General features: G+C 40.3%; 1 protein-coding gene across 5 annotated transcripts; it reads right to left on the reverse strand.

Moving 5' to 3' along the window:
* Window positions 1-23,236: 23,236 nt before the first annotated feature.
* LOC124119681 (deoxynucleoside triphosphate triphosphohydrolase SAMHD1-like) lies at window positions 23,237-117,230 on the reverse strand. Of its 5 annotated transcripts, none has more exons than XM_048391915.1 (19): window positions 117,150-117,230; window positions 93,483-93,621; window positions 92,953-92,971; window positions 90,592-90,619; window positions 90,135-90,295; window positions 89,862-89,974; window positions 89,606-89,676; window positions 88,247-88,384; window positions 87,633-87,689; window positions 87,251-87,418; window positions 86,348-86,356; window positions 31,807-31,889; window positions 31,585-31,641; window positions 30,724-30,845; window positions 28,883-28,983; window positions 28,525-28,605; window positions 27,727-27,831; window positions 25,004-25,126; window positions 23,237-24,839 (listed from the first exon to the last, which is right to left on the reverse strand). In XM_048391915.1, the coding sequence occupies exons 2-19, from the start codon at window positions 93,607-93,609 to the stop codon at window positions 24,786-24,788; spliced, it is 1,617 nt and encodes a 538-aa protein (XP_048247872.1). In that variant the 5' UTR covers window positions 93,610-93,621; window positions 117,150-117,230; the 3' UTR covers window positions 23,237-24,785. The 5 variants fall into 5 exon arrangements, with proteins under 5 accessions (XP_048247872.1, XP_048247873.1, XP_048247871.1 ...); XM_048391916.1 differs by lacking the exon at window positions 117,150-117,230 and adding an exon at window positions 112,517-112,612; XM_048391914.1 differs by lacking the exon at window positions 117,150-117,230 and adding an exon at window positions 97,171-97,225.
* Between the last annotated feature and the right edge of the window lie 26,949 nt (window positions 117,231-144,179).

Below are 144,179 nucleotides of genomic sequence, written 5' to 3' on the forward strand. Positions count from 1 at the left end.
TTCAATGTGGAGCTAGGTTATCTGTAGAATTAAATGCGCCAAATTCGATTTCGAAGCTCGCTCAATGTGACACAAAAGATATGACGTCACAGTCGTACACAGGAATGCGCCAAGTCAAGCTCTCTGTTGTCCTCAAAGCTTGAATGAGTGAGTGAGTGAGTTAATATTTAAAATCACATCGGCATTGTTTCAGCCATATCGTGACTTGAGCAAGTTATGCATTTATATAATATCTTAAGACCTGTCGTCGAAGGACAGTATAACAACTAGCAAAATTTAACAGATTCTAATTGTAAAACTAGTTTCAGAACAATAAAATAATCAGATTATAACAGACGACACAATATAAAAACGGGCTATAGATCATCAGCAACTGAAGGCAGACCACCATACTGGGGACCATGGCGACTTACAGTACCTTTGCTACCTGCATGGACCCCAGCAGGATTTACATCATACCCTCAGCAACTGGCTTTTGTTTGCAAAGTTAGCCACAAGTAAAAATACAAATATTCTACGTTTAAAACACGAGTAGCCAGAAATATTCTTTGAATGACATGGACTTACAATATCCTCTCAGGGGGACAATAATTTTACACAACGTCAACCCCCTTTGAGGATATGGCCAGAAACAAACTCAGATATAATTTCGTTCTACTAATTTTTAAAAGGTCAATCATGTTATACAATACATATCATCAACATTTGTTAAACAATTCTATCTCTTTTAAAAACCCAATAACTAAATGAGAATTAATATTATAAAAAAAATCCTTGAGAGATGATGATTTGAAATATTTATCCCTTGTGATGGAAAAATCAACACAGTCAAGCAAGACATGCTTGACTGTGATTCTCTCATCACAAGGGATACACAATGGAGGATCTTCACCTTTCAACAAATATTCGTTAGTGTATCTGCTATGGCCAATACGACATCGTCGTAAAATGACCTCCTCAAATCTGGACTGACAACCCAAGTAGGTGTAACCGATAGTTGGTTTTATTGCATGTAATTTATTTGTACCTACTTGGGTGTCACACTTCTTTTGCATAAGGACTTTGATATAGCATCTAATTAAAGGTTTGTAGTCGCTGTATGGTATAAGAAGTGGGGTCACAGATTTGTTGAGAGCTGCTTTTGCTGCAGCATCAGCAATAGTGTTACCCGTGATTCCAACATGACTGGGTAACCAGCAATAGACGATGTCGTATTGGCCAGTGGAAAGAGTATTGTGTAATTCTAAATTATCAAGAGTGAGTGGATGATTTGAGCGGACATTTTTTAATGCCTGTAGGCATGACAAAGAATCAGAGAGGATGATGAAGTTTTTGCAGATATTTTGTGTCTAAATATATTCCTAAGCTGTTTGAATAGCCTTGGCCTTAGCAGTAAAGATAGAACAATTGTTTGGTAATCTGGAAGAAATAGTTTTTGATCCAACGATGGTAGCACTGGCAACTTTGCCACCATCCTTGGATCCCTCAGTGAAAATGGAGCGGTGAGAATCGTACTTTGATCTCAACTGGATATATTCTTGCTGAAAGACTAACTGATTTTTGTCTGATTTTTTAAAATTAGTAAGTGTGAGGTCTACAACGGGATGGACTAGTTGCCAAGGAGGTGTAGACAGTAAACAGTACGGTGCAACAAAATCAAGGTCAATATTTGCTGCTGTTACATGAGGTTTTATTCTAATCCCTAGTGGGGGAACAAGCTTCGGTTTTGTATGGAATAAGTCCTCATAGGGAGGATTAAATATGCAATCATAGGCTGGATTGGACGGATTTGATTTTAATTTTGTGATATATTGTAAAGCAAGTTTTAAACGGCGTTGTTTTAATGAAGGATCATCAGCCTCCACATAGTGACTGTCAACAGGAGAGGTCCTGAAGGCTCCAGTTTTTGTAAGTTACTTTTACAGGCTCCACCATAAATGATGGTACCATAGTCTAATTTTGAGCGTATCAAAGATCTGTATAAATGGAGAAGGGTTGTCTGATCCCCGCCCCACTTAGAGTTTGAGACGACTTTCAATAAGTCTAATGCCTTGAGATATTTTATATGTGGCAAGAATGTCAGGTGGCGGTCAAAAATAAGCCCCAAGAACTTCCTTTATGGGTGTGTCAGATAGAAATAGTTCTGGGTCCTTGTGCTGTCTATATTTCCTGCAGAAGTGTATACAATTAGTTTTTGTTTTAGAAAATTTAAAGCCGTTAGCAAGCGACCATTTTTGGATTTTATTGAGACACAACTGCAATTGTCTCTCAATAGTGTTCATGTTTTTCCCGCGACAAGAAATGTTAAAATCGTCCACAAATAACGACCCATCAACGGAATCAATCATTCAAAACTTTTGACAGACTGTTTATCTTGATACTAAATAATTTTACAGACAAAATACTGCCTTGTGGGACACCCTGATCCTGAGTATAATGGTCAGACAGGGTTGAACCCACTCGGACTTGCAATTGTCTGTCAGTTAAAAACTGTGATATAAAATGAGGCAAACGGCCTCTCAAACCAAAATCATGTAAATCCTTTAGAATGCCGTGCTTCCAAGTAGTATCATAGGCCTTTTCAAGATCGAAAAAGACTGACACTACATGTTGTTTGTGTACAATAGCATTTTTCACAAAGGAGTCTAAGCGTACTAAATGGTCGATAGTACTTCGATTTTTTCGGAAACCACATTGGATATTTGTAATTAGATTATTGGTTTCCAGATACCAAATTAATCGATTATTCACCATTCGTTCCATGGTTTTACATACGCAGCTTGTTAAGGATATAGGTCTAAAGTTAGAGGGATCTGTATGATCCCGGCCAGGCTTTGGTATTGGAACTACAATGGCATTATGCCATGAAGGAGGAAAATTCCCAGATATCCATATTTGATCAAATATATCTAAAAGTTTCTCCAGACAGGATTCAGGTAAATGTTTTAAAAGCTGATAATGTATGTTGTCGGCTCCCGTTGCTGTGTCATGAGCTTGCTCAAGGGCGGTGTGTAGCTCATGTAATGAGAAGACTTCATAATAGTCTTCACCATTATCAGAAGTGAAATTTACTTTGATCTTTTCCTGTTGTTTCTTTATTTTTTGAAACTCCGGGACATAATTTGATGTTGAAGAATGTTTTGCTAACGTTTCTCCAAGCTTATTTGCAATGTCAGCTTTATCCGTTAATAACGTGTCATCATCCTTAAGATGATGAACAGAAGATTTTGAGCCTTTGCCTTTTATTTTCTGAACCATGTTCCACACCTTTGACATGGGTGTACGGGAATTTATCTTGGAGCCATAGTTCCTCCAAGATTGCCGCTTGTTTTGTTTAAAAGAACGTCGTGCCTTGGCATTTGTAATTTTAACCCTATCCAAATTATGGACTGTAGGATGTCGGCGAAAATATTTTTCTGCTTTCTTCCTACACTTTCTGGCCTGTTTGCAGTCATTAGTAAACCATGGTTTACGAATATGGGGATTCGCAGAGGACCTAGGAATGGTTTGGTCAGCAATGTCATTCAGTAAATCCGAAAACAACTGTATCGGATCTGGAATATTCTGGAAAATATCATGTCTTATTTTGTCAGTACACAGTACCTCATATAAGGACCAATTAGCCTTGGTAAAGTTCCACCTGCATGATGGTGGTTCATCAGTAGGATTAACAGTTTTAAGTATAGTGGGAAAATGATCACTCCCGCAGAGGTCATCATGGACTGACCATGCAAATTCATTATACAAGTTTGAGTCTGTGAGTGACAGATCGAGGGCAGAATACGAACCAGTGTCTGGATGTAAATATGTGGCAGAATCATCATTAAATATACACAGGTTGTTGTCAGAAATAAATTCCTCAATTTTTCCTTTAGAACTTGTATTTGCACTTCCCCAAAGCGGGTTGTGTCCGTTAAGATCACCCATGATGATGCAGGGCTTTGGGAGCTGGTCATACAGACTTTGAAGATCAGACTGTCGAAGATCAGAAGAAGGAGGTATATACAAAGAGCACAGCGTAAAAGCAATGTGCAGAGTCAGACGAACAGCAACAGTTTGAAGATTGGTATTAAGAGGGACAGGACTATGTATTATCCCCTGTCGCACAAAGATAGTAGAGCCTCCCATTGCTTTATCTCCTGGAGGAGAAAATGAATGATAGTCATTGTACTGTCGTAAGGTGAACTGATCCGTAGTTTTCAGGTATGTTTCCTGAAGACACAATGCTGACGGTTGAAAATCCTGTATTAATAATTGTATCTCATTAAAATTATGCCTAAGTCCTCTGCAATTCCACTGTATTATATTGGACAATTGAGTCATGGTGGCTCAATTGGAGATCGCTTGCGTGAATGTGAGGAGGAACTACTTCTCCGCCTGTCCGGTGAGGACAGAGTAACCTCCATATCCAGAGGCCCAAATGAGTTCTGTAAATGAACCTCTGAAGGTGAAGGGACGATCGGTGCTTGTTTTCTATTCAATTTCTTTTTCCCTTTTTTCGACTGATTAACAGGTTCTTTCATAGACGTTTAAGAATGTTTCTCAGGCTGAATCTCAGTTTTAGATCCTGAACTAGAGTGAGTGGCAGGAATATGTTCAGTGAGTTGAATAGTAGCAACAGGTTTTTCTGGCACGAAATAGAGGATGTTGCTACAGAGCGAGAGACTGCAGCAGAGTAGGAAATGGTAGATGGAGTCGTGGTCTGATCTTTAAATAGTTTTTTGGCATCCAGGTAGGATTTGTTTCTTTCACATTTGAGTTTCATTATTTTAGATTCCATTTGCCACACAGGGCAAGATTTTGACGAAGCAACATGTGGGCCAGAACAGTTTGCACACTTCAAATCATGATCACAGTCAGAGCTCTCATGGCTGTCACCACAGCGATGACATACCGCAGAGTTACGACAGGATTTGGAACCGTGACCGAAATGTTGGCACTTGTAGCAGCGGAGTGGATTGGGGATATACACATCCACTCCGATGTGGAAATAACCTGCTTTAATTGACTGTGGAAGGGATGTACGGGCAAACGTTATGAGATAAGTATTAGTGTTTGTGATGACACCGTCTTTCTTCATTATAAAACGTTTAACTTCAGTGACGGACTGGTCTCCCAACTCTGAAACGATTTCTTCTTCAGACATGTCGGACAGACAACGAGCCCTGTCACGAACAATGCCTCGACAAGAATTTAATGTTCTGTGCACAGACACAGCAACCTCAATATTGGCAAAGGTAGAGATAGATAAAAGATTGAGAGATTGCTGTCTCCGTGCACACTCCACCAGAAGCGAACCACTACGGAGACGGGTGACGTTCTTGACCTCACCGCAAATCCCAGACACAGCCTTAGATATGGCAAAAGGATTCAATTTGATGGGTAGTTTGTCAGCAGCCTACAATAACCAAGAATCGAGCCCAGGAATCAATATTTTGAGAAACATTTCCAGTTGTAATTTCAATTTCCTCTAGACGTCTCTTTTTTTCATTTCGAGAAGAACCAGATTGTTGTTGAGCCATGATGAAAAGAATATAATTCAGCACCCCTGTTCCCCACCCGCCATCGAGTGTCAACAAGGACAGTGTTATATTGCACCGGATATCCAGGATGCAAACACCAGGGATACAGGGATGTTATACTCCAGCAAATATGACTTGAATAGCTATATTTATCTACCAGATGTAGTGCCAGGCAGGTTCAGTCCATGACAAGAAACTGGAGACATACAGAATACAGAGGTCAACATCACCAGATTGGCCCATGAGCCACCGCCTTCTGGCGTAAGACTCTAGGCAATTTACTCAATCAAAAATTAAGTATTCACACAAGTTATGCACGGCCAAGACCAAAATAAACAGTAAAAGACAACACAGATGTGCATATACAATATTACGCACAGGGCCTGGCATGACCAGCCGATTGATAAGACCGGGCCCATCTTACCACCCGTCTAGGCGAAGTAAGGGTCGAAGTAGTGTGTTGGGCAAAGGAACACAGTTCCACGAACCAGTGCCCTCAACTACCAGACTCCCGTCCTCCGCCGACACAGGGACGCAACCCACGGCAAACGGGCTGCCCACTTTGGTCGCCTCTTACGACCAGCAATGGGGTGCTGTGGAAATATTCTGCCCCGGTTCCACAAGGGGGAAGAGCTATTAGCACTACCCAGCACTCACCACGAGGAGGTTGCTCTTCACGAGTGCCTCTCAAAGCTTGAAATACATTCTCTTTGCAGATTTCTGTCGTGTTATCTGCAAGAAAACATTGCCGCACATCCTTTGAATATCGTAGTAACCGCAACTACTGCAGCATAATTGTACATAATTATTGAGATATGCCTAGCGACAATGATTGTAAAAAAAGTACTACTCTACAAATATAACCCTGCTCGGTGATGCGGCCGTAAAATCGTCTGTTTCCATCACAGGGAGTTTATTGTGATTTAATACCTCTGATTGAAACCGAAAATCGAGTATTTTCACATGCCTGGTTTGTTTGTTTGTTTGTTTGTTGTTTAACGCCACACTCAGCAATATTCCCTGCTATATGACGGCGGTCTGTAAATAATCGAGTCTGGACCAGACAATACAGTGATTTACATCATGAACATCGATGCACGCAATTGGGATACTATGAAATGCATCAGCCAAGTCAGCGAACCTGACCCCCCGATCCCGTTAGTCGCCTCTTACTGCAAGCATAGTCGCCTGCTACGGCAAGAATGGGTTGCTAAGACCTATTCTCCCCCGGATCTTCACATGCCTGGTATAATTCCACTTTCATTTGTAATATTCGTTATGAAGATGTTAATATTTTTGTACTTGGTGAGGCGTGTCAAATGGCCTTATGTCTTAAATGCAGTGAAAATATTCAACTTACGAGTTAACCAGTTACGACTTGCATTCCATTATTGAATCATCTACCTCACTTTCTTTATGCATTGTTCCACACAAGTACATTGACATGAGACAAATTATAACTAGACGTTTACAATCTTTATTTCATGTCACTACGTGTTGATAGAATATCTTTGGCTGCTCTGTTTATATACTTTCGAGTAGCTGTCCATCTCTCAGAAATATTTTAGTTTTACCTTCGCAATTGCATCTCTTGGCAGTTCTTGTTTTAACCGAGCCCGGCCTGGGACATGGTTTTAACAAGTGACCAAAGGATTCCGGTTGATTGCAAGAATGGCATACCTTGTCATAGTGCTTCTTGTGACTGAGTCTGAGGTATGGAATACTACAAGGGACATTGTCGCCCTTGCAAAAACGAGCAAAAACTGTCAAAATTAACCAAATCATTCAGACAGACTGTCTTCGGTAATTTAGGCATCAAGGCCCATAGTACAATGCAGATTGGATATTAACATTTGTCACGTGATGTACATGATTAGATTTTAAATCTAGTTACACATTCCTCATTTTAAAGGCATGTTTTAAGTATACGGAAACAGCATGGATCATATCAGGATTTTCAGAGTTTAGCAGATTAATCATTAACTGCCGGTCTTTAAAAATACATTGCAACATGGGGAGAAAATAATACCTTAAATGGGAATACGTTTCACATATAAGTAAGACATGGTATTCATCTTCTACTTCTCCGGATGAACAGTTTGTACAAATAGAGCTCACAATATCACCGTATTTGGACCTGCGACATACATTTACATTAAAATTGTGCAATGAAATTATAAGTTTACAATAAGCTCTTATTCAACCTTTATCATTTAAACATGTTAAATATCTTTCAGTTTGTAACAATGATTTTACTGTGCTGTAATTGTTAAGATAAAGTTAATTACTTTGGTGCCACTGTTGACAAAATATATCCTTTAGTCTTTGCTTAAATGAATATAAAAATAACTGTGGATCTCCCACGTCTTGGGAAATCCATACATATGAAAAGCCACCAACAAATAATAGATTTCTCACAACTGAAACCCAATTACTTTTACCATTATCATCACGTACCTTTAACATTTTGTAACACTGATATGGGTATCTATCAAGCATCATTCTAAGTAACTTAATCCAATACTTAATTACCCTTAATTGGCTGGCTACAAAATATTACTACGGCCTGTTTCACCAAGGATTGCCTTGTTTGAGGCAAACTTACCAACACCGAGAAAACATTTGAAATATGATTTGGTTGGTTGGTTTGTTGTTTAACGCCGCACCCAGCTATATGACGGCGGTCTGTAAATAATCGAGTCTGGAGTTGCTGAAGACCTATTCTACCCTGGAATCTCCATGGGTCTTTGAAATATGAAGTGTGAACTTTTTTTCAATTGCAGCGTAATACTTAGCACCCCATATTTCAGAACCATACAAAAGAACAAAAAGACACACAACTATATTTCCTGAATATATCATAAAGAGGCATAATGGCTTTCGACGCCTGAACAGCTAATACCACCTTTTCTAAAAACTACAGTATTGGTTTATTCAGATTTACTTCAAGACTCCATTTTGAACAGTAACACATTTAACTATTTTTACACGCCATTTACAGAATAGGAAAAAATGACAACGTCATCAGCAAAGAGAAGGGGCATAATGTCCATTATTTCTTGTGTTACAAATATCCCATGTTGGCAACTATTTTGCAGCTCTATAGCAAGTTCATTTATGAAAAATATGAACTACGGACTTAAGACACAACCTTGTAGTACTACGGAGGATGTTTAAAGCAGTCCGTACGTTCAATATTGATCTATATACATGCCCTGACCTATGCATACATGTTTTTTTAAAAGTACAGACATTTTACCATGACATCCTTTAGTAATAAGTAAGTACGTCAATGTTTTCCTATTAACAAAGTCAAAAGCTTTTTAAAATCAATAAATACACAATCAAAGCGACCTCTGGTTTTGCACAAATATTTATAACAAAGACCCTGTAAAACAAACAAATTATCAACAGTAGAGTAGTTAGTTCGAACCCTGCTTGAGACTCGGACAGTAAATCATTTACTTCCATCCATATTCTCAATCGTTTTTCTATGATTGACGTGAAGATTTTTTTATTACTTGGTTCACAAACTGACCAAGATTTATATGATTATATAATCATACTTATATTCCAAGATTCTGGAAACACACCCATGACTAAAATATTATTGAACAATAACTTCAAGTGTGGTGCAAAGAGATCTGATGGTAGTTTAAAGAACTCAGGGGGTATCCAATCTTAACCCGCGGATTTGCCCGTACTCAAATTATTGATAGCGTCCGAGACCTCTCTTTCAGTGATCTCACCTGACAGGAGTTCATCTGTGGCAGGCTCAAGTCTTTATACATATGTACATGACTTTTAGTTCAGATTTATTGGTTAGTGGTCAGGTTATATGGCCTTGTTAGCATTTTAACTAAATAGTTTATTACGATATTTACATTATAAGAATATATTATTTGTTATAATATTAGTTATGTTTTATACCATTGTATTTTATACCTTAAACATTCATTCCATAGCTCTGCAACATTAAGTAAGCTTACTCTCAGCCTAACTTCCACTAATTGTCACACTGCATGCTTTTGACTTTCAGCACTCTTTGCCCCAGCGCCCCCCGGCCCAGTCAATTGTCTTGTTGATAGGCCAAGCTGTCCACAGCTACAGCGATGTTTAGATGTTGGATTTTACAAAATCAGTTGCTACTTTTATCTCACTGGAAAGATCATCCACTTGGCGAGATTCATTGCCCTATTGAGTCCGTTTCTCATCATGTGAGGATTTGCATATGTGAAGGCATTCATACTTAAGGTTAGTTGATAGTTATTTATTTTATGATGTTGTATGTATGGATGGTATCTAACTATTGCGATTAGAAATAATATATATTGTAGAATACATTGTTAATTTGATTTATTAGAAACATAATATATCTTGTATATATTTATAGTTCTTGGTGAATTCATAGTTCAATGAGTTATTATCATCTGTATAAGATAGTATTATAACTCAAAACCTAAATATGTATAAACAGTAATGAAAAGTAAATGTATGTCTGTATGATTGTTTGATATGTCTTGTTAAGTGCAGATGTATGAGTGTTGTGTGTCTGATATGAGTGGCTGTTGTACTATATATTTTTATGCATTATCTTACCATAGGATATCACTTGTATATAGTATTCTGCATATGCATTTCTTTATTATGCAGATTTGTCAGTGGCACCGTTCGCCGTGTAATCATTGTTGCCGGTATTACCAGTACAGGTTTCACCTATCTTGTATGTAATGTCATCTCAGATATTGTATAAATATTCTATATCCCATGATTATGTAATGTCATCTCATATATTGTATAAATATTCTATATTCCATGATTATGTAAAGTCATCTCAGATGTTGTATAAATATTCTATATTCTATGATTATGTAATGTCATCTCAGATATTGTATAAATATTCTTTATTCCATGATTATGTAATGTCATCTCAGATATTGTATAAATATTCTATATTCCATGATTATGTAATGTCATCTCAGATATTGTATAAATATTCGATATTCGTTGAGTATGTAATGCCATCTCAGATATTGTATAAATATTCTATATTTCATGATTTGTAATTCTTACCAAAGTTACATACAGTATGTTCATTATCGCTTTATTGTCATTTTAATATATGGTGTATCTGTGTATTGATGTATTGTACGGATACGTGTGATGTATTGTACAGTAACTATAACAGATTGTATATATTTATTAGATTCTATGTTGCATTTGACTATGTTGTACTTTCATTGTTTCAGGCTGAAGTAAGTACGTACGTCATGCGTACCTACCATATGATTAAACGTCATCAGCCTCACCCCCAAAAGCTGTTTGTGATTATTTGGACTAGTGGTACTCCACTACAGCCAACAAAAGCAAGGTTACAGTAAGTCATTACGGTGATCACATGTATGAGACAAAATCAAACTCAATATTATCAGTACCCTGTAAAAGATTAAGAAGATCTCTAAAGTAAATCAGCCAGGCACTTTGAGATATATAACTTCTCAGTGGACGTCTCTGTATGGCCTTTTTCACTGTCTTCCAAAGTTGTTTACAATCACTGTGTTTAGCAGCGATATTGATTTCTTCATTTAGATGTAAGTCGAAGTCAAGTTTCTTTTTGTTGCAAAATTTCTTAAAAACATCTTTGGCCGATATGTACTGCTTTAAGTTTGAATCACCCTTACGACTTCTAAATATATTCAAAAGTCTGTATTTCTTGGACTTTAAATACACGCACTCCTTATCAAACCACGGAGGCTGATATCTTTGTCTACCTGAAGATCCTATAGAAACATCACCAGCTGACTTTGCACAGTAGAGTATGATATATCTGAGCTTACATACTGCAGCATTTACATTTTGATCTACCAACAATATATATTCTTCAAACATCACGTTACAAATATCTTCGCTGAGATACTTAACATAAGATGAAAACTGTTCTGGAGACAATTTATATTTGGGAACATAGGATAAATGAACAGAAGCAGTTCTTTCCTTGTAGACTCCACTAGTAACAATATCCTTGAAACTATATACTGCAGGTAACTGATCAGACTCTGTGCCTGGTGAAACTGACATATCTAATACATTTGGAAATAACTCAGTAGATACAATAAAATAATCTACAACACTGCAACCTGTGTGGGTATCAAAATCACAGAATAGTTTGTTTAAAACGGTCTTAGCATTAATACACATGGTTTCTAACAAACATAATATATCTACATTTTCACAGAATGACATAAAGTCAGCTGACTCTTCTTCTTTGGACTTAAGTCCACGAATGTACCTTCTTCCAGGAAGCGCTGCCTTGTCAAACCCACCCAGAACTATTCGGAGAATGTGAAGACTCCCCAACACTGCAGCCTTCTGCATTACCCAGATTGTCAGAAGGGCTGTATTCCTGGTAGCAATTTTGAGTCGGACAACTTCGTATTTGGAATGCAAGCGTGACATTTCGAAAGTGAGGTCTGCATATTTGCCATGTTTTTCCTCAATCTTGTCAATCACATTACTGTCAAAAAGGACAGAATATTCAATGACATAAATGATTTCATTGGATTTATAAAAAAGGACAAGATCAGATTTGTTGGCCTGGATATGTCTTAGGCTGTATACGGGGCTATTCCAAAGGATTTTGTATTTATCATTTTCCACGACGCCCTTTACATATTCCGGGTCGTACCATGGTTGGGCCTTTGTGTCAAAACCACAAGCATGGCAAAGACGGTAATAAAATGATCGAGCCACTCCATCATGTCGCTTAAGATACTGTGTCTGTGCCAAAGCTGGGCATCCTCTCACAATGTGTTAGACAGTCTTATTAAATTCATTACATAATCTACATTTCATATTATTATTATTATTATTATTATTATTATTATTATTATTATTATTCACAATATCCCTGTTATGAGTGTTTGGAAAAATTACACTGGGTGCTGTACATGACAAAGAAGTCATATCGTCTATTCCGGTGTGCGGATTCACTGGTAGAGGATTGTCACCTGCAGCAATGATGCTGATGGCACTGATGGCGTTGTTTACACTACCACTAGTAGTAAGTAAGGCATTTGGGCCTCTGCCACATCCCTACTTGGACTTATGTTGATAAGACGTACTGTCCCTCTGTTCAGATGTTCCAGCTGATTTAGAACTCAAGTTCCGACGTTTCCCAACCTGCTGTATATCTGAAGCCTCCTCATCCCACGTGTGCACAGTGCCGTCAATTATCAGTTTGTCATAGCTGAGATAAGATATATTGTTGTCCTCGCGTGCCTTTATCATCAAGGGAGGCAATCGACAAAGTGTCTTTCTCTCAGTGAAGTCTTCAGTGACACCAAAGTCTTTATAATAAAACCTTTCGGATATCTGCGCCTCATTGCCCTTGCCATATGGGGCCTCTGGAGACTTTGATTTTGATTTTTATCTCGGGAATAGGCTGCATCTTCGCCAGTGTGTCTGCTTTTTCATTTCTATGAATATCCATGTGAGACGGGATCCAACACAGCTCCACATGTAGGCCTTGGTCCAATAGTTTCGTACAGAATATTATAGACTGAGTTTGGTCTCGAGTTTGAGTTGATAGATGTGTATGGATCCCGTAACCAACAGTGGTGTTGACCAGATTCTTGTATCCATCCGTGTATAAATGGGTCGAGCGGTCCCGGGCAGTTTTTAATTTTAGGGATAGCTACTGATTGTAATAGGGTTGTTTTTAGTGACCGATGATGACTATTTTCCCACACAATTTATAGCTAATCCTAAATAAACATCATGTAAGTTGTATCGGCCCGATTTATCTTCTCCTTTCCAGAAATCATCTTTGATGTTTATAATCTCGTTATGCTAACAACAGCTCATTTGCGAGATGAACTGAATGTCAACTCATTGTGGATCAGGGATTAACATGGCAATATGTGTCGGGTGGGGATTACCACTTCTAATTGTCTGTTAATTACTCCATTGGGTGTTGACTGCTTAGTCAATAATGCGTTTACAACCACACCGACTACTATTCTACTTATCAAGTCAAATGTAAGATGCAAGGCCCAATGAAATGTATCTAAACAACAGGGTCCGACTGATCATTTATAAAATAATGATAATTATATACTGAATGTCCTGGGACAAAAGGAAAGAACATAAGACTTTTTTTTCCACTTAAAAGGTTTCTATTGAGCAAGAATTCAATGTAGTTATATACTCTAAAAAGGAAACGTATAGGTGGTATGGGGAGAGTCAATTTAAATCACTTTTCGGGAAATAGTGTTAGATTATGACATTTATTATATATTTACTTGAACCACTATGACTGCTATATTTATTTGAACTGGGTCAATGTTTTTGCTGGTGGGCCGAAGTCAGCGAGCTTCATCATAAGCAGCGTAGCTGAGTCAGCTAAAACAGAGACATTAAAACTGACACCACTGTGTTGCAAATAATACTCACAAGTTGCAGAATACCTGTACTTGTACACAACAGGTGTAATATTCAAACTTAACATATCGTTTTTAGTTTCAACAAAATCGGTAAATACTCTGGTCCATCTATCATCTGATTGTCTAGTGTGTTTCCAGGGCGTCTAGACATGGCAGGAGTATTGCTGTGCCGCGTCAGGCAATAAACACTTACTTTATAATGCAAATTGTGCGAGTGACGGGTGCTATCAGTAGGGCAGACTTTTAAGACGTAGCATTTTTGTCATTTTAATCTTAGGCTTAACTGGAAAACTATCGTCAGTGACTGAAGGGATGATATAAATCCTGCCGGGGTCCATACAGTAAGCAAAGGCACTGTAAGTCCCCATGGTCCCTAGTATGGTGATCTCCCTAGTTACTGATCATCTCTAGCCCATTTTTATATTGTGTTGTTCACTGATACTTATGGCTTTTATATATTCTCAACTAGTTATTGTACTGTCCATCGTTGACAGCTTTTTATATTGTCTAATTATATGTTTTATTAATGTACTTCTCGTCACCATATGGCTGAAATACTGCCGATGTAACGTTAAATCTTAACTCACTCACTCACTCACGGAGTCTCTGGACTGGCAGGAATAGCTCTGAAATTATAAAAAAAAAATTAGGGTGGAAAAGAAAGCATTAAAACATGACAGTATTCGTGACTCGCCAAAGTTAAGTAGCATTGAGGATCATAACTCAACAACCCTGTCTGATTGCAAGATATCCGAGGAGGAGTTTCGTTTAGTCTTGTCAGAACTCATCAAATACAATGCAATGAAGCAGGAGATTCGATCAAATTCTCATAAGACCAGTGGCATCAGTTAAGACGAGACAAAAGTTAATAGAACAAGGAGACAAAAAGCGTGCCAAGTATTCTGTGTCAAAACCAAAGAATTGGTTGGAGATTAAGCATAGATTGTTTCCTCGATATACATCTTGATCCATGACGATTGTTGAGTCGCATCGAGGTTTTTGCATAAAAATTTACCTCTGTGGTAGTAGTATTGGGGGATGAATCTGGTCTAGGTTGCAGTGGTCCAGAATCACCATTAACTATACAAAAAAATATATCATTTACAACATAGAAGCATTGACAGGGTTTGGGAGTGGCTCAGGTGGTGGTGGGCCATAACCCTTTTCATTACAATCTAGCTTAGTTTCATGACGATTATTGAATCACAACGCGGGTTTTGGATAACAAATTACCTCTGTAGTAGTAGTTTTGGGGTATAAATCTGGCTCTCTTGGCAGTGGTTCAGAATCACAATTACCTATACTTTACTACCGTTAGATTGAAATGTTTCAACAAGATGATGCCAGGCCGTATACTGAACGTATCACTGTTTACTATCAACAGACATTATATATGAAGACATTATATAATCTCAAAAAACTGTTAGCCCTGTCGTGTTGAAGTGGGAAAGGTCTGAGATCATTTCTAGCCATGGCATGCTGTTGATGTTGTGCTGCTGTAGATGTGCATTGTTTGTTTGTTGTTTAACGCCGCACTAAGCAATATTCCACCTAAATGACGACGGTCTGGAAATAATCGAGTCTGGACCAGACAATTCAGTGATTGACATCAGGTGCATCATTTGGGATACAACGCATCAAACAAGTCAGGGAGCCTGACCACCCGATCCCGTTAGTCGCCTCTTACGACAAGCATAGTCGCCTTTTACAGCAAGCATAGGTTGCTGAAGACCTATTCCACCCCGGATCTTCCGGTTAGGAGAGCATTGACGATACGTACACGGGCGTTGTCAACTTGAAAGTCAAAATATTGATCCACGAGCCTTGCAAACGGGACAACAAAGTGTGTCGGTGTCACCACTGACGCCTCTTGGGGTCTCATCACTGTGCAGGCAACTATTGTTCTCGACCACTGGTGCAGCCAGGCATGTTTAATCCTACAGGGGTCGTCTCAACACATGGACACAGCTGCAGTGGAGAAAGTAGTTCATTGTGTATTTTCATAGGGCACATACAATGACATTTTACTATGTGCATATTTTCTTATCAAATACAATATAAACAAGAATGTCTGCACCTGCAATGCAAACAACTACATTCACATAATCTAATGTGCATCTACAGAGTCCTATTAAGTGGAAAGTGGGAAATAACAAAACAGACACTACCGACTACCGACGGTGGTGCAAAAGAACACAATAAACATGTACACAGTCATAAAGTATTGATATGTGACAGTTTGTCATGCAAACATCTTTCCTGTTTTGTGTTTTTGTACTGCTTAACATATTTCAGAAGGAGAGATGCACAGTTCATATACACGATCTTCTTTCTTTACAGGGGCGGTCGGGTAGCATATTGGTTAAAGCGTTCGCTCGTCACGCCAAAGACCCGGGTTCGATTCCCGACATGGATACAATGTGTGAAGCCCATTTCTGGTGTCCCCAGCCGTGATATTTCTGGAATATTGCTAAAAGCGGCGTAAAACCAAACTCAATCACTGATCACTCACCCACTTTCCTTACATGATTCCAACGACTAGTTACAATCGGTAAATTATGGTAACATGTTCTGAATTATAAGATTGGAGATAGAATCTGCAGAGTTGACAAGTGACTGCAGCCAAGTTTCAAGCAATCTATTCTGTCGTTCACGTCACTGGTCTACTTGTCGTAGTTGTTTGCCTCCAGCCAGCAGTTGAATGGTTGTTGTAGTGTGGGCCTGCTCTCTCTTCAGCGTGTGTATAAACGTATATAACGTGGTGTGTGGTTTTTAGCCGATGTATTTCTTTTCTAAGAGAGGGGGCGGTCGGGTGGCCTAGTGGTTAAAGCGTTAGTTCGTCACGCCGAAGACCCGGGTTCGATTCCCGACATGGGCACAATGTGTGAAGCCCATTTCTGGTGTCCCCCGCCGTGATATTGCTGGAATATTGCTAAAAGCGGCGTAATACCATACTCACTCACTCACTTTTCTAAGAGAATATATTTTACTCATGTGCCTGTGCCTAAGTTGTTTTGATGATAGGATTCGATTGACTTCAGTAGTTGAATTGATTGTGGGGATCAACTGACCTCGATTGTTGATACGGTGATGATGCTGAATTAATTTATGCGTTTTATATTTGGTTTGTGACGGAGTTCTCCTTAAAGGTTGATAGGTGAAGAGATTCAATTTACCCGACAATATATATTCTTATTAGTTGATTACTGACAGGACTTAGTTGAACTTAAGAGTGGATTGGATGATGAGACTGACTTGACCTTAAGTTTGTAATAGTGATTTGATGAGGAGATTCAGCTGACCTAAGCTAATTTCTGAATTGCAAATTATCTTAATTTTATAATCGCTACATATCAATTCAAGTTAACTGAACCTAACTGCACACTGTGTAATTGAGTACCAGTAGTCCCCAATCAGACTGTTGTAACTGACCCGGTCCTTACTCTTAGACCAAATAAGAACCAGATGTCGGTTCGTAAGAGAGTAATAACATACTATTTGAAATGGGTTGTATGTTTAGATCAGTGCTGTGTGTTGTTTTCATATCTTCATGTAGGTAATATCACTTGGCATTGCTCAAAGCGATGTCGATCTTAGAGGCTTTACACCTTGGTGAATCCAAGTAGCACGCGTATGGCGCTGATGAACCAACCATCGACCAAAGGAGTTGTGTTAGCTAGCAAGCAAGGATACGGTGGTACCAATGCCGCCTGTACGTACCCTTGTGACCCTTACAAGGCAGACAACTGTAAACAGCCACATGGCAGATTGTCATTGTATTAGCCGGCGTGTAACAGGTGTGCACTGTTGTCCACGCACATATTGTACTTAAGACCCAAAAGTTCCCAATAATACCTGATGTTATTACATCCGTAACCGATAAATTTTAATATCACTTGGCAAATATTTACTTTAAATAAATCATATATATACCACTTATACATACCAATAAACATCATTACTTATGTAACAGTTGTTAGTCCTGACAAGAGTCCTTGATACACTGTCGTTGATACATCAGTTATCATGTCTTTGTTACTGCTTCACAATACCTTTGTGTCAGTGTAATGCATGGTGTTATTGCTTGGTTATACATTTGTGTCAGTGTAATGCATGGTGTTATTGCTTGGTTATACCTTTGTGTCAGTGTAATGCATGGTGTTATTGCTTGGTTATACCTTTGTGTCAGTGTAATGCATGGTGTTATTGCTTGGTTATACCTTTGTGTCAGTGTAATGCATGGTGTTATTGCTTGGTTATACCTTTGTGGCAATGCTGTATGTACATATATGTATATATGTATGTGTGTATGCATGCATGAATGCATGCATTATGTGATTATGTTAGTGAATATGTGTATATCTAATTGTATTTTAATATTTGTAATATCTTAAGGTGTCATTTCGGCCCTCTGAGACCTTGTGTTTATATTTTAAGTATGTGCTCAGTGTTGTATTACTTTCTAACACATGACACTGTAATAAACTATATTATTATTATTATTTTTATTATTATTATTATTTTTATTATTATTATTATCATCATTATTATCATCATCATCAGCAGCACATGGCCCTTCCCCTCTACACGCAGCCAAGACAGCAAATGGGACTTCTCCCAGGAAGCTCTGCCTAGGGACCAAACCTAAGGCACCGAGAACAATCGGGAGTCGGACAACTTGGTACTTGGGATACAAGCGTGACATTTCGAAAGTGAGATCTGCATATTTGTCATGTTTTTTCTCAATCTTGTCAATCACATTGGTGTCAAAAGGGACAGAAAATTCAAAGATATAAATGATTTCATTGGATTGATCAAAAAGGTCAAAATCACAAGCATGGCGAAGACGGTAATAAAATTATAGAGCCATTCCCTCGTGTTGCTTAAGGTACTGTTTTTGTGCCAAAAGGGGCATCCACTGACAATGTGTTGGACAGTCTCATTAAATTCATTACATAATCATTATTATTATGTCGTCATAGTCGTGCCGGAATTCTATGATCGTGGAGGGGCGGTGGCGCCAACCAAGTCCGATGGTCATCCCGTATATCCATACTCATACCTGCAAACATGCATCCTCAACCACTTTCACAATATTCTCACAATATCTACAGGGCGGTGTTGTAGGCTATTAGTTAAAGCGTCACGCTCGTCACGCCGAAGACCCGTGTTCGATTCCCCACATGGGTACAATGTGTGAAGCCCATTTCTGGTGTCCCCCGCCGTGACATTGTTGGAATATTGCTAAAAGCGGCGTAAAACCATACTCACTCACTTGCTCACTCACTCTCTCACTCACGATGATCGTGGGTCTGAATCTCACAGACACTCTGATGATGACTCTTGGCTTTTCAGACCGCCTCCGTGGTCTTGTGGTAGAGCGTCCGCCCGGAGAGCGGAAGGTCCAGGGTTCGATCCCGGGCCGCGTCATACAAAAAGACGTTAAAAGATTGTACTTGTTGTTACCCTGTCTGGCGCTCGGCATTAAGGGGCTAAAACAAGGACTGGTCGGCTCGGAGTCAGTATACTGTGTCTGAGTGGGGTATTCATGTTAAACTGCGGCATGGTATCTCAGTGAGCTAGCACTATAAATCGGCATCAGTCCGGACTAGTACAAGCAGCCACACACACACATACACGTGCATGCACGTCGCTATATAAGTGCAATAATCTTGGACGCGACGTTAAACTCAATTTCACCTCACTCTTGGCTTTTCAACACTAAACCGATGCTCGTTGTTTCCACCAAAGTGGTATTCTTGAAAGATCTGTATCGCTTTAGGTATTCCTCCAACATTAATCTGACATGCCGTAATATAACTAAAAACCATTCCAAGCTGTTCTAAACCCAATTCTATCACTCACTTTGACAATTTTTCAAATATATATTCTTCAAAAACAGAAATGCATAGAAGAGTTTATGCATGTACCAAATACATAAGCACATATGTATCTACCCTATATTAAGCATGATTACGATGCCATCTGGTACCCAAATAATCATGTGTGTGTTGTGGTAGGGGATGGGGGTCTTTGTTGCCAAAGCGTTGTCTATTAGAAACTGTTCCACGACTACCTGTAGCTCAACGAAAAACGCAGTGGGACGGCTGGAACATGAGAAACGCAGTTGGCTTTAGCCAGGGTATTCCTCTAATCTCAGAACCCTATTTTCCGTCTGGGGCGGATGGGGTAGCTCGTCACGCGGAAGAACCGGGTTCGATTCCAAATATGGGTACAATGTGTGAAACCCATTTCTGAGATGTTAAATTGACCTTGTTGATTTTAACTCTAAAACAATGGTGATACAAAGATTTAACCTTTGATACTGTCATATTTCGTTATCGTTCATAAATGAACGCCTCGGTATTGCAGAAAGCTCAAGGTTTAGTTCTTTCAGTCAGTCAAATGCTACAGGGAGTAATTCTTCATGGTCAAATGAAAGAGGTCGTAACTTTACAGGTTGTGGATTTTCTCAGTCATCATTTTGAGGCCCTGACAATAACCAGGTGTCAGGTGTGGCAAGTAATTTTCCTCAGGGGTACAATGTATCCATGTCGGCAGGAATGATGATTTCAGGACCAGTTTGATCATATTGTAAGAAAAAGGGAATTTGATAAGTGCATGTTGGAAAGTGAAAAACTAAGATCAGAATGAGCAGGGGCCACATGCTCTGGCTTCGGTGATATCACAGCAAATGCCTGGCTGAAGATGTGCAAGTAAATAATTTTTAATACCGAAAAGGGTTATTCACCTCTTATGTCTAGAGGAATGGTATCCTTAGTGGAAGATAGCTCTGTCTCAAGACCTATAGATATCCTCAGAGATACTGGAGCCCTCCAGACTCTTATGCTAGAAGATGATCTACCATTTTCTGAGAAAACTTACACTGGAACCAGCGTACTCATGCGAGGAATAGGTTGTTACATTAAGGTACCTCTTCATGTAGTCCATTTAAAGTCAGATTTGGTGATAGGATGTATAGAACGGGAATCATGTCAACTTTACCAGTGCCAAGTGTATCGCTTATCACGGGCAATGATATTTGAGAAGATATTGTATCTGATCTTCCTAAAGCAAGTGAGATACGTACCATGCGATATGCAGGAAGACATAGAAAATGTATATACACATCCTGTCAGACCTCATTTCTATTGGCCAGGAGTTCCGACTGATTTTAGAAAAAATCTGTAGAACATTTCGAACATGTCACACTTGTCAGATGGTCGGTAAACCAAATCAGAAGATCGCAAGATATCCTTGACATAAGAGTATAGCCCCAACATCTAAGTTGCATCTGCCCTTAATACCATATTTCCTTAAAAACTTAGTGGAGAGGGGTGTGTGTGTGTGTGGGGGGGGGGGGTTATAGGGTATTTTATGATATCTTAAATAGAGTATCCAACAATATCATATTCCAAAATACATTCAAAGAACTAGATCTTGGCCTTAACATGACGGAAAAAGATTGGCAAACGATTAATCGTAGTCCCCACCGATATAATGTGTCCTCAAAACAAAAATGGTTCCAATACAGTATTATTCATAGAATTATACCAACAAACGATTTACTGTACAAAATGGGATATTAAGAATCAATTTTTGTAAACGAGAAAAACAAACCTAAGTGCACATGAGACTGCCGGAATTAAATTGCTTTAAATTGTTGTGTGATCCCTCCTTGTTGTGAATTGAAACTGTTTATTGGATCCACTCGTAACACCAGTGATTGTACAAGGCCACCTTTAGCAGCATTCCATCAAGATCACGGCGGGGGACTCCAAATGGGCCTCACATGTGATGGTCAAATCCGGGTCGTGAAGACAAAACGCCTTGACAATTTGGTTACTCCCAATGAACCCAGTGGAAACACCTTGATGACAGCTGTTCATTGTTACAACAGAGATTGTAATCTACGCAAGAATATACGAACATGTTCTAATTTAAACAGAACGCATCGGTGATCTTTGGAATAATGTTCACATCAAGTGGATTCCTTCACTTATATGTAGCTCGAATGGGGCATATATACAAAACATCCAAGCCAGAGAATAGCCAGTCTCGATTGCCTTGGTCAGATAGTCCATCATCAAACAAATTATCTTCCCTCGAAATCTCTCTGTCAGTATCTTCAAGTAGCATTTATAACATGAAGCATTAATGACGACAGTGTTGATATCGATTTCAAATTGTTTTATTATATCTTGGCAAAGTGTAGATACAAGAGCGTGTATCACGCAATCAACAAATAGAAAGGACAGGATGAAACAGCTAGGGTAACACAAAGATAAGCAAAACAACAAACAGAAAAAAACCATGATATTAATGAGATTAATTCTTAATCTTAGTCTTTAGGCCTCAACCATATGTTCCCGTGTGTTTTTATCATGTGCATAATTGACTTGCCTCTGGATGTGTTTGTGACGGGTGCTACCTGTGAGACAGGATACGCTCAACTTTTCGGGAACACCTGGTATCATCTTTATTTGATGCTGATTCATAAACACATGCATATGCACATGATATAGTCGGAATCGTACAATCGAGATTTCTAATGAATATGGAAAGGGTTTTGTGTCTTTTACTTAATTTGAAAATCACTAAATTAAAAACAATTGTAGCAAACGTATTTTACCTATCAATTGCGCTTTCATTCTCATTTGTTTAGCAATACGTCCAGACATGGGCTTCACACATTGTATAAATGAGCCAACAACCTATCTAGATATATCCCTTTCGATATCAATTTTACTAGAGGTCGCATGTTGCAAATATATTACAAAGAAACAATAACAATATATAATGGTGATGAGTAAATTAATTTTAACTAATTCACCAAGACCTGCAGTTTTTCCTGGTTTGCTATGATTTCGCGAGGGCAAGTTTTTGGTTCACAAAACACTCTCCACAAAACTGATTGACAAGAGGGATGACTTCAGCTTTCCAATAGTTAACTTTCCCTTCAATATTCAAGGAGCTCAAACCTTTGGTGTTTACATTTCACAACTTTTGAGATACAATCGAGCATGCTCCTTCTACCAAGATTTCAAATAGCGTTATACGACTCTTTCTCAGAAGTTGTTCGATCAAGGTTACAACATTCAAGGCCTCAGTAAAGCTTTCAAGAAGTGTTATGGTAGACATGTGGAGGACATTTCCAAAAGTGACACATCAGTGACACAAATTATGTCCAATGTAATTCCCTATTTTGACTTGTGCCATGTGTTCCCCTGTTTGTTTCAGGTGAACAATTTACTGGCCTTTGCGTGTGTTTGTGATAGTGCCACCGGTGGGGCAGGATACGCTCACCTTTTCTCGAGCCCCTTGTATCTTTACTATTTGATAGTGATTCATAAACACATGCTCGTGGTATAGTCGGAATCGTACAATCGACTCTGCTTCAGGCAGCGATTTGTGTTGGGTATGGAAAGGGCTGTGTCACTTTATTGCAGTGTCCTATATCCTGACAGAGCTTTAGTCTCTGATGTATAAATGTCAACTTGCTGTATTTCTTTAATGGACCTGGTGTTTACATTTAAGGCATGCACTTCTGCATTAAACATACAACATTGATCATCCGACATTAAACATATTATATTGAAAGGTACATTGACAAAATACGCGTGTGCATGTATGGGATTGCCAGGTCACTGCATATATTTGTGCTGTGTCTAAATGCATATGCTGCTGTGAAACCACAGCGCATTGTAGTCAAATACTTTGAGTTCTCGTATAAGGTAGTTGTTTGTATTGCTTTTTTCCTTAGCTATAGCAGACAGTATATGTTTATAAAGCAGCTTGGTAATATAATCAGAATGTTACAAAGGACTCATCAGAGCATCAACATGGGAGAACAAATAATATAAAGTTGTGGTTTGACTGGATATACGAGATATGAAGTAACGAAAGCATATGTGTGTTTGTGTGTATCATCAAATAATTAAAGTGGAAGAACTATTTTCATTTTATCGTTTCTTTTAGAAAGATCGAATATACATTTATAGCAGAATATAGCATACATGTAGCAAAGCGATAAATCGCAAAGAACAATAAAGAACGAAGTGTATTTAATTTTACGATGAAACATTCTTCTACCATGACATCATTTCTGGAGATACCAACATGTGCTCGCAAATTGATGACGTCTTATGTTGGACCACGCCATCACTATTGAAATACAGGTAAATATTTTTTTAAGTTTGTACATTTTATCGTCATCCTTAAATATGCTGTACATGATGTTGATATTTCATATAAGAAATAAGCGACCCGTGGGAGTTGTTTAACGTACAATAAAACACTGGGGGGAGAATAAACCATGAGGCGTAGCCCCCCATGGTTTATTCTCCGCCCCCAGTATTTTATTGTACGATAAACAACCCCCACGAGTCGCTTATTTCTTAATTAAAGTTTCAATTACATGAAACTATCTGCTTCATTTAATATGTTACTTGGAACGTTGATAAAAAAAGCGTAAGTAAGAAAGGAAATAATGTTTCTTAATAAATGTACATGTATTTACCAAGAAAGATGTGAATCCAAAATAGGGCACAAAACGAAGGATGTAAAGAACATGTTTGAGTTCAAACACACAATGAAACAGATCCGTTTCCTTCAGTGGAATGTGGTCAGTGGCAGAGAGTTAATCAGCATGCAGATGTCAACCAACTATTACATATCTATCACCATTAAGGCACCAGCCATGAATAAAATCTAGTATGATAGGAAATGAAGATTGAATGTTACACATTAAATAGCACTAAGCCTTTGAAGGCCTTCGGTTATCACCGTCACACGGCTTCTGTATTGTGAGGGCATTCCCATTTCACTGGTTCGAGGCTTCTGGCATCTGTGTCATCTGTTCCTTAATCTCCGGGAACTGCTCAAACAAAAGATTACATAGTTAAAGTGGACATATTCACCATTCTATATTACATAGCAAAAACTTAAAATATAAGACATGTTCACAGTATCCATGGATATAGCACATTGGTTCTAAATATGTAAACATATGAATAATATAGAATGTTCAGCCAAATTTACCTTTTCTTTTCGTGCATTAGACCAGAGCCTGAAACGTTTGGCAATATCTTCCTCGAACTCCTTCTTTTTGGAATAGATAGCAATTTCACGCTCTTGAAATCTTTTTGGAAGCATCCATGATTTCTCAAAAATAAATATAAATATTCCATCAACAAGGTTGTATGCCTATTTGATAGTTTACTATAAATAATTGTTTGAATAATTAAATCGCTGATCGCATATCATCAGAAATTATCATAATTGGAAACACAGACAGGCCCAAAACACAGGATTGAACATTTAAGAATTTATTTGGAACTTAAATGTATTAAATAACAAACACATCCTTTATTCTTGTAAACAATTTACCCTCTGTAGTTCTTTTTTACTTGAATCTAAAATGCACATACTTTAAGTGTTCCAGTCTGGTCAAAGCTACAAATAATGGCATTTTAGGATACTTTTTTTATTATATACATAATATATATATATATTCTAACGATCTGAATGTAGCTATCGTTCAGGTTTATATTTACAATACCGCGGCGTTCCATCTGAACACAACATCTAGTCACAATGAAATTTTACATTATGCATGAACAGCACGCGATGCATGTACACACAGAAGCCAAAGTGCATGCACCTATCTTGGAACTGCCAAATGGTAATGCAGTTGAGCTAAGCGCATCCTTAAAATGGATCCGATACAGTATCCCAATGAGCAGATAAACTGAAGAGAAGAATCAAGGTTTTGTCTCCAATTCAAAGATGATATAAAACGTTGTTGGCGAAGTAGCGGCGAGAGGTATGCCACGGCTACACGTCTTGATTATGTTCGGTATGGGTTGGTAGTGTTATGGTGATGCGCGGTATGCCAATTGACAGGCGAACTGATTTAATGACCGTGAAAAGACATGTGACTGTCCATTGATATGTTGATAAAATGTTGCGTTTTCTCGTTAAAGTCACTGGAATCATCGGCACAAATTTTGCAAGGCGACAATGACAGACCACATCGTCACCGATTATATTCTACGATACAGCATACGGACAATGGCTTACCCTGCTAAGTCCCTTGACATATTCCCAATAGATCATCTGTGGGATGTTCTTGGGCGGAGAATGCAGCGGAGACCAAGCACTCGTCAACGTTTCCCAGCTTCAAGCAGCTCTTCAGGCGGTGTGGCGGGTAATGCAGCGGAGACCCAGCACCCGTCAACGTTTCCCAGCTTCAAGCAGCTCTTCAGGCGGTGTGGCGGGTAATGTAGCGGAGACCAAGCACCCGTCAACGTTTCCCAGCTTCAAGCAGCTCTTCAGGCGGTGTGGCGGGTAATGCAGCGGAGACCAAGCACCCGTCAACGTTTCCCAGCTTCAAGCAGCTCTTCAGGCGGTGTGGCGGGTAATGTAGCGGAGACCAAGCACCCGTCAACGTTTCCCAGCTTCAAGCAGCTCTTCAGGCGGTGTGGCGGGTAATGTAGCGGAGACCAAGCACCCGTCAACGTTTCCCAGCTTCAAGCAGCTCTTCAGGCGGTGTGGCGGGTAATGCAGCGGAGACCAAGCACCCGTCAACGTTTCCCAGCTTCAAGCAGCTCTTCAGGCGGTGTGGCGGGTAATGTAGCGGAGACCCAGCACCCGTCAACGTTTCCCAGCTTCAAGCAGCTCTTCAGGCGGTGTGGCGGGTAATGCAGCGGAGACCAAGCACCCGTCAACGTTTCCCAGCTTCAAGTAGCTCTTCAGGCGGTGGGCGGGTAATGTAGCGGAGACCAAGCACCCGTCAACGTTTCCCAGCTTCAAGCAGCGCTTCAGGCGGTGGGCGGGTAATGCAGCGGAGACCCAGCACCCGTCAACGTTTCCCAGCTTCAAGCAGCTCTTCAGGCGGTGTGGCGGGTAATGCAGCGGAGACCAAGCACCCGTCAACGTTTCCCAGCTTCAAGTAGCTCTTCAGGCGGTGGGCGGGTAATGCCAAAGGGAACCATGCGCACTTTAATCAACAGTTTGCCATCAAGGTGTCGTGCATGTAAAGTCCAACATGGTTGACACACGAGGTATTGATCTACACGCCCACAATTTACTTTGCAGACATTTATGGTAAAACACACTCACTATCATTTCATTAGTTCCTGTATTTATGGTTGGTAGTATAGCAAAGAGTTAGTGCTTATTTGAAGTTATTTGGTGGTGGATTTTAAGTTCAACATCTTTAATTTAGTATTTCCAAGATAAATGAATATTTATTGCAGAATAACTGTTGATAGTAAACGTTTTGCAGTTTTGTCTTTGCAGTTAATTATTGTATTATTTGGTGTATTTGATATACTGTAGGTTGGATTCGGCAGTGGTGACCAGGTTAATACCTGCTCGTGAGAACACGTGGTTCCGCTCATAGTGGGTAATTATGTGTGTTGTATATATTGTCATCATTTAATTCATCGTGATTATGGTAATATACTGTTCAAAAGATTTTGTTAATATCTCTATTGTAATTAAGCAGTCACTTGGCATTCACCGTTTGTTAATGTTTTGTATGTTGTAATGCTATTTTGCTATTAAGTTATTGTGTATGTCCTGTAAAGAGTAATAAAGTCGTATAAAGTATTTTATATTGGATGTGATAATGTGGACAGAACCATTGTAACCACGAGACCGAAACGTTGTAACCACGAGATCAAGCTTTACAGTAAAGAACTCAACCCAACACATGGATCGTGTCTTCATTGATGGATTAATGGGTTACATTAGCATACCTGTTCTTCTGGCTGGGTGAAAGCCTTTTCAGGGTTTGATTTGTTATAAAACCAAACTTTTGTTATTGGATCATCTTTTTTCTGTCCATAATCGAAAGACTTCAGCTACAAAATAAACCAAATTGGAACCGTATATAATATGAGATGCATCTGTTTCTTGATGTGCCAAAATCTGCAAGAGTGGTCACTCTATATTACGTGTTCCTCTTGCCAATTCAACTTACCCATTGTCCCCAAACATATGAAGTGATTATGAAAACAAAGAAGCAACGAATGACTGAATACAAAATGCTGGATTCTTGATAATCCAAACCGTAAAAAAGAGTCAAAAGAACATACTTGTACTTAAAGCAAATGGCTGAAACATGTGTAAGCTATCTGCGAATGCCAGAAAGTATGTCAAATGTCAGTGACTTAACTAAGTGAAAGCTTCAGGGAAACAAGGACCAATACAGACATTAACAATATTCGAGAGACTTGACAGAGACAGCAAAAACATGATAAATAATATGCAACATTTTATCATTATTTTCTGCATCGTACATAAACACCATGTTTGGCCATCCTATCTTGGCAGATATCAACAAAAATCAAGTGGAGACAACATCAAGACTTTCACAGATACCAAAAAGTGCTTCCTTTTTATTTAAGAAATTAAAACTGGAAAACAGTTTGACAAAAACTGGCATACACTCAGGAAGCGAAAATACAAAAACAAAACAAACAAAAACAAAGACATGACCGTAACAGGCAGACTATTTCAACTATTTCGAACTTGGTAAAGTAAGTTGTACCTACAATGATGTCAAACTGTTCTCCATCAAAGGTTGTTTCTTTTTCAGCATGAAGAATTTCTTCTTTAATACCCGGAATGTCATCCTGAAAGTAAAATATTGTGTTGTACCAGTTCACTCAAATTACACCAAAGTACATGAACAAGTAAATGTGCTTCAATGAATTGCTACAAATGGGGAATGAACGTTATAAATCTTCACTGGATTTTCGTCACACAAAACTAATGCTCGCTCATTTGAGGTCCGCAATAAGTTAACAATGATTTGATATTTCGCTGTGAAGTGAACCACTCTGTAAAACCATGGCCTTTGCTCATCAATTAAATTTGTGAGATAACCGCGATACAAAACTAGCATCATACTTGTGTAAAGGGGTCCGCAGCAGACAGATTGTATTGGCCAACACACTTATACAAATCTCTTTTCCAGATTCTTCCGATGATTTCTCTTGCTTCAAGTGTGCCTGGAAATGATCCACAGCGTTCGCTCGTTAGATACGTTTTGAAACAACTTGTTGTAAGATAAATGGTATCTGACAGACACTCGTGTAGTAATCTCTATAACACGATATGCTCAATTATATCACAATATGCTCAATTATAACACTATATACTCAATCATGACACGATATACTCAATTATAACACAATATGCTCAATTATAACACTATATACTCAATAATAACACGATATGCTCAATTATAACACGATATGCTCAATTATAACACGATATGCTCAATTATAACACTATATACTCAATCATGACACGATATACTCAATTTTAACACAATATGCTCAATTATAACATTTTCTACTCAATAATAACACGATATGCTCAATTATAACACTATATACTCAATAATAACACGATGTGCTCAATTATAACACGGATGTGGGCCATAACGTTCGACGGAAGCCTCCACTTGAGCTTCAGACACGGCATCTTAAGGACGATCAGACCTTACTCTTACTCTACAGCTCATTCCTGAACAGTTAAATATTAAGGGCAGCCATCTCCATATGTACATTTCATGTTTGATCATTTTGTGACATGACCTTTATATAAGTGTACCATTCTATGTATATTTCACCCCTGGCAAATGTTTAGATGCCTTCTCTAAAACAGATGCAGTTATCAGTGTGTAACTGTTTTTTTGTCTTCCTATTCATGATACTTTCCATCCACGTGTTGAAATCCTACATTACACAAAGCAATGGCAAGAGGCCACGAAATGTTTATACGTCAATGTCAATATTTTAATCAATATATAATACTTAACAAGTTCCCACGAATACCAATTTATTTAACAAGTGTATAGTTCTCGTATTTGACTAGCAGAACTATTCACGAGTTTCATACAACTGGTATTATACGAGAGCGAGTCTAGTGTTTTACTTATTACTTGCGAATTTTCCGTTTATAACTTTTTTAAATGGTATGGTCGTGAGTATATATGCAGACATCTAGCAATAATCTAGCTTATTTTATTTGAGCATGAGAAAATAAATTAAACAAATTAGAGGTTGACACATTATTTAATATTATATTATACTTTAGAATTCAGTGTCCCATTCCACAAAGCTATCATATCACTAAGGTTATCGTAACTCCCATATTTTAACACAGACCTTCGGCTGTCGTGCTAAGATCGCTTTGTGGAACAGGGCCCTGCACCAAACAATTAACAAACACGTCACAATACACCATCATAAATTGTTGTAAGATACACCACCGAAACAAGGCCATGTGTCGTCGACCTAGCAACGGTTTCTGTGGTGATTGTGTTTGCATAAGCTCCTCTTGGTGATGAATAATCTCGTCGCGCAATGCCATTGAATAAGCCCAGGGATGTTAAGTGTTTTCAATATTTGTCAATGAAAACAGTTCCAAATTGTTTGATAGGCATTACTTAGAAGTTGACGAATGACAAGGTAGAAACAATTGTATGGATAACAACTTTTTTATTTTACAGTATTAAGGAAAATAGTTCCCACTGTAAAAAGCACGCGCTTTGGTATTAACCAGTATGTAATAAGTCTTATTGTTATTAAGCAGTAGTAATTCCTCTAACGGGCGAGTATTAATATAACATTATCAATCTGTGATTGGATACTACATGATTATTTTGTGTTGTGTGTACATGTGACAAAGGAAAGATTTGACGTTCATTTAATCTAGTAACGACACTGAAACATTATATTCACCAGAGTCAGTTTCTTGGGGACTCGTCCCCAGTGTTATGGGAAGCTCCACCAGTTGTAGGATGCTGTCATTTAGCTTGGAGTAGGCCTCCATGTCCTCGATACATTCAGATATTTTTCGGTAACTGAAACAAAACTAGAGAATTACAAAGCATTTGTATCGTTGTATATTTAATAATTTATAAGTTGAATTATATCCAAATTAGAGTTTGTAAGCACATGCGCATTCACTAATCATGCAGAGTCAAATGACGGGATCCGGTGGAGAGGCTCGCTGACTTGGTTGATGCATGTCATCGTATCCCAATTGCGTGTTCGATGATCATGATGTCAATCACTGAATTGCCTGGCCAGACTCGATTATTTACAGACCGTCGTCCTATAGGTGGACTATTGTTGAGTGTGGCGTTAAACAACAAACATTTCTTATTAACAGTGATCCTTCCATATGATTTCCCCCGCTATTCAGCCTCCTACGCCCAATGGAATGAATCTGTTCTGGTGGAAGATCGAGACTGGTTCGTCTCTGGTACTTGTTGTTGCCCTGTCTTACGCTCGGCATAAAGGGGATAAACAAGCACTGGTCGGCTCGTCAGTCAGTGTCTGAGTTGGGTATTCATGTTATACTGCGGCAAGGTATCTCGGTGGGCTAGCACTATAAAATCGCCATCTGACGGGACTAAAACAGGCAGCCACACACACACACATACACACACACACACACGTGCATGCACGTCGCCATATAAGTTCAATAATCTTGGACTCAGAGATTAAACTCATTTCACCTCACCTTATTGTCATGTTTAAAAAAAATCAATATGAAACTCCAAATTCAATAACAAAAATTCAATAAACTCCATTTACCGATTCTGTCCTAATATCCGCACAGTTGCGTTAGCTTTTACGAGCGCATCAACAATCCTGAAAATAGACATGCAACATGTTCAAAGTATGGGTGCCATTTATAATGTAAAGTTTGCCCCTTTAATGATCAACGAGCTACTTGTACAAACGATAGTTATTGGAGTGCATGCATTGTTTTTTCACATGTTTTGTCAATATGTGAAGATGTGTGACTATACATACATGAGTTCCACTCCACGGGTAACTTCGTGATGGTATGCTCTTCGGTGTAACGTCAGCCGGGTGTGAAACATGTCGTACAGGTTGTCGGCCTCCTGCAGTCAACACAAACGGAACTAAAGCCGGTCACATTGTTAGTTCTCCTGCACAGCTTAAGCGTCCCGATATTTTCTTCTGTAGAACCTCATCCCAAAACTCAGTCACGATGGTCACAGCTGCCATCAGGGACAAGTGAGTTAGTGGGTATGGTTTTACGCCGCTTTTAGCAATATTCCAGCAATCTCACGGCGGGGGACACCAGAAATGGGCTTCACACATTGTACCCATGTCGGGAATCGAACCCGGGGCTTCGGCGTGACGAGCGAACGCTTTAACCACTAGGCTACCCGACCGCCCCCCATCAGGGACGAACACGTTTACGGTATCCCCAAGTGGCATATAGAAGCTGTAGTATCAGTGTACTGAGTGTCAAACACTGTCTTGATAAATTTACTGCCATCCTATCTGAGACGTCACATTGCAAGAATAAAGAAGCTGGAGTCCGTAAGTGAACGTGTATGATGCCCCATTAACGGGCGTGTTGGTCACACTTCCTGCACCAACTTCGGTCAACATAAGAATAGCATTCACTAAATCATACCAAATATGGTCTTAACAATAACTACACCCTGATTCATCAGTGTTGTGTTAACATTCCTTTAAACGTGTACAGTATCAATATAGCAAACAACGGATAGTAAACATATCCCGTTCTAAAGCGTCATGACAGATGTTTTGTATCCATCACTTGTACATATCCCGTTCTAAAGCGTCATGACAGATGTTTTGTATCCATCATTTGTACATATCCAGTTCTAAAGCGTCATGACAGATGTTTTGTATCCATCACTTGTACATATTCCGTTCTAAAGCGTCATGACAGATGTTTTGTATCCATCACTTGTACATATCCCATTCTAGAGCGTCATGACAGATGTTTTGTATCCATCACTTGTACATATCCCGTTCTAAAGCGTCATGACAGATGTTTAGTATCCATTACTTGTACATATCCCGTTCTAAAGCGTCATGACAGATGTTTTGTATCCATCACTTGTACATATCCCGTTCTAAAGCTTCATGACAGATGTTTTGTATCCATCACTTGTACATATCCCGTTCTAAAGCGTCATGACAGATGTGTTGTATCCATCACTTGTACATATCCCGTTCTAAAGCGTCATGACAGATGTGTTGTATCCATCACTTGTACATATCCCGTTCTAAAGCGTCATGACAGATGTGTTGTATCCATCACTTGTACAGTCTCGAAATCTGCAAAGCTGCGGTGAGCCCACTCATGGGGACAGATGTGTTGTATCTATCACTTGTACAGTCTCGAAATCTGCAAAGCTGCGGTGAGCCCACTCATGGGGACAGATGTGTTGTAGCCATCACTTGTACAGTCTCGAAATCTGCAAAGCTGCGGTGAGCCCACTCATGGGGACAGATGTGTTGTATCTATCACTTGTACAGTCTCGAAATCTGCAAAGCTGCGGTGAGCCCACTCATGGGGACAGATGTGTTGTAGCCATCACTTGTACAGTCTCGAAATCTGCAAAGCTGCGGTGAGCCCACTCATGGGGACAGATGTGTTGTAGCCATCACTTGTACGGTCTCGAAATCTGCAAAGCTGCGGTGAGCCCACTCATGAGGACAGTTGCACCAAGGGGAGACTTGTTTATGAATATGTTAATAGTCACAAAGCCGAGAGGTTAACCATTCTAATATGATGTTAATAGTCACAAAGCCGAGAGGTTAACCATTCTAATATGATGTTAATAGTCACAAAGCCGAGAGGTTAACCATTCTAATATGATGTAACTTTTGTAGTCGGCGATAATATGACGATGTACACTGGTGTAAGGTGTAACCTGTTATGAGTCCCTCAACACTAAGGCTATAGCCAATGCAGATTGGTGGATTACCTTGTCTCTTGCACAGATCCGGGGCACTTTGCCATCTTCTTCTTCGACGAGGATTATACGCGCCAGCTTCATGTACCTTTCGTGGTCGAAGTTATTTTTCATGCCCATCATGTGACAGTCGCGAGCAAAGTAGTCCCACTTGTCTACGTCAATTCCCGTGTTGGCGTTGTTGACAATCTGGTGATAAAAACATGTATCATACACTAATGTTTATATCTTAGATTTCCAACACAGAGAGATTTGACAAGATGTATTGGGTGAATGTGGCAGATTCCTTTTTGCACATCAATGATGAGAGCTTTTAAATATTGGCTACGTTTAATGTGTATGCCGGGTATCCGCTTACCTAAAACGTGCTATGAAATGATGTATTTATACGATAGTCAAGGAAAGAAGAATTGGGTTACTGATATTAGAACAACGTTATTTTCACTCGGATTCGGTCATGTTTGGTTATCACAATCACCCGGTAACGTACAGGTGTTTACCTCGATGTTATTTCAACGTTTTAAAGATAATTTGCAACAAATATGGCATAGAAGTTTATGTAATAGCTCCAAAATGTCCTTGTTTTCTCATTTTAAATTAACGTTGAAGTGTAAAGAATATTTGTATTGTGTAACCGTGAGTAAATACCGGTCATGTATGTCAAGGTTTAGATGCAGCGCACACTGGCTGGAAACAGAAACATGTAGAAAACTTAATATCCCTCGCGAAAATAGATTTTGCAAACTATGTCAAGTTGGCCTAATAGAAAACGAGTTTCATTTCCTGCTAGTGTGCCCTGCATACACCCACCTACGCCATCTCTATATTCCTTCAAAATATTATTTACACCCAAATGTCCATAAGTTTAACATTCTTTTATCTAGAACACAAAGCTGATTATTAATATCGCTAAATATCTGTATCACAGTAAAGAAGTGAGAACACGTATTTTATCATTGTGACTGTTGCCATAAATATGCCATACATTTTGTACAAAGGGCCTGTGGCCTGTACTGTACTGAATAAAGATCTGAAGATGGTAACAATGTCGGAAAATGTGCTTATGTCCTGGTAACTTCATATTTTAGTATTTATTCATTTAATTATCAACAAACCATTACTGCTAATATTTCCCTAAATATTGCCGGTTGTATGAAATACTTACTTCATAAAGAAAAGGCCTTGTTTTCCTCTTTTCGAGCACACGTTCATCTTTCACATGATCCTGTAACATATAACATTGTAAAAGATGCTCACAAGTGGCAAACACATGGTACACTTCTATACATCAGTATGTTTAGGGTGAGGTGAGATTTGACGTCGGGATCGTTGATATTGCTCTAACATGGTGACAAACTGTGCGTGTTTGTGTGGGATGCTCATAGTCCAGACTAATGCCGATTGTATAGTGGCCCACTGAGATACCATGGCGCACTTTAACATTAAGCGCCAGGCAGGGTAACAACAAATACCATTTTTTAGCGTCTTGTGACATAGCGTGGGCTGGGGCCGACCCTCCACTCACCAGGCAGATGCTCTATCCGATGGACCACAGAGGCTGTCCATTTTACTCACCTCTATGGTTTGCTTTATGTTTGCTTTCTATTTTACTATATCACTATTCTTGCATTTGTCTGACAGACAGGTATCTAGTCCCATGGGTAGCTACTTTCTATCTTACTATATCACTATTCTTGCATTTGTCTGACAGACAGGTATCTAGTCCCATGGGAAGCTACAAAGTGTAACAAAATAAGAAACATAGTTTGTGCGAGCTCGCCATGGAATATAAAAATACTTAACTCTCCTTTCCCGCCTTGGATGAGATCCTTAATGAGCTCGAGACGAGTCCCATCTTTATCAAACTCATCAAAGGCTTTCTTCACTTCGATATTTTCTCCACGTAAATATTTCAACATCATTACTGATGCATCCTCATGCTGAAACAATTGAAGTAAACGAAATCAACTTCTTTAATTGTTTCCCCTATAACCATTGTCTGTTATGTGTGCCCATACAGACTGTAACCATAACTGTCGTACTTAATTATCAGTCGATTCTGTTGAAAATCCATCTGTTTCATATTGTTAACAGTTTTATTGTCTTTATTAACATGTTTTCATTGCCCAAATATGTTTCCACTCTTCTCACAATATGAGTAATTGTGTTTAGTTTAATGCCACTTTGTTCATTTAATTAATATCCTACGAAAAGTGGCTCACACAATACATATCACAATCAATGCGAATCTGATCAAATGACTGAAACATATATTGTACAATGAGAATGTGTAAAAAATTAAGCTTATATTAAGATGAATGCTTTGGTGTCGAGTATCACCACATCCCAAACTGTCATTTACTTGTCATGTTGTACTTAAGCGTGCTGATCTTTTGAATTTCATAATTTTACAAATATTATAAGGATTATTTAACAACGCCTGCTGTTAACGTTTACTGTTTGGTACAGGAATTGTTACATTTCATCTCGTGACAGAAATGACATCCCCCTATGGACATAAAGTGTATATACCTTCCACTTGCTGCCTGGCACCACACGAGGTATAAAGAAGTTGTCAAAGACGTGGGAGAATGGGCCGTGTCCTTAAAGAACAAAAGCGTACATCTAGTGCACATATTCGTGTCGTGTCAGAATATTTCTGTCGATAGAAATGTTTATTTAACTTTCTTTCCTCTTTGAAATAGCCTGTATCGAGATCAAAATGTATTGTGATTTTGAAAAAAAGTCTACTAATTACCGAGATCGTGGCACAGTCCTGCTATTTCAATGCACTTGATTTCATCGTCCTTCAAATCTGGATATTCCTGTTGCAGAATCCGAGCAAATGTTCCAGCCAGATAGTAGGTTCTGTTGTAACAAACAAAGTTTACATCGGTACGCGTATTAAGAATTACAGAAAAAAATACAACTTTTAACAAGCTATGTTCGGCAAGTTATTCATGTCCTCAGAATATGCTCAAGGAAGGGTTTTATTGGCACTATTTTTGACATCGCCATTGCGATATAACTTACCCGATGCTGTGTCCAAACCTGTTGTGTGCTGCGCCCGGGTATACAAAGTAACCTCCTCCAAGTTGCTTCAAATACCTCAACCTCAGAAACTGCGGGGTGTCTATTATCTTCACACACAAACCCGTCACCGTTATAGTTCCGTGAACAGGGTCTTGGAAGATCTAAGAATAAAATAAGGTTGAATCAGGTCCTTCCTTGGGTTTAACAATATATTGTATATGTCCTTAAAATGTTCGTTGAACGTTATAAACTTTGTCAATATCAGCAAATGGTTATAAAAACACACGAATGCAATCTCGAAAGATCATTGCATATGTCCATTACGCCTCCACCGGAATATATATCTATATATAATAGCTATACACATGCATATTCAATGACATATGCTCTTTAAATAAAAGAAACGCACTGGTAGTATGTCGTTCACTAAACCTGACTACACAATAAATCCGGTATATAAATTGGATATATGTTATTGGAAAATGTTGGTTGCCCGATGTTCGACAAACGGTGCGTCAAAACGCAGCCATTGTCGATTTGCAATGTCTTAAACGGCATTGTTTTTAAACTTGTTCAAATATGTCATGCAGGAAAACAGTAAAGCAAAATGCACGTGCAAGTTATATGGCATTCGTAATTCGTGGTAGTGGCTATAAAAAGGAAGCATAATTTGTCAAGTTCGAAAATGCCGAGACAAAGCGCTCCCAATCGGGACATAGCCATAGGACGTATCCAAATAGAGGAGAATCGCAGAATCAACGTCCACCACAGCACCATTTGCCGCCTTTGGAACCGATATACACAGTTCAATTCCGCTGCAAGCCGCCCGGGTACCGGCCAACCAAGAGTTACCACCCCTGCACAGGATCGCTACATTCGACTGTTCCGCCTACGTCATCGCAGCTACGGAGACTGTAGGACGCATCACTGGTTTGAGGAGGATATCGGACAAGACTGTCAGGAACCATCTTCGCGGGGCTCGAATCCGACCCAGTAGACCAGTTATCGTCCCTGTTGGTGCTATACCTAATAGCCTTGGAATTCGGGAAACTGGAGAAGAGTGTGGCTTAGCGATAAATCACGATTTCTTCTCCACCGGCGAGATGGAAGACAACGTGTTTATCGACGTCAAAATGATCGTTTTGCCCTACATTGTGTACGTGAATTCGACAATTTCGGTAGCCAGGACGGTTACATCCCATTAGTGAGACACCCATTGTAAGACAGTGGAGTAGGTGGGATTAATTAAACAAACACAGCCAGTCTACCCACTTAACAATGGTCACAGCCCATGATTAGCGGATGAATTAATAAGAGTAGGCCATTAATTCTGTTTGAATGATCTCAGGAAATAAATGAGTTAGGAGCTTGTAGGAGCTTACTCAAAAAGTTGAGATGCATGTTTTGTTAAAACTTACTTATTACACATATAAATTCCCCCTAGTCTGTGAACAATTCATGCACAATCATGGCAGGTTTGCCGCAGGTTGAGTTCATTAGCAGTCAAAGAGGTACTCTCCAGGTTCTCTTTCAGGGATATCTCCACTACAAGAACAAAGTAAGACAAACTGGTACTCATTGGCGATGTACCGTTAAGACCTGCATTGGCAAATGTACAACAGTTGGAAATTTTGTTAGAAATTTCACTGTACACAACCACCAACCAGAAGACACCAGCAGAATCCAGTTACTTGGCAGCTTAAGGAAGAGAGCAAGAGAAGAACCAACAACTCCCATGCCAGCCCTCTACAACGACGAGGTCTTGATACATGATCCGGAGGCTGCAGCTATATTTCCCTCCTTCAGCTCAGTCGGCGTGTTTCGGGGTGTTTCTTCCAGTGGATCCGACGAGCTGCTGCCTTGCCTCTGCTGCCTCTTCAACAGGTTCAGGATGCATGGATTGACTCCATGAACCAGTCTCCCGATGTACCGAATGCTGACGAATTCAACGACTACATAGTCACAAACTGGGTGGATTATGAAGCCAGATTCCCTCTTTTGCTGTGGAACCATCACCAGACATTCGGCCCAAGGCCCAACAACAACCTGGAGGGTTTCCGCAGTCGCCTCACTGCATCACTGAATCATCGTCATCCTAATCTCTACAGGTTCATCGAGATCATCAAGAAGATTGAGAAATCTGAGAAGACCAAGCTATCTCACTTAGACCTAGGTGCAGCTCCACCAGCAAGAAAGTGTGTGTACAAGGAGATTGACAATCGACTTTCCAGACTGAAGGATCAGCTATCCCAGGGTGTCAAGACACCACTCCAGTTCGTGGATGCTGTTGGCAAACTTCTGAAGATGGATTAAGGTTGTGTCAGTGTGACAATCTCGATGTGAACTGTGATATTAACTTTAACTGAACTCTAAGTGGCGAATATGTTAAAACAATGGATTTAAGGGATGGATGAATTAAAATGTTGAATGAAATAATGTAAAAGAGGGTATCAAGCATCTTGAGTCATTTCTTTTGTCTATAATAAGACAAGTCCATTTTCATGATAGGGGTTAATTACCTGATTATCATGTGCAACCAGGTATGACATTGTTGTTTTAAGGTGTCTCACAACTGGGCTGTCTTACTAATGGGAGGAGACCGCCAGGACAAGGCTCCACCGCACACAGTTCGTGTCACGGTAGACTACCTGCATAATGCCAACATCAACGGCTTTCCCTGGCCGTTGAGATATCCAGATCTCGCAGACATTCACACAACTGGCCAACGCGTTACAAGCAGAATGGCGCGGAATTCCGCAGGACAGAATTCGTAAACTTATCCAGTCAATGCCGAGGAGATGCAGATCCGTGATTGCTGCCCGGGGAGCGCAACCTTGTGGCCTTTTGTGACATGACAATGAACAGTTTTCAATGCCTTTGTACAACGGCAACATGTGACTATTGAGCTCCAAAATTTCATATTTGTATCTGTGCTATTAAATATATCGACTTTATTAGGTACAGTAAATTTCTAAAAATCTACCTTTGCGTTTCTTTTTTTTGAAGAGTGTAAATAAAGCGACAAAACCATTTCCATAGCCGATAGAAATCTCTACATAAAGCAGAGTCGATAGTGCAATTGGGGTACTCTGCCAGAGGTAACAATGCCTACCTTTGAACTGGAATCTTGTCTGCAGAATGAAAACATTCACATATGTATGATATATATCCGTGCATTTACTGACGAAGAGAATTTATGGATGTCAACTTCTTTATTATTAGGAACACAACATTACTCCAACAACAATAACTTGCGACAAAGAAAGCTACAAGAAGCCATTGGCATCAGGAGACACCACCCAGCCATGAACTGTGAGTAGGGAAACTATCTGCCTCGTGCTTGGGACTTATTGCTTTAGTCTCTCTTTGTCTGTGCTTATTATCTAGCTGGTATCCATTTGCCCATATCCCTTTCTATTGTTTTACCTCTAAGTGCCAATTACACCCCGCCCTCCCGTTTGCCCATTGCCAATTACTAATCAGTGATAATTTAAGTCCTGGCTTCCATCAGCGCTTATTACTATAAAGTGTTGTCTATTGCTAATCACCTATAAGCGCCAGTTATCTGTTGACTTCCCTTGTTAAGTTCCCACTTTTGTTATCTTATTACTCTCAGCGTCATAGCATTCATTCTGCACACACTACCTAACACATCGAACCGCATTACAAACCACCCTCAATCTAAACAAGGCTCTCACTTTAGAAGCAATACTAAACCCACAAAATAAACTAGAAAACTGCAAGGCCTTAGGCGTATTCTTAATCAAAACGGAACTAATAAAACGCATCTAAAAACATAATAACCTACCTAATCAAAATCACATAAACAAACAAACATCCACCATACCCAGCTCCCTTAGTTCTCCTCCCCAACCCCATTGGCATCTATTCCAAATCTCAAAATTCCAAAATTATATATAAGCAACCGCTAAAGCCCCCTCTTGGGTTGCACAGACCACCTTCACCCCTTTCGGAAACACATTAAATGGCCTGGCCGGGCCCGTGTGCGAAATACGCATCAGTCGGAAAGCGCACGTTAAATCTCCAAAGTAAGTAAGTAAGTAAGCATTCATTCACCTGATGAAGGAGTGAGCATATGATCCGAAACGCTGTGTTCCTAATGATAAAGGAGTTGACATCCATAAATTCTCTTCCTTATGTGTATCACTTCTAAATGCCTTTCAAAAACTCGTGCATTTACTATTACTTACTCATTTAATCCCCAATGCATGACGGTACGACTTCGAATGAAAATTTATAAGGTGTCTTCGTACGTACTTTGACAATATACAACAGATAAGTGTCACAGAAAATGAATGCATAATGTTTGTACAAAAGCGCTATGCATTATTGTAAAGAAGGCACTTTGGTTAAATGTTACATTGAACTATTTTTTTTCACTAAACACATTAGCAAAGACATGCATGAAATACTCACACTGGGCCACTTGAGGTACCTGAAAGTAATAATAGCAAAATATATCGATTCCTCTAAGTAGATGTAACCAAATGTCGTTCCTATCACACAGTCGTTTATTTTATCAACATTAAACTTGAAAACTCTTGATCTTAACTGAAATGGCAAATATCTATTTTGCAAAACGATGACAGTTTTAGCCTTGTAGCCTTCACCATGTCTATAAGTCGACTTAAATTACAGACTTACACGGACAGATCCATCTTACTGCAGAAGTATTTTCCCACAGAGAGAGTGAACATTATACAGCAGTATTCTAGCTACATCACAGCAATGTGTAAATAATCGTTTTCGCACAAGACAAACCATTGATCAATAGCAGAAGCAACGACCCATGCTGTAGGACCTGGGTGGCTCCCACGAGAGCATGTGGCAGAGGGAGATTATTCTGAACTTGTACCATTCATGGTCAAAACAAAAAAAAGAACTTATCTCTGGTTGACATTACCTGTCAAATTATTTACAAAATAAAGTGACAAAATCCTTTCCAAGATCACACGAAATAATACGATTCACAATCCATTGTACTATTTTGACTATATCCTATGCATGAACCAGGTGTTCGCGAAAAGGTGAGTGTCTCCTGCCACACCGGTGGTGCCCGTCACAAGGACATTGAACAAACAAGGGAATACATTTTTGACAGCTTATCTAAGGCCTTGAGTGCCTTGAATGTAGCAACTTTAAGAGTGAGTGAGTGAGTATGGTTTTATGCCGCTTTTAGCAATATTCCAGCAATATCACGGCGGGGGACACCAGAAATGGGCTTCACACATTGTACCAATGTGGGGAATCGAACCCGGGTCTTCAGCGTGACGAGCGAACGCTTTAACCACTAGGCTACCCCACCGCCCCTACAACTTTAAGAATGCACATACATTCGGTTATTCTGTTTTAAGGGAACAATGTTACAATTGTTCACGTTCAAACTTAGAACTTTTGGTTCAGTTTAAATATACGACTTACCAGATTGATCCCCATTCTTGAGCCGACTTTGCTTTGTGGAGAAAGCCCCTTGGTCACCTCCTTCTACAATTTCTACCTTCCGTTTATCTCCTGCCTCAGGTTGATTCGTAGACATATGCATGTTTGCAAATATCTGAAATGACATTGCAACAATGTACAGATGGTATGGTACATTTTATTGTGAACATTTATTCTGTATATTGTATTATGTTTAGTGTGTGATAAAAGGTGGTTTGAGGACATTGTGGTTGGTATAGTGTACATTTTATTATGAACAACGAAAGTGTTCTGTTACAATGTTAACATAAAGTCGGTTTGCACAGTACAAAGTTGTGAAATCAGTAAATGACCCACAGTTCTCCTGATTAATCATTACATTTTTATTTAAACACACGGTTTTAAGTTTACAGTCAAATCGTAATACAATGGGCCAAATAAGCGCCAGAAGGAATAAGCTAGAATGAATGCAAATTAACTTACGAATGTTCAGAGTTGATGCAGAAGAAAACAGCCACTTATGATTAGACCTTTTTGGTTCGAGTGTTCTGATTGACCAATGTCAATCGCCTAGGGGACGACGTCACGCTAAAAATGGCTTCCTAGTGACAGATGTATACCTAAAACAGTATTGCAGTACATGAATAAAAACGAGCTAGAAATAACACCACTGGTGCAGCCATCCAAAGAACAGCAGCCCAGGCTCTATTAAAATTAGAGCTATATCTTGAGTTCACCCTGGCTAAAGAATGGAAAGAGGTATGCGTCTGCGGTTTGCAACAGTCAGCAGTCATCTGGTGTTGTAGAGACGTTCTCACTTTGACACGAGGTATTGAACTGTGTTTTAGCGGTTGACGATTTCGAGTCTACCAATGTTGGGACTGATCAGCAGATAAGCTTTCTTGTCAGCAGGTGGACCCCTCTAACTGCATGATTTGAGGACCTTCTCTGCAAAGATCAGCGTCCATCAAAGGAGTCTCTTAAGTCATTGGATCGTGACACAGCTTCAATCCTCGGGCAGTGGGATGCTCTTCCCATCACTAACAATCACCTTTAAAGGAAACAGACTACATAAGGTGATCATCCCTACTTTCAGCTCATTGTTCCACAGCAGCAACAAGAATCCTTCATTTCTCATCATCATGATGTCTTCTTGAGACGACTTTTTATTGGCGAGGAATGATGGGAGATGTCGAGAACCACATTCATAGCTGCCAGAGGTGCATTCTTCGGAAAACCGCTAATCAGACTGAGCTCTCACTGAGCATGGAAATGGTGTGTGTCGACTATCTCAGTCTGGAACCTTCATCTGGAAGTTACTCAAATGTTCTGGCCGTTACTGACCACTTCACCAAGTATGCTCTTGCAATTCTTGGGATGCAGGACAACTCCCTATCACCCCATGGGGAACGGGTTATGTGATAAGTTTAACCGAACACTTCTTGGGATGCTCAGGAAAAGGCCCGTTGGAAGGACTATATTGCTCATGTGGTCCATGCCTATAACTGTACCTTGTCTTTTGGGTTCATGCCCATTATTCCTCATGTTTGGCAGACATCCTAGACTTTCTGTTGATGTTGCCTTTGGCACGTCTCTTGCCACCACTTCATCGCCATCTTATATGCAGTTTCTCAAAATCTGGACCCGACCCGCGCCAAACAGGGGAAGACTTATAAAGCCTGTGGTGCTACTGTCAAGGTAGGTGATGTCGTGTTAGTCCGCAACGTCAACATTCTTGGGAAACAAAAGCTTGCCGACCGAAGGGAGGAACATTTCTATGTGGCAGAGTCACAGCTGACTTACAATGTTCCCGTGTTTCAAATCTGCAAGGAAGGCACCAGGGAGCATTGTGTACTGCACCGCTATTTACTTCTTCCAATTGGTTTGGATGGCCGTCCAATTCCAAAACCTCGGAGCCCTCAGCCTTCTCTAGGAGCTTCCGCTGTACCTGGTGATACCTCTAACACCACTTTGGAGATTTCTACAACCGACATGGATGTGACAATTTCTTTATCTCCAGTGCCTGGGGGTTCTCCATTGGGTCAGCATTTTGAAACTCCTTCGTTTCCAAGGTCACCACCAGCTCAATTATCTGGTGTTCCATCTTCGACGACGCCATCATCTTCAACTTCCCGGGTGCCTTTCAACCCTTCTACTTCTGCACCTGTTGGCCCAGATTCATTTTCGGTCACCCCACCAGTGGTTACGAGGCCTGGCAGGTCATACCAGAAACCAAAGTGGATGGCTGATGGTCAGTGGGTGGTGAAACAGAAGATGGCTTGGGTATAGTTCTCTATTTAGTCCACTGTATATATGGTTTGAGCACATTTTATTGCTTTCTCAGGTTCAACCTTCGGCAACCATTCATTATCCTGCTCCTTTCCTTGGCTGGTCGTCTGTTATCAGCTGTGTATGGTGAGGGCACCATTTCCCAAACGGGGGGTGCATTGCTATATACATCATTATTCATACATCATCATCATAATCATCTTTTTGTTCATTGTTTGTCGTGGTCAGTAAATAACTCTTTAAAGTACTTGACACTTGTATTCTCAATCTCTGGGAATCTCTTCAACCTCGACGTTTTTTCACACCTGTAGGGTCTAATTACATCTTGCATTAAGCGCTTCCTTTGATGCTAAATGCAATCTATCTTCTAATTGGCCACGCTGGTTCTCTACAGATAGCTTCCTTCCATACCTGACTTCATCCTCATTTCATATGTCTGCTGTTGTGGATAAGGGTTGTTCTTTTCTTCAGGTATGGAATGGACACTGTTCATTTTGTTTTCATCTGCCTCCGTCAGAAATTAATATTCATATTAGGGTACTGAATTAAATTGAATAACATATAAAATATCATTGAAAGTAATATTAAATTACTAAATCAATATTATAGAACTAATTTGTAAAATAATTAACCGCATGGTCCATTTTATCCCATGTGCTTTTTCAAGTATTATATAATTTTAATGTTAAATGACTACTAGTTGTATTATGGTTACAAAATGGGTTTGTACTATATTTAATATTAATACCTGTTATTCTCAATGTATCTGACTTCATGTTCTGCTGTTGAGGAGGAAGGATATGATCTATTCTTCAGGTTATTTCCGTCATTTTATAAAAGCATAATTATCATCTGCCTGTGGCTGTGTTCTCCAACAGCCTGAGCCCGATCAAATACACCACCCCGGCTTCAAATATGGCGCCCAACGTGGGACTGAGCACGTTCATATTACATTTAAGCAAAATAAGCCTCAGTAGCCTACTATGCGGCCAGGGACGTGCCTTCTGGTGGGTATATGTAGCAGGGCGTGGAGTCATCTTCCAGATGACATCCTTACCTTGTCAGCTTGTTGGTGGGGTTTAACCTCTTTGGTCATGTGGACAAGGCGTCCGACCTCAGATCAGAAGGTCCGTGGTTCAAATCCCATCACGGAACTCACGAGAAATTTGATGGCCGCTACACATGCTTTGTACATATAACCATCATGCAATTTGGCAATTTGAATCTTAATTCTGGGCAGTCACTGAAGAAACGTTGACCAGGTTGGACCATGTGTCTGGACTGTGTGTCTTTGTTAGGTTTGTGTGATGTCCCTAGCTTTGGTGGCGTGAGTGTTATACTTTTATTGATTATACTGACTGTACGCATTATGTCAGCCTACCGTATGTAAGTTGCTCCATTATGTATGTTAACCTATTCATGGTTGTAACATGAATGGTATCAGACACTGTAAGTAGTGTGTAATTGGTTGTGTCGTGTCCGGGACTCGTAGCGTGGACCGGCACGGGACTCGTGGCAAGACGTATGGACACAGCTCGCCGTCAAGCGACGTGAGGGCGTAACTCGCGGTCAAGATGCAAGGGGTGCTTGCCATCAGAAAGAGCCGGCTGTGTGACAGTATAATATGTAGCATCTGGAGGCAAACTGTGGATCAAGACAGATGAACTTGTGAATATACAACTGTGTATATCTCTGTTTTGCATCAAGTCTGGTCTCAAGATGTCGATACGTAGATCTCCTGGGTCTAAGCATACCCCCACCTACAAGCTGCAGCATATGGGCACCGGTGTAGGCTTGTTCTGTCTTTAAAAAGTCAATAATTCTGTAGATGTTGGGGTGGGGACTGCCCATGATGGAGGTGAGCTTGAAGTGCCAGCCCTCTACGTGGTTCGTCGTTCTTGGGCCGACGGTGTCGTGGTGATTCCAGGTGCTTCGTCCATGATCGCCCTCCACCCAAACTTCAGTCACATAGTTAGTAAATCGGAGAACTCTGGCATCATGGAGAGGGGCGGCGTTGAGTGCGTTGAGCCAAACATCAACTATGTGGGCTAGAGGAACCAATGGCAAGGCAGCAGCTCTTCTGATCAGTAGTTTAACACTTTCGCTACGGCTATACTCAGTCTGCAGTCCAAACCTCTGAGCATTTCACCAAATACATTTGCGGAAATTAAAAAAACCATTATTATAAGAGCCTGGCATAAGTGCAAATTGCTGAACACGGTTCAATCTGGCACGTGGGTGAACTTGACTCACCCACCAGCACCCCTACCAATGCCTGTTGTGCTTAGACTTACCTTCGTGATATATTTTACCACTTATATATTCTACTTGTATTTATTTTTATGTGACCTCGTTTCTCATAACTCATATTGAGGGGTTCTGCACGTTTATCTATGTTCTATGTATATATGTATGTAGTATGTTGTACAGAAGTACGTTGTACGTTTATAAACAATTGTCTGTCTGTCTTCCTGGCCAATAGTGCACCCAAACTAATCCCTCTAGTGTTCTACGCCTGTCTGGGTTTGTTGATTTAAGAAATTGTTTGATAGGCATTACTTAGAAGTTGACGGATGACAAGATAGACACAATTGTATGGATAACAACTTCTTTAATACTGTAAAAAGGGACGTTTCGGTATAGATCCTTATACCGTTGTCGAGCAACTATATGATCTATACCGAAACGTCGCTTTTCACAGTATTAAAGAAGTTGTTATCCCTAAAATTGTGTCTATCTTGTTTTAAGGAATGTTGAGAAACCGGGAGCACCCCATCTATTACCTGTTGCTGTTTATGTTAATCTGCTGCTTGTCACAACATATCATGCATTCCTTCTCCAGTTTGATATCTACACTGAACCGTCGCTTAATGCAATTAATTTTATGTAGTGTAGACTGCATATTGAAAGCTGTAGAGATAACAGGTTGGGTATGTACTATTTATAGTTTGTATTTGTATAGACTGAGTAGGCTGACGGTGTAGACTGGGAGGGTTGGGGGGTGTATTTGTATAGTGCAAAAGGTTTGCTGGATATGCGGGTCTCATAACCCAGATCTGATAACAGGTAAAGTTTGTGTGTTCAAGGGTGTTCACGTATTTAGGGAAAAACGTGACGCCATGTTGTGATGCGTGCATTGAGGGGAGGTGAAGTGAATATTGCACTTATTTATCGATGTGGACGTGCATGCACGTGTGTGTGTGACTGCTGGTACTTGTCCGGACAAAAGCCGATATTTTCGTGCTAGCCCACTGAGATATCACTCCGCAGTTTAACATGAATACCTCACTCAGACTCCGAGGCGACTAGTCCGTGTGTGTGTCGGAGATTTGCTGCTTGTATTGGAATGTTAAAACAGTTTACATTCAAAACCTAGATTGTCTATTACTAATCAACATATTTATTAATGGTATCTGACCCAATGTCGCAAGGATTTGAGTTTAGCAGAGATTTCTTATGAATATAGAAAGGGTTTTGTCGTTTTTATTTGTTGACTTCGCTGATGTATCTCACTATGTGACCTTTATATTAATGATCTCACGGCACTGAAGGATGTAGGGTGTACATATGTTCCGATACCCGTGTCTATACGCAGATCAACTACCCCGCCCTGTTTTCACTTCAGCTGTTCACCACGTATATATTTATATATCTAACATTTAAGTAGGTCCACATTAAAGTAGTGTACACTCCTGAGAGAAACGGATGCTTAACAATCTGTTCCCGCTGAGATATATATACGGATAGCAATGCCAAACAAGTCATAGATCGTATATCATAAATGTCTTACCTGAAACAAGCGTTCTCATAGAGAAATGCAGACCGTATAACTTTGTGTACACCAATTGAAACATGTTTAAACTTGACAAACAACAAACACAAAGGCCACTGTGGGGAGCCACTGATCGAATCAAATAACTGTGCAGTGTAGATACATGTAAGTGTAACCATGTCAGTGCACCGATAAGACGCACGTCTCAGTGTACTGAGCGATATGAGCACTTCATGTCATGCCTATTCAACATAACTACCTCTAAACAAACACAGAAAACATATTCACACGCATAAGAAACGCAAGTCGAGTATGCAGTATACATGTTATTTATTTTGAACAGTAAAGGCAAGAAATACTAATAGAGCAAGATTGACAAATATTTGACTGGAGACAGTTTTATGGATTAAAAGGCAGATGACATAATTGTTTTTTCAAATGATAAGGGCTTACACAGTTTCGGGTCAATACCCAAAATGTGAGTCAATCCCTGGTGTGACCACCATTAGCATTGATCACTGCAACACATCTCCTGTACATTAAGTGGATCAGACGATTTGTGAAGACCCTAGGGATCCTCCTGCACACATCCAGAGCAGCTGTGCGTAGTTCATCGGCAGTTGTAGAGACTGGGCGCACATTGTGCAGACGCCTTTGAACCTCATCCCACAAGTGTTCGATGGGGTTCAGATCAAGGCCGAGGGCTGGCCACGGTAGAACACTGATGTTGTGTTGTTGAAGAAAGGCTATGGTAGCTCTGGCAACATGGTGACGAACGTTGTCTTGCTGGAAAATGTCGATATGCCGCTGAGCAGTGACGCAGTGTCCCCGACCTTGACCAACATTCAGAAAGCACATGGGTCCAAGTCTCGCATTAAGTCCAATCCCTGCCCATATCATGACGCTCGATCCACCCCATGGATCCCTTTCCACAACGTTTCTGTCAGCGAAACGATCAACTCGACGCCGCCAAATTCTGACTATTCCGCCTGCATGGGAGACCCAAAAGCGACTTTCATCAGAGAAGATGACACGCCTCCACTCACGATGACGCCAGTTGTGATGACCCTGTGCCCACTGAAATCATGCTTGTCGATGCCGTGGTTGGAGAACAGGACGACGTGCTGGTCGGCGACATCTGAGGTTGTTGGAACGGAGACCTTGGATCACAGTGTCCCGGCTAATGTGTCGATTATGTGTTCCTATGGTCTGCCGAGCACTTTCACTTGCAGTTACGAACGGATGACGCTGGTGTTGACGGGTAATCTGCCGATCTTGTCGAGGTGTGTTGACCTTAGGACGACTGCTCCGAGGAAGGTCATCTGTGGTCTGTGTAGCATTGTATCGATGCAGGAGACGGTAAATTGTGGTTTTGTGGACAGACTCTCCAGCTTCCAAACGTCCGATAGCCTGGTTTCTCTGAATTTGAGTTAGGCGTGGCATTGTTGACCAAGGAGTGGTAGGTCCAAGAATCGGCCACAGTTTTATACCCAGTAAGTTCGTGACAGTTCGTGCATTTTCGATTTCGCGAGAAATGGGTGCATGATACACACATATTCATTGAAATGGTGCGTTTTGGCGATTCGTTTTTTTATGTTGCGTTTTTACTCGGGGCTTCCAAAATGCTACCAAAAATATTGATAACAACATCAGGCTTCACTACATGCTAAAAGTCGTATCAATTTATGGTTCCGTGTTTGTTACCTATTTGCTTAAAGCCACTTGCGTTTCTTTTGCGTGTGAGTATACGTATGCATTCGCTGGCCTCATTCTCAATGAAGGCTATTTACAGGGAGAAGATATATAGTGTTGGAATTACCATGTGACGTAAACGATTTATTTCCAAACTTAGTTAAAACATAGTTTAAACTTATTAATGACCAGCACTATAGTTCAAACAAATTGTTATTTAAAATGTTGTGATAATGTAACTAAATACACAATAGGTATGCGTACAAAATAACAATGCATATAAGACCTGTAAGCAGTCAGTTCGGTGTTGAGGAGAGACTGAAGTGATGCAGACTCTTATCATTTCAGTGAGACCCACCAACAAGGATATGGTGTTCTACAGATGCAATCTGCAACACGTACACTAGCACTGAGGTCAATGCGATGGATATTGGCCGTATTGTTCTCTCAACTACTGTGATAACAGGTCAAGTATACGTGGTGTTTTGTTGAAATATCATACGGATCCATAATTATATTTTATTTATTGTACCATGGGGAATTCATTCCGATCTGAAATCATACCGTTCATGTTTAAAACATAAGAGAAAAGAAGTGTAGACAAACTGTATGGCTTGCCGGTGACCCGCGAGTCAACTTCTGCTGTTCCGCCATGTAGCAATCCCGTGTTCACCAACCAGTCCTACCATATTGATTTACGATTGAATGTATAGGAATTACTTTTTATGTCACAACCGTAGGCGTAATGAAACCTCAAAACCAGATCAATAATAACCGAAATGACCGTATTTCAGTTCCGTTTTCATATAATTATCATATACTGATATTTCAAGGTAATACAAGTATGTGTACTGCGGTCTGAATGATCATGAAAACAATAAAGGCAACATGATATCTCATGATGACCTGAAGTCTGTGTACAATATTGTACTTCAACAGCTACGTGTACCATGAGCCTTAATTCACAACAAACCACACTGGCACGTAGCTGGGCGAGACTCACCAAACCGACCTTTGTCTTAATGAAGAAAATGATTGTTTCCTTCAAAAGTATTGGTTTGTTATGCTCATTGACAGAATCTATATGTTGGGCGTTTCTTCTGCAATTTTCCTTTTTAATGACTTACCATCCTGTCGTTTACACTGCACCATTCCAATATTTATAAAAGTAGATGTTGTCTTTATGATGCGCAAATACCACACAGCTAAAGATAGGACATGTAAAGTAAAGCATGGTTGCTTGTAGGCTACATATACGTACCCCTATAGAGAGAACTAAACCAGTCAGCTGACACCCAACTGCAGAGTGGTATCTGACACAGGGTAGCAGTACTGTCATTATGTCGTACAATAAGATCACCTAAGTGGTCGGCTGAGAGGGTTGAAAAGACGGTCCGTGAGTATTGGAGGGTTAGACAGAGACTTTTAGGGGGGTGTAGACTGGGAGGGTTGGACGGTGTAGACAGAAGGTTGGACGTAGTGGACTGAGAGGGTTGGACGGTGTAGACTGAGAGGGTTGGAGGGTGTAGACTTAGATGGTTGGACGGTGTAGGCTGAGAGGGTTGGAGGGTGTAGACTTAGATGGTTGGACGGTGTACGCTGAGAGGGTTGGACGGTGTAGACTGAGAGGGTTGGAGGGTGTAGACTGAGATGGTTGGACGGTGTAGGCTGAGAGGGTTGGAGGGTGAAGACTGAGAGGGTCGGAGGGTGTAGACTGAGATGGTTGGACGGTGTAGGCTGGGAGGGTTGGACGGTGAAGTATGAGAGGGTTGGACGGTGCAGACTGAGAGGGTTGGACGGTGTAGACTGAGAGAGTTGGACGGTGAAGACTGAGAGGGTTGGACGGTGTAGACTGAGAGGGTTGGAGGGTGTAGACTGAGATGGTTGGATGGTGTAGGCTGATAGGGTTGGAGGGTGTAGGCTGAGAGGTTTGAACGGTATAGCCTGAGAGGGTTGGACGGTGTAGGCTGAGAGGGTTGGACGGTGTAGACTGAGAGGGTTCGAGGGTGAAGGCTGATAGGGTTGGATGGTGTAGACTGAGATGGTTGGAGGGTATAGACTGAGAGGGTTGGAGGGTGTAGGCTGAGAGGTATGAACGGCGTGGCCTGATAGGGTTGGAGGGTCCAGACTGAGAGGCTTGGAGAATGTAGACTGAGAGGGTTGGAGGGTTTAGACTGAGAGGCTTGGAGAGTGTAGACTGAGAGGGTTGGAGGGTGTAGGTTGAGAGGGTTGGACGGTGAAGACTGAGAGGGTTGGACGGTGTAGACTGAGAGGGTTGGAGGGTATAGTATGAGAGGGCTGGACGGTGTAGACAGAGAGGGTTGGAGGGTGTAGACTGAGATGGTTGGATGGTGTAGGCTGATAGGGTTGGAGGGTGTAGGCTGAGAGGTTTGAACGGTATAGCCTGAGAGGGTTGGACGGTGTAGGCTGAGAGGGTTGGACGGTGTAGACTGAGAGGGTTCGAGGGTGAAGGCTGATAGGGTTGGATGGTGTAGACTGAGATGGTTGGAGGGTATAGACTGAGAGGGTTGGAGGGTGTAGGCTGAGAGGTATGAACGGCGTGGCCTGATAGGGTTGGAGGGTCCAGACTGAGAGGCTTGGAGAATGTAGACTGAGAGGGTTGGAGGGTTTAGACTGAGAGGCTTGGAGAGTGTAGACTGAGAGGGTTGGAGGGTGTAGGTTGAGAGGGTTGGACGGTGAAGACTGAGAGGGTTGGACGGTGTAGACTGAGAGGGTTGGAGGGTATAGTATGAGAGGGCTGGACGGTGTAGACAGAGAGGGTTGGAGAGTGTAGACTGAGAGGGTTGGACGGTGTAGACTGAGAGGGTTGGAGGGTGTAGAATGAGAGGGTTGGACGGTGTAGACAGAGAGGGTTGGAGGGTGTAGACTGAGAGGTTTGGAGGGTGTAGACTGAGAGTGTAAGATGGTGTAGACTGAGAGGGTTGGACGGTGAAGACTGAGAAGGTTGGAGGGTGTAGACTGAGGGAGCTGGAGGTCGTAGACTGAAAGGGTTAGATGGTGTAGACTGAGAGGGTTGGACGGTGAAGAGTGAGAGGGTTGGAGGGTGTGGACTGAGGGACCTGGAGGTCGTAGACTAAAAGGGTTAGATGGTGTAGGATGAGAAGGTTGGAAGGTGTGAACTGAGAGGGTTGGACAGTGTAGGCTAAGAGGGTCGGATGATGAAACTGAGAGGGCTGACGGATGTAGACGGGCGACTGACTGGAAGTGTTAGACCGAGAGGGTTGGAGGGTGTAGGCTGAGAGGTTTGAACGGCGTACCCTGATAGGGTTGGAGGGTCCAGACTGAGAGGCTTGGAGAATGTAGACCGAGAGGGTTGGAGGGTGTAGACTGAGAGGCTTGGACGGTGAAGACTGAGAGGGTTGGAGGGTGTAGACTGAGAGGGTTGGAGGGTATAGAATGAGAGGGTTGGACGGTGAAGACTGAGAGGATTGGAGGGTGTGGACTGAGGGACCTGGAGGTCGTAGACTAAAAGGGTTAGATGGTGTAGGATGAGAAGGTTGGAAGGTGTGAACTGAGAGGGTTGGACGGTGTAGGCTAAGAGGGTCGGATGATGAAACTGAGAGGGCTGACGGATGTAGACGGGCGACTGACTGGAAGTGTTGTCGGTTTATAGATAGAGGATGCTATCGATTGTACCTCAAAAGATGTGATGTGTGAGTACGCAAGGGTGGGTCGGGAAAGTATACTTTTTGAAAATGAAGTAATCCCTCTTGTCAACCAATTTTGTGCAGGGTTTTTGTTGCTAAAATTCTTTATGCACAAATCTAAATATGACACAACGGACTCGTCTCTGTTTGTGTTTTCAATAGATGTCATCAGTGGAGCAGGATACGCCACCAGTAACACCAACCACTCAAACAATTTGCATGAATACGAAAGTGCTTGTTGCCTTAAGCATACGACGCACAGCAGCACTCCTGCCATGCGATGGTGGTCTGTAAACAAACCAGACAAACAAAGTCATCCATGGACCAGAAAATTCACCGACGCGATCATGCATTTACTGATTTTATTGAAATTGAAAATAACGATATGAGATTCTGCTGCTAATAAGTAAAAAAACGTTTATGAAATATATTTGTTTTGCGAACCGTGGGGGTGTGGGCAGTTTTGATGTCTCGACCCACACATTTCTTTTGTAGCTGACTCAGCTTATGATGAAAGTCGGGGACTTCAGTTGGGTGGTTGGTTGGTTTGTTGTTTAACGCCGCACTCAGCAATATTCCAGCTATTTGACGGCGGTCTGTAAATAATCGAGTCTGGACCAGACAATCCAGTGATTAATATCATGAGCATCGATCCACGCAGTTGGGACCGATGACTGGTATCAACCAAGTCAGCGAGCCTGACCACCCGATCCCTTTAGTCGGCTTTTGCGACAAGCATAGTCGCCTTTTACGGCAGGCATGGGTTGCTGAAGACCTATTCTTCCCCGGAACAGGGACTTCAGTCCACCAGCCTGCAGTAACTATTATAATATTGGACTGCCAATTGCAAAAATATATTTATCTGACGATTACAATTTTATACAACTTGAGATGGTGTTACCGGAAGGGAAGGACGTGCTCACCTCTTTCGCCAACACCTGGTGTCATCAAAGACTTTAAGTGAACCTTCCATGTGATTTTCACAGCTGATTCCCAGTGGAATGTGTTCCGAGACTGGTTGCCCCCTGGCGTTGATGTTTTATATTGATCAAAACAAGAAGATTTCAACTATCATCGCAATGATGTGACATAGGTCTCCTATGTTTACTTGGTTTTCGAACAAGATTTTGCCATGCTGCAACTGTGAGACCAACCTCTCCTGTACGGGCCAGTCCAAAGAACTGTACATTTCTCGATTTTGAGTTAAAATAGGTATATGATCAGGTGAAAAAAATCTTTATTTCTGTATAAATTACCACCAAAGAGAATAAATAGATCTTAATTGTGAACCCTCCCTTTTAAAAAAAGCTGTATCCGCCCATGCCATCACTACTACCATGACCACTACTACAACTACAACTACTTCCACCAACGTCAACACCACTACCACTACCGTCGCCACCATTATTACTACTACCACAACCACCACCACTACTACCACCATCACTACTACCACTGCTACAACTAATACAACTACTTCGACCAACATCAACACCAATACTTCTACCCCCGCCACCATTATTACTACTACTACCACAACCACCGCCGCTTCTACTACTACTACTACTACTACCACCACCACTACTACTACCACCACCAGTATCACCACCACCGCTACTACTACTACCACCACTACTACTACCACAACCACCACCACTACTACTTAGTACTACCATCACTACTAGCATGACCACTTCTACTGCTACAACTACTTCCACCAACATCAAGACCAGAACCACCACTACTACTACTACCATCACTACTAACATCACTTCTACCATCACTACTACCACTGCTACAACTAATACAACTACATCCACCAACATCAACACCACTACTTCTACCATCGCCACCATTATTACCACTACTAGTAGCACAACCACCGCCGCTTCGACTACTACTACAACTATAATCACCACGACCACATCCACTAACACCACTTACACCACCATTACCACCACCTTCCTCCCCACGACCGTCACCACTCTTATCACCACCATATCCACCACTACTACCACTACTACTACAATTACCGTCAACAACAACACCACCACCATAACTACTGCTACACTACCAGCACCAGCAATATCTTGTCACGCCGAAGAGGTCTGTGGTCTCCCCTACGTTTATGAAAAAAGATAAAGACATTAAAGACAGTGCAAGACAATTAACTATCCTCTTCCATACAGCAGAAATGCAGGCTAGTGAACATGCTCTATGGATATACGAATACCAACTCCGAAGATGTGGCTCTGGACATAGCGATTAAGATCAGTAATCAGTACTCACCCGTTATTCTTTAATGGACATTTACATACAAATAATTATGAAACAGGTCTTCCATGGAGAGCCTCTGACACATACACTCAAGATGTGGATGATAGTATTCCACAGTGAAGTAGTTCATTCAGGAGGACGATGGCTAATGCACTGGTGTGTGTACTGGTAGTCTTCTCAGAGCTACAGATTTGGTACTTAGTGTGCTTATTCCTTGTTGTAAACATCCAGTATATCCTTCAGGTCATATTTCGTCATTCTATGCATAATGCGATATGACGATAACATGATAAGATGATAGCGTTGCTTTGTTAATTCTGGCTTTTGATTTTTTATAAGCCATCTGGCAATAGGTTCGCAATTAAATGGTTCTTTATATTCCTAATTATTATTTATATTGTTTAAAATAATTTCTCATCCAATTCTGGCTTTCACAGGACATATCGTTTGTGTGAGTTTAAACGATATCACCCTCGAGATATCACCCATTGGTCAATTGCCATAAAAGATTCTTTTCATGACTACCTTTTGCTTTTAAAACATGTTGTGTCTTTACTGTATTCCATCAATGCCTAGACATGGTAGTCGGAGTACCGAACCCTTTGCTAAGTGCGATGTGTTCGTGTTTAAGGCCGAAACGTTCCATAGCTGTGATGCCATAGCACAGTAACGCTACAACGTGACGTCACGTTTCGACATTTCGAAAGTAGAAAACCTTCATATATTTGACAGACTGGTGGAGATTCTGTACTCTCAAGAATTTCAAATTGGCGGAAGTTTTTGCAAACCATCGGAATATAAAACACTTATTTGTGGTTTGTGGCTTGTTTTAAAGTCGAACATAACGCGGTTCAGTGTTTACTAATCTGGAAGGACAATATCAAATCAAACTCTAAAGGTTGTTATTACCACCATTTCAAAACTTTATACCTGCCAAATATAAAATTCCGTTGAAGTAGCCACAGTCTATCCATAAAGACGGACCGATGGTGATCTTTACCGATAGAGTAATTTATAATACTCATCCTAGCTCATTCGTCGTAAATTGTAATGTTAACCCATTAAACCTTTGCTGCATACATGGTATAGACTTTGTTCTATTTGGAAACAGTTAATCCTCATTTTTGAAAGGTTTTTGTTGCTTTTATTCTATTCATCCTGTTAGGTAATGTAACATCATTAGCTATACTATATTTAGACCGTAAACAGCATTCTAACAAAATAAGGTTCAGCTCGTTTTAGCATTTGTTTGCCCGAGCCACAAATTGAATCAACTGATAATTCCAAAACCTTCAAGAAAAGCGCAAACCAGGAAAGCATTTAATTTATATTTCATAATAATGCAAAGATTTTCCCCGTTCGAACCCATGAGTGCCATATACATAGTTGCGTTAAGACGTTGTATGTTCAATTATACGCTTAATTATATACAGTGAATACAATTTTTTAAAGAAATTATGCAGGTTTTACCCATTTTGACTTACTATCCTGCCTTATTTAACAGGCTAATTTGAACTCGTTAAAGTCTAATATTTTTAAAAAAAATTGAAAACCATGTATTTTCGTTCCAGGTTTCGAGGTGCCGAATCTTGCACTGAACAAACCCACAGAGCTCAGTATATGACGGAAAGACATCTGATCTGGCTGTTGATAACAACAACGTTCACAACAAAGCCGGAAGTTGTGCACACGGCGCGTATGTTGCGCAGCCGCCGCTAGACTGGTGGCAGGTAGACCTCCAGCAGACCCTCCCGGTTATAAATGTCTCCTTCACCGACATGGTGGATTGTTGCCGTAAGTAAAATAAACACTGCTATACATTGACGTTCATCGCATATAAAATGGGGATACAACACGAACTGAAACTCAGTTAATGCACACACGCCTGCGCCCGCACACACGCACACACACTTAACAGTAATTCATTTATTGAGTTCTGCGCCTAACATGCCTTAAGGATTATAGCGTTTCACCGAAGTCAGTCACCGCCTATTCCACCGAGGACAAGAATAGATGTATTGTGTACACTGCCGCCTAAGACCCCTTGACGCTCCATCTGCACAATATCTGCGCCCACTGGTAAAGCCACGCCCAACACTGTGGTGTTCGAAGAGTCCGATTGGGCAAAATACCTTGTCGAAGACCGTATTGAAGTAGTGTTCAGCTGCAGGATTAATAGGTAACATGAATATTTGTAACATACATATAGGTAAGAAACCACACACACACACACACACACACACACACACACACACACAAACACACACAAACACACACACACACACTAAAATTGGAATATTCTAGATTCAGAGTATAAACAACCTAGTAATCAAACAATTGATATGTCAACAACTAAACCAATATAGAGCTAATACACACTCATCATTTCCGTCACAGAGAAGTGTTCTTCAAGCGGTGAAGATAGGGTGCTATGAAAAGGTAGTGTTCAATACCCAATAGTAAATATAAACGGTACATGTACATTTTGGGGATCCAACCTTTTTGACATTTAATAAACATCTTGTCTATAAATGGTTGCTGAGAAAATAATAACTTCCTGTAAATTTTAGTTTTTTCCCCACACCATTCCCTTCGTGCGACATGTGCTACAAGACTGTTCCACAGTGGGGTGGATGAACAGAGGATTTCAAGTACAACTGTTCACCATAGCATTGCTGTCCGCCATTACAAGAGAATCTGCCCTAAGCAGGTGGCAGCCATCAGTAAGATTGTCCAGGGACACCCGTCAACTCTTTCATCTTCACCCGATAGAAGGGAAGCGTCGGTTAAACGATTACGTTCCACGCACGGATCACTCGACATTTCCTTGAATATAAAAATCGCCTGAAGTTGTAATTCACAAGATAATGCCTTGTTCGGTGTCTCTGTATGAGAAACAACAATACTTATAAAAGTGTCTGTTCTTCCTTGTTTTCTCATATATTGTGCATATGCTGATTATGATTTCTATGGCTTTGTGGAAGATGTGTATGTAAAGCTGGAACAATGATCACCCTGAAAAGTTGTTGAAAGAAACGTGAAACGTCCTCTGGAAAATAGTTCAGGCCGTGATCTTACTAACATATAACTAACTAACCTATATGCTTGTAACATATAGGTTAGTTAGACCATGGGTAAAAACAAAAGAGTTATGGTTAAGTCTTCACCTTGCCACGACAGGTATATTGTGTACCATATGAACCTTGAACCAACTTGAGGTATATTGAAATGGCAAATACCTATTTTCCAAGTCGGGGGCACGGGTGGCCCAGTCGTCTAAGGCGCCGCAGAAATGCGTCCCTTGGGCACGCCAGAAACCTATGATTGCGGGTTCGAATCCCAGTTCTCCCCAATTATGTTTCTAGGTTTGTCAGCACCATACCCGTGCTCGTGGGTTTCACCGAAGTGGTAAACGTCTGAGACCTGCATCACTTCAGGCTTTCCTCCCACATTAAGCTGACACATGATAAAACTGGAATGCTGTTAAAAGCGGTGTTAAACCCAACTCACTCACTCCTCACTATTTTCCAAGTCAACGACAGTGCTGTCCTTGTAACATTCACCATGTATTTAAGTAGAGGGGAATGTCCGAGTAACGAGGATATTCCCCTTCTTAAAACTCAACCCCACTTTTACACTTTGACAAAATATTCTGTTGTGGAAAATATTTGAGTGAGTCAAGATTCAAGATTCAAGATTCTTTATTCAGTATTTTGGGCCATGTGGCCTAGAGTACAATTACAATTACAATAATTGCTGCGTCACGTGATGTCAGGAAAATAAATACAAGTAGTCTTATTTCACATTAAATACATGATTTAAGTATAAGGCCAAAGCCTTTACAATGTTGATATTTTTGGAGTTGAGTAGATTACATAAACTGTGATTATCATGATGGACATTGGATAACCAAGGCAAATAGTGGTTTCTGACAGAAGAATATTTTGAACATATAAACAAAACATGAAATTCCTCCTCTAATTGCCTCCCTGTACAGTGGGTACATAGTCTTCATTTGTATGTTTTGACTTTCGTAGCATGTTAATCTTAAAACCGTGTAGCGATATTCTGAATTTACAATATGCTCTCCTGAGTGATTTATTCGTGAGATTACTGATGTAAAATTCTGGCTGTAAAAGTGATTTCAAATTTGCATAATGTGACAGATATTTTGATGAAGAAATAGAGTCATGCCACTCTTGAGAATACATGTCACTCAGCCTTTGTTTTATTTTTAGCAAAAATAGATTTTCATCGCCAATATGTTGAGAGATCCATACAAATGAAAAGCCTGAAGAAAACAAAATATATCTTACATCAGACACCCAGGTGTTTTTATCATTATCATCTAACTGTTTAAGTAGATTGTAACATTGTTTTGGATATCGACATTGATTCACACGTAGCAATCTCAACCAGTATTTAAGTACCCTTATTTTGCTAAACACGAACATATTTAATCGTCCAGTTTCACCAAGAATAGCTTTATTAGAGGCATATTTTCCGATACAAAGATAATTTTTCAAATAGGACGTATGTACTTTTTCTATACATTCATAATATTTTGCCCCCCAGATTTCAGCCCCATAAAGTAATATAGGAGCAATCTTACAATCAAACATTGTACAAGCTGTTTCGAATGTTATATAGCTATTTCTTTTGAAAACATGATAAATGGCTCTAGTGGCTTTAGAAGCCTGTGATGCTAGGCTTTTACAGGCCATTGACCAGATTAGCCTTGAGTAGAAAAATACTCCAAGATACTTGTAGTAAGTGACAAGTTTTACATTTATAGAACCATAGAACCTTTTTTTTCATTTTTTCGTATAATGCCACCGTTTCGGGAAACAATTGTTTTTGTTTTATCAAGATTCACACTTAGGCCCAAGGTAATGCAAAATTTTCTTAATTTTCTAATTGTCTTTGTAGACCAATAATTGTATATGAGAACATAGTCACATCGTCGGCAAAAAGTAGTAGCATAATATCTTCAATACTTTCTGAAACAAACACACCATGACAGCACGTTTTATAAATGTCAGTTACAAGCTCATTAATAAAGAAGATAAACAGAAGCGGGCTTAAGATACAGCCTTGTCTTACACCGGAGCTTGTTGTAAACAAATCTGTTCTGCCTTTGTCTGTTTTTACACAAGCCTTAACAGCAGAATACATACTAGCTAAGACATTATACAACTTGCCATGGCAACCTTTTTGTAAGAGCATATATAATATTTTTTTCCTTTCCACAAAGTCAAAGGCTTTCTTGAAATCAATGAAAGCACAATAAAATCGCCCCCCTCGCTTTGATCAATATTTAGTACAAAGAGCCTGGAGTGTGAAAATGTTGTCTGTTACTGAATAGTTGGATCTGAATCCAGCTTGTGCTTCATGTATTAAATCGTTTATATCCATCCATGATCGTAGTCTTTTTTTCAAGTATTGACGTGAATAATTTTCCAGTTGCATTTAGCAGGGATATTCCTCTATAATTGTTGGGGTCAGAGGTAACACCAGATTTATGTATAGGTATTATAAGTCCAATGTTCCATGCTTCAGGGAATATACCGGTATCTAATATTTTATTTTATTTTATTTAATAAGAATTGTTTCTGAAAGTTTAAAAAATTCTGGAGGGATTCCATCATCACCAGGAGATTTCCCGAGTTTCAATCTTTTTAACGCTTCAGCTACTTCTTCATCAGTAATGATAACTGATAACAACTCATCTGTAATGGGTAAGCTATCACAATTATCACAAGAGTGACTGTCAATGAATTCATTTACAAGTACATTAAAATCTTCATGCACTTCTGTTTTGTTAGAGTTTAACTCTTAACTTTAAATTCTTCAAATATATCAGTAGACTGTAGTAATTGTTTATATTTCAGAGCATGTTGATCGGTTAATTTATATCTAGGAATGGGTGATACTGTTGTTATATGGTCAGTATTAGTAATCACATTATCAAACATGTGAGATATAGTACAGATCAGAGGCATGTGGTCTGATTCTGTTCTTGAACCCACTTTGAGATCTACTCGTTTGGGGAATATGTCTGTTGACACAAGGAAATAGTCTACAACACTTGTGCCTAGATGCGAGACAAACGTGAAATTGCTTGAAATGTCAGACTTCATTCTACCATTAACAACATGAATACCAAATAACTTGCATAATTCTAGTAGACAGATTCCATAAGCATTAACATCCCCATCACAAACATCCCTTGAAAGGTTAAATGAGTCGCTAGTATAATCTTCAGGAAGAGGGAGGTAATTTGTACTGTCATCTCGAATAAAATCCTCTCCATGTCCTACTCTCGCATTGAAGTCCCCACATAATATGTATTTACACTCATCACCATAATCATAATTTATATGTAATAATTGTTTCTCGATTATATCAATGCCATTATCATCTGAGTCAGTATACAATTGTGACTTATTTGGATGAACATACACAAAACCAAGTATAATTGGGCAATTTCTCTCAGTATCAAGCATATTAAAGAAAACACAATTTGTCCAGTATGTGTATATTCTACTAAATTGGGAAGTGATGTTATGACTTATGTATACAGCTATACCTCCTGAGTAACGCCCATACCTCGATAATCTTGATGGGGGACTCACAAAACAATCATGAGAATCAAATAATGAGTATAGCTTATTTTCATCAACACACCAAGTTTCAGTGAAGCAGAGCACATTAAATTGTGAACAAAATGAAATAAAATCAGGATACATCAACTTTGATAAAAGTCCATTGATATTCCAAGAACATATTGTGTACACTGAATTTGTGAATTTACCATCGTTAACATTGTAAGAGTCATTTTGTGCTTTTCTGTAATTAGGACCACTATGGTCGATGACATCTTTCAATCCCAATCTTATCAAATATGTGAAGCTGTAATACATCGTTGATAAAGTTTCGTACCTTAAGCTTATCTTCAGTAGAAGCCCATGTCTCCCCCTTGTCCTCCGTCATTCCATGGACGATGAGGTTATTTCGTCGTGACTGTGCCTCGATGTTATCCATTCTCAGGTCCATATGATGTAGTTTGGATCTAAGATCTCTGTTCTCAGTCTCGAGTGCGTTCATCTTCTGGTTGAAGTCGGATGTAAACAAATCCACTTTCCTGTCAAGGGAGGTAATTTGGTCCTGTATTGAGAACAGCGTTTTGGCGAGGTCTTCCAGCGTCGTTGATCTCTCACATTCTATGCTGCCGCTGATATTCCTGGATGAAAGACGAGTTTGTACCTTGTCACTTTGTTGGGGTTTAGGTGGTCCCGGGTTCAAATTCACATCTCCAGCTGCTATCAATAACGTAAGTGTCAGAACTGCAAGGCGTACACATACCCGTAACCCGTTTGGTGTTCTTATACCGGGGTGCACAGAGCACCTTCGCTTGCCTCTCGGGCAGAAAGTTCCAATTCTCTGCCTCCACACCTCAGTAGTGACTCCCATCTTGTTCCAGAGCCTTCTCTGTGTCCTTATCCACTTGTTCAACCTCAAAACTCAACTTAATTTGTATTATATCAGTTATGATCTCTGATTTTCGTCCCAGCGCAAATTGATGGCTGCCGCCACCGGTAGATCACGCCGGTAGTGAGTCGCCTTTGTGTGATGCACGAGGAATGCTGTTAAGATTGTACGTGCTGGCATTTACAATGCATGGGACACGGATCTTCATAATTTCGTAATTACATGAAATTAAACCAAATATTGGGTTGTCAAACCAGATTTGAAGAGGTCATTTTACGATGATGTCGTATTGGCCACAGTAGATACACACATAAATATTTGTTGAAAGGTGAGGATCCTCCGTTTTGTATCCCTTGTGATGAAAGAATCACAGTCAGGCATGTCCTGCTTGATTGTATTGATGTTTCCATCACAAGGGATCAATATTTCAAATCATCTATTCAGAATCTTTTTACTTGTATTCATTCTCGTTAAATTATTGGATTTTTAAAGGATATTGAATTGTTTGCAAACTTTTGATTAATGATATGTTTTGTATAAAATATAATGTTATAAATTTGGTAGATTAAATTAGCAACTGCGATTGTTAGTGGCATTATCTTCGAATGGGGTTAAGGTACTGTAAAATTATTGTCCTCCTGAGAGGATACGTAAGTTCCACATCTTTTAAAGTAAATGTAGAACTACCACGTTTTTAATAGTAAAATATGTGTCATTTTAATATGTTAGGCCAACTTAATCAATAATCGCCAACACTTGAAGGGATGATGTAAATCCTGCTGGGGTCCATGCAGGAAGCAAAAGTACTTTAAGTCCCCATGGTCCCTAGTATGGTGATCTACCTTCAATTGCTGGCAATATATAGCCCGTTTTTATAATGTATTGTTATGTTCAGGGCTGTCCTTTTTATGATTCAATACTGTTTTAAATCCTGTTCTGTGGTACCTCTAGATAGTTTACTGTCCTTCGTTGACAGGGTTTAATATAAGTCGCAATGTATATATTATGTTACGAAATGGCTGAAATATTGCTGATGTGACTTACTATTTTACCTCACTCACTCACTCACTCACTCATAATTTCGTTGGGTCTAAAACTAGTATTTATCAATTGCTGGCATATTGTCAATACATGCTGGACCCGTGAAGAATCCGGGGTAGAATTAGTCTTCAAAAGAACATGCCTGCCGTAGAAGGTGACTATGCTCGTCGTAAAAGGCGACTAACGGGATCGGGTGGTCAGGCTCGCTGACTTGGTTGATGCATAGCATCGATCCCATTTGCGTGGATCGATGCTCATGATATCAATCACTTGGTTGTCTGGTCCAAACTCCATTAATTGCAGACCGCCGTCATATAGCTGGAATATTGCTAAGTGCGGCGTTAAACAGCAAACAAACCAAACCAGGCCAATACATGCTGACGGGAATAATAGGAAATATAGAGCACCGAACAAGGATATATATATATTACCTGATTTGCATTTCTCGTGTAAGGTTTATCTAATTGCTGTAAATATCAACATTGTTGTAGGTAACCTGCTCTAACACAATATTATGTACATATTATTTTGAGCTTTTAAGCAGTATGCAAACTTATGAAAATATTTAATAGTTAATTTCACACTTCCTGGGCCGCTGTAGCTGAGGTTGACAATTACACTTTCTCAAATCAAACGATGCGGGTTCGAACCCTCCTGGCGACACATGTTTTCAGAAAGAAATTTAAATTATTTAATTGTCAACAAACGTAAAGAATAGTTCCATCTATTCAAACGCACAGGTAGTATGTAATTCATTGAACCTGACTGCACAAAAAATCCAGTATATAAATTGGATTTATGGTTTTGGAAAAATGTTGGTGGCCTGATATTTGAAAAACGATGCGTCAAAACGCAGCCATTGTCGATTTGCAAAGTCTTAAACGGCATTGTTTTCACACTTGTTCAAAAATGTCACAGAGGAAAACAGTAAAGCAACATGCACGTGCATGTTATAGCATTCGAAATTCATGGTAGTGGCTATAAAAAGGCAAGCATAAGCCAATAATTTGTCATTCAATTGTCATTATTTTTCAAGTTCGAAAATGCCGAGATTCACCGCTGCCGATCGGAACATCGCCATAGGACGTATCCAAAGAGGGGAGTCGCAGTCTTCTGTCGCACGCCACGTCAACGTCGACCACAGAACAATTTGCCGCCTTTGTGACCGATACACACAGTTCAATTCCACTGCAGACCGTCCGAGAACCGGCCGAACAAGAGTTACCACCTCTGCACATGTTAGCTACATTCGACTGTTCCACCTACGTCATCGCAATACCACAACTACGGAGACTGCAGGGCTTGTCCTTGGTTTGAGGAGGATATCGGACCAGACTGTCAGGATCCAGCTTCGCGAGGCTGGAATCTGACCCAGAAGATCAGTTATCGTACCTGTTTTGCAACAGATCCATCGACAGCGACGCTTGCTTTGGTGCCATACCTTACAGCCTTGGAATTTAAGCAACTTGAGACGAGTGTGGTTTAGCGATTTCTTCTTCACCGGCGAGATGGAAGACAATGTGTTCATCGTCGTCGAAATGAGCGTTTTGCCGCATATTGTGTACTTGAATTCGACAATTTCGATGGTGGTTGTGTCATGGTGTCGGGGTCCATATCCTTCACCACGAGATCTAACTTGGTTGTGGTTCAGAGAAATTTGACAGGAAATCGCTACATGAATCAAATTCTTCAAACTCACCTACTTCGAATCATTGACCGCCAGAGGGAACTGTTTCAACAGGACAACACTCCGCCGTACACAGCTCGTGTCACGGTTGAATACCTCCATAATGCCAACATCAACGACTTGCCCTGGCCGTCGAGATTTTCAGATCTCAGCCCAATGGAACACCTCTGTGATGAACTCGATCGACGTGTACGTCAACGTCAGAACACGCCGCAGATACTCCTACAACTGGCCAACGCGTTACAAGCAGAAAGGCGCAGAATTCCGCAGGACAGAATTCGTACACTTCTCCAGTCCTTGCCGAGGAGACGTAGAGTCGTAATTGCTGCCCGGGGCGGTCACATGAGATACTGAGTTCAGCGCAACCTTGTGGCCTTATGTGAAATGACAATGAACAATTTTCAATGGCTTTGTACAACGACAACATGACTATCGAGCTCCAAACTTTACCAGATTGAACAATATTCTGCCGACATTAGTTTGTCGAGGAAGCCTCGAGGCAACCTCCTTCAATATCTACATACCGTTTATCTCCTGTCCCAGGTTGAGGCATGGTTATCTGAAATTACATTGTGCATTGCGTATGCTACATTTCACTATGAATATCGTGGGACGTACATACTAGTATATTTAGTGTGTAGTAGGCATGCGTTTGTATAGATTGTGGGTGGTGTGTAGATTGTTGATGGTGTCGTGTAGACGGTAGGTGGGGTAGTGTAGATTGTGGGTGGTATAGTGTAGGTGAAGTGCAGAGAATGGGTGGTGTAGTGTAGATTGTGGATGGTGTAGTGCAGATTGTGGATGGTGTAGTGTATGTGTAGTGTATATTGTGGGTGGTGTAGGGTAGATTGTGGGTGGTGTAGTGTAGGTGTAGTGTATATTGTGGGTGGTGTAGTGTAGATTGTAGGTGGTGTAGTGTAGATTATAGGCGGTGTAGTGTAGGTGTAGTGTAGATGGTTGAGGGTGTAGTGTAGATTGTTTGTGGTGTAATGTAGATTGTGGATGGTGAAGTGTAGATTGTGGGTTGTGTAGTGTAGATTGTAGGTGGTGTCGTGTAGATTGTGGGTGGTGTAGTGTAGATTGTGGGTAGTGTAGTGTATATTTTGGTTGCGTAGTGTAGATTGTGGGTGGTGTAGTGTAGATTGTGGGTTGTGTAGTGTAGAATGTGGGTGGTGTTGTGTAGATTGTGGGTGGTGTAGTGTAGATTGTGGGTGGTGTAGTGTAGATTGTGGGTAGTGTAGTGTATATTTTGGTTGCGTAGTGTAGATTGTGGGTGGTGTAGTGTAGATTGTGGGTGGTGTAATGTAGATTGTGGTCGGTGTAGTGTATATTGTGGGTGGTGTAGTGTAGATTGTAGGTTGTGTAGTGTAGATTGTGGGTGGTGTAGTGTAGATTGTGGGTGGTGTAGTGTTGATTGTGGGTTGTTTAGTGTATATTGTGGGTGGTGTAGTGTGGATTGTGGGTGGTGTCGTGCAGATTGTGGGTGGTGTTGTGTAGATTGTAGATGGTGTAATGTAGATTGTGGGTGGTGTAATGTAGATTGTGGGTGGTGTCGTGTAGATTGTGGGTGGTGTAGTGTTGATTGTGGGTTGTTTAGTGTATATTGTGGGTGGTGTAGTGTGGATTGTGGGTGGTGTAGTGTAGATTGTGGGTTGTGTAGCGATGAAATTATGGGTGGTGTAGTGATGATTGTAGGTGGTGTCATGTAGATTGTGGGTTGTGTAGTGTAGATTGTGGGTGGTGTAGTGTAGATTGTGGGTTGTGTAGTGTAGATTGTGGGTGGTGTAGTGTAGAATGTGGGTGGTGTATTGTGGATTGTGGGTGATGTAGTGTAGATTGTGGGTGGTGTAGTGTAGATTATGGGTAGTGTAGTGTATATTTTGGTTGCGTAGTGTAGATTGTTGGTGGTGTAGTGTAGATTGTGGGTTGTGTAGTGATGATTGTGCGTGGTGTAGTGATGATTGTGGGTGGTGTAGTGTAGATTGTGGGTGGTGTAGTGTAGGTTGTGGGTGGTGTAGTGATGATTGAGGCTGGTGTAGTGTAGATTGTGGGTGGTGTAGTGATGATTGTGGGTTGTGTAGTGTAGATTGTGGGTGGTGTTGTGTAGATTGTGGGTGGTGTAGTGATGATTGTGGGTGGTGTAGTGTAGATTGTGGGTGGTGTCATGTAAATTGTGGGTGGTGTAGTGATGATTGTGGGTGGTGTAGTGTAGATTGTGGGTTGTGTAGTGTAGATTGTGGGTGGTGTAGTGTAGAATGTGGGTGGTGTATTGTGGATTGTGGGTGATGTAGTGTAGATTGTGGGTGGTGTAGTGTAGATTATGGGTAGTGTAGTGTATATTTTGGTTGCGTAGTGTAGATTGTTGGTGGTGTAGTGTAGATTGTGGGTTGTGTAGTGATGATTGTGCGTGGTGTAGTGATGATTGTGGGTGGTGTAGTGTAGATTGTGGGTGGTGTAGTGTAGGTTGTGGGTGGTGTAGTGATGATTGAGGCTGGTGTAGTGTAGATTGTGGGTGGTGTAGTGATGATTGTGGGTTGTGTAGTGTAGATTGTGGGTGGTGTTGTGTAGATTGTGGGTGGTGTAGTGATGATTGTGGGTGGTGTAGTGTAGATTGTGGGTGGTGTCATGTAAATTGTGGGTGGTGTAGTGATGATTGTGGGTGGTGTAGTGTAGATTGTGGGTGGTGTCGTGCAGATTGTGGGTGGTGTTGTGTAGATTGTAGGTGGTGTAATGTAGATTGTGGGTGGTGTAATGTAGATTGTGGGTGGTGTCGTGTAGATTGTGGGTGGTGTAGTGTTGATTGTGGGTTGTTTAGTGTATATTGTGGGTGGTGTAGTGTGGATTGTGGGTGGTGTAGTGTAGATTGTGGGTTGTGTAGCGATGAAATTATGGGTGGTGTAGTGATGATTGTAGGTGGTGTCATGTAGATTGTGGGTTGTGTAGTGTAGATTGTGGGTGGTGTAGTGTAGATTGTGGGTTGTGTAGTGTAGATTGTGGGTGGTGTAGTGTAGAATGTGGGTGGTGTATTGTGGATTGTGGGTGATGTAGTGTAGATTGTGGGTGGTGTAGTGTAGATTATGGGTAGTGTAGTGTATATTTTGGTTGCGTAGTGTAGATTGTTGGTGGTGTAGTGTAGATTGTGGGTTGTGTAGTGATGATTGTGCGTGGTGTAGTGATGATTGTTGGTGGTGTAGTGTAGATTGTGGGTGGTGTAGTGTAGATTGTGGGTGGTGTAGTGATGATTGAGGCTGGTGTAGTGTAGATTGTGGGTGGTGTAGTGATGATTGTGGGTTGTGTAGTGTAGATTGTGGGTGGTGTTGTGTAGATTGTGGGTGGTGTAGTGATGATTGTGGGTGGTGTAGTGTAGATTGTGGGTGGTGTCATGTAAATTGTGGGTGGTGTAGTGATGATTGTGGGTGGTGTAGTGTAGATTGTGGGTGGTGTAGTGATGATTGTGGCTGGTATAATGTAGATTGTGGGTGGTGTAGTGATGATTGTAGGTTGTGTAGTGTAGATTGTGGGTGGTGTTGTGTAGATTGTGGTCGGTGTAGTGATGATTGTGGGTGGTGTAGTGTAGATTGTGGGTGGTGTAGTGTAGATTGTTGGTGGTGTAGTGTAGATTTTGGGTGGTGTAGTGATGATTGTGGGTGGTGTAATGTAGATTGGAGGTGGTGTAGTGATGATTGTGGGTGGTGTAGTGTAGAAAGTGGGTGGTGTAGTGTAGATTGTGGGTGGTGTAGTGTAGATAGTGGGTGGTGTAGTGTAGATTGTGGGTTGTGAAGTGTAGATTGTGGGTGGTGTAGTGAAAATTGTGGGTGGTGTAGTGATGATTGTGGGTGGTGTAGTGATGATTGTGGGTGGTGTAGTGTAGATTGTGGGTGGTGACGTGTAGATTGTTGGTGGTGTAGTGAAAATTGTGGGTGGTGTAGTGATGATTGTGGGTGGTGTAGTTTAGATTATGGGTGGTGAGGTGTAGATTGTAGGTGGTGTAGTGATGATTGTGGGTGGTGTAGTGTAGATAGATAGTGGGTGGTGTAGTGATGATTGTGGGTGGTGTAATGTAGATTGTGGGTGGTGACGTGTAGATTGTGGGTGGTGTAGTGAAAAGTGTGGGTGGTGTAGTGATGATTGTGGGTGGTGTAGTTTAGATTATGGTTGGTGAGGTGTAGATTTTAGGTGGTGTAGTGTGGATTGTAGGTGGTGTAGTGTAGATTGTGGGTGCTGTAGTGTAGGTGTAGTGCAGTTTCTGGGTGGTATAGATTCGATTGTAGTTGGTGTAGTGTAGATTGTAGCTGTTGTAGTGTAGATTGTGGGTGGTGTAGTGTAGATTGTAGCTGGTGTAGTGTAGATTGTGGGTAGTGTAGTTTAGATTGTGGGTAGTGTAGTGTAGATTGTGGGTGGTGTAGTGTAGATTGTTGGTGGTGTAGTGTAAAATGTGGGTGGTGTAGTGTAGATTGGGGGTTGTGTAGTGTAGAATGTGGGAGGTTAAAGTGTATATTGTGGGTGGTATAGTGTAGATTGCGGGTGATGTAGTTTATAACATGTGAAGCTATTTATTTGACATTTGTTTTCTTATTGCATTATGTGTACGTATGGGACATTAATTGTATTAAGATGACTAGAATGTGTAGAACTGTGTAATCTATCTATGGCGACAAGATAGACACAATTTTATGGATAACAACTTCTTTCATACTGTGAAAAGCGACGTTTCGGTATAGATCCTTATACCGAAACGTCGCTTTTCAAAGTATTAAAGAAGTTGTTATCCATAAAATTGTGTCTATCTTGTCATCCGTCAACTTCTAAGTAATGCCTATCAAACAATTTATCTATGGCGAGACGTGTGTTTGACAATAAGCGTAGCATGCAGAAATAGTCCTCAAACAAAATCAAGTGTAAACAAAACCGGCAACGTGCCGAGGGACCCTCCTTTTCTCCAATCATATATAGGGTGCATAAGGTTTTGTTTAGTGACCAATAGAGAGTTCCTGTGTATTTACTCCATTGCATTACCTTGTAGGACTGTGAAACGTATCCGTTGTATTTCAGTATAATTTGTTGATTGTTCATTGATCTTGGGTGGCTATTCACTGATTTCTCAATATAGATCTGAACTTCTGGGTTAGTCTTAGCATTACAGTTTGGGAACCAACACGTAACACTATCATAATGGAGTAATTAGGAGCATTAAATACACAACGCCAACGTCAGGGAATAACATTCAATTATCCGCTGAAACAAATCAATATTCTACAGGTTCACAACACGTCCTCTCACAACACGTCCTCTTGTGTTTGACTTCTCCAGCTGACTGGAAGGGTTCTGTAAAGCTGGGGTTGCAGACCAGAGTAGATGACTTGTAAGTTCACATAGTTCATTGGAGATTCAAACTTTGTCACTGTGTGGTTGCTCTCGTTCACGCTCACACTACCACAAGGCACCTTTCGGAGATGCCTCCAGTTGCAACTGACAACTGACTTTGCACCACACATGACCTTCTGTGAAGGTCTGTGTTCCTGACAGAATGAACCATTTTCTAGTTTATCTAGTATGTTCCTGTTCATTTGTGGCCAACAAATGCTTGTTCATGGCACTTAGTAAGTCTTCTGATGCTGTAGAAAAAACGACTTCCATTCTTGTGTTTACAGAGATATAAACCGCTGTGCAGACTTTGCAGACATCCATTATGCTGATTTACGCAGTTTGTACCTATATACCTCCATAAACGCAAACAAATACTGTATTGAAGTCTATTCTTAAATGAAATACGATATGTAAATATGCCTCCAATTATCAATGAAGACCGTGTTGACGTATGGATTTCAAATTCCTTTATTATTTCAATGAGAAGTTTAAGTACAAGTGCGTTTATCAAGCTATCAGTAACTGGAGAGGACAGGGTTATACAGGTACAGTTATACACATATAAATAGAACGACAAACAGACAAACATATGGTGCAAAAAAATGAAAGCTTTAAACAACAAGGGTGTGACAGGGAAGTATGATTTCCAGGAGTTACTCCATTGGCAATACTGGCTGGTATCTGTGCCGAAGAAACGGTAAAACGTCAAAGCGATTTACTTTCAGCGTCAAACATCTTATGAAACTTTACCCGTTCCCGCTTCGCCTATGATATCGCAGGGTGAAGGGTGGCAGTAATTAATGGTTTAGACACATTTAAGGGGATCCTGCCCAGTGATGCTAATTGATCAGTCATCCGTGTGATGATTTTTCAACTTCGTATATCACTGTCCTACATGACAAACTTAAGGAAAAACATTATTCCTTGATCTTTTGGGGTTTTTTTTGTACAAAACGTGGATACCACAGATAAACTTAGGCACCTATCTTCAGAGGTTCAGGACAAATTGTCAAAAAAGAAATATAAGATAATAATAATATAAGAAAATGGTAGAATGTGTTTGATCAACGTTACCGTTTTCAAGGCCTAAAAGAAAGCTTTCAAAAAGTGGTAAGGTAGACATGCGGAGACATTTCAAAATTTGAAGCATCAGTGACAAAAATGATGTCCGATGCAATTCACTATTTTGACTGTGTACCTTTTCAGGTTAGCAATCGACTGCGTGTGTTGGTGAGGATGCCACCGGTAGGACAGGTTACGCTCACCTTTTCGCGAACACCTGGTATCATCACTATTTGAATGTCGTACAATCGTCTCTGCTTAATAGCAGAGATTTCTTATGAATATGGAAAGGGTTTTGTCGCTTTTATTTAATGACCTTCTGGGGCTTATCAGCCTTAGGCTTGATATATATAGTCATCTCTTGTATGGAAACCTAACAGAGTGGCCTCACCATTCCGAACGCAAGCGATAACCTTAGACCCAAAGCAAAATATGAATTACAACTACTTATTTGGACCAAAAACATGGAGTCATGTGGGCTTGGCAGTGTGATTGTGAACCACGGACTGATCGGGGACAACTACTTGTGCTTGGGTGAGCCTCAGTCCGTCGTTTTGATACATTTAAGAACAAAAATAGTGCCAGAAGGTTTTCGCATTAATGTTGTTCTTGTATCGCATTACAAAAATTGGTCGGAAATATTCAGACATGGGCTTCACACATTGTACCAATGTGGGGAGTCGAATCCGGATCGCCGTTTTAACCCGTTCAAATACCCAATCACACCCGTCATTTTCCACTTCCCACGTTCTTGAACAAAATAGTAAACAAAATGCAACATGTTACAGCAATATTACAAATATACAATTGGGGAACATATTACATTTCAATAAGATGAGATATAATTACGAATACCCTAAAGTTATTGATACAAAAAGTTAATTGACTGTATTTCTCTGCTGTGCCTAATGTTATTATTGAAGGCGTGTCATTCTACATTAAACATATTTCATTTAACCTACTACCTTTCAACTGTACATTAATTGGCCAATGTATACAATTACAAAGTCTATACATATATATGTGCTCTGTCTATATTATGCTGATTTGAAGGTAACACTCACAGTACATGGTATTCGAAAACTGAAGTAATAACTATGCCTTGTTCTATTTGTGCTTTTCCTTAATCGTAGCAGATTGTTTACTCGAAGACTTATAACAACCAGTTTCGCTGGTAAAATACTTTCACAAGTTACTACAAAACCATCGTTTCTTTTCATCAAAACGGGAGGAGATATAATATGAAGTTGTTGTATTGCTGGATTTACACGAGTTACAATTGTGGTGTTTATCATCGATCAATTAAGATGGCGGACAAATTTTCATGGTATTATGCCTTTCTGTCACAACGGTTATAATGTCATTACCTCGGATACATATTTATTGCAGAATAAATGTTCAATACTTTATAGTATTGCTATATTTCTCTATATGGAAACTAGTATATTGATGCACGTGCTCACAGCTGCTAAGCGCATATTTGATTTAATTCAAGATCACACACAACTATTCGATCCCATCAGTGTTTTAGCAGTGGATTTCTTGTACCGGCTAGGCTATCATGCCACAGATTTAGTAGACGTGCATACAACTATCTGTTCGATTTATTATAGTTACATGGAACCTTAGTAACAAGTCAAAGTAAAATATGAGCTTCGAAAAAAAGTTGAATTTATGAAGCAAGATGTGAGTCCAATATTATACAAACCATAAAAGAACACATATTATGATCATGAAGTCTATTCAAGTGTGCTTTCAAAGGCACAATGAATCTGGTCATTTTCCTCATGTGAGGTGGGGTCAGTGTCTCAAGCAAGTGATCCGTCTAGTACCATTCAATGACTACGTTAACATAATATAGACCAATAATATAGAGTGAATATGTAGAGTGAATTGTTACACGCTAAATAGCACTTGGACCCGAGAAGGCATTCGGCTATCTCGTCATGCGTGAGCAGCAAGGGTAACGACATTCCCACTTCATTGGTTGGAGGCTTCAGGTTCATCGTAATATTCTTCTGGGATCTAAAACAATAGATTTGGGAGATAATTGGAAACATAATTATGAAACGTGAAATATGGTACGAATATGATAGTGTAACAGAAACCATGGATAGAACATATTGATTCTTAATATGTAAACGATGAATAATTTAAAATGTTCAGCCCAAATTACCTCCGAATCTGTCCATGTCTGTTTGAAAATTCTAGCAATATCTTTCTCAAACTCTTTCTCTTTGGAATAGATAGCAACAGCACGTTCTTGAAACTTTGCAGGAAGCATCTGTGATTTCTAAAAAAAAAAAAGGAAACAAATATTTCATTAACAATATCAACGGATTACTTGATAATTTGTTAAAAACAACTTTCTTGACTGACTGGATTGATTGGATATTGTCCGAAATGTGTTACGTGTTGATTCCCAATGAAGGTCTCGCTCAGCCAACTTTCCAGGAAATAATGCCTTGAAAAGTCTCGAATAATATCGTCCTTCCACAGCTGTACGCGTTAAGATTCAGCTTAGAATTGGTCTTGTCGTAAAAGGCCACTAAATGTGATTGAGTGGTCACGCTCGCATACTTTGTTGATGCATGTGAGATGTATCACAATTGCATAGATCGATGCACATGGTGACAATTGTGTGGTCCAGACGCGATTTATTTACGGGCCGCCATCATATTGCTGTGTGTGGCGTTAAACCACAAACAAACACAAAACAAATTGCAACAACTGTGAACAAGTCAGTAGAACAAGCTTCTCACACGATGGAAGAACACTCTTCGAAACGAGCTGTCGTGGACCTCATAAACATAAGAACCTATCCACAAAATTATAGCTTAAGATTTTACGAGCGCCTCCTTTAATGCCTCAATACTCAGAAATCAGAAATAATCTCACATTAAACACTGCCATATAACAAATGATCATAAAGAGAAAACCAGTAAGGTCGAACATTTTGAAATTTATTTGAACTGATGTGTGTTACATAAAAAGCGTATATAATTATTTTCGAAAAAAAAATGTTTCTTCTTTTTTTTTTAATTTGAATCTAAAAATGCACACACTGAAAGTATTCCATTCCGGCCTTACCTGTGCCACACTAAAGGAAATGGCAATGTGAGATCAAATTATTCAAAGACAAGAATAGCAAAGAGTAGCATACCTGTTTTGTCGATAGGAAAGCCTTTCCAGGGTTTGATTTTTTATAGAACCTAACGTTGGCTATTGGGTCCTCTTTTTTCTGTCCATAATCGAAAGACATCAGCTACAAAATAAACCACCATGTAACCATACATGATACGTGACGGATCTGTTTCTTGACGTTCCAAAATCGGGAATAGGAGAGCGTCAGATGGCGTTTAGTTTGTATTTGGTGAGTTCAAATTACCCATTGTTCCTAAATGAATGTAGTTATTACCGGTGATAATGAACACAAACGAACAAAGAATAGGCATATGCCTGAAATCAAAACGACTGAATTCAAAGATTTTTCTTCCAGTGGATTCCAACTAATACATATGAATATACATGTTTAAGAAATTGTGGCCAACCACATATTTTGAAACAAACATGACAGATATTCTTAGGTTATCGCACCAACACTATGTCATCAAAACGATGTAGGACAACCCCCAGGCACCCAGATGACCGAAAGCACAAAAAGCCCCTGGATGATTATGATGGTGATGATGATGACGAATAGCCTAATGGTACTGCGTGAAGACTTCGCGTGATGTATCCCAAGAATATGTGAAATGTCCATGACTTACATCAGTTTTAGCTGCAGGGGAAGTAGGACCAGTATAGATAATACCACGATTCGAGAGACTCGATTCACCCCATTAACTCGTTGGTAAATAAGCAGCATTTCTAAATTGACACTAATTGTCATCATTCTATCTCGGCAAGTACCAAGTTGTACCTACAGCTAGTTCAAACTGATTTTCATTGAAGGACATTCCAGCCTTCTCCAGAATTTCTCTTTTTTGACGTTGAATGTCCTCCTGAAAGTAAAATGTTGAACTGTAATGGATACTCTTCACAGACCCAAATTTCTAAAAAAATAATAAAGTATCAATAACCGTGGAACTACGAAATGTACCAAATACTTTGCTTTCCATGGGGGCGTACTATATAAACGTTCATTTAATTTACGTTACAGAAAACAAATGTGAAAATTTTAGTATTTGCGTCACTCATGTGTGAACTAATGATAGCAGTCTAAATATGAAACTATGATCATACTTGTGTAAAAGTGTCGCCATCCTGTAAAATGCGTTTGCCAACACATTTATACAATTGTCTTGCCTGGATTCTTCTGATGATGTCTTTTGCTTCGTCTAGCTCATCCATGGCGCCTGTAATTGATCCATAGAAAGTAGTTTTGGTGCATAAAGAAGAGACAAAAAGGGAAAATAAGATCCATGTGTTATGTTACACAAACAGTTTTGTCCTACAGTAAACGCATGCATGTACGGGTGTAAATCGAAGAGTAGCAACAGAAAGTCGTTCAGAATATATATTGTTCACACTATCGGTGTGGTGGCCAAAGTGATCCCAAGGGTGTCAGCTACATGCTCAATTACAAAACGTTTTTGACATACAACCGTGCCGTGAACAGCCTCCACTTTAATTTCAGACGTGGTATATTTCGGAAGACAAAGCGTCTGTACTGCTTCTTGCGTATATTTAACATCCCATTTCTGAATAAATGAACACAGCTGAAGGGCAGCCATACCCATGTCTTATCTGTTTCTCATTTGGTGACAGGCCCTTTTTGTGTCATCAAAAGTATGTTTGAAAATGTAAAAGCTACTGTAACATATAACTACGGTAAGAGATTAACAGAATCTTTGTGAGTGCTTGTGGTGTGAAACAAGGGTGTACTTTAAGCCCGTAGTTATTTTCTCTCTGAATAATGAATTTGTAGCATATTAAGATGGTAAATTGGATGATGGTACATTTATATCTGAACACATGTTTAATATAATTGCAATTCTATTTGCTGATGACTTGGTCCTTGCTGCTGATAGTGTTATTAAACTTATAACGACTTCAAAAAGATGCTTGTATTGTTTCTTTAATCGTCATAAACCCGTAGTACAAAAAGGGTAAAAAACCTGTACATGTCAGCACTTGAGTAATGGTGATAAGACCTTTGAGTAGGCGTAGAAACCACTGATTTGAAACACGTGCTTTTTCCGGAAGTTTGAGAAAAAAGGTAAGAAAAGATAACTCTTATTGACTTAGATAGAAAGAGAAGCGTCCGTAAAATATTGCCTCGTAGGGGGCAAGACACTCCCCTTGTGATTTCGCATGGAAATTACACACAATTAAAATGTCGCTGTAAATGTCACATATCTCCCAGACACAAGTGGAATTAAAACAAGCGAACAAGGTTCACAACTGGACGGTTGTAAGTCACACACTTATCGTTCTTGTACACACGAATCGCAGCTTTGCGGACAAGGTTATCTTGTCCAGGAAACACTGTTTCCACAACACCAAGAGGCCACTCATTCCTTGCAGAATTGTCTTTCACAAGAACATCATCTCCTTCTTGCAGGTTAGGCTGGGAAATCTTCCATTTCGACCTGGTTTGAAGACTCTGCAAGTAGTCAATCTCCATCTTCGTCAAAACTCTTCTGCAAGTGTCTGGACATACATCCACTGAGACTTGCATATATTTTTGACATCTAGAGACAGATCAAAATTTGGGGTGTGTGCCGTTTTTTGAGTCAATAACATTGCAGGTGATAAGATCATCGGTTGTTCAGGGTCAGTCGAGATGGATGTGATAGGTCGAGCATTGATGATTGCCGTCACTTCAGCCATAATGGTCGAGAGTACTTCATGGGTCAACCGTTTTGTGTTCAGGAGCATAGCATCAAGTATTCTCCGAGAAGTCCCAATCATTCGCTCCCATACACCTCCCATGTGAGATGAGTGAGGGGTGTTGAACAACCAAACCACACCATTGTTGTACAGGAAGTCTTGCACAGGCCCATCTTCTACATTAACAGCAGTGACATTAAGGGATTCAATAGCACCAATGAAATTTGTTCCCCTATCAGAACGGAATTGCTTGACTTCCCCTCTTAAGGCAATAAACCTTCTGAGACAGTTTATGAATGAGGAGCTTGTCATTTCTTCAACGAGTTCAATGTGTACTGCACGTATCATTAGGAAGGTAAACAATATTGCCCATCGTTTGCTGTTTGCACTACCACCTCTTGTACGACGAGTCACAATTTCCCATGGTCCGAAAGCGTCAACACCAACATAAGTGAATGGTGGGCATGGCACCAAGCGGTCTTGAGGCAAATCTGACATCATTTGAGTTTCTGGTTTTCGTCTGAGCCGATTGCACGTGACACACTTGCTGATAATGGATGACACCAGTCTTTTTGCCCCAATAATCCAGCAACCTGCCGATTTCAGAGCACCTTCCGTCAGATGTCTTCCTTGATGTCTTACCCTGTCATGGTAGTGGTGTACAAGAAGTTTTGCAACATGGTTTCCCTTGGGAATGATAATGGGATTAATCTCACAAGCCGTCAGTTTGCTGTTCTTCAGTCTTCCTCCTACCCTAAGAACGCCTTGTTCATCTAAAGCAGGTGAGAGGTACAAGATTGAGCTTTTCCTCGGAAGTGGCTTCTGGTTTTGCAGACACATGATCTTCTCAGAGTAAGCTTCCCTTTGGACTGCTTTGACAATGAAGACCTCTGCATCCTTAAATCCTTCTACATTTCTGAAGTCTTTACACTGGTGCCAACCAACACATGAACTGTTAGTTTTGGTGAAGGATCTTGCAATGTGTTTCAGATGTGAGATTGTCTTTACAAGTCTTTTCCAACTAGAAAATCTCGTAAAGCGATCAGTGCCCAGTTGTTGCGGCACAGCTGTAGAGACTGAGGTTTTAGTCGACTTGAGTTCAGCTCTAACCTCTTTATCATTGTCTGGGTCGACAAGCGAGAAAAGTTGTGAGTCACACATATCAGATGTATCCCCTTGGCTCAGGACATCAGGTCCTCTTAACCAAAGGCTGTCACTGTAGCACAATGATGTCACAGACCTCGTTGCTTGATCAGCTGGATTTATGTTCGATGGCACATAGTTCCACTGTTTTGGTTGTGAAGACTGGCGAATTCTGTCAATCCTGTTTGCGACATACACATGGAATCTTCGTTTCTCATTGCATATATAACCCAATACGACGCGAATGTCTGTGAAAAAATGCAGGCATTCTGTCTGAATGTCAAGCTGCTGGAGTAGGACGTCTGCCATCTCTGCAGATAGAACAGCAGCACACAACTCTAACCGAGGTATGGTATGTCCATGACGTGGGGCTACTCTGGACTTGCCCAGCAAGAAACTCAGTGTACTGGTGCCATTGACATCGTACATCTTGAGGTAAGCAACAGCACCTATTGCTTCCTTCGAAGCATCAGAGAATATATTAATCTCTTTGGTAAGGGAATCAGACATTGAGATTTTTTAATAAGGTCTTGGGATGACAACATTTTCAAGATTCTTGAGGGAGTCACACCAGTTCTGCCACTGAGATAAGTAAGAAGAGGGAAGGGGGTCATCCCAACCAGAGGTTGTTGACATTAGTTCCCTAAGCAACAGTTTTCCTTTGATGACAACTGGTGCTGCAAAGCCCACAGGGTTGTAGAGGCTGTTTATGGTAGACAATACCCCGCGCCTGGTGAAGGGCTTCCTCTCGGCACAGACTTGGAAGGTGAAAGTGTCTTTGTTAATATCCCAGGATAGGCCAAGGCTTCTTTGGCTTCTTTGAGGTGGAGGAGTGTTTGTGTTGAAGTCCAAGTCCCTGATGTCCTTGGCGAGGTCCGCCGCATCAAACGCAGCTAGCACAGTTCGACTGTTGGAAGCTATCTTGTGTAGTCTTATGTTACCCCCATGTTTGAGCGCACTCTGGGTTCTCTGAATCAGATTGATGGCTTTTTCCTCAGTTGGGACGGACAGCAGTCCGTCATCAACATAAAAGTCATTCTCCACGAACCGTTTCACATCAACGTCAGCATTTTCCACTGATCGTCTGAGACCATAGGTAGCGACTGCAGGAGAGGGTGAATTCCCAAACACATGAGCAGTCATTCTGTACTCAATCAAGTCTTGGCTGGGATCATTATTTCTGTACCAGAAGAATCTGAGGTAGTCACGATGAGATGGTTTCACCTAGAAGCAGTAAAACATTTGCTCCACATCTGCCGTCACTGCAAAGGATTCTGTTCGGAACCTGAGAAGGATTCCCAACAGATTGTTTGTGAGGTCAGGACCAGTCATTAGGACACTGTTCAGAGAGACGCCATTGTACTTCGCAGATGAATCAAATACACCCCTGATTTGTCCTGGTTTCTTGGCATTGTAAACACCAAACAAGGGCAAGTACCAACACTCTTGATCCTTTTCCAATGGAGGGGCTATTTCTGCATGTCCCTTGTCTATGACTTTCGCCATGAATGTTGTCATATGTTCTCGCTTTGTTGGATCTTTGCGCATGCTTGAGTCCAATAGTTTTGCTCGATGAATGGCATGGAATTTGTTGCATGGCAGCCTGGCACGATCTTGTCGAAATGGTAGTGGAGCAGTCCAACAGCCATCACTTTCCTTTGAGAATTCGGCATCCATAATCCTCAGGAATTGCTTGTCTTCAATAGACAAAGTCTGCGTTTCGTTAAGTCTTGTTTTCTGAAAGACACTCTCCCCAAAGTCATTTCTCTCTTTGACTTCAAAATTATTAGGACAGGGCTCCATGATTGTTGTTCGACCATCCCTGAGCATGTGAGTCTTGTTAACTATTACCACATCCGGTTTGTGTACCTGCCCGAGACAGACTTCCCCAATTATTGCCCAGCCAAGGTGCAACTTCTGAGCATGCGGTGCATCAGGCGGTCCAATGCGCTGATCAAGTACATGACGAGGACCCGTCTTAGGCTTGAATGACATATCCTGATGCTCGTCGGCCAGACATTGTCACACAACCAGCACAAGATGAGAGTGTGTATTCAACTTCATCTCCATCTTCATGAAAATTATCAAAGAACTCACTTTTCGCAAGTGACCGGTTGCTCTGATCATCAATAACAGCATATGAGAATAAGTACTGTTCTGGACATCCTTTTGGAAATACCTTGACTAGCAGAGTCTTGGCACATGACTTGCCGCCAACCAAATTATCACATATCTGTGTGCAAGCTGACATCGTTATTGGCTTCTCTTCATGATGTGACGCCGACAGAGCCGTAACGTTTCTCTCCCCTTCATGCTTCCTCAGCGAAGTCCTGCTGTCTGCAACTTTAGCGGAGGTTTCTCACTCATTGTTACTGTGCATGGCGGTAGCATGATGAACACTCCCACAAAAGAAACACTGAATGCTACACTTGCATTCACGTGCAGTGTGCTGAGTAGATTCACAACACTTGAAGCATATTCTATGCTTACCAAGAAAGTCCTTTCTCTCACTCAGAGACAGACGTCGGAACCCCTTACAATAATTAAGCGTATGTCCCTCTGATTTATCATGGTAGGGACAGAGTCTAACTCGTTCCATAACATTGTCTTTCTCCCCGATGTCAGTTTTCTTTGACAACAGTTTGAAGTTTGGGTTGATATTCAAGGGATGAAATTTCTTTGTGGAATTTGGCGATGACTGTGAGTCATAAAGAAAGCTTGGATCATTTCGTATTCTAGCCTGTGTGCTTATGAATTCTGAGAACACAGAAAAGGGAGGATAAGCAACATGATACCGTTCCTTGTAGTTGACTGCTTCATTTGTCCATTTCTCTTGAAGAGCGTAGGGAAGCCTGTTCACAATCAGAATCATGCCCGCTGAAGAGTCATAGTATGCCAGAAGGGCTGAGTACCTCTGATTGTCCTTCACAGACTCAATTTCGGACACAATGTCTGCAAGGTCATAGAGTTTATCATGATCTTTGTTGGAAAGTTTAGGAAAAGTAGACAATTTTTTCTTGAGTCCAGACTCCACAAGCTCGGGACTGGCATATCTGTCCCCCAGTCGTTCCCAGATCTTCTGAAGGCCGTGAAGTGAATTATGAGCATTAGCAGCACAAATACTAGCGGCTTGTCTGCTGGACTCCGGGCCAAGCCACCTGACCAGCAAGTCGATTTCCTCCTGCGGAGACACATTTAGTTCGTACATAATTTGTGTAAAGCTATTCTGCCACACAGCAAAATACTCCGGAGGAGGAGGTCTTTCCTCATCAAATATTTGGAGAGTTCTGAACACAAACCCAGTTGGTTTGTCACATGTCCCAATGCAGGGGGAGCTGTCATGTCTGGGACATAAGGTTCAGCTGCAGGGTTGAGCATACTATTTGTTGGAACAGTACCACGTTGAATTGTCGAGGCCTCTGGTGCATGTACTTGCCTTGGTTGAGTATGGGAGTCGTCACCATGGTTATGGAAGGCCTTGAGGTCATGAACTGTGTTGCGATTACTCTGCCCGGCTTTGTGAGGTGTACTTGTACTTACGGGTATGTCTTGGTTCTTGGACACAGTTTCAACCTGGTCAAGTATCCTAGTTTCAAACTCATAAAAGGTTTGTTTGTTTTCCACGAATTTCTGAATCCCAAATCATTATGTATCGAGTGTGAACAGGCACTCTCTGTTTGCCTTGCTAGTTAGGAAAGTTTGTTGACATAATTTTGCACGTTTTCTTGATATAGTTCGTAACCTAGCTCCGTTAAACGTCTAGATCCTATACGTGATTGCCATAGTGTAATACTCACGCACAATTCTTGGAAGAATAATATATCAATGGATCGTACGCCTCGTGGTCATCGGAGCGCTGTGCCTCATATACGAGAGTGGCGATGAAGGTTTTTTACTATAACGACTTCGAAAAGATGCTTGTATTGATTCTTTAATCGTCATAAACCCGTAGTACAAAAAGGGTAAAAAACCTGTACATGTCAGCACTTGAGTAATGGTGATAAGACCTTTGAGTAGGCGTAGAAACCACTGATTTGAAACACGTGCTTTTTCCGGAAGTTTGAAAAAAAAGGTAAGAAAAGATAACTCTTATTGACTTAGATAGAAAGAGAAGCGTCCGTAAAATATTGCCTCGTAGGGGGCAAGGCAAAACTCCAGAGGCGTCTTGATGCTTTATATTTTTACTCCCAAAAAATGGGAATGGAAATTAATACAAGAGTAACATTATTGTCTTTAAAAAGGGTGGCCATTTATCAAAATATGAAAAATGGTATTTTGATGGTAAACAAATGGATACTGTATGTATGTAAAGATATTTAGGCTTAATTATAACGCCCAAACTCATTTGAATCAGAACACTTTCTGAACAGGCTTCCAAAGCACTATGGCCAGTAAAATCCCTGATCAGGAGATTTGATTTTACTCCTAAAGATTCGTTTTACCTATTTGATAAGACAATTGTACCCGTCCTGTTATATGGTTGCGAAATCTGGGGCTACCACAGAAGGTAAAGCACAGAAATTGCCCACCGAAAGTTTTGTAAATATGTGTTACACATCGGATATAGATCATCTAACGCTGATGTCTGTGGTGAACAGTACACTACCTATTTTGTAAGATGTGTGAAATATTGGTTAAGATTGCTTAATATGAATTTAAATAGATATCAATATGATTGCTATCTTTTTTTATTACTTACTGTTGATAGGAAACACCCAAACTGGGCCACATATGTATATATTATTTTCCTACGGCTTTGGTATCGCTTAGATTTCACAGGATGTTGGTGATCCAAAGCTATTTATTATCCAGTTTAAAGACAGAGTGTAAAAACTGTTCTTTGCAAGAATGGCATGCATCCTTAGACTCAAATGTATTAACTTTTTATAAGATCAAGAAATCATTTTTAAAGTCGATTGTGAAAAATATTTATCTCTTCAAGTGCCCCGGGAGTACACAGATTAGAATTGGCTGTAATTCTTTGGGTTTGGGTGTGCAGCATGTACGTAGTGGTGTATCAACATTGACCAATCATAATGTTCTGTGTGAACACTACAACGCAATTAAAGATGAAATTCATGTTGTGTATGTGTGTAAACATTATGAAGATGAGCGTAAACTGTTAGTACCTAATTTGTCAAATGAGCAGTATTATTCTCTTAAAAGCCTATGTACTTCGTCAGATATGAATGTATTATTGACATTTATCAAGTTCTTAAAACATCTTTTAAGAACGGGTCCGCTCAATAAGTAATTTTGTTAATTTGAGTCTGTATATGTTCATGTGGTAACTCAAATTATGATGTAAAAAGTTTTGTACTTTAGGTCAAGTGGCCTTTAATGCAAATAAACCTGTCTGTCTGTCTGCCTGTCTGTCTGTACAGAAAGTTTTCTCAGTTGAATTCACCCCTGTAAATTCCCTAGCCGACTATCCAAAACAGATACCGTTATGAGTGTGTGCCTTTGCTTTATGTCATCTTAGAGATACTATTCTCAATACACATGTTGAAGCAAAATTACACAAAACAATATAACAACATAACAATACGAACGTATCACTTTACCCTCGTACACGACATTGTTTATACGTCAATATCAATATTAAATTTAAGATTACATCTACATCTATCTAAAAATTATCTATGGTTGGATACTACATTATAATAATGTGTTACATGTGTGTGTGAGAACGGAATGTTTTGACATTCATTCAAACTAGTAACAACACTTAAACATATGATATTCACCAGTTTCTTGGGGACTCGTTCCCAGTGTTATAGGAAGCTCCACCAGTTGTAGGATGCTGTCATTTAGCTTGGAGTAGGCCTCCATGTCCTGGATACATTCAGATATGTTTCGGTAACTGAAACAAAAGATATAAAATACTACATGCGTTTTGTTTTCGGATTCTAGAAAATTACAATGCATTTGTATCGTTGTATATTCAATAATTTATAAGTTGATTTATATCCAAATTAGAGTTGGTAAGCTCATGAGTATTCACCAATCATGCACAGTCAAATAACGGGATCGGGCAGAGAGGCTCGCTGACTTGGTTGATGCATCGTATTGTGGTTTGTTTATAAGCCACCGTTGCATGGCAGGCACTCTGATATGCGGCACCAGGGAACCACACACTGACGGGGGCTACCGGTAGGACAGGATGCGCTTTTACGGTTGATGAACACCTGTTTTTCAGTGATCCGTTCATATGACTGTCACCGCTATTTAGTCATTTGCACCAAAGAGAATCTGTTTCAGTGGATAATGGAGATTGATTATTTTTTGCGGAGACGTCTTGCTACTTTGTGTGTTGATGAAAAGGATTTTCTTTCAATCAAAGTGATTAAAACTCGTGCATCTAACTGTCAGTGTCGTAAAAGAAATACATCTAAAAGCATTACCGACCCCAAATTTTCTCAAAACAGTTTTCTTATGAATATATTTAAACAAATACAATACAGAACTTTATTTACCCATCCAATCCTGGTATCTGCACAATTTTGTCAACTTTCACAAGCACATCAACAATCCTGAAAATAAACATGTAGCAAATTCAAATTATGGCTACCATATAAAAAAGTACAATGTAGTCTTGTTTATGAAATACGAGGTACAGGCACAAAGGATAGTGACGCGTGTGCTTTCACTATTGTTCCCAGGTGTCTAGTCATTTCATATATTGTGTCAATACGTGAAGATGTGTTAATGTACTTACATGAGTTCCACGCCAATGGTCACTTTGTGCTGGTAAGCTCTTCGGTGTAACGCCTGCCGGGTGTGAAACATGGTTATTTTCTTCCTGCAGTCAAATCAAACAGAACATGAATCTGGTCACACGTTTAGATCACCGGACACCTTAGACGTCCAGCATCTATGAACATCCGTTGGGAAACCTTGTCTAAAAATTCAGTTATGGTTGTCACAGATACGATTAGAGATAAATACGTTTATGATATCTTCATGTGGCATTTTAGAAGCTATAGCGTCACATCACTGAGTATCAAGCACTTTATTGATAAATGTACTGACGTATGTACTGATGAGGAAAGAATGGTAAATTGTTTGAACCCATCCTTATTCCGTTGTCAAGAAAGATCACTGTCTTGTTGTCTTGTCAGTCTTGCTTGATAACGGTATAAAGATCTATACCAAAACGTGGCCTGTACAGTATTAAAGAAGTTGTTATCTTATTAATTGTATCTACTTTATCATAAACGTTGAAGAAAAATGTGACGGACTTTGTCATCGGTTAACTACTGAGTAATGCCTATCAATCAATTCAACGTTTATGATGCCTTATAACGCCCTGGCGTGCTGGTATCTCTTCCTCTATCACATTCTGTCAACATGACCTTCTCTTAAATCATGCCATGTACAATGTATGATCCTCACAATAAATACGCCCAAATGTGTCTCCACTGTTGTGTTGGTTGTGTTTAGAATCAGCTTGCAACACATAAATGAAACATGATTTTGTAAAACGGAAATTTAATATTTGTTTTCTATATTAAATGATATACATTATAGAGAGTGAATACAAAAAAAAACCAAAACATTTCTTAAGCGGGAGATGCAGAATACATTTTGCTTTATGCATAGATACAGCGAAGGGATTCCGTTACTAGATCAAACATTTCCTGGTATTGTCCTAAGCCTGGAACGAACGACATAACATTGCGGATTAATGGATTACCTTGTCTCGTGCACAAATTCGTGGCCCTTCACCCTCCACGTCGATGATACGAGCCAACTCCATGTACCTGTCGTGATCAAAGTTGTTTTTTATGCCCAGCATGTGACAGTCGCGAGCAAAGTAGTCCCACTTGTCTACGTCAATTCCCGTTTGGGCGTTGGCAACAATCTGGTGATAAAATGCGTTTGTAGAACACTGATGTCCAAATACTAAAATTTGCAACATTGAGAGCCCTGTTGCAATTGTAGCATTTGGGAAAATGTCCTTATCTCCTGGTAACTACATTCTTCAATGCTTATTTAATTATCCTCAAACCATCTCAACTGCCACAGCAACGAAAGGCTGAAAGTCGTAAACATCAAACGTGATATGAAATACTTACTTCATAAAGGAAACGTTTTTTTCTCTTTTGTTGCACAAGTTCATCTTTTACATGCTCCTGTAACACAACATTGTAAATCATGATTACAAAGGATAAACTTATATCCTTCTTGTTACATAAATGTGTAAGCAATATTTATTTTAAGGTGAGATGAGATGAAATGAGTTAATTTAACGTTGGGTTCAAGGTTATTGCACCTATATAGCGACGTGTGTTTGTGTGTCTGTGCATGCGCGTCTTTTTGTGTGTTGTTCCACTGAAATACCCTGTCACATTTTAAGACAGTTTTCTGACTCTGAGCCGAGCAACCTTTGGTTTATCCTTTGGTATGTCGAGCGTCATGCAGGGTAACAACTAGTAGCTTCTCTAACGTCTTTTGGTATGACGCGGCTGGAGATCTAACCAACAATCTTCCTCTATCTGGACAAACTGTCTGACACCATGCGTTTCGATGAGTATGGTTTGATTAAGTTCAGCTTTCCATTTTATAGGAACAATATTGCTTTCATTTGTCAGAGAGAGAGATAGCTAGATCCATGGATACTAACACAGGATAGCAAAGCAATATTCATGTTTCATGCTTCCACCCCATAACTGGAGGAACATTACTCAACTGTCTCTTTTCCTCCTAAGATGAGATCCTTTATCAATTCGAGTCGAGTCCCATCTGTATCAAACTCCTCAAAGGCCTTCATCACCTGGTCATTTGCTTGTCGTAAGTGTTCCAGCATCTTCACTGATGCATCCTCATGCTGAAATCATTTAACATTTTTGAGTCCCGGACATTTGTTGCATTTTTGCTGTATATATGCTAATAATGAACTGCTGTTGTTACAAGATAAAATTAAAGTAAGACGAGTTCTATGGATGAACAACTTCTTTATTACAATTGGTGCGACATTTCGGTGTAGATCCTAACACCTTTATCAAGCAAGTGATGGATAGGGCTAAACAACATAGGTATATATACACTTATTGACATCTAAGTTGTTACAGTGACTAGTTGATGGGCACAGAGAGGTGATTAAGCTAATTGGAAGCCAGTGGATGACTGATGAACACAGAGTATACTAGCAGAGTAAACAAGCTAACTGATGGAGATGATGGAAGCCATGGGGGCAAGAAGGCGGGCTAGGTACTGGGCAGTGTTGTAATGGACCGTGTATAAAAGAACACAAGACCTCAGTACAAAAAAATGACTCAAAATCAGCCATCTCCGACCACACCCAAACCCACCCCGATCTCAACATCCAGTGGAACAACATCAAGATCCTGGCCAACAACCAATCAGACTTCAAAATCAGGAAACTCCTAGAAGCCATCCACATCAAAAGGATCCAGCCAGCAATGAACAGAGACCAAGGCTATTACATCCCGCCTGCTTACCATCACCTAATTGCTCAATCCCTTTGTCCATCCAATTAATACAGTGGCTTCCATCATCTCCATCAGTTAGCTTGTTTACTCTGCTAGTATACTCTGTGTTCATCAGTCATCCACTGGCTTCCAATTAGCTTAATCACCTCTCTGTGCCCATCAACTCGTCACTGTAACAAATTAGATGTCAATAAGTGTATATATACCTATGTTGTTTAGCCCTATCCATCACTTGCTTGATAAAGGTGTTAGGATCTACACCGAAACGTCGCACCAATTGTAATAAAGAAGTTGTTCATCCATAGAACTCGTCTTACTTTATCACTCCAACTTCTAACTGCCACTCAAAGAAGATAAAATTAGTGACTCCCTTTGTGTTCGTTATAAACGTAGTGTACTGTACATACATTTTGTTATGTGTGTGTCTCAACACACTGTTACAATAACTGCCATATCTGACACTACAACTGATGAATGACTACTTTAGTATGGAGAACCACCAGTGGCTCGGATCATGTCAGGACGTATATAACAATATACAGTTCACAAGCAGTTTTTCTAATAATGCATATTCAGAACATAAGATGTAAATATACCTTCCACTTAATGTCTGTCCTTACACGAGGTATGAACATCTTGTCAAAGACGTGTGAGAACGGGCCGTGTCCTTAAAGAACAAAAACACACATCTATTGTACTTGTCCTGTCAAAATATTTTATTCGCTAGAAATGTAATTAACTGTTTATATTGAAATAGCCAATCCAGGATGTATGGTACCATCCCGACAGTATCGGAAATGATCGATATTTACACGCATTGTGATTTTGAAATAATCCAAGTTTACCAATTACCAAGATCGTGACACAGTCCTGCTATTTCAATGCACTCGATGTCACCTTCCTCAAACTGTTCTGGATGTTTCTGTTTCAGAATCCGAGCAAATTTTCCAGCAAGATAGTAAGTTCTGTTTCAACAAACAAACATAATATCTATACAGTCATTGAGCGTTTGTGAAAAGAAAGAAAGTTAGGTATTTAATGAATTGTGCAGCAAGTAATTCATGTCATGGGAATGTGATGAATGTAGGGGTGCTAGTTTGACATTGTCATTAAGATATTACTTACCCAATGCTGTGCTCAAACCTGTTGTGTGCTGCGCCCGGGTATACAAAGTAAACTCCACCGAGTTGCTTCAAATACCTCAACCTCTGAAACTGCGGGCAGTCTATTATCTTCACACACAAACCCGTCACCGTTATAGTCCCATGAATAGCATCGTTGAAAATCTAACAATAAAAAGAAAATGAATCAGGTGCTTCTTTGGCTTGAACATCATACTGTATACAAACAATTTCATATGTATATAAAAAAAGCGACAGAACCCTTTCCATAACCAGTAGAAATATCTGCATAAAGTATAGTCGATTATATGATTCGATTATATCCTGAGCATGTGTTTATGATACACTATCAAATAGTAATATTATGCCTCCACAGAAATTTATACAATGGTTATACATATGCATATGATTCATATATATTAAACGTCATGTCGATGACATACTGACGTAATTATGCTTACCTTTGATTCATTGGAATCAGAATCACTCCTGCAAAAATTCAAAAATATGAATGAGGAGATAAACCTGTTGTGTTTTGAAATTTGATGGTGTCCAAAAGCTGAGTAGATAACTCTTATTTTAATTTGGAACAGAGCGCTTTAGCGCAAGGTTTCAAATATATAAATTAGAGGTGTCTACACTGCTCTACTCTACTCTACTTTACCTCAAATTTCAAAACACAGTAGTTTTATCACCATCTCTACATGATGGCAACAGTGCTTTGAAAACTGCGCAAATGGTAGAAAGGTCCACTATCTTAGAATATTCTGAAAAGGTTTCTCAGGTAGTTTGATAAGTAACAAATATTACTAAAGTTCAACATAACTATAATCATAGAATTGGATAGTTAAAAAAAGTGTTAAAAACACATAGTATTCAAAAAGAAGTTGACAAATAACCCTCCAAACTTAGTCCAAAGGTATCATATCTTTAATCGCAACCTGCTGTGAACTGTTTGGACTCACCAACTCGTTTCTCGGGAAACCGGCGTGACAAGTAATTTCTCCACCCCAAAATTGAATGTTGCAGGAATTACTCTCAATCATGGTTACTCACAGCTCACAACTGCCTCAGACAAGTTACACGGAGCGAGATGACAACACCGATCTATGATATAGTTCAACATAAACCGGTAGATTTAATAGGAATGGGACTGTTCAATCAATCAGTTTATTCGGTAATAAGGCGCAGGCCCACGTACAGAGATATACAATTTACTTTCACATCAGGTGCTGCATGAAATAATATTTACAGGTAAAAACAACGAAGACAGATATCATCTTTAACATAATTGGCTAAGTTCTCAAGACAGTTTACATCAGAAGAGTTTAACATTCTGACCAGTGTGTCTTTACTATTATTACCAGTAATGAGGTCTAAATATGGGAAATATTTTGAGCGAATATCTTCATAAATATGGCAAACAAAAATAAAATGAATTTCATTTTCAAATGCCCTTAACTTGCACAATTGACAAAACTGGAGTGTCTTATCGATGCCATCCCTCGTTCCTGTGTTATGCATAATTCACAGTTCTCAAATACGTAAAAGGGTAAGCATACGTCGCTTTTCTTTTGATAATACATTTAATAGATACGGTTCTAGTACAGTTCTAATTTCGAGCATCCAAACACTTCAGAATACTATGTTTATGCATGGCAGTCCTGAACCCTCAGTATAAACTCGCTTATAAAATATTCAGGATCACCAGCACCTCGAAATTCTCAGACATGTCCGAAACCATGAGAATATAACATATTCTTAATAGCAGAAATCCATGTATTCCTACCAATGGCATCAAACCTAACTAACATATCGTAGCACCGTTTTCTGAAATCTTTCTGGAAATGAGACTGTTGGTACTATGTGATTGCATGACATGACTGAACAGGCTGCAGACGATACAGCTATTCTGACACGAGGGATCTCATTTGACCTACAAAATTAAATATTTCTCCGATTCGACGGAAGCGTGTGACAGTTGTGGCCCAGAAAGAGTGGTTCGGGTTTGATTTGCTTAATTGTGCATGTTCTGAGATGACAATGGCTATTAATCACAAAAAGATTTCCAAACAACATCTTATAAATACTTTTTTATAATGTTCTTTTTTTCTTTCATTGTTGGTTGTTTCAATGAGGAAGTTGCCTGTTCTGGGTCTGTTCGCCAATGAACATTTCCCTTACCATTTCAAAATCATTATCACTTGTAGGCAAATAACTTCTTTAAGTCCTGTAATCTCATCATTGAGCAGTGATGGTTACGGCCAATAGAACATCATATCTTCACCAAAAACATCCGATATCAAACTACCGTATTTCTTCTGTCAGACACCAGGGCGTCTATTAATTTCGCGAGAGCTGTTGACCAGGTGTCTATTAGAGACGTGGCTCCTATCAAGGACCACGAGTCTAAAAGAGGAACTATCGATACGTTTTACAGTTTCTAGGGCTGATGGATCAGCAGCCATCTTTTATGTAGGCTATCAATGTATTCATCCTTTTTTGTGTGAAAAGGCTTAACATATGTAAAAGGGGTTTCCATAGCAAAACGAAAACCTCTTTTTAACCACTCAGAATCAAGCTTTGTTCAGTGTGGTGGTAGAATCATAAATATACTTTAGTATTGTTACTAAATCATTTAATTCTTGATGTCGGTACGACTTTTGACTGAAATCTCTTCACGTGTCTTCTTATGTACATTGACAGAAATATTTCACCAAAGCGCAATGTTTTCTTATTAGCATAAGACGTTCATATAATTCTTTAAGTGGTACTTTACATCACGATACACATGGGCATATACACATGCATTCAATACTCACAATGGGAACCTTGAGGTACCTGTAAGTAATGATAACAACATAAACCTTGGATAGGCATTTATAAGTTGGAGGAACAGGAATGCTCTCAGTAGATATAACCAATGGTCTTTCCATTGACACAACAGTTTATGATATTGTACCATATCAGACTTGAACGCTGTTGATATTTATTGAAATGGCAAATATCTACTTACGGATAGTTTCATCCTTGTAGCATTCACCATGTATTTAAGTCAACTTAAGGAGACTCCATTGTACGATTCAGACTATCCTAAGCATGTGTTTATGAATCGCCATCAAATAGTGATGATACCAGGTGTTCGTATAAGGTGGGCGTGTCCTGACCCACCAGTAGCACCGTCACAAAGACATGCAACGAACGAGAGAAACCAATTTTGACAGCTTTACTAAGGCAATGTTAAATGTTGCAATATTAAGAAGGCACATAGATTCAGTCCTTTCAGGGGTCAATATTAACGTTGTTCACATACCTACTTTGAAATTTGGATCAGGTTAAATTTACGACTTACCAGATTGATTCTTGAGCCGACTTCGCTTTTTCGAGGAATCCTCTGAGTCACCTCCTTCTACAATTCCTCCCTTCCGTTTATTAGATACTTCCTCAGGTTGATTCGTATCAGGTTCATTCGTAGACATGTTTGCAAATATCTGAAATAACATTGTGAACAGTGAACAGAGTGCATTGTGTTTGGTACCTCTTATTGCGGACCTTCTAGGATATATTGTATTATGTATAGTGAGTAATAAAAGAAAAATCGGTATGCACAGACGTAAATTGTGAAATCAGTAAAGGACCCACAATGTGATTAATCCATTGATTTATTTAAACACACCGTTTTAGGTCAATAGGGCAATACATAGGGTCAAATAAGTGCCAGGAGCAACAAATAACACGCCCTAGACTAAATGTAAACTCATTCACGAATGTTCAGAACTGATAAACAAAAAAGAGAGCTATTTATGATCAGACATTTTTGGTTCGAGTGTTGTGATTGGTTAATTTCAATCGCCTGGGGGATAACGTCACGCTACAAATGGTTCGCTAGAAACAGCCGTATTTCAAACAGTGGACAACACGGGAAAAATAGCTAGAAACAAAAACTACTTGGACAGCCATCCGATGGTCAATAGCCTGGTCTCTGTTCAAATTAGAACTATCTCCGGCGTTAGCTCCGGCGTTAGCTCCGGCTAAAGAATGGAAAGTCATGTGCATAATATTTCAAGCATTATGGGGTAAAGACCAATGTTATGAACAATACGTCCAAACAATCCACGAATGACGAGTAAAATATCAACAATGAACAAACATCACAAAACGTGTTGAAGTCAGTTTTCAATTTTAATACCTATTTCAAAAATTGTATCACTTCCTTGGCAGACTGTTTTTCTTTCCCCTCATATAAAAGGGAGTACAAAAGGCAAATCATCAGTTAATATTTTAAATGCTAAACGGTCGGCTTGGTACAAAGCTTTCTTAATTCTTTAGCAGAATTGGCCAATTCCACATTCACACGTTTTCCATGCATTCAACATAGGACGACCAAAAACAGAGTTGTTTGCTCATTTGAACAAGGCCCTTTCTGTTTTATTTTAGCTTGTATACTGTTTTCACTATTTAATTTAATGTGCGGCTTCAGACATGGAGATCGCTTGGACTTTATAGGTAGGTAACTGGCATGTGGGTGTTTAGGATATTCAACACCCACCTCTAATATGTAACTACTAATTGAATCATGTGGAATACTCACTATATCCGACTGATCTAGGACAAATAGATCTCTCTCATGGACATGCTGTTTCCACATAAATTTGTAACATCTAGATACAAAGGATAAGATGTAGGATTGTAGGATGAATGGGGTTGTATTCCAGTATTTGGGGATTATTGGCTTCTTGAAATCATAAATATCCCAACTCTTAGCCCTCGTTCTAACAAGAGATGCATATCTACGTCAGCCAGTTCCATAGGTACACTACTGCCTAGAAGTTCATTCCCCTTACACGCATGGGCAACGCGTTACGCAACCAGTGTGCATCAGGTTGGTCACGCGTGTGATACCCGTGTGCAACGCGTTGCACACGGGTGTGCACCCCGTCCGCCACTCGTGTGCAACGCGTGACACACTCATTAGAGGGGGAACAAACTTTTGACCAAAGGAGGACCCTGAGTTAAGCTGAACCTTGGGGTGGTAACAAGGAGAGAAAATTTTGTTATCCTGACGAAAAATGATAATGCACATGTATTTGCTAATGTCTCCTTTCTTTATGTGATTTTGTGGGAATAACATGAATACTGTTGTGATTAAATAGATCTGTCTTGTTTTATACGATCATTGCTTCTAAATCCGATGGTGTTAAGAGAATACATGGTCCTTGAACATGTTATTTCAATTGAAATGCTTTTATTGTGATTTGACATTAACCGTCTGTAGTACGACTTTCAGTGATAATATGTATGAGGTTTGGCGACGCATTGTTTTTATTGGACCCTAATTACTTTATGATAACTTGGACTCTTTATCAGAGCTCCATAGCCGTGAGGCTGGAAAAGAGCAGCATGTAATTAATGAGGGTGGGTTATATCATTGAGGATACACTTGAGGGAGCGAATACTAATTACCGTACTACAGGAAGAGACCTGTAGACGTAAGCGCGGGGTTGTGTTTTAGCTGGCCGTTCGATAATGGCCGCCAGGAGAAGTGAGCTTTGACTGCGTCATCTAAAATAGATAATAAGATACAGCAGTGTTATTTTCACGGGTCTGTTGAATAAACTCCCAGCGCTACGGTCAATGTATCTTCTACTTGATCCTTGATACATCATTTTGGCATTCAGAATATATAGTACTTCAACGTACAAAGGAGCACTGATCTAAAGCAATTCCGCGGGAGTAGTTGTTACCTGTGCATTACTGTATTTTCCCAGTGAGTACCCGGATGATATACATGTAGCAGAAATCTAGACTTGTTCGCGACCTGTGCTCGCCATTCGTAAGCGCATTTTTATTGATAGTAGAAGGACGTATGGTCACATTGATCAACAAAAATGAAATACAGTTTTGGAAATGTAGGTATATTTGTGGGGAGCGTCGGTAATGGTGATGCAGTTTTGATAAGTCACTTGCTTGGTAATTGTGCGATCTTCGTGTACACTATTTTGACTTGCAACACAAAGTAAATATTTCATCTGAACATTGCTTATTTTACCGTGTGTATATGTTTACATTCAAAATGTAAACAGATTTCACTAAGGATATTTATTAAACGCCTAAATATTCAGTTTATTTTACAAATTAACTGAAAAATATGTCCATCATTATTAATATGATAACGAATTCCGAATATTTGTTTATGTTTAATATCATCACAAAGTACAGATCTGTATTGTTTGGCTTCTTTTCTTAGCATAATTAATATATTGTGATGTGTTTAAGCTCTTTTGATCGTCTTTATCATTTTTAGTCAGCCGGTTAAATAAATGAATGGATTATTCAGTCAATTTGTAAAATGACTGAAATATTTAGATATTTAATAAATTGCCTGAGTGAATCATATTTTACACATTGACTGTAACATATACACGCTTGCAAAAGAAAATACTTGTGAAAACAACGTCTATTGCGCATCGAAAAACTTCCCAACCAAACGGAAAGGAACAAGAATGATTCTGTTCAAAGCTGCAGCGAATGAATGAAAACAAAATGCAAATATCATTATTACAACCTACCAAAGTTATAATGTATCCGGGAATATCAACATAAAGGAACAATATCCATTGCGTCTGCAGCTGTACAAAAATACTTATTCGATGTCAAATGTCTATGTGAGAATCAAATACTTTAATAATAATTATTTGGAAACAATATTTGGAATAAATATGAAATATATTAAAATATTTAAATATATCGTTTTTAAACGTTATTTAAATGTATCGAATATTATAACCCGTGTTTATTTCTTAACTGATCACTTAGTTTGTTTCAATTGTTTCACATAGGTGCCAAGTTAGCTGAGAAAGCCCGCTTGACAACTAACTTTATAATGTCCACGGTTCTTAAAAACATACATTGAGTTAGATAACAATGAACAACCAGTCAGTGTATTATCGGTTACCCTTTGAACAAAGTATGTACTTCACGCCATGATATGAGTGTATTCCCTAGGTTTAGGAAACCTACCTTCACATGTAAACACTTACTTTTGACATATCCACTGTGCAAGATAACAGTAATTAATCAATCAACGTATTTCCTGTTGATCCTTTGATGTCTGGGAATGATCAGTTGATTCTACAAAAAAAGTAAAGCAACTGATCATACATCTCTTGCTGGGCTGCCACGTGCATATCACATAACTAACATTCCACCTCACTTCAAACCTGATTGAATAATTACCCCAGGTACAAGAAAGACCAAATTTGAACCTTTATCGGGTAATCTGAGTGGTGCTACAACTAAGTTAACATGTTATAAATTCATTATCTGAGCAGCAAGTGGATTACGACAAAAACACAAGTGTAGGGTTATACCAGAAAATGTGGATGACAACAAGGGAGTAGTAATTGTATCATCCACGCAATCCGAAATGCAAATGCTTTCACTCAGGGATACGTTTTTATTATTAAACTGTAACCATCAGGGGTATTTCAAAATAAGGACATCCGATGAGCTTTCGCCGTTATTTGTCTGTTTGTTTAGGCTGAAGAAATTAATTACCATGCGCCCTTTGTCGAAATCTTCATAGATCACGGGTAACCAATCAGTTTTCAAAAATGCGTAAGTTTATTTAGCTGTCCTTGCAGACTGGTAGCCTAGTCTCTTGTCACGCTCGGTTGCGTTAACGAGCAAATTGACTCACGGCAGCTAGTAAACCCAAGCGGAAATCCAAAGGTCGTATTACCTGAAGAATCAACCTTCATTTGAGAAATATCTACTGCTCTCAAAATCAATATTTCTCCCAATACTAAAACTCAGAACTTTCTAACCAAGGATTACCAGTTGAAACTGGTCGATGGCTGAACATTCCCATGGAAGACAGCCAGTGTCCACTCTTTGATTCTATCGCTGTGGGAGATGAATTGCATTATTTATTCCGATGTGAAGCTTTTCACCAACGGCGATATGAACTCTTAAATAAGCAATATCTTAAGTTTCCAAACATTTAAGAAAATTATGACCACTAACAGTGTTAGAAATCTAAAAGGCCTATCTAAATTCCTTAACAATGTGTACAATACAGTTAGTAAATTGTATTCGTATCCACGTATCCTATTTTTATTATTTTTGTTAAATTGTACATAATAAAAATTGTAGATAATTGTATGTCATGTTATTCTAAGAATAAATGAGTTTGAGTTTGAGTCCGACACCCGAGAAGAAGCCAGAGATTAGTGCCCCTTTTTGAATAGTTTACAATCATGTGTTTTAGGGTTAGCTGTGTTGGCTTAAATGTATTTTTATTTCAAAAGAAATCTGGATCGATAAACAAGCAAAACTTGCTTATGTAATACCTCTCCAGGTAACAACTTAACAACAGCTGGATATATATAAGAGAGTGATGAACATAAACATACAAAATGCATAAATGAAATACACGAAGCCAATACACTGAAGCAAGTGGTGTCTGTGAAATAAGGTAATGCAGTTTTCCTTTACTACATGCATAAAATTAAGCTACTCAAACCTTTTGCTTTTGACAATGATGTCGTGAACTGATTTAAGAAGAGTCATGTTTGTAGAACTGCTTAACTACTGCCACGTAATATCATTTTTAGACCATACCCATGTGTGTAGAAATACACAGTGTTTCTGATATTATCGTAATTTTGGACAGTTATAGAAAAAGTGAATTGCATCTTCAAGGTGATATCTACAAGAGCAGTCTAGTATGTCTGATACATGTCGTCTAAACTTATCAGCGTTTAAGTCACTGCAGCCGAGCCTAAGGCGACAGTGGACAATTTGGCATGATCTATGAACATATTTGAAGTCAAAATTATTAATAATTGCATCAGAACGATTAATTAAGGATTTGATTTCTTTTAATGAGCGAGCATTAGTTACTTCATCGGATAGAGGGTTCCGCAGGTTGATCATATCCAGAAGAAATGATAAGCATAGGTCTGTTTTCTACATTTGATTGTTTGTATGTTGAATCTATTTCTAAGGTTATATTTGCTGTTATCAAAGAATTGAATATACACTTTTCAAATATTTTGGCTAAGCAACTTGTTAGTGCTACAGGTCTATAATTTGAGCATTCATGGTCATCGATGACACTGACACCGCATCAGCCAGGCAGTGGACTTGACACAGTTATTTGCGCACCGATTATATAACTCCTACAGACAGGGTGGGGTGGTTGTTCAAAGCGAAACGGACGACCCCGTCTGTTATCTAATAAATGCTGTGCGTCGCCTTTGATCTTGCCTCCAACCATGCACCTTATAGTAGTAAACGACGATCAGGATGGCCTGGAAATAAACACAATTCTGTCTGCCCAGTGTATCCACAATTAACTAGAATGCTTCATATCCACAAATATATATAGAAAATAGATATTTGCCCACAGCAAATATTCATTTGCTTAATTGCATCAATGTGGTTTATCAGAACATGTACAATGCTTTCTTACGCTTGGTGAGGCAGACTGAAATTGAACATTAGGATAACGTCAGCAGGGATAAAAGAGGTCATACCAAAGAACTTTATTTACCATTGGAAAAGTCAGACATTCCGATCAACCACTACAAGGCCCGGCCGGATCTCAAGGTTGACCAGATCAACACCCCAAAGGAACATCTCTACGCAAAACGAGGAGTCCCTTTCGTCATGGTGCACAAGAAGGGGGGAAAGGACATCGAGTACGACATCACAAACTACACAGACTTGTAACACTTCTTCTAGAGTAGTGGTGTACCGACCTCAAACCACTTCGTCGCCAATACCGCCGCCCTCCTTGCCAAGAGTCTCTACCAGAATCCCGACCCCCAGGATGAGAAGACTACTACAAGGACTAGACTTTTATTTTATTTTTTTTTTGGGTGGGGGTGGGGTGGGGTGGTGGGGGTGGGGGGTGGCGGTGGTGGTGGGAGGTGTGTGTGTGTGTGTGTGTGGGGGGGGGGGGGGGGGGGGGGTTGCACTTCTTTATTTAATCATTACCCTTTTTTACCCTAATAGTACAAGTGCTTCCCCGTGTGCGAGATAGGCTTAAGTAGGAAAGCGCACGTTAAATCTCCGAGGTACCTATCTACCAAAACTTTATTTGCTGTTCTGGTCATACATAAATATATGTAAGCTACGTACATGGGGAGGCTAGATTATTTACAGCTTACAGCAATATAGTGCAAATATTATGTTCAATAAAAGAAAATGTTGATTGATCTATAACACACTTTTTGTACTATTAAACAAACTGTGGACTTTGAAGACATTTTCGCTTATTGTAATAATATCTAGCTAACAAATCATGTCTATCTCTGAAATCCACAAGCATAGTTGCTGTCAAACCTAAAAAACATATTCAGGGAGGTCAGTTTTGACTTGCCAAGCACCTTAAGGTGAGTTTATTTTTAGACTGTCAAAAGCGATTGTCCCTTCAATACTAGTATATGCCTGGAAGCTGTCTCTCGGACTGTTATGAGTTATGATGTATTTTATGATATTACTGGGGAATGTTCAAATTAGTTACTGTCATTTAATCCAACGTTCTAACTGTCAACTGTCTCAACAGGACCATAGGTTTGGTTATATATCTCCTCCCTGTCTCTATGTCTTAAGTTGTTAATCGGTAACTGCGGTCCAATTGTATCAACTTATTCATCTATTGTTGCAAACTTGACTGATTTAAACATATCTTATTGATCATGAACTACTCAGTCAGTCAAGCACCTGTATCAGAAATGTAAAACCAGCCATGTTTCATGTAGTCCCAATATCACTGAAAAATGCCGATGTAACGTGACATATAAATTTACTCACAGACAATATATTTTTCGTGAGAGTGAAGCACAATTTTATTAAAGTTTTATTGACAATTTCATAAACTATAATAATATTAATATTAAAATTCATCATCACTTGCCAAGTTTATGAAAATGTCCCCATTTGGGAGATGTCACATATAAACAAGGATTCGAACAAAGTTTGATCGCCTTTGACACTGAGGTTTATCCCCACTTTGCCAGCAAACTGCAGAAGATTAACAGTGAGTGCGTGAGCATCGTTTCTATGTTTATATAAGAAAAGATGTCATGCCAAAAACGCTCACAGTAGTTAGTGAGTAAACTCACGACCTGTCATGACCTGGTTGAGTGACTTCCTCCAATCAACTTGAAAGGATTACCCACAGAGAAAGAAAGGATTAAAGCCACCCATAAATCTTATCCTAACGTAGTACTCCAACTTCTAAATGCCTCTCAAAGAAGGACTAAAATCCTAAAGATATCCTATCTACGTGGTATAGGTACTCACAACCTCTAATAATAAACTGTTACGTTTGGTATCCCCAGCAATACTCACTATGGTCATTGGGCAAATGTAAAAATCACAAACCCTAACGAGATTCTGTCTACATGGTCACATCCGGTGATTGTGAAGATCTCAAATTCTATCAACAGTCAGACAGCATGGCTGTTCATATTCATTTACAACATCCTCTTTTAATTAGTATAACAGTGTCCCACACAAAACCTTCTTTTATTTATTCTTTCAAATTACAAAACAGAAAGTGGGGTGTGGGGAAATGGGACATATTCCTACATGAAATAATGAGACATTAGTAGTGGTGACGGTTATATCATAAATGTACTGTCTAGAGCATAAATTTGGCGAATGAAAAACGTTATATTTGCAATCAAGTGGAATGACTCGCGTGGGCAAATGAATATGTTCGCAATCCACAAACAATCATTTTATTAATGGCGAACATTTACCAACCCGCGACAATCGTGTCAACACGGGGGTTCCCCTAGCAATAAACTCGCATCTAAATTCACTACTGTTCTACTGTCGGCTAGCCACAATGGCTAGACTGGACCCTAGTGGAATGGTTCATGCCACAAAAGTCTAGCAACATAACACTAATTAAGACGGGCCGACCTTGTATTTACGGTCTGGTGAACACAGCTCAATGGCCGCTCATTAACTCAAATTTCACATCTCACTGTTTTGTTTTATCTCACTATTCATTTAATAAATTTGTCAACTTCAACTGGAACCCGGTCCCGTTTTGCACGCGCTGCACACCCGTTGCACACCCATGTCCAACGGGTGCTCACCCCGTGTGCAACCGTTCTCAACGCGTGTTGGGGGGAATGAACTTTTAGGCAGTAGTGTAGGTAACTGGCATGTAGGTGTTTAGGGTATTCAACACCCACCTCTAATATGTAACTACTAATTGAATCATGTGGAATACTCACTATATCCGACTGATCTAGGACAAATAGATCTCTCTCATGGACATGCTATTTCCACATAAATTTATAACATCTAGATACAAAGGATAAGATGTAGGATTGTAGGATGAATGGGGTTGTATTCCAGTATTTGGGGATTATTGGCTTCTTGAAATCATAAATATCCCAACTCTTAGCCCTCGTTCTAACAAGAGATGCATATCTACGTCAGCCAGTTCCAACTCAACATTCTACATTTTCAACATGACATTCCATCAGAAACCGGGAATAATATAAAAATTTGCAGGATCTACCTGACAATAATCCAGGGCAGTTGGAGTTCTCTGAAGCTCTTATAAACATCAGCCAATAACAAGACAACTGTTTTCAGGTAGAAGTAATATAATGTAATGTAATGTATAATGTAATAGACCTCTTTTGTGAATAACAATTCAGTTGTTTTTCATCAGCATATTTAGCTGTTTAAACTTTATAGTATTGCGTACTTTCACAATATCCACTGCAGTATCCAGCAAACACTGTTGTGAATCAATTTACCTCAAGTTTAATGTAGAAATATATTTCTCCAAGTTATTGGACAAGCATCTAACCTTTTTTTCTGACTTTATTGTCTCACTTTTTTGTCTTTGTCAGTGCGTTCATTGCCTTTTCATATTCTCAGCTGATACTGCAAGTTACTTTACCGATGAGCAACACATCTGTACAAAAATAGTTGAATGATTGTGGTCACATACTCAGTCTGCACCTAATTTTCTCTGTCAGCTGCAGTGGTTCGAATAGTTTTAACTTTTTATCAATATTTTTATTTTTACCGAGGTGCATTACACGTTTGGTGTCAACACCAGTTACATGTATCCCATCTGGCTTGTTATCAGTTGCTATAGACTTAGCTTAGTGTAAACAAGGGCGTTTCTTCTCCTGGAAAACTTCAGACGAATGTCTCTTCATTCGTGTTGTGTCGATATAAATCACCCGATAATGAAAATGAGTGACCACATTCTTAAAACTCATGTCGTTTTAATGCCCACTCTGCGGATATCATTAAGTATACTCCTGTTCTATGTACATGATCAGTTGCACGCATTGCATTTGCAACTCACTGATGGAGACGTAGTGTTTAAGGCTATCCTAACTGCAATAAATGATTGTTTTATACACTTTAGATTCACATCAGTATCATGTGAGCAATTCTTTGCAACAGCCCATGCCTCCACGTTATGCTCAGACTTTACAGTGTGAAGAAAGTGTTGCTTGTGATCCATTCTGAATAAAACAATAAAATAAATGTAACATAACTAATATGTTTATGATATATCACACAGCGGGTAACGTCATCCACAGTTTGTACTGTTACAGTGTATCACAAATAAATATGATTGCTTTTATTAATCATCAATCTTGTGTGCTATTGACAGAGACCAGTATTCCCCAGTATATGTGTTGTGAACACAGATGCATAAAATTCATGTGGACAACACTGGATAGCATTTTACTTTGAGAATAATGTTTGTGAATTTTTCGATACTTTTGGTGGTGAAGATGGATGCATCAAATTCACGTGTCTATATTATTGTCTACATTATTTGCTGCAGGAATGTGGGACATATATAAAACTTCAAAATATTGCATCTACCTTTACACGTGATAAACTTCAAAATGACATGTACGTACCAAACTATTTCTGTCGTTATTTCAGATATTGCCTGGTTTCAAATGTCCATTGTATTTAATAATCTGTTAAGATAGAGTCCTGTATTTTTGCTGTGTATGGAATGAATAAAAGCTATTTAATCTGCTAATTTATACTCATGTTTCCATGCCAATCTGAGACGTTGCAAGCTCGTTATGAGTTAAAACATTACAATTTTCTAAGACATATGTTAGCTTTCAATTACAGACCTAAGATTGTTGACGATATTGTAGGCATGACAAGGGAACAGATGTTAGGGATGGTAGCCCTTGTCCGACGGTTGTTGGAGAACCTGTTAGTTTCGCCTAGAAATGAGATTCGGAGGTTTCTTCGAAAAAATCCCAACAACCCGTATGTATCTGTACTGCAGCTGTTTGTATGTACGAGTACGACCGATCCCAGAGGCAAACGGTCATACTCCTCTCATGCATTTCATATTATAAGCAGATCACACCAATGCTGTCAGAGATGAGGCGGTCAAACGCGCAAGGCTTCTAGTTCATGCTATGGCTTAAATAAGTATGTATAATTGCCATAGCCAGCACCAACATGAATATCCGAGACTTCTCAGTGAGACCATGTGTTACTGAAGTCACTCCTCCTCCTCCTCCTCCTCTTCCTCCGCCTCCTCCTTACGTCCCTACCCCTCCTCAACAGATATATACTACTGCTATGTCATTTAAGTATTCGATTCCTTCTAATGCTATCTTGGTTGGGCAAAGTGGTTGTGAAAAGAATGTGTGTATCAGATACCGCAAAAAGGTTATCAAAACAGTACCTACCATCGTCATATGGTGTTACACTGAGTGGCAACCTGTTAGTAAAATTATACCTTATGTGACATTTGTGAAATGAACATTTTTTCGATGCCCAGAACAACATGATTGTTCTAGATGGTCTGAAGCTAAAGATGACCAACACATCTTTCAACTGTTTTCACGTACCTCCCATCACAAACATGTAATCATATCTATGCTATTGCACACCCTACTTCCGAGAGGTATGGTGTGACGTGGCATAGCTCTGAAGTCCCGACACTATTCAATTCTCCAGTCGATAGACAACATAACTAGACGCATTTCCCTCAAAACACAGATCACCTCATGTCAGTGTATAGCGAAGCAGTGCAACGCCCTCATTGAAATCTAACTGTAGACCTGAGACCGTACACTAATGAAAAGGAACGACTACAGCCTAATATTATAGCAATTACAAAAAGCAGACAAACACATCAACTCAGCCTCATTTGACCCGTGACATCAGCTCTGAAACAGCGCTGTTTGAACCAAATAGTAATCAGAGGCATGTCAACTCTCAGCCACATCACACAACAACGTCAGTATGTGAGGCAAAAAATCATACAAGCCAGAATTTAAACAGTGATAACTTTGACCACATAAAAACAGCGACTCTTCTGATGTTAAGTTTCCAGTTCATGGCTCCTGCTTGTGCCGACAGAACCTACAACATCACATCAAGACAAGAACAAATGGAAGTTGTTAAGAAAATGTGTGAGGTATGACGAGGACAGCGACGATGACAATGAAGTTGTGTCTGATTGGAAATGAATGGCAATAAGTCGGCCTGCAATGCCTGTGGACTCGTGTCATTAATATATAGATATGGAGAGGAAATGAAACAGAAACAGTATCAGAGCAAGGAAAGTCAGACGAGTTATAAGAAACTGAAAAGATCATGGGGATAATAATAAAGAAAGCGATACAACACTTTCAATATCCAATAGAACTCTCTCTAGAAAGTCAACTGTACGATTCTACTGTATCATGAACATGTCTTTATGAATCACTATCAAATTGTAATGACACCAGGTGTTTGCGAAAAGGTGCGCGTATCTTGCCCCACCATTGGCATCCATCACAAACAAATGCAAAGGTTGGTCAATTGTTCATCAGAAAACGGGAACATATGGTACAAGTCCAAATATGGAATCGCATCGGACATCAGTTTTGTCACTGATGCGTCAAATTTGGAAATGTCTACCATAAAATCTTTTGAAGTACTGAGGCCTTGAATCAAACAACTTCTGAGCAAGAGTTGTATGACGCTCTTTGAAATCTTCGTAAAATGTGCATGCTTGATTGTATCTTTACAGTTGCGAAATGTAGAGATCAAAGACTGGAGCTGATTGACTGATGCTCGAAATGAAGGGGAAGTTGAATATTGGAAAGTTGAAGTCATCCCTCTGGTCATACAGTCTTGTTGGGAGTGTGTTGTCACTCTGAACCTTTGGCATAGATCTAAACATGAAACAGATGGGTTGGTCTCACTGGTATCCTTTATTTCTAGTTCATGTGGGTACATCAGTTCAAGGGAATTGGCTATGTGATTGTTGTTGAACGATATCAGATTATCGATATACCTGAGGCTTAAGTTAAAGCTCTTGGCCAGTTCTTTTTGTTTGCCATTGATAATCCAAACGGAAATTCCGATTCATATGCTTGAAAAAGCAGATCCGTAAGAAGCGGAGCACAATTGGTGCCAATTTATTGAATTGTGTTCTCGAATTTACAAGCTATTTGTCAGAGGCATCATTTTTTCATTCTATACTTCATTCCCACCATAAATCAAACAGTGATCAAAGACAAGATAAAACGTCACAAAAGATATTCTATCTCATGTGGACATGGCAAGAAAGTGTCTCTGAATCTGATAATGGCGATGATGAAACGAGTGACCAAGACTAGTTATATGAGTAAAGCTGTTGGTTAAAGGTTGGTTACTGTTCCGTCTTCATAAGTTGTGGACCCATGAAGATCCGGGGTAGAATAGGTCTTCAGCACCCCAGGCGTGCAATAAAAGGTGACTATGCTTGTCATAAAAGGCGACTAACAGGATCGGGTGGTCAGGCTCGCTGACTTGGTTCATGCATTCAGTCGGTTCCAATTGCGTGGATCGATGCTCATGATGTCAATCACTGGATTGTCTGGTCCAGACTCGATTATTTACAAAACAAAACAAAAATTCATTAGTTGTGATTGGGTTGGTGACACATTAGCATCACAAAATACCATTAACATTAATATGTCAGTGAACAAGAACCGATCTACCAGGGTTGGTGAGTGATGTTGTTGCAGGCAAACGCAAATGTCAGAGAGCCTGAAACATCGTGGAACAGCAGCCCTGATGGATGTCTTGGAGGAACGTGATGAGCCGAGACCCTCTGAAAGACGTAAAGACGTAAAGCTGTACACCCCTTAAGACCGTCTGTACAGCGCTTTAGAGTGACTCTACGCTCATTTAAGACTGTCTGTACACCCCTGTAAGGCTGACTGCATAGCCATTAAGACTGACTGTACAACCATGAAAGACTGACTATACACCCCCTGTAAGACTGTGTGTACACCTCTGTAAGACTGACTGTACACCCCTATAAGGCTGACTGTACACCCTTTAAGACTGTGTGTACACCCTCTGTAAGACTGTGTGTACACCTCTGTAAGACTGACTGTACACCCCTTAAGAGTGACTGTATACCCATGTAATATTGACTATACAACCATGTAAGACTGACTGTACACCCTGTAAGACTGACTCTTTGTCTCTTGATTGATCCAATAGGTCGTCAAACCGAAAGAAGAGGCTGAGTTGAGATGTCGTCTACGTTGTCTGTCTGTCTGTCATGTCTGTGCACATGCTCGTTGTAAAAGTAAAGATAGAAGAGAAAGACCATGCTTGAAAGATCAGTATCCTTGTATAAGTCACCCAGAACTCATGGTAGAGTCTTATCACATCGTCAGTGACATGTAAGACGTCATGGAGTCCACATGGTGTTCAGACTGTGGGAAACAGTTCACCAGACATGATAATATGGAGAGACATAGGAGACGGTTCCATTAACCACTGCAACCCCGACAGGAAAACACTTCTCCTCTGGGAAGCTACTCACCTCCATCAACACCGTCACCCCGAACACAGGATGACGTCAAATAATGATGATGATGATGAAGAGGTCATGACCTCCCCTTTGACCCTACGCCACCCTTTTACAATGTTCATTGCGGGACCCACGGGATCAGGAAAAAGTTCCTTTGTGAAATCATGTATGTAGCAGATGCATCGCCCCGAGGTGTTGGATACACCACCCAATCGTATCGTGTGGGTGTACAGCAAATGGCAACCACTCCATCATGAGCTGGAAGAGATGGCAGACCGTTTAGGAGTCGCTCTTGACTTTGTGCACAGCATGAAAAAAGCGGAACGTGCGTTGCCCGAAAAAGGGGTGGCCCCGCATTGGCTGGTCATCAATGATTTGCTGGGCGACAATACGAAAAAAGAAGAAACGGAAGTGCTGCGATGGTTTACCAAGAAAAGTCATCACCGAAACACATCCCTGCTGTATCTCACTCAGAACCTGTTTGCTCAATCACCGCAACATCGCACCATCAGCCTGAATGCTCACTACATGGTCCTCTTTAAAAATCCGAGAGATGCATCGCAGATCGACAGTCTGGCTCGCCAGGTGTTTCCAGGCAAAGTTCCTTTTCTGCGTGAAGCCACCATCCATGACCTTACAATTACCTGTTCTTGGACTTGAAGCCCACCACGTTGCAAGACCATCGCGTACGCGCCCGCCTGTTTTCGAGATCCGAATTACCCCTTGTGTATGAGATGTAGAGACTTTCATAAAAGCGGGTGAACCCCTAGACCTGCTTTCAGTGGAGTCACAGTCATCGTGGGACAAAGATGGTCTATGAATGCCATGCCACCATCCCAAGATGTCCCCGATACCGAGTGGGTGTCTGAAAAGGAGAGAGAAGAAGCGAGAAAACACACACTCTTTATGGACGACACAATCTTAATGGATGGCACATGGCGACTCAGTGACATTCTGGAGGCACCTTCTCCTACTTACACCTTGTGTCATCCTTCTCATCCAAACTATGATTAATTTCAAGAACGTCTGAAGTCTTTTCAAACGTGGCCTTAACAGATTACCCACACCCCTTATGACCATGGCTGGTTATTTTTATCAAGGACGAGGTGACCGTGTTATCTGTTATTGCTGCGGTGTGACACTCTGCCAATGGGAAGCCACAGACAAACCCTGGAAAGAACATCTGGAGCATGCCAAAGTCCCCTGCGAATACTTGGGTGTGTTTTGTCCTGATGAAGAAGTGAATGGAAAATACAGACGTCTGGTGTCCGAAGAAGCACGTAAGAGAAGAGTCGAGTGTCTTGTTCACTCCTAGTGACAAAGTTTCGTGTTCACTACGTTTTTAGGAATGTACAGACGTTCACATCTTAGTGGTCACCCTAGTGTTCACAAAAATCACAGGGACGCCCTTAATCCTGTGGCTTTTGTTTTGTTGTGTTGGTTCATGTGAGCGGGGCATTAAAACAGTTGAAAAGAAGTGTTGTGTTGTCTTTTTAAAATGGGGAAATCAGCATGCACACTCCAAGGAAAAAACAAAAAAACAAGATCGACATCTGACCACACCACGTCCATGTCTGTGCATGTCAATTCACCTTTAGAATTCAGGCCACCATTCCACAAGATGATCGTAGCGCTAAGGTGATCGCCACTCACCTACTTTAACTTAGACACACGACTGTCATTGCGCTACAATACGATCACCTTGTGGAACGAGACCTTGCACCTCAAGGTTTACAATTACATCATAATACCCGATGATGTCATTTGTTGAATTTTGTTGCAAGATCCTTCGCTAATGTGACTTCAACCTAGCAACAAAGTTGCTGGGTCATCGACTATGTATGAGCTCGTCTCAGTGATCTATCATCTTCACACGCAATCAGCACACACCCTGCACACCCTCCTCCTCCTCTCTCCCTCCCTCCTTCTCCCTCCCTCCTTCTCCCTCCTTGTCTCTCCCTCCTCCTCCTCCCTCCCTCCTTCCCTCAATCAATCCCTCCCTCCTCCTCCCTCCCTCACTCCTCTTCCCCTTCTCCCCCTCCTCCTCCCTCCTGCTGTCTCCTCCCTCCTCCACCTCCCTCCCGCCTTCCCGCCCTCTCTCCTTCCCACCTGCCGCCTACCCGCTGTCGCCATCTTGGATGGGGAGATTGCCCCCCGGAACCGGACGTGCCGCCATCTTGGATGCGCGCTACACCGGAACCGAAACCGGAAGTGACGTCATCGCGCATGCGCGGAACCGATTTGGTTACTGTAGTCCTGCTTCCAACTACTCACAGATACGGAGACTGCAGGACGCATCCCTTGTTTGAGGGAGATATCAGACCAGACTGTCAGGAACCATCTTCGCGAGGCTGGAATCCGACCCAGAAGACCAGTTATCGTCCCTGTTTTGCAACAGATCCATCGACATCAACGCTTGCGTTGATGTCATACCTCACAACCTTGGAATTTGAGAAACTGGAGACGAGTGTGGTTTAGCGATGAAGCGCGATTTCTTATTCACCGGCGAGGAAAACTACGTGTTTATCGTCGTTGAAACGAGCATTTGCCCCACATTGTGTACATGAATTCTTCAATTTTGGTTGCAGCAGTGTCATGGTGTTGAGGGCCATATCCTCCACCGCAAGATCTGACTTTGTTGTGGTTCAGGGAAATTTGACAGCAAATCGCTACATGAATCAAATTCTTCAACCTCATTTTCCTCCAATCCTGGACCGCAAGAGGGAGCTGTTTAAACGGGACAATGCTCCACCGCGCACAGCTCGTGTCACGGTAGACAACCTTCATAATGCTTACATCAACGTCCTGCTATAGCCGTCGAGATCACACGCTCTTAACCCAATCGAACACCTCTGTGATGAACTCGATCGACGTGTACGTGGACGTCAGAACACGTCGCAGACTATCCCACAACTGGCCAACGCTTTACAAGCAAAGTGGCGCAGATTACCGCAGGACACAAGTCGTACACTTATCCAGTCAGTGCCGAGGAGACTCAGAGCCGTGATTGCTGCCCGGGGCGGTCACACCAGATACTGAGTTCAGGGCAACATTGTGGCCCTATGTGACATGACAATGAACAGTTTTCAATGCTTTAGTATTTATCTGTGTGGTACTTTTTACGGTTATCTTTTACCTGCTTCTGTTTTTGTTTATTTGCTACTTATCACAACATATCATCCATATATGCCTCTTGATTGTAGTCACTCAAATTTGATACATTGAACCGTCGCTTAATGCAATTAACTTATGTAGTGTAGACTGCATATTAAACGCTGTAGAGATAACAGTTTTGGGTATGTACTATTTATAGTTTGCATTTGTAGTGCACAAGGTTTGCTGAATATGCAGGTAAAGTTTGTGTTTGCAAGGGTGTTCACGTATTCAGGGAAAAACGTGACGCCAAATTGTAATGCATGCATTGAGGTGAGGTGAAGTGGTGAGGTGAAATTAGGTTTAACGTCGCATTCAAGAATATTGCACTTATATTGCGATGCGGACATACATGCGCGCGCGTGTACATGCGTGTGTGTGTGTGAATGTGTGTGTGGCTGATGGTTCTTGTCCGGACGAATGCCGATATTTTAGTGCTAGCCCATTGAGATATCATGCCGCAGTGTAACACGAATAGCCCACTCAGACACAGCATACTGACTCCGAGCCGACTTGTCCTTGTTTAGCCAGGCAGGGTAACAACAAGTAAAATCTGAAGGGAAGCCCTGACCTTCCACTCTCTGGGCGGACGCTCTACCACAAGACCAGGGAGGCGGGTTTAACGTCACGTTGAAGATTATTTCACTTACATAGCGACGTGCATGCGTACGTGTGTGTGCGTGTCGGAGAGGTGCTGCTTGTATTCGAATGGTTAATACTGGTTTTATAGCACTAGCCCACTGAGTGATCATACCGCATGAATACCTCACTCAAGCACGGTATACTGATTCAGAGCCGACCAGTCTTTGTTTTCTCCCCTTATTGCCGAGCGCCAGGCAGAGTAACCATCTATATTGTATATGTATTGTGGTTTGACGATACGGGTTTCGAATCATGGATTTATACACTCAAATAACGTAATATTAGGGAGACGAGATAAAGAATGTATTTATATGTTTATAGATAGTTTTCATAATAAACCTAGATTGTCTATTACCAATCAACATATTCATTAATGGTACCTGACCAATTGTCGCAAGGATTTGAGTTTAGCAGAGATTTCTTATGAATATGGAAAGGGTTTTGTCGTTTTTATTTGTTGACTTCGCTGATGTATCTCACCATGTGACCTTTATATTAATGATCTCACGGCACTGAAGGATGTAGGGTGTACATATTTTCCGATACCCGTGTCTATACGTAGATCAACTACCCCGCCCTGTTTTCACTTCAGCTGTTCACCACGTATATATTTATATATCTAACATTTACGTAGGTCCACATAACAGTATTGTTCACTCCTGAGAGAATGTAAATGTAAATATGTTCTCGCTGAGACATATATACGCATAACAATGCCAATAGCAACACATGTATCATAACTGTCTTACCTGAAACAAGCATTCGCATGGAGAAATGCAGCCCGTATAACTTTGTGAACACCAATTGAAACATAAACCTGACAAATAATAGATTAAACGCCCATTGTGGTGAGCAACTGATCAAATCAAGTAACTGTCAGTGTAGATACATAGATAAGTGTAACCAGGTCAGTGCACCGAAAAGACGCACGTCTCAGTGTACTGAGCGATAAGATCACTTTATATTATAAAAAAATAAACATAACTACCTATAAACAAACACAGAAAGTACGTAAGCATTCGCTCGACTCATTCTAAAATGAAGGCAATTTACAGGGAGAAGATATATAGTGTTGGAATTACCATGTGACGTAAACGATTTATTTACAAACTTAGTAGACTGAGAGGCTTGGGGGGTGTGGACTGGAAGGGGTGGGGTGTGTGGACTGAGAGGGTTTGAGGGTGTCGACAGAGAGGGTTGGAGGGTAGACTGAGATTGCTGGAGGGTGTAGACAGAGAGGGTTGGAGGGTGTCGACTGAAAGGGTTAGAGGGTGTAGACTGAGAGGGTTGGAGGGTGTGGACTGAGAGGGTTCGAGGGTGTGGACTGAGAGGGTTGGAGGGTGTCGACTGAGAGGGTTGGAGGGTAAAATGAGATTGCTGGAGGGTGTAGACAGAGAGGGTTGGAGTGTGTCGACTGAGAGGGTTGGAGGGTGTAGACTGAGAGGGTTGGAGGGTGTGGACTGAGAGGGTTGGAGGGTGTGGACTGAGAGGGTTGGAGGGTGTAGACAGAGAGGATTGGAGGGTAGACTGAGAGGGTTGGATGGCGTAGACTGAGAGGGTTGGAGGGTGTGGACTGAGAGGGTATGGAGGGTGTAGACAGAGAGGGTTGGAGGGTAGACTGAGATTGCTGGAGGCTGTAGACTGAGAGGGTTGGAGGGTAGACTGAGATTGCTGGAGGGTGTGGACTGAGAGCTTGGAGGGTGTAGACAGAGAGGGTTGGAAGGTGTACTGAGTATGCTGGAGGGTGTAGACAGAGAGGGTTGGAGGGTAGACTGAGATTGCTGGAGGGTGTAGACTGAGAGGGTTGGAGGGTGTGGACAGAGAGGGTTGGAGGGTGTAGACAGAGAGGGTTGGAGGGTAGACTGAGATTGCTGGAGGGTGTAGACTGAGAGGGTTGGAGGGTGTAGACAGAGAGGGTTGGAGGGTAGACTGAAAGGGTTGGATGGCGTAGAATGAGAGGGTTGGAGGGTGTACTGAGTATGCTGGAGGGTGTAGACAGAGAGGGTTGGAGGGTAGACTGAGATTGCTGGAGGGTGTAGACTGAGAGGGTTGGAGGGTGTGGACTGAGAGGGTTGGAGGGTGTAGACAGAGAGGGTTGGAGGGTTGACTGAGATTGCTGGAGGGTGTGGACTGAGAGAGTTGGAGGGTGTAGACTGAGAGGGTTGGAGGGTAGACTGAGAATGCTGGAGGGTGTAGACTGAGAGGGTTGGAGGGTGTAAACAGAGAGGGTTGGAGGGTAGACTGAGAGGGTTGGATGGCGTAGAATGAGAGGGTTGGAGGGTGTACTGAGTATGCTGGAGGGTGTAGACAGAGAGGGTTGGAGGGTAGACTGAGTATGCTGGAGGGTGTAGACAGAGAGGGGTGGAGGGTAGACTGAGATTGCTGGAGGGTGGTGACTGAGAGGGTTGGAGGGTGTAGACAGAGAGGGTTGGAGGGTAGACTGAGATTGCTGGAGGGTGTGGACTGAGAGGGTTGGAGGGTGTAGACAGAGAGGGTTGGAGGGTGTACTGAGTATGCTGGAGGGTGTAGACAGAGAGGGTTGGAGGGTAGACTGAGATTGCTGGAGGGTGTAGACTGAGAGGGTTGGAGGGTGTGGACAGAGAGGGTTGGAGGGTGTGACCTGAGAGGGTTAGAGGGTGTAGACAGAGAGGGTTGGATGGTAGACTGAGAGGGTTGGATGGCGTAGAATGAGAGGGTTGGAGGGTGTACTGAGAGGGTTGGAGGGTGTAGACAGAGAGGGTTGGAGGGTAGACTGAGATTGCTGGAGGGTGTAGACTGAGAGGGGTGGAGGGTAGACTGAGATTGCTGGAGGGTGTGGACTGAGAGGGTTGGAGGGTGTAGACAGAGAGGGTTGGAGGGTAGACTGAGATTGCTGGAGGGTGTAGACAGAGAAGGTACGAGGGTAAACTGAGATTGCTGGAGGGTTTAGACAGAGAGGGTTGGAGGGTAGGCTGAGAGGGTTGGAGGGTGTAGACAGAGATGTTTGGAGGATTTGGCCTGAGAGGGTTGGAGGGTGTAGACTGAGAGGGATGGAGGGTGTAGACCGAGAGGTTTGGAGGATGTGTCCTGAGAGGGTTGGAGGGTGTAGACTGAGAGGTTTGGAGGATGTGGCCTAAGAGGGTTGGAGGGTGTAGACCGAGAGGTTTGGAGGATGTGGCCTGAGAGGGTTGGAGGGTGTAGACCGAGAGGGGTGGAGGGTGTAGACTGAGAGGTTTGGAGGACGTGGCCTAAGAGGGTTGGAGGGTGTAGACTGAGAGGGTTGGATGGTGTAGACTCAGGGGGTTGGATGGTGTAGACTGAGAGGGTTTTAGGGTGTAGACTGAGAGGGTTAGAGGGTGTAGACTGAGAGGGTTGGAGGGTGTAGACTGAGAGGGTTGGAGGGTAGACGGAGAGGCTTGGAAGTTATGGACTGAGAGGGACTGAGAGGGTTGGAGGGTGTGGACTGAGAGGGATGGAGGGTGTAGACCGAGAGGTTTGGAGGATGTGGCCTGAGAGGGTTGGAGGGTGTAGACCGAGAGGGGTGGAGGGTGTAGACTGAGAGGTTTGGAGGACGTGGCCTAAGAGGGTTGGAGGGTGTAGACTGAGAGGGTTGGAGGGTGTAGATTGAGAGGGTTGGATGGTGTAGACTCAGGGGGTTGGATGGTGTAGACTGAGAGGGTTTTAGGGTGTAGACTGAGAGGGTTGGAGGGTGTAGACTGAGAGGGTTGGAGGGTGTAGACTGAGAGGGTTGGAGGGTAGACGGAGAGGCTTGGAAGTTATGGACTGAGAGGGACTGAGAGGGTTGGAGGGTGTGGACTGAGAGGGATGGAGGGTGTGGACTGAGACGGTTGAAGGGTGTAGACTGAGAGGGTTGGAGGGTGTAGACTGAGTTGGTTTTACGGTGTAGACTGAGAGAGCTAGACGTTGTTGCCTGAGAGGGTCGGATGATGAAACTGAGAGGGATGATGGGTGTCGAACGGCAACTGACTGAGAGTGTCGTAGGTTTATGGATGCTCGATTGTACCTCCAAAGTTGTGGTGTGTGAGTACCCAAGGGTGGTGCCGTTGCAAGCTGCTCGACATAAAGGGAAAGTTTACATTTTGAAAATGAAGTAATCCCTCTTGTAATACATTTTTGTGCAGGGTTTTTGTCACTCAAATTCGTTATGCACAGATCTAAATATGACACAACAGACTCGTCCTTGTTTGTGTTTTCAAAAGATGTCATCAGAGGAGCAGGATACGCCCACCTTTTCGCTAACACAAGGTACAATCACTATTTGACAGTGATTCATGATATTGTATGAATCGTACCATGCATGCTTTAAGCAGCGATTTCTTTAGATTATGGAAATGGTTTTCATTCATCCTACTTTTATAATGTTCAACATTATTTCCAAACCGTACGCAAGACGGCAATTACAATTATTTATTCAGAATAAATATGCTAAGTTTGAGTAATTTTGTTGAAAAACATGCCATGACTGAAGGCGAATATTATGTCGTCACACTGATGGCTTGTATAACATAGCATCCACAGAAAGTCGATAGTGTCAGTATCATACAGCTTGTCATCATCGTGAGGACACGTTAGTGCAAAGTGATTAGATGTATGAGATATGGCGTACATTGAAGTGTAGCTCTAACAGCGAGTTGTCACCGGTCGTCGAGCCTGCGCATGGCTTCATGAAAAAAAACTGACTGGTATTTTCCAACGAAGAATGGGTGTGTTATCCTCACTTATTACTCACGTGGTAAAGTGTGGTATTAAAATACTAAATCCGCATGTCACACGTGTGTCCTACAAGGTTAAACTCGTTTTATTCGTTTTGATTGGATAACCTTGACCTCTGTCACACCCGAACTACTTTTTTCATTAAAAAAAACAACCGCGAGGCAGAACTGAAGGAATCTCACAAAATTGAGAGACATTTACACACTCTTTATTTAAGCAAACAAATTCGAGCTGCTGCAGACATTATATAATCGAGCTATACCCATATGCAATGTCTATGCGATGGAATGAGCGTGAAGCACCCGACCAATTTTGCAACTTTTAATTTGATTTTACGTAGAAGGTTAAGCGTGGTGAAATGAAGTCAGTTTAAACTATCTGGACAGATAACCAGACTTACGTTTGATGTTTCGGTTGTGCCATCAGTGTCGCCATTCGAAGCGGATGTTGTGACATTGCTTCTGAAGGTAATACCCGGGCATAAGTGTGAGTGCGGTATTTAAAAAGTGGGACTTTTTAGCGGCTACCTATATATTGCCTTATAGTGCATACATCCAGTCCAGACGAAACGGGTCCAAGAACCGTATCTTGTTATTTCTTACACAAACATTCATGTACACTCGCACACCAGTATAGATTTTAACTAACTGGACAGTTAAGGCTCCTTACCTAATGGACATCTGGAGGCGACCGAGCTTCGAGACGAACTCTTGACCACAAACCCTGCACTGCTCGCCTAACTACGGGAAATGATGACACGTTGTGAACTCATGATCAGATGTGTGTATAGTCCACGTTGTACACTATCAGTGAGGGCGCGTCTCATAATCCTGATCAGATATAAGGTAGGACTCAAATTGGTGTGTATTCAAGTGCATGAGCGTGTTCAGTGAGAAATGCGTAACCACATCGCAGTGCATGCACTGAAAAAACAGGGACATGGCACTCGATTTTACGTATATACTGAGACTCTGGACAAGTGATGGGAGAGGAAAAAAGGTTGACCTCGAGTAGGAAGGTACCACGTGTACGGGACCCGTGAAGATTCCGGGGAAGAATAGGTCTTCAGCAACCCATGCTTGCCGTAAAAGGTGACTATGATTGTCGTAAAAGGCCACTAACGAGATCGGGTAGTCAGGCTCGTTGACTTGGTTGATGCATGTCATCGATCCCAATTGCGTGGATCGATGCTCATGATATTAATCACTGGATTGTCTTGTCCAGACTAGATTATTTACAGACCGCCGTCATATAGCTGGAATATTGCTGAGTGCGGCGTTAAACAAAAACCAAAACCACGTGTAAGGAACACCACAAAGCTACAGGCGCTGATACACATCTGCTCAAATCGATTTATGGTCAGTGTAGATAAGTGTAACAAGGATAGTGCGCCGATAAGACGCAGGTCGTAGTGTACTGATGTGTTATTTGCGACGGAAGTCGGAACACATACCTTGAAACAAATAACACCTACTTCATAATAAATATACACGTTCATTGATATCACACATGTATTAATTTACACCGTCACACGAATTCATAGAAATGTGATAGTGAGTCAGTGAGTGAGTTTATGCTTTACGTCATATCGGCAATATTTCAGCCATATCGTGACGAGAAGTTATACGAGGGGCGATTTATAAGTTATAAGTTATTTATAGACTGATCAAGTACAGTGACATACACAGGAGGATTGTCGTATTGGATACATTATTTAGTTTAGTATAAGCTATTGACTGCAAGGGGGGTTATGAGATGACTTAAAATGGAGAAACAGGAAAAGCGAGCTGTTATCAAATACCTTTACAAGAAAGGCTTAACACCCAATGCCATATATGACGATATGTTATCCACACTGGGGGAAGATGCCCCGTCATATGCAACAGTGAAAAGATGGGTGGCAGAGTTTAAACGGGGGCGATCGAGCACTGATGATGAACCCCGTCCTGGTCCACCTGTTGTGTCTTCAACACCTGAAATGGTACAGCGAATCCTGGACATAGTCATGGACGACCGACGAGTGACACAGCGACAGATAGCCAACTTAGTGGACATCTCTCAGGAGCCAGTGCATTTCATTCTGACAGATATTCTAGGAATGCACAAGGTTTCTGCTCGATGGGTCCCCAAACTGTTGACAGCTGATCAGAAACGTCAAAGAGAGAATCTCTCAAGGGAGAACCTCAAGCTTTTTGAAGTGATCCAGATAACTTTCTCAAACGATTTGTTACAATGGACGAAACATTGGTCCACCACTTTGAACCTGAATCAAAACAACAGTCTAAACAGTGGAAACATGTCACATCTCCTTCTCCAAAGAAGGCAAAGTCTGTGCCTTCAGCTGGGAAAGTCATGGCATCCGTGTTTTGGGATTCTGAAGGTGGGATCATGGTGGACTGGCTTCCTAAAGGCCGTACTGTTACAGGGGCTTACTATGTGGAACTTCTGAGACAGTTAAGAGAGAAAATTAAAGTTACGCGACGAAAGTTGACGAAAGGTGTGCTCACTGATAGCAATGGCCAAAATCCATGAGTGTGGCTTTGAACTTCTCCAACATTCACCTTATTCACCTGATTTGGCTCCGTCGGACTATCATCTGTTCCTACAGTTGAAAAGGCATTTAGCTGGAACTCATTTCCAGTGAGATGATGGCGTCATTAAAGCGGTCAACAACTTTTTGAGTGACCAAGAAGTTGACTTCTACAGAAGTGGCATAATGGCATTGCAACATCGCTGGCAGAAGTGTGTTGACCTTAAAGGGGACCATGTCGAAAAATAGAAAGCTTTGGTATCAAACTGACTTTATTTTCTTTGTTAGGCTTAGAACTTATCAATCGCCCCTCGTATTTAAACCAAATAAGAACCTATCAGCGATGGACAGTAGAAGTACTAGAATATCACAGATTTAATGTTTAAAACTAGCGTACAACAATAAAAAGATATCACTAAATAGTCATGAAACATTACAATATAAAAAAGGGCTATAGATCGCCAGCATCTGAAGGTAGATCACCATGCTGGGGTCCATGGGGACTTACAGTACTTTTGCTACCTGCATGGACCCCAGCCGGATTTACATCATCCCCTCAGCTGTTGGCGATTATTGACCAATTTAGCCACAATTTAAAGGAGCATATATACTGCGATTTAAAACGTGGCTGAAATAAATATACTTTGAAAGACGTGGTCTTACATATCCTCTCAGGGGGACAATAATTTTACACTACTTTAACCCACTTCGAGGATATAGCCACTAACAATCACATATATTGATTTATTCAAGCGATTATAAAATGAATTTATATATTTACAAAACATAACAATCAAAATTTATGAATTGAGTCAATTTCTTTTAAAAAAGCAAGAATTAAATGAAACCTTAACAGATGAAAAAGATCCTTGGGCGATGAAGCTTTGAAATAATTATTCCTTGTGATGGAAAAATCAATGCAGTCAAGCAGGACATGCTTGACCCGTGATTCTTTCATCACAAGGGATACAAAATGGAGGATCCTCACATTGTAACATATGTTCATGAGTGTAACGAGAATGACCAATACGACATCGTCTTAATACAACCTCTTCGAAACTGAACTGACAACCCAAGTAGGTATAACCGATATTTGCTTTTATTGCATGTAATTTATTTATACCCACATGGGTGTCCCACTTCTTCTGCATTAGATCTATGATGTAAGATTTAATGACATGTTTATAATCACTGTATGGTATAAGAAGTGGTGTCACAGATTTGTCGAGTGCTGCTTTTACAGCAGTATTGGCCATTGTATTACCAACAATTCAAACATGGCTTGGAAGCCAACAAAAGACGATGTCGTATTGGCCAGTAGCAAGTTTGTTATGTAGTTCTATGATGCCCAGTAAAATTGGATGCTGACATGAAGTGTTTTTAATAGCCTGAAGACAGGAGAGAGTCTGAAAATATTATGAATTCTTTATGTTCAGTCTGTTTATTAATATATTCTAAAGCAGTTAAAATAGCCTTTGATTCAGCTGTTAAAATAATTGAGTTATCAGGTAATCGAGTTGATAAAATTCTGGATCCAATGATAGTGGCGCTGGCAACAGCATCACCATCCTTTGATCTAGCAGCAATAGATTTATAAGTATCATATTCACTTCTTAACTGATCATATTCTTGTTGATATTATAGTTGATTTTTTTAAGTTTAGATAAGGTAAGATTCACCCGTGGCTATACCAACTGCCAAGGAGTAGAAGTAGGCAGGCGAAAAGGAGCTATATTTTCCAGATCAATATTTGCGGTAGTAATAAAAGGAGTGGCAGAATAAGAGATGACTTCTTACTGTACAGATCCTCATAAAGAGGATTAAATACACAATTGTATGCAAGGTTTGATGGATTAGAATAACATTTTGTGATATACTGCAAAGATAGTTTAATACGGCGTAGATTAATTGGCGGCTCATCGGTCTCAACATATAGGTAATGTTGAGAAGCAGCTCATATTTACTCTTCCACCGATCAAGGACAACAGGGAGCGACTTTGAAATAGACCAGTCTCCAGTGACCACTTCCATTCCGTCGTCGCTGATTACCCACTCCAACCTTTCCTAGAGTCCTCCAAAATCGTTGATCAGGCTTATCAACTAGACTTGCTATTTCTTCTTGAATCGTCCTAACGTGTCTACGTTTAGCTCGCTGAACACAGCAATCAAAGTCTTTTCTCTTAGCTTTGAAAACAATCCTCTGTTGTGCTTTGTCTTTACCTTCATGTTTTATCCAATTCTCCTCGTGTCTACAGAGTTCTTCCCATTTAAGTGTTAACTCCTCTGTCCACCACTCTTTCTTAATTCTACGTCGCTTGTTGCTATTGGAAACAGATATTCCCATATTTCTGTGATTTAGCTTATTCTTCATTTCCCCCCTTACTACGTCACAAAATTCTTGGTATGAAGAATCCACAGATGATTGTGATTCACAGGCCGCTTCAAGTTTGTCTATGTTCTCTCTGATTAACTGCATAGTCTCTGGGTCAGATAGAAAATGTTGTGGTACATCAGACAGCTCGAACTTGAGATATTACGTTACTAGCCTCTTTTTCGTACAGATGTTCATTCACATTAAATGACCAGGTTAGCAGCGAGTGATCAGGGACCAAGTGAGAGTCGACTCTGTGATCCACACACTCTGTTGACGAGCTCACTTGCATGCTCCACGTTAAAGTTGTTGTAACATCCGAGATCTTCATTGGGTAATATGCAATAGTCCACCACGGCTGACCCACGTGTTGAGACAGAAGTAAAATCACTAATATCACAATTTCTACCATACAAATACACATACTGCTTTTAATAAGAAAATCACATAAAATATCACCATACCTATTTTTTACAAAATCAATGACATTTCACTCACATATATAATCAATACCTTCAATATAATCATTCATGTTTCCCATTCTACTGTTAAAATCTCCACAGTGACATTACCATTCTTCTGATATTCATAAATATCAAACAAAAGCGAGTCAAGAAAATCATATATATCAACATTTCTTGTAGAGTGTTCGGGTGGTAGGTAGCACACTGCAAAGGAATGTATCTGATCTGAAAGTTTATCTTTAACAGCAATCCACAATATACCTTCATGAGACCTGTCTAAGACAGAGCGGTTGTATATGTCAAAAAGATTGTCCCTCAGTAGGAAACCGACTCCCCCGGATCCAGTTTTGGCACGATTGTGTATAATGCGTCTGTTATGCCGCACCCAGACATACCCAGGTACACATATAACATTATCACCTCGGAGATGAGTTTCAGCCTGCCCGACAATGTCAAGGTCACAATGCTGGTTACATGATGATCTAAGAACATGGTTATCTGACTCACAGTTTGTACTCCATCCGTTTTCGTTCCAAAACCCGGATTTTATCTATCTTCGGCGACCCTCACTCTGACGTCGGTCGCATCTTCTGTCCCAGTCGTTGTTTGATGATCTTGAGTCGTCACGTTGGTGGCGTTGACCTCGATCACTGCTGCTCCCTCGTTGTACACAATCCGGCGACCTTTCACCTGCAGTCTGCTGTCACCCACAGCATGTACGATAGTACGCAGGTTGTGAATTTCACGCTGCTCACATGGTGTATTGTAAGGCACTATGTACACATCACTAAACTGTCTGGACGACTTGAGGTCTTTCTTCTTCAGAAAATCCTGTCTCTGTTCTCTCGTCTCACATGTCTTTTATTGGACCCTAATTACTTTATGATGGTTGGGTCTCTTTTTCTTAGCTCCATAGCCGTGACGCTGGAAAAGAGCAGCATTTAATTAATGAGAGTAGGTTATATCATGGAAGATACACTTGAGGGTTCTACTAATAACCGTACCACAGGAAGAGACCTGTAGACGTGAGCGCGGGGTTGTGTATAAGATGGCCGTTGCATAATGGCCGGCAGGAGAGATAACCATTGAGCTAAAGCACTTTTGTTTTCACGGGCTTGTTGAACAGTTTCCCAGCGCTACTGTCAATATATCTTTTACTTGATCCTTGATACATCATTTTGGTATTAACAATATATTATTTACAACGTACATTATTAGTTTACTAGTCATTTGTTTTTGAGTATTTGTCAATTGTGTTTAACTAACAAGCATGTCTGGTAATATATGGTGACATGCAAATATAAAACGTTGCACGTAAAACGTAGTAAGTACAATAGTAAATGTATATATTCAAATCGCAAAAAATACAATTATAACAAGATACATATGTAATTCTAAAACCTGCGTTCCACATTCAGAGCCAGGCGGAAAACTGATTAAATAAAGGGAAGCTTGCCCTTACACATATGTGGATACATCGACTGAATATGACTATATATGTAAATGTTAACATACTGTACCTATCTACACAACGCCGTCATATAGCTGGAATATTGCTGAGTGCGGCGTTAAACAACAAACCAACCAACCAACCTATCTACACGAACTGTAAAAAATGGGCATAAGGTCACGGAGACGAAGGCTATAGATATAATTCCTTATTTGATTTTTTAGATGATAAAGTACATTATTTGAAAAATTCTGTTTTTGATATCTAAAAATCGATTTGCGGTATCAATAAACATTTCATGGTATAATAAAATCATAATTGTGATATAAATCCATTCTTTGGTACCAATAAATGAATTATTGATATAAAATATTGAATAAATAGTAAAAAGGCGCCCTATATATTGTTCTTTGTGGATTGTATTGAGTAACGCGATTGCATCACGGTTATAGTGTTAACTGCTAGTCTTTTTTCTGCACCATTATTTCTTTCTTCTTTTCTAAAACTGTTTACAAAATAGCAACTTATAATTAACCAATGAAATTATACGGACCCGACCTGCGTTTATTCATCTCTCTGTCATTATTATCGTTAACATGTGTCTAGTTTTAAGTGTATATACTTATACTGATTAAGGAATGACACATCATCGTAACATCTAATATATACATGTAGCACAACGGTACTCTGAGTCTGTAGCACACAAAGCATCACCCCGAATTACTGTGTAACGGTTAACCCGTTGTTTTCAGACGTTCCATTCAGATCAATAAATCAGGTGTGACAGTTACGGGTTATAAAGAGTTGATACATACTGACGTCCTACTTATTCAGTATGAATACGTATGCACCTTTTGAAACGGTAAAAGTTGATACATTTAAACGTTAGTTGCATATAAACACTTGAATTGAAAGGTCTACAAAAAGATATTTCTTATAATAGAAGGTCCGCAAGGGTATGCAGAAAAGAACCGTAACTGGTTACGACAAAAATAGTTCTCTTGATATTCAATACTGGGCATTTCCCCACTCCCAACCTTTTGTTGTTGTTTTTTGTAAAAGTTAACGAGTGGGTGTTTGATGGGGGACTTGACGTATCTTTTCAGAGGGTGCATGAAAGATGGGATTAAGGGAGAAAGGAAATATTTTCCTGAAAGTTACCAATAACTAATGGAGGTTATTGGAAATGGCTGAACCTGTAGAAAGCATCAAATCAGCGACAGATGTGACAGATCTCACTGGTTGACATTCAACAGGCCTATGGCACTCGTGAAGAGCAATCTCCCCGTGGTGAGTGCTGGGTAACGCTAATAGCTCTTCCCCTGTGTGGAACCGGGACAGAATATTTCCACAGCACCCCATTGCTGGTCGTAAAAGGCGACCAAATTGGGCAACATGTTTGCTGTGGGTTGCGCCCCTGTGTCGGTGGAGGACGGGATTCTGGTGGTTGAGGGCACTGGAGCCAGGAACAGTGTTCCTTTGCCCAACACATCACTTTGACCCTTACTTCACCTAGACGGGTGGTAGAGTTGCCCCGATTCTATTAATCGGCTTGTCACTCCATGCCCTGTGCATGGATTAGAATTTTTTGAATAATATCGCAGCAGTTTCCTTCATATATAAACTGACGGCCAAAAGAAACGATGCCAACGATATTTCTAGGATCAAATAGGACCAACACAATTTGAAGCAGCAATAACAATTGTACTGTGGAAATTCTTATTCAGAACAGTAAAATGCGAATTTACTAATTCAACAACAAAGTCCTTGACCTCCAACAGGGACATTTCTTGACAAGGGGTCATTCGTCCAGTATTCGATCAACAACATTGGTTACAACTTTAAGGTGACGACGGCCCAGACCGTTCAATACGGGATATGACCTCCATGAGTGGCAATGCATCTTCGAATGCGGCGTCGAACTGAGGAGACACGCGTCCTCACATCGACTGCAGGTATCCGATTCCATTCCTCATGGAGGGCAACGATCAACGCTTGTCTCGTGAAGGGAGGATGTTGACGTTTCCGAAGACGTCACCCCTGCTGGTCCCAGAGATGTTCTATAGGTGGCAGATCTGGTGATCTGGTGATCGAGCTGGCCTCGGCGTTGGCCTCGTTGTTGGCGTTGAGGAAGTCTCTAGTAATAGGGACTTTATGGGGTGTGGCGTTATCTTGTTGGAACACCGTCCGTTGGATGAAAAGAAGAACCACTGGCCGTAAGATATTGTCAATGTAGCGTTGTGTTGTCAGATTGCCTTCGATGATGACAAGTTCCGCCTTCTCATCCCCGCGAATGCTGCCCCAGACCATCAGACTTCCGCCCCCGTAAGGTTCCACCTCCTGGACACACCACGTCGTCGATAAACTCGCGTCCGCCCATCAGGTTTGAAGGTTTGGAACCTGCTTTCGTCACTGAACAGCACACGCCGCCATTCCCTTTGTTGCCATCGCTGAGTTTGTCTGCACCACGTCAATCTGGCACATCGATGTTGACGGGTCAAGGTCATGCCCTTGAAAGGGCGATAAGCCCGGAGACCATAATGTCGTAGTCGTCTGGTCACTGTTTGTCTGCTGACCGGATGTCCTAAGCTGTTGGCAGCCGATGACGTCACAGTAAGAAATCTGTTCCTCAGATAAAGTACCCATAAATAGCGATCATCCTGCAGGGTCATGCCCTTTGGTCTGCCACACCGTGGTCTATCTGCGGTTCTGCCAGTCTGTCGGAGACGTGCGACCAGTCTGGTAATGGTCATCTTGGAGCAGTTCATGTTAATGGCAACCGCTCTCTGTGTCGCTCCCATCTGCAGCATACCTATGGCTCTCTCCCTCTGGACAGCCATCAGTCTTGGCATGTTCGTTGGTGTTAATCATCGCAACCAATGATAGGGAACAGATCCGTGCGTAATTTATACCCGGAAATAGCATGATAATTTGGGAAAGAATGTTTTAAAAAATTGCTGAAAAACACCAATATCTCCCTAAATCCGCAAAGCACGTGCAAAGAACGACAGGGAACATGAAGGCTGGATTCGTCAGATGTGTTCTTTACTGTTTTTGAACAGGTTGGCATCTTTGTTTCAAAGTCGCAAATCAGTTAATGTTGGGGGTGGTGTGTCGAACATCCTACTTTCATCATGGCTACCCGCCTTCACTCTGGTTCTAGATCTAAAAGTAAAAGGAAGCATATAGACATTGATATTGCACTGATATTCTGATGAAGATACTGTGCCCAATATCGATCCTGGCCACGATCTATTGTTGTAGAAGGAGTTGATGGTCAACCCCTGAAACTCAACCCCTTTGTAATTTCAAAGTCTATTGAAGGTATTTGTGGTACTGTCAAAAATGTTACGCGTCTCTGGTCCGGTTCCCTGCTTGTGGAATGTGTTAGGAGACAGCAATCTCTGAATCTACTCAAAGCCCAACATTTTGTAAATACAGAGATTGTTGTCTCTGAGCACAAAACACTCAATTCATGTAGAGGCATTGTACATTACCGTGCAAAATACCTCTCGGACATGTCTGAAGAAGAGATTGTTGCAGAGTTGAAGCCTCAAGGTGTATCTTCTGTGAAACGGTTCACAAGGAGAGATGGTGACACAATTGTAAAGACCATGACATACCTGTTTACATTTACCCTCACTAAGCTTCCTTCCTCCATTAAAGCCGGTAATTTTAACATCGGAATGGATGTATATAGACCGAATCCACTCTGTTGTTTTAAATGTCAGCAATTTGGACATGGAACCAAATCCTGTCGTCATACTAAAGTTTGCTCCCACTGCAGTAAGACCCATGATTGCACTGACTGCACAGACACTATCATATATGCAAACTGCGGCGGTAAATCACATGTCTACTTCCAAATCATGTCCCTCTTTTGTGATACAGACCAAAATTTTAAAACTAAAGTACACCAATGATATCTCATTTACAAACGCGAAGAAGTTGGTTACAAGTGAATCAACCACTTCCACTTCTTCACTGACTTATTCTGCTGCAATCTTCTTTCTCCTATCAAGGCTGATAATAGCTGTCAAACAGCTATTAGCTGGGTATCCACTGACAAGAAAATTTTATATTAAATTGATGCTGACATCTGCACCTTATCTTCATCAGCAGCACAAACTGAACCGCTGCCAGAAGCTGTACCTTTACCATACCCTGCCATTCAACAAGACTCTGTACCTGAACTAAAAACAAATATACATCTCAAGAACAAAGAAAAAAAAAACGACAAAAAGACGCAAAGGCCCTTAAACATATTGAGGAACCTTTGTCATTGACTGCTCCTGTAGAGGTTCATAACACCTTTGAACCTCTAGATATGGAGGTCACTCCATCGCTACCATTACAGCGTAGAGGACCTTCTCTCCGCTCACGATCTTCAATTGAGCCTCCATGAGTTGCTCAACCAATTTAATACAATGGAATTGTAGAGGACTGCTGGATAATTTTAATTATCTTCAGCTTTTAATTCAAGAATTCAAGCCATCAGCATTATGTCTTCAAGAAACCTTCCTCAAGACCACAGATAATTTTGATTTAAGACAGTACAATTCTTACCATTGCTTTACCCCTCCAGGGGATAAAGCAAGTGGAGGATCTTCTGTTATGGTGAGGCAGGGCGTTCTTCACAGCCCTGTTCCTCTCAGTACCCCTTCAGGCTGTTGCAGTACGTGTAACATTGAATATTGTTTTTACTTTGTGTTCTTTGTATGTATCACCATCATACTCTCTCCGACAGTCTGATCTTCAGGCACTGTATGACCAACTACCTAAGCCCTGTGTTATCATGGGAGACTTGAATGGCCATGACCCACTTTTGGGTAGTAATGACAGCAATTAAAAAGGTAAATTATTGGAGGAATGTTTCGTTAATAACGACTTATGTATTTTCAATGATGGTTCTGAAACATATCTCCATCCTGCAACTGGAACGTACTCTTGTCTGGACTTGTTAGTTGTAGATTCTGATTTACTGAGTGAATTTGAATGGTCAGTCCACGATTAGTCCGGTAATTAAAGGTTTATTTTTCATGAAGGTTCAACAAAATTGACGGAAAAGGTTTTTTAACACATTTCACTGCCTTGATAGGTCAACTTTAAAAAAAAAATAGTTTACCAAAATTTGACTTGGGGAAACACCCAAAATAGGTCAAATCCAAGATGGCCGCCATCAAAACAAACGAAAATCGAAAATCAAAATCTAAACATGGATGATGACACTATTTATAATCAACTTCATAGGATTAAGACAGGGGAATATATATTTAACAATTTTAAAGTGAAATCTAACACAGAAATAAATTACGGCTGCCCGAAATGTGAAAAAAATGCAATTGTTCCATATCGGACTACAAAATACTTAACACAGGCTTATAAAGAGGGAATAACCCTGCAATACTACAGTTTACAAGTCAAACTTACTATCAATTTAAATGTCTAAAGTTCAAGACAGTCTTTATATTCACACTCATATTCTGGACAAGAAGAGACGATTATTCAGTAATGTCAGAAAAGTCATGACTTGGTCCATTTGAAAATGTCATCCCTTTGCATTGTCCACATGCTGAGGTACATTGGAGACAATTTTTTTCTGCATGAGCATGTGTTTTCATCACACTTTCCAGTGCAATTGTATCTGATTTTTTTCAACAGAAATTTAGGACTGACAGCTTGGTGCCTTGTAATTGGTTTCAATATAGTGCCCTTGTTGCTCTTGTGAAACGTCCAGCCCCATTCTGTCGCATCCATATTGTTACCTAGCCAGGTCTGCACTTGGAGTCAGACTCGTTGGCTGGGCAATCTGGCAGCATCTGATGTCGGTGGAAGGTGTCGAAGGGGTAGGTAATTTGAGCTTGATACATACCTTCTCAGTGAATTTTGTCACACGTTCAGAATTCAAATCCAAGCCAGGCATACAGCCGCAGAGGATTGCAAGTGCCTGATTACCAGCCTGCTCGATTTCTGCATGGTTTCAACCTGTCACCATGAAAACCTTTGAATATTCCTTGGACCATCCCTATGCCATATGGCCTCGATGTTGTGTCGGTCCCTGACAATGCAATTACAAAGAGCAAAGAATGGCTGAGATTAGGATCAAGGATGATCTGTAGGATGAAGATGTCAGTGATCTTTGTACTTGTCTGAAGAAAGATGGCCTCATGGTATCGGGTCTGAAGTGATATTGCAACAGGATGAGAAGGTCGGTGTCATTCCCTACCACTACCACAGGCTGTGTTTGAGCCAATATACAGGCAGACATTGAAATGTCATAGTCAGCATCTCCGGATGAGTGTTTAATCTGAAAACCCACCTTTTTCGATTTTTGACCCCAACAGAGTGATGAATTTCTGTTTGTTTCTTTCATTTGCCAAAAGGGCTTTTTCTTCATTTTCAGAATCAAGTCTGGTGTGAAATCCACATCCACTCCAATCTCACTTCCAGTTCTTCTCTGATGGGTCTCATCCTTGGTAAAAAAACACCACAATAACCATCAAACACGATAAGAGCATTGCAGAAGTGGTTCCTAAGAAATGAGCCCGCACAGCTTGTGACACTGATTTGCCGGACAACATCTGATCTGCACTACCCTCTGAATATACTTGAGTGATGATCTCCTTTAACCCAGATCCAGCTATCAGATTCCCAACTGTACCCACAAAACTCATCTAAGTATGGAATCCCCCCAAGACCAGGGCTATTTGATGCAAGGGGCTCTCAGCTGGCCGTGATTCGATGATCATGTATGCAATTCACCAAAGTTGCTGGTCGATTGTAATAACCGGTGAGATTCCACGTCGTCCTGCATATTTGGAAATATACTCCAGCGTTGATCTGACACAGGATTCGTCACTTGGTGTCACGTTGATAATCGACAAGAATATCTCAGAGCTCTTCCTGGGGTATGGAATGTCAGAATGGAGCAACTGCATGCAACCGGAACACAGTGGTCAAGACACACAGAAGTGGCGCACTCCGCAAATTATCTAGTTTGCTATTCTTTTCATCAAGAAAGAAGTCACCAATTGGTGAATAGATAATGTTCGCCAGCACTGCCTTTGGATTTCTTTGTGAGAATGGTTTGACACTGTTGATTTTTTTAACATCATCCAAGTCCACCTTAACTCTTGGTACCCTCCGTCTCACCATCTCGCCCATGGCATGGGTTGAGCCAGTCCCATCAAACCTTTTGCTGGCATGATCTATATAACCAGTCTGGTATTGCACGAATGTATCTGCAATGTTTCTGATTAGGTGACCACCATGAGTGGTCACCGAGAATTTTCTAAATTTACGAGGAGCTGAAACCGAGTTGGCTTATCATATCCACTAAATTACGATGACCATATATGTGTTATAGTGTGATACTTTGTCAAACTTGTCGTGGAGGCAGAAATGATGGGGACATTTCGAATGCATTATTGCCTGACCCAATGACGCAGCTCAGCTCTTGATGATGCTTGAAGGAGGATGCGTAATGCATGTGGGAGGTAATCAAGATTGGTGTCAATCAATGCCATCTGCTCATTGTCGAGATACACATGAACATGTTTCGACATGCTCTCTACCTGCGTATGAATGTATCCTCCCCCAACTTTAATCAAACTGTCCATGTCAGATTTGTCCACCTTTGCAACATTTTCATATGCCGTAAGAGATGCAATGTTAGGTTGTTGCCTGATTGTAGTTATGAATACCTTGTTCCCATAGTGATTCATGAATTCCCTTTTCAGCTGAGATGTAGTGTGTAGTTGACTCACTGACTTCATAATGTGATGCAAATTGTCCAAAGGAATCGTTTCATCATCATTCTCTTCCAAGTAATAAATGGCAATCTCAAATGCTGCCATCTAGGACATACACTTCAGTCGACCAAGTCTCCGTTTCTTTGGTGGAGCCTCCCCATGTTCAATATAAGCTGCAGGTATACTTGTCCCTCTCCGAAAATTCTTATCACAAGCATGGTGATGGATAGCTTCTTCAGCTGGTAGATCGTATGTACGCACAATACTTGACTGTACCATCTTGGCCCAATCATCTTGCCTGTTGACACAGTATGTTGCAGACATATGTTGAGTAACTGAAGAGCCATCGCACGGCTGAAGTACACTTCTATATGGATGTTTGTACAAGTACCACATAGAAAACAGTGAGTTTTAAAATTTAAGGCTTAAACATATGATCAAAAAGTTTTCAGCTACTTTGATTGCCTTTGGATTTATATGCATACTTCGACACTGTCTGTGTACCAACAGGCTACAGTTGTATATGGTGTCTGGTGCATCGAATTTACAGCAGCATTTTGCTGTCAACTTCACATAATCCTGGGGTTTGTCCAGGTTAACTGGTTCCATACATAGCAAACAAGTCGCCATCTGTGATCTACATAGGACACCCTCAGTTGAGAATAGTCACCTGCGAATAGTAACAGTTGATAGAAATATGGTTGACATGTGTCCAGATACAAATGTTGCTTTTCCGATTATAGCAAATGATTTTTGTGCTAAATGTCTTGATTATATCTTCTGAATTAACTTTTAATAAAGTTTATGAGAAGCTAATACCATTTGAGAAAAATAACTGCTTCCCGGAGTTTGGATTATCTCCCTTGATTTTCCTTTAAACAAATGTTGATGTTTATTTTAAGGCTCTGTTTCAAATTGAATATTTATATTTGTTCATATTTTCATCATTTATTCCTCTCTAGAACCAATCAACTATAAATTATACAAGTTTTTATTTTAGCTATAAAAGAAAAATAGCTTATACATACCTTTATGTTCTTGATGTCTATCTTTAAAACATTGTATGCTCGGCCGCCATTTTGAAGAAGGGAATACTTTGGGTTTTTTCAATTATATTTGTTTCTAACTTGATTATTTATGTGAAGACAATAAACTGCATGATTTTATATGTAAAACGTCAACATTATAATAAATCGGTTCATGTTCTGCAAGAATTACTGATATTAACAAATTTATGTACTTTTTCGTCATTTTGAAGCATTATTTTAAATTTCTATGTGAATTTTCCTTTCAAAATTGTTAAATATACATTCCTTTGCATTTATCCTGGCAAGCTAATATAGATAGACTCATCATAAATGGTTTTTTTGTTATTGGTTCCACGTTTATGACTATTATTACTTTTGTTGGCGGCCATCTTGGATTTGACCTATTTTCGGATGGTTCCCCATGTCCGATTTTGGTAAACTATTTTTTATTTTAAAGTATAGGTGCCAAGGCACCAAAATCCATCAATAAACATTTTCCGTCAATTTTGTTGAACCTGGACCTTTTAATTACTGGACAAGATGGCCTTTGTGAAAGTGACCATTTTCCTACCGTCTTAAAAAATCTGTGACACCATCTGATGTACCTCCGTCTTCGTGGTGGAATTTTACTACGGCCAACTTGGCTTCATATGAATTACTTTGTACTAACACACTAAAACCTGGTAGGTTTCTCAATGTTCCCGACCCTATAAAACTTTTCTCTGACGAACTGAATAAAATAGCTGAAGAATGTATTCCAAAGTCCTCCGCAAATCCTCACTTTTGAAAACCATGGTTTGACAACCACTGCAAACATGCTAGGAAGGCAAGGAAAAAGGCTGAAAAGTATTTCCGACGCCACCCTATGGTCCATAATCTAAATAAATTCAAAATTGTAAGTACTAAAACCAGGCGTACTTTTATACAAAACAAACGCCAATCTTGGCAAAATTATGTGTCAAAAATTAATTCACGTACGCCGATGTCCAAGGTGTGGAACATGATTCAGAAAATTAAAGGTAAGGGTAATAAATCAAGCATACATCATCTTAAAAATGGCGATCAGTTGTTAACCGATAAATCAGATATTGCAAACAAACTGGGTGAAACTCGAGCTAACCATTACTCCTCGTCTAACTATGTAACTAAGTTTCAAAAATACCAAAAGCAGCAGGAAAAGAAACCTATTAATTTTAATTCAGATAACGGAGAAGATTATAATGAAGTCTTTTCCATTCATGAGCTCCATTCTGCCCTTTTGCAAGCTCATGATACTGCTTTAGGGGCTGATACCATACATTATCAACTACTGAAACATTTACCAGAATCATGTTTGGAAACCTTACTTTTAATATTTGATGATATTTGGACATCTGGAAAATTTCCTTCTTCATGGGGCTGATACCATACATTATCAACTACTGAAACATTTACCAGAATCATGTTTGGAAACCTTACTTTTAATATTTGATGATATTTGGACATCTGGAAAATTTCCTTCTTCATGGCATGATGCCATTGTTGTTCACATACCGAAACCTGGAAGGGATTATACCGATCCATCAAATTATAGACCAATTTCATTGACTAGCTGCGTTTGCAAAACCATGGAACGTATCGTCAATAATAGATTAACATGGTACTTCGAATCTAATTATTTAATCACAAATATTCAATGTGGATTCCGTAAAAATCGCAGTACCATTAACCATTCAGTCAGATTGGAGTCATTCGTTAAGAATGCCATTGTTAACAGCATGCAGTGTCTATCTTTTTCGATCTGGAAAAAGGCATATGACACTACATGGAAGCACGGCATTTGAAAAGATTTACATGACTTTGGATTGCGAGGCCGTTTACGTCAATTTATATCCAAATTTTTAACTGACAGACAATGTCAGGTCCGTGTGGGTTCTACCCTGTCTGATCATTATAATCAAGATCAGGATGTTCCACAAGGCAGTATCTTGTCTGTCACATTGTTTAGTATTAAGATTAACAGTTTATCAAAAGTTTTAAATGATTCTATTGATGGTTCGCTTTTTGTGGATGATTTTAATATTTCCCGTCGTGGCAAAAACATGCATACTGTTGAAAGGCAACTACAGCTATGTTTAAATAAAATTCAAAAATGGTCTTCCGAAAATGGCTTTAAATTCTCCAAATCTAAAACAAACTGTATTCATTTTTGCAGAAAAAACAAACCTCAACCAGACCCGGAATTAATTTTAGATGACACACCTATTAAAGTTGTAAAAGAAGCCAAATCTTTAGGTATAATTTTCGATCATCATTTAACCTTTTTACCCCACATAAAGTACTTAAAGAATAAATGTCTGAAGGCTATGGACCTATTGAAAGTTGTTTCGAACTCAAAATGGGGAGGGGATCAGAAAACCATCCTCCAACTATACAGAGCACTTATCCGTTCTAAACTTGATTATGGCTCCATCATTTATGGTGGGGCTTGTTAAAGTAATCTCAAATTATTAGATACTATACATCATCAAGGCCTGAGACATTGCCTTGGCGCCTTTAGAACCTCGCCTATTGATAGTTTGTATGTAGAAGCTGGTGAGACGTCCCTTAAACACTGCCGTATTAAATTATCTTTACAGTATATCTCTAAATTGCATTCTAATAACGCGAGCCAGCATATGACTGCATTTTTAATCCCCTTTATGGAAAGCTCTACAATACCAAATCATCTGTTATCCCTCCATTTGGAAAAAGACTACCTTCTGACATTTCTGCTGCTAAAATAAATCTTGATAGTGCAGCCCCCACTCAGGTTTTGTCTTCTCCACCATGGCAGTTAGTGAAGCCAGTGGTGGATCTAACATTAACTAAACTAAAGAAATCTGAAACCAATCAACTTATTTATCAACAGGAATATAATCAACTTCGAAACAAATATGATACTTACAAATCTATATTTACAGATGGATCCAAGGATGGTGACGCAGTTGCTAGTGTCACCATCATTGGATCCAGGACTATATCATCTAGAATTCCTGATAACTGTTCCATTTTTACAGCCGAATCAAAAGCCATATTAACAGTACTAGAATACATCTGTAAACAATCAAACCATAAACAATTTATTATATTTTCCGATTCTCTTTCCTCTCTTCAGGCAATTACAAATCAGTCTATCAAACATCCACTTTTAATAGAAATTCTTGAATTATATAATGAACGTGCTACTTGCCAATACGACATCGTTTTCTTTTGGTTACCCAGCCATGTTGAAATTACTGGGAACACAATGGCTTATGCTGCTGGAAAGGCAGCACTCAACAAATCTGTGAAAAATACTTCTTATTCCATACACAGATTATAAACATGTGATTGGATCATATATCCGAGATCTGATGCAAAAGAAGTGGGACACCCAAGTTGGTATCAATAAATTACATGCAATAAAACCAACTATCGGCTACACCTACTGGGGTTGTCAGTCCAGATTTGAAGAGGTCATAATATGACGATGTCGTATTGGCTATAGCAGGTATACAAATGAATACTTATTGAAAGGTGAGGATCCTCCATTTTGTATCCCTTATGATGAGAGAATCACAGTCAAGCATGTCCTGCTTGACTGTTTTGATTTTTCCATCACAAGGGATACTTATTTCTAATCATCATCTATTAAGGATCTTTTTAATAGAATAAGTTCTCATTTAATTATTGCTTTTTAAAAAGATATTGAACTCATTGATAAATTTGGAGATGTGTAGATAGTAATATTTTATAATATTGGTAGTGTATAATTTGTAACTAAGATGGTTAGTGGCTGTATCCTTAAAGGGGGTTGAAGTAGCATAAAATTATTGTCCCCCTGAGAGGATATGTAAGACCACATCCTTCTAAGTACCTTTATTCATGCCACAGTTTTAATCGTAGTATCTTTGTTAATTTTGATGGCTAAAATCCATATCATCGCCAGCAGCTAAAGGTATAGTGTAAACCCTGCTGGGGAACCGTGCAGGTAGCAGAAGTATCGTCAGTCCCCACGGTCCCTAGTAAGGTGGCCTTTGGTTGCTGGTGATCTATAGCCAATTTTTATATTGTATTGTTGAATGATAATGTATTCTTTTAAATATTCTAAAGTAGTTTTAAAATCGAACGTGTGACACTCTAGTTATTATATTGTCCATCGTTGACAGCTTTTTATACATCTAAGTTTAAATTGTATTAATGTTCTCGTCACTATATGGCTGAAATATTGCCGATATGATGTTAAATTTTAGATCACTCACGCACTCAACAGGTCTATTACCTGATGATAACAGTTTGTAACAGTTTAGAAAAAGATAAGAAATTTGAAGTGAACTACATTGGAAAATGAGAGAAGAAATTGATAGTCAATGTTTTTTTATCATAAATAACTCTCTGTTCAGTAAACAACAGTTGTTATTTTAGTACTTTCAAAAGGAATCCCAAACCTTCTCTTACTCTGTTATATTATGATATATTATGTCAAAGTGAAAACAAGAAACATTAACATGCAACAAAGAATTTTTATTGGACTTCCTAATTGATATGCATGTTTTCAGATTAATGAAAACATATACTATATCAACTATAATATGCTTCCGTGTGCGAATGCGTGTAATATTTGCATATTGGCTCCCCACTTCTCACAATACTTTATGTGAAAGCAAAATGTTGTGTTTAAATAACCTAATCTCTCATGTCAGAGACTGATTTCAAACCGCATGTCTTGGTGTTACACAGCCAGTGTCCCAACTCTCGTGTATCTACTTTAATGTTTCGCCCTCGCGATCTTACGTTCTAACATTTCAGGGCATCATAGACATCATCCTATACACAACATATGCGTTCATCACATATCGGTTCCATAGCCTGAACTGTCTTAAAATTGACTTTATTAGCCTTCGAATGTTACGCCTAGTACACACAAACAGGACCGTTCAGCCTATATAAGGAATGTAGCAGTCAGTGGATCTTTCAATCTGCTGACTTACTGTTGGTAATATCCGTTTTCTTTTAGCAAATAAGGGGAAAGTAAGTAACTCAAAAATACGATATACAACGATTTTTTTTCACAACTATCACAAAATCATTCGACGCTGACACCGCATCAAACCCCGCGGTACAGTGGACACAGTTATGTGCGCACCGATGATATAATCCCTACCGACAGGGTGGGGTGGTGGTTCGGTCTGTTGTCTAATAAAGGCTTGGCGGCGCCTTTGATCTCGCCTCCAACCATGCATGTAGTGAAGTAAAAGATGATCAGGATGGCCTGGAAATAAACAAGATTCCTTCTTGTTGCATATCAAGGCACCAATTCATCTGTCATTGGGGTTTTGTTATGTATGTGTAGCTCACTGTATCCACAATTAACTAGAATGTTTCATATCTACAAGCCATGTATTTGTCCACACCAAATATTCTTTTGCTTAATTGCGTCAGTGTAGTTTATAAACACTTGTATAACGCTTATTCACGCTTGTTGTGGCAGACTGAAATTGAACATTGTGATAGCGTCAGCAGTGATAATAGAGGTCATACGACACAACATTATTTGCTTTTCAGGACACAGACAGTGGTATATGAAGATCATGATATATATGTTTAAGTTACTTCTTTGATAGGCACATAGAAGTTGCAGTACTAAGTAAGGATAAGATTTATGGATAAACAACTTCTTTAAAACAATTAAGAGCGACGATTCGGTGTTGGTAAACTTGCTTGCATTGATAACGGTGTTAGAACCTAATTGTAATAAAGAAGTTGTTCATCCATAAATCTTATCCTTACTTATGTTTAGGTTACATGGGCAGCAGGCTAGATTATTTACATCAAGACAGTGCAAATATTGTGTTCAATAAAAGAAAACGTTGATAGCTTTTTAACACCCCGTTTGTGTACTATTAAATAAACTGTGGACATATTCGCTTATTGTAATAACATCTAGGTAACAAATAATATCTATTTCTGAAATCCAAGAGCATCATTGTTGTCAAACCTAAAAACATAATCAGGGCAAACTCAGTTCACTGAAATTCATATAATTTAAGCACTTGCATTGACCAGTTAACAAGTAATCAGTGAGATGGTATATAAATACTGGGAACGCCAAACTACTTCATTGAAAATAGACATATGCACCTGTGAATGGCGTAGCCACCATCAATATCTCTAGTGATCTTTTCGCGATTCCGGGCCTTGCGCATTACCATTGTCACCACCTGGTTGAGTGGCTTCCTTTCATCAACTTGAAAGGATTAACAACAACCAATTTCCTCTAATAATAAACAGTTACATTTGGTATCCCTTTATTATTGTCATTGGGCAAATGTTAACATAACAAACCCTTACGAGATTCTGTGTACATGGTCACACCCGGTGGTTGTGAAGATTTCAAATTATATCAAAGTCAGACAACATGGCTGTTCATATTCATTACCAATCTTCTCTTAGAATTAGTGATACATATTAACAAAACAGAAATTGAGGAGAGGGAAAATAAGACATTAGTAGTGGTGACATCTCTATCATAATTGTGGTATCTAAAGCATAAATTTGGCGTACTAAAGCGTAATATTTGCAATCACCTGGAATGAATCATGTCAGAACGAATATGTCTGCAATCCAGAAACAATGACTTCATTCATGGCGAACATTTACCAACCCGCGACAATCGTGTCAACTCGGTGCTCCCCTAGCATTAAACTCGCATCTAAATTCACTACTGTTCTACTGTCGGCTTGTCCCAATGGCTAGACTGGACCCTCGTGAAATGGGCCAAACGATAATTGTCGAGCAACCGAACACTAATTAAGAGACTTGTGAAGATTCCGGGGTAGAAAAGGTCTTCAGCAACCCATGCTTGCCGTAAAAGGCGACTATGCTTGTCGTAAAAGGCGACTAACGGGATCAGGTGGTCAGGCCCGTTGACTTGATTCATACATGTCATCGATTCCAATTGTTCATGATGTCAATCACTGGATTGTCTGGTCCAGACTCGATTATTTTACAGACCGCCGTCATGAAGCTGGAGTATTGCTGTGTGCGGCGTTAAACAACAAACAAACACACAAAAAACTAATTAAGACGGACCGACCTTGTGTTTATGGTCTGGTGAACATAGGTCAATGGCTCCTCATCAACTCAAGATTTACATCTCACTGTTTTGTTTTATCTCACTATTCATTTGATACATTTGTCATATGCAACTGAAACCTGGTCTCGTGTTACATTCATGGCACACGAATGTGCAACGAGTGACCCGTGCGTGCTCAACGGGTTGCACACGCGCTGCACACCCGTGTCACATGCGTGTTAGGGGAATGAACTTCTAGAGAGTCACTTCGAACAATGTACCAACAATCACCTAGAAGGGTGGCACAACGAGATAAAGAGACTTGTCAAGATGTGCAAGATGTGCAACCCAAACATCTACGAGGTAGTAGAGCAGTCACTCACAGAGGTTGCAGTCCCGAGACTCTCACCAGTGATCAGAACCTTCACGAAGAAGGAAGTACAAAGCATTCGATGCTCGTATTGCATCTCTCAAGACCCAGCTCCTGAACCAACACCTGAGTGAGATGGAATATGCTGACTACGTGGGCGACCTCCTTCATCTGCAGTAATGACATTATACTAGTCTTCGGCATCATCAAGTCATGCAGTAGCGTAATACATCTGTGTCTTACATGTAAGTGCAAACATTGTCATTGTTTTAGATGGGCTACACAACAATTCATTCCACAATCGTGACCTGTAATGTGACAATGTAATATGACCTGCATTTATATCCATCAATGTAATGTTTTGATGAATATATTATCCTTGTTATGATCTGAATAAAAAAATAGAAAACAAGACTTGTATTGTTAAATACGGTAACCTGTTAGCATCACAAAGCATGGTTTCACAGCATAGCCACAAGAGCCACATTCCACAATCACGCAACCGTAACCATTGCCGCACGGGCCACATCAATTGTGGCTATCTATTTTCGACATGTGGCTTAGGCGGCCTATAACCGTATGTACAGTGTACACAGATGTTGCAAATTGTATCAATGAACTATGTCTTGCCTCACACAATGAATTGTCATGGAGATTGAAGGTAGATGGAACCTCTTGTCTGCCAAGTGCTATGGTATAAAACAGTTGACACCGCCTATCCCGCGGGATAATTTCATCGACCAATCATCAACGTTAGATCTGTAACGGTAGGACTGCGTCTGTCAGGTGATGCCCAACGTTGGATTAGGTGAGGTAAAATGGGGTTTAAGGTCGCGTCCAAGAGTGTTTGTGTTGCTACTTGTACTAGTCCGGACTGATGCCGATTTATAGTGCTAGCTCACTGAGATACCATGCCACAGTTTAACATGAATACCCCACTCAGACACAGTATACTGACTCCGAGCCGACCAGTCCTTGTTTTAGCTCCTTAATGCCGAGCGCCAGACAGGGTAACAACAAGTACCATCTTTAAACGTCTTTTGGTATGTCGCGGTCGGGGATCGAACCCCGGACCTTTCGCTCTCCGGGCGGACGCTCCACCACTAGACCACGGAGGCGGTCCAACGTTGGATTAACTAACATGTCCAATTAAACATAATGTCGACCTCTCGTTGTTGTTGATGCAGCTGACTCTGAGCCGGGAACGCATTGGCCATTCCGAACGTATATTCTAACAAATGCAACTAACGCAACTATATATCTGTATGCAGAAACATACGTAAATTATGAATCAACCATAACAATGTAAAAGTGGGAAAAATGTCTCGAATATGAAAAAGGCTGGATGATTGATTCAACTTCAAGATTCTCCGTGGATTTTTCTCTATTACAGAAATCGTTCCGCTTCATTAGTCTTTTGAAAGTACTGTCCCTCCGATACAGTTTCTTTTTATGTTAGTGAGGTGGCTGGGCGTTGATTTTCTCAGATGAGGAAGTTGAGGTGAATCTAAGCAAGATGTAGATACACAAACTAACATCAGTAATTTACTTGATGCTGCGCACGTATGGTAGATATTCACGTCACGCGAAAGTTCAGGGCCAGCGATGTGCCTTGCGTGCTACAAATGCTTGCCCTGTTTTTGAAATCGTATTGTGATATGTTCTGTACAAGACAACATTGACAGTTCATACTATCTGTACAAGAACACATTGACGGTCTGTATTATCTGTACTAGAAATAACTGACGGTCCATACTATCTGTACAAGAACACATCGACGGTCCATAGTATCTGTAACAAACCGTTTGACGGTCCAAACTATCTGTATAAGAACACATTGGCGTTCCATAGTATCTGTACTAGAAAACACTGATGGTCTGTATTATCTGTACTGGAAAACATTGACAGTCCATATTATCTGTACAAGAACACATTGACGGTCCATAGTATCTGTACAAGAACACATTGACGGTCTGTATTATCTGTACTAGAAATAATTGACGGTCCATACTATCTGTACAAGAACACATCGACGGTCCATAGTATCTGTAACAAACCGTTTGACGGTCCAAACTATCTGTACAAGAACACATTGGCGTTCCATAGTATCTGTACGAAAACACATTGGCGGTTCATATTATCTGCACTGGAAAACATTGACAGTCCATATTATCTGTACAAGAATACATTGACGGTCCATAATATCTGTACTGGAAAACATTGATGGTTCATATTATCTGTACTGGAAAACATTGACGGTCTGTATTATTAGAACGCATTGACGGTCCATAGTATCTTTACTGGAAAACATTGACGCTCTATATTGTATGTACTAGAAAACATTGACAGTCGATACTATCTGTACAAGAACACATTGATGGTCCAAAGGGTCTGTCGAAAAAACCATTGACGGTCTATATTATCTGTACTGGAAAACATTGATGGTCTGTATTATCTGTAAGCTTGGAAGGATCGATCTTTACGGAAAATCCAAAATTGGATTGGTCAACATTTCCAAACATATTTCCAACACAGGAAATGTTTGGAATTGTTTGGAAATGTTTGGAACTATGTTTAGGAGGAACAAGTTAAAATATGTTTTATTAGTAATTTGAACAAGACTTAATAATAATAAACTTATCTCAAACATTCACTACTTGTCTGTCTAGCGAGGGGCTTTTACAGAGAGACCCGCACTTGACTCGACAAGACAATAATAGGTCTCAAGATTAAGTATTCGGCTGGATGGCAGCTGCCATTTAATAATAAAACAGACAGTCGTCTAGACGGCTCACATGTAAGTGCGCCGACTTGTGCCTTAGATCATAAAATGGACAATCTTTGGTAACATCTAATTTATTGTTGTCTCACGCCAGAGCCTTGAATAATTCTGTTCATTGAAATGGAATTCAGGAAGTTATCAATAATTGTTTTACTTAACATAAGATAAGATAAGTTGTTTACAACATAATATTAGCATGTCAGGACGTACAGTCAAAACCATATATTTTAAAATCAATTTAATGACAGACTATGATTTCCAAGTCCCGATTATCAAATCAACGAGGTATCAGTTTCACCACATGTGCACAGACCGCCTGTACTGATATATACATTTTTCATAACTATTCTCCAGTTAATGTCCTATCCTCTTATGAAATAATCTGTGAGAGTGATCATCATTAAGGAAACTCATTCTCATCAAAGAATACAGAACAAACGAAGAATCAGATGCATACATTTATTGCCATGCTTCATTCATCACGAAGCAGATTTACATACATTTGTGAATAGCACTTAAACTGTGATAATGAATTTTACCATTGTCCATATTAACATAAAAATATATACATATATGCAAAACAGGACATGCATTTAATAAATATTTACCATAATATGTATTTCCGAATATATAAACGACTTCAACGTTGATATTTCAGACAAAAACAAAGTCTCCTGTCTTTTAACGTTCAGGGGAAAAGGGTTTGCTTTCACAATTGAACATTTGTTTTCAACAAAGGACAATCAAATCAAGCCAAAAACACGAAAAAGTACATATATATGGTTAGCGAACGTCATTATACAGCGAGGGGGGAAATTCGTCTGCTCTAACTGCCTTCACAAACACATTCCAGCCCTTAATTACCGAGGCAGCTGTGACGTTGTACAATACATTCGCTTCGTTTGCAGCATATAAGATGTATAATCTGTCGAGTAACGTTAACTAAAGTAATATAACGGCTGAAATCTTACTTGAATGGTTGTTTAAATAGAATACTTACGTTTTTAAAACACAATTGTTCTTATAAATACTAGAGAAGATTTTTTTATACATATAAACTGATCGAAAATACAGCTGATCAATAGAAAAATCAAAATAGGAGTTGTGAATAGTGACAAATTTTAATTACATCACTGTGTCAATAATTATTGACTGATTCCGTCAAACAACTGTCAAACCATTTATTGCCATGTACGTACATGTACACAGGAAGTCGGCCTGTCTGAGGCTCCAGGTAAATAATGGTTTTATGACGGGAGATCAGACGAACCGTGAACCTGGGGCATGCGACGTAATTACACCTAAAGGTGGTAGAACCAGAGTATTGTCTCTTGAACTGGCCAATTGAACGTACATATAATTGGTAAATATATTCGTTTTTACACCCGTGTTTCATGCGCATCCCGACTCATAAGCAGAATACAGACAAATGAGGCCCCGTGATCAGCGGCGCGTGAACAACCTGGATACCGTCTTTCGGCCGTATCGAACAGTCAAGCTGCGATCTCGGAACTGCTCGCCCGATTGAATCCAATTGCAAGCGGAGACAAGATTACTTCCCTTACCCAAACATGATCGCTGCTCAGAACTGTTCAAATCTATCTTCAGTAAATCATGAAATTAATGCGAGCATGACATTTATACGAAAAATGCGATCGTCAGTCCCTCTGATTATTTTAATATTATTCATTTCATCATGATAAAAAAGTTAGTCACTTATTAGGTTACCACGTTGAAAATGGAAACGATCGTTAACAAAAACAACAAAATGTATTCTCTCATCACTCAGCATAACAGTGATATGACTGCACATAAAACAATTAAGTGCGCTAAAGTATTACACATGGTGGGTGGAGGAACAGGGGCACTTTGAGTTTG

This window comes from Haliotis rufescens, unplaced genomic scaffold, assembly GCF_023055435.1.
Source record: "Haliotis rufescens isolate VD_foot unplaced genomic scaffold, xgHalRufe1.0.p SCAF_102, whole genome shotgun sequence".
NCBI lineage: Eukaryota > Metazoa > Mollusca > Gastropoda > Lepetellida > Haliotidae > Haliotis > Haliotis rufescens.

Coding starts and splice junctions, on each gene's coding strand:
- LOC124119681 (XM_048391914.1), bottom strand. Junction 30,846..31,584: donor CGGATATTAGGACAGAATCG/GTAAATGGAGTT, acceptor GTTTTGTTTCAG/TTACCGAAAAATATCTGAAT. Junction 27,832..28,524: donor GAGAACAGTTTGACATCATT/GTAGGTACAACT, acceptor TTTATTTTGTAG/CTGAAGTCTTTCGATTATGG.